The sequence below is a fragment of the Castor canadensis genome, chromosome 15, assembly GCF_047511655.1.
Source record: "Castor canadensis chromosome 15, mCasCan1.hap1v2, whole genome shotgun sequence".
NCBI classification, from domain to species: domain Eukaryota; kingdom Metazoa; phylum Chordata; class Mammalia; order Rodentia; family Castoridae; genus Castor; species Castor canadensis.
Genome location: NC_133400.1, coordinates 44682547 through 44804442, shown reverse-complemented (window position 1 = coordinate 44804442; position 121896 = coordinate 44682547). Strand labels below are relative to the sequence as shown.

The window sequence follows — 121896 nt, the reverse complement described above, 5'->3', positions numbered from 1 at the left end:
ATGTCCTAATTTTGCTAGAAACTAATGACAGTGACTTCCTTCCTGGGCAGTGACCATGAATGAGAAGCTTGGGGAACACAGAGCACATGGGGCATACAGTCCCTCAGAGACACAGGCAGCAGTTTCAGACAAGTGTGCAAGGCCCTTCCACTTCAGTGAGTCCCTTCTGTGCTAGTTCCTAAAATTATGTCCTGTATTTTGTGAACCCTAAAGACTGGGGAAAGTAGTGGGTTTATGGTAAATCCAGCCTATTGGCAGTGTCATAGGAGAGGATCAGCCTATATTTTGTGTACATGTGGTGGGTTTTATGCTTAGAACTATAGATCAGGTAAAAAAGAAGACTATCCATATGAGATCAAGAGGTGGTAGACAAAAGTAAATAGGCATTTTCAGTTTCACAATAACGTAAAAATGATTTGAGGTAAGTGTGACAGCATGGCCCCATGTCTGAACAGAGGAAAGATACCTCATTCAGGATCAGGAATTCAGAAATAGGAGGCACAGGAGGAGCAGAGTTTAGCAAATAAAGGACACAGTTGAGGAACCTGGTCTTATTAAGAACCCTCTACGCCCATGAAGTGGCTGAGTCAGAAGAGGATTCTCAGCTTGTAGAATGACAGGGAATTTTTGCTCCTCATCTCTTCAGCACCTAAAATGTTGACTTGACCCTGAAGAAAATTTTGCCTCCTAATGCCATCATCTTTGTAAATATGGGGCAGAATTTAGAAACTTTTGTAGTCCACATCTCAGGAGACTTATGTCTGACCATCTGCCAGGAAATAGATTTTTAAGTCCTTACTGAACAGCCACAATGAAAACTGAATGTGCATGTGTGTCTTGTATCTTCTAGGCCCTGTTCTCACTAGCAGACTTTTCCTGTTTACCCAACTTATGCCTTTTTCTTAGGTGTTAGCAGGCCTTTTGTCCCTTTATTTTTCTTTCTCCTTTTATTTTTATCATTTTTACATTTACTTACATGTGTGCCACCTTGTGCCCACCCGCCCCCAGCCAATTTATGCCAGCCAACACTTCCCTCCTGTCACAGGGACTTTCCCAGCCATGTTATTATTTCACTGATAATCTCAGTAGTTTCATTTAAACATAAGTTTGAATAAGTAACAAATTCATACAAAGTGAAAAATTATGGAATAAATGTGATATAAAATTAGTTATTCTTCCATTTCTCACCTCAACTATTCATATCCCTACCCATTGTGACCATGGATACTAGTTTATTTTGTATTTTTTCTTACGTAGATAAGAATATATGTGTATATTCACTATTTTCTAAGTTAAGTGGATATAACTATAACACTTTCTATAGTCTGTTTTTACTTGCAATAAACTTTTTGAGATGTTCTCATATTAACACCCTTTCATGTTAGTGACTGTACAGTATTCCTCTGAAAGTATGTACCAATATTAACTTTGACAGTTTCTGACAGAAGGATTTCAATATTTTTCCTACTGTATTGGCCTTACAATGATTTTGCTACAAATAAGTGATTAAAACTGTCATTTTCAACTTGGGTAAATAAATGCATAAGAGAAATTCCTACATGTAGAAATGCTAGATGAAAGTCATGTGATATACAATTGCATCAGTTGACACTCTCACGATCAAACATGAAAGTCTGTGAATTTCACCAAACCCTTGGCATGCTAGGACTGTCAAAATCACTTTTCCTCGCCCACCACAGAGATGAAGCAAGAACTTCACAGTTCTAATTTGCACTTTTATTTCAGTAAAATTAAACATTTGAAAAATATTTCTGCATATTAAAATGTGTTTGTTGGTCACTTCTCACAAGAGCTCATCATACATTATCTCCATGCCTAAAACTTGCAAAACAAATGTTTTCTCCATCTGGGTATTTGTCTTTTTGCTTTACTGAAGCCTTTTCTAACAATAATTTCAGTATCCTCTAACTTGTTTCCCAGTGCTTGAAATTAAGTCAATCAAAATTAAGTTTGTCCATAAGGACAAGGATATCAGGACCTGATATTCTTTGATAATTGCTTTTTATTTTTAAACTTTGTAAATGAAACCACTCTGAAACACTAGGAATGAGCCACTGTGTCACGCTATTAAAATAAAGTAGACTTTGTAAATTCCTTACTATAAATTTAATTATTCATTTATAACCTGAACATTTCCAATCCTGCACAAATTAATGTACAAGTTTCAGCAGTGCTACAAATAACACAGTGCAGACCACATAAACAAGCCGTGTAGTTTTTAAGGGTTGATTGTTTTCATTTTCTTTAATCCTTACATTTAGTTGATTTATCTCTTTAGTTAAGGCCTCATATTTCCTTTTAAATCTATCAACAAGCAGTTCTTCTTGCACCTATGAAAGAGGAAGAGTCAACTTTTGAAAAACCTTAATTATTAACAGTCAGGTTTTGCACCTAATAATTTCAGTTAATGCTTATATGTCTAATCTCTTCTACCTTAGAAGGTTCTCTGATATTACAGACATTTGGACCCGAGCAGTGGGAGTGTACTATGCATGATTTACACATCTGTGAGATTTCCTCAACACTGTCTCACTGCACGGTGGAGTTTTGTTCTGGCACCTAGAATGCCCTTTGGGAGAGAATGTGGGTTGCACTGTAACTGATACTCAGGCAATTGATCCTCAGACACTAGAAGGTGTCACGGCCAGAATCATCTAACAAACTATAGGGAACACTGACTTTGTATAGAACTCTGATTATCATGCCCTGTGGGGACAAAGAGTTTATTTTACTCCTGCTCAACAGGATGAATCAGGCAAATAAGGAAACAAATAGAGCAACTTCTGAGCTTTCAACACGTTCCACTTTCCATCAGGCCAAAGCTGATACATTCAGACTAGATGGATCTACTTCATGTCTCTTTGGTGGTCACACCAAGAATCCTAGGGACTAGTGCATTAACGTCATGTTCAACTGATGCTCAATAAGTATCCTTTAATGTCAACAAACAGCAGCCCAGCACCATGGGGGACATTTTTTCAACTCTTAAAAATATAATGCTACTCAAGTGCTGGAGTCTTGCAGATTTATAGGCTTCAGTAGGACCAGTTACTTTTCGAGTTTCCCTTAGGAATCAAACCTGCTCCAAAATTTTGGATGTCTCCTTCCTGAGGAACCAGGGCACTATGTGTTAGGCACTACCAGGTCCCATGCAGACTCACCTTAAGCTTATGCTGCAGCATCTTCTCAGACTCTCTCAGAAAGTTCTGCCTTTCCACCTCCCACTTCTTCTTTAGTTGGGCTATGTGTTCCCAGAAGCTTCTCTCTTGAGTCTTCATTGCTTCTTCTTGCTCCTTCTGTTTTTGTCTCAGCAGCTCCAGTTCTTTCTTCACTGCCTTCTTCTCAGCTCACTAATCTGTCACACAATAGTTTTTAATGGGAAGAAAACAAGAGTCAGGCCTGAGCCTACCTTTCTGAGCTGAGAGACCAAACTCACTTACCAAGAGGGGAACCTGAATTCTCCCACTAGCCATGCCAGCAGGATCATGATTCCCACCATGAGGTACCAGCACTTACTGGCTGGATGTGGAACCCCAACTCCACTGTTGTTTTCAGGTACAGGAGAGCCTGTACTCCATAAGAGGAAAATGCTCTTTGTTTTAGGACAATTTCCTTGTCCATCAGTCAGCAGGATTTACAGGAACCTCCCATCCCTCTGAAAGTGGAACCCACCCTGGTACCTGTGATGGTTTTCTCTCCTTCTGTGAGGGCTTTGACTGACTGCAGGATGGACTTCTCTGTAGCAGCTTGGGACTGCAGGAAGGTCTGGAAGACCTCACTGGCCTGGGGAACCAAGAAGGAACAAACACTAGGCAGTGACGATCTAATCTTCTGATGAAGGAATCGTTCAATAAGATCTCAAGACTGACTGTTTAAGATCCTAGAGGGTTCCTTTAATTCCATGACAACAACAAAAAGTCCAAGCTCTTTGTCGATACATGCAAACCCTGGTTAGCAGGCTCTTTTTAGTTTCTCTAGCCTCCTTCTAGTGATGATGCCTGTCAATCACCCCAGGTTACAGACCCATCAGACTTATGTGCAGTTCTACAAACACATACCCTCCATTGTTTGTCATGCTTACACATACCTTTTCTTCTGTCTTGGTAGTGCTCTATCATTTTTTAACTAGGAGAACATGTAATTCAACTTATATTTTCTACCTCTTGTACAAATTGCATTCCTAGGCTGCCTTCCAAGTTGTTTTGTTTTGCCAGCTTTTTGAGGTATAATTGACAAAAATTGCATATATTTGAAGAGTACAATATAGTGTTTTGATATATGCATACATTGTTTAAATACTGCTGAAATCATGCTAATTTATATATCACCAACTCACAGAGTTACTTTTTTGTTGTTCTTATAACACTTCAGGTCTAATTTCTTAGTAATTTTCAGTTATACAATGTATTAGTTTAATATCATCCTGCTGTACATTGTGTTTCTAGAACTTATTTATTTTGTGACTGTATGTTTGTACCTTTTGACCTATCATTTCCTTTTGCCCTGCCCCAGCCCTCAGAATTACCATCATACTGTATGTTGGCATGAGTTTGACTTGCATTTTTTCTCTTCCTTTCTTCCTTCCTCCCTTTCTTTTTTTCTTTTTGATTTTGTGTCACAGAAAATGGATCATTTCCTGTATCCGTTATATTTTACTTAGCAAAATATCCTTTGTTTTAATCCATGTTGTCACAATTGGCAGGACTGTCTAATCAATAATATTCCATCATACTTTATTATAAATAAATAATACATTTATAGCTATATTATTTGATCATCAAAACAGCATTGTATTCACATTAAAGCAGACACATAGACCAATGGAACATGATGCTTATCTTATACCTTACATAAAAGCAAAAAAATATTTAAAGATTTAAATAAAAGACATGGAACTTTAAAACTCCTAAAATAAATCATAGGGGAATAGCATTTTGACATTGGCCTTTTTGCCATGAGTTTTTTGGGCTTAAATCCAAAGCATAGGGAAATAACTAAATGGGAATACATCAAATGAAAAACTTTTCACACAGCAAAAAATCAACATAATGATTAGGTAACATATTCAATGACAGAAAATATTTTCAAGCCATATAGCTGATAAGGAATTAATATCCAAAGTATGTAAAGAATTCATACAACTCAATAGGAAAGGAAAGAAGATGGTTAAAAAAATGGGCAATAAGCCTAAATAGACATTTTTCAAAAGAAGAAATGGTCAATAGGTATTTGTAGAAGTGCTCACCATTACTAAAATGCAAATCATTGCCACAATGTTATCCCTGTTAAAATGATGACTATCAAAAAGATAAGTGTTCTTTGAGGATGTGGGAAAGGGAACACTTGTAAACTCTTGGTTCAATGTAAATGGGAATATCGATTAAGGAAATGGGAATATCGATTAAGGAAAACAGTATGAAAATTTCTAAAAAGAAAAAATGTTGAGTTTCTAATGCTGCTTTATTAGTTCTAGCACTTGCTGACTGATCCTAGGCAACTTAAAGGTCCTCTATGCATTATGTTTCTTTACTGCATGAATCTGAAAGAGAGCAATAGCTAGTTTATATTATTCTGAAAAACAAACTGGTGTTCCAACAAGATCACCTGAAACTATTCTGGTGTAGGAAGTGAATGCAGACTGCTTATTAATTACTATGCCCCTCATCTTCTCAATGTTTCTATCAGTACATACCAGTTATTGTTGTCTTAAGGTAACCATTATCACACCAACGTTAAGTGACTATTGTTTGTACACCTGAAGTAAGATCATTTCATTCATTTTCACTGAATGTATTGTGCTTAGCACAAACATACTCCTTTTTTGCTGGCAGTGCTGAGGATAGAATCCAGGGCTATCCCAGACAAGTACTCTACCACTGGGTTATAACCCCGGCCATAAACTATCCCACCCTTGTCAGATAAAGAAAAGAAATGGTTTGTTTCAACTGGGTTCCTGGCTCCAAATAGCCTTTGGTCAGAAATTCTTTTTTATCTAAGAGTATCTAACCACTAGGAGATGAAAAATGTCAACACATCGCCATATTCTACTTTCATTTCACAAGTGATGCTATGATCTTAAATTTTCAGAAGGAGCAACAAAGACCCTCTCACTTCACTCTGTGGGTTATCCTTCCTCTCCACCTATTCCTCACCTTCACTCCTGTCCTGGGCAGTAGCTGGTAAGCCTGTTTTACCTTCATTTTGACTTCTAGGTAGAGACTATGGCCTCCAGGAACAGAAAACATTCCTCTGGAAATACTTTCTATCAGGGGTTCTGAAATCTTCTTCAGTTCAGCCTGGCAATATTTGAGGGATGCCTCTTCATTCTGTAGCACAAAATCTTCCTTCTTTCTTTCTATGGTGTCCTGCCAATGTGATGTAAGGAAAAGACAATAGAGAGAGGCTATTAGAGGAAGGTGCTACTGTGATCCTCTTAGAAGGAGCAGTGTGATAGCTGCATAGTGGACTGGGAAAGGGGAAGGAGCCAGAGACTTGCTTTAGTCCCATTCTGGTCAATTCAGACTGTAAAAATGATGGATTTGGGAGATAGGTGATCTATTCAGATATAGTATGATTAGCAGTGACAAAAACCCTAACAATGAACAGTAAAGCATTCATTTTTGGTTGGAAGTACTGCAAGAACCTTTGTAAACACTATAGTTACCCCTACCCTGCACAACAATATGTATGAAAATATACATACAGGAAACTAACTCCCCAGGAATGAGTTAAGTATATCCTAACAGTTTTGAACCTTACAAGAATTCATTCAGTGATAATATGAGGTATGAAGATACTGGAAGAAATATTTTTTTGTTTGTTTATTTGTACTAATAAATTACAACTCAGTGGGATTCCCTCTGTATGAACTAAGAGATTTTTTTTTTGTCACTTTTAGGGGCTGAAAGACAGACTTTCAGTGAGGGTGCCTCTCCAGAGGCGAATTAAGATTTCTCTGAGAGTTCTCTCTTAGTATTCTCATTCTTTATCATCGTGGGCCCATGAGTAAGATGCCTATCAATGCTATGATTGCATTATGTTATGTAGCACAGTTTAGTGGAGAGTGTCCTGTTGGGCATTACCTGGTCACGTGAGTCCTCTAATCAGTGTTATCTGGTTGTGGGAGAAAAGGAAATCAGAAAGAGTAGAAAAAAGAATAGGACTTAAAGATGGTGAGCTTTTTAAAAATGAATGTTCTTGAGGCTGCTAAGCCATTGATAATTTATTTTGCAAAATAGAAAATAATGCCTTTAGTGAAAAGGTAGACTTTACCCTGAAGAGCCCTGTTACTCAGAGAAATACATTTTCTTCCTATGATGGAAAGAATGTGAACCTTGGGATGAAAAGGGTGGCATCTAAGCCTCATTCCAGAAGGGCAGAGGTCTGGAAGGGTAAAAGCTAAAGTTGATTACCACCAGCCTCTCCTGAAGTTCCTGATTGTCATCCTTGAAGGAGAGCTCCATGAAGACAGCAATGGCTTCCCTCTTGCAGGCTGTGTGCACATCCAGTGGCTCCTCTGTCTGTGGGGAGACTCACTTGCTGGGCCATGTGCTCACTGAAGTGGTAGGCTGACTTCTGCACAGCTACTGAGTTCTCACTCTGGGCCAGGGTCATCATTGCATTCTCCAAATAAGGTACTATTCCACTATTAATGGCATCCACATGGGTCTTCACAAATGTCCCCAGCCCTTAATGACATATAGTTAGGGAATAAGTGGAAAGTCCTCTCTCATTGCTCATACAAACTTTTAGGACTGGCATTATAAAAATTATGTTTATCTTAATATTTTTCATCTCCTCCTTCTTCCCCATTCTTATCTCCTACTTTTTGTCCTCTGAATCAATTTCTCTTTAATAACCACTGCTTTCTATGTACGTTCTTTCTTTTATGGTTCTCTAGTTCACATTACAAAATTAAATTACTGATTGCAACCACTTGATTTTTATGACTTCCTGGAAAATATCTTTCCCATTTAAGTACTATAAAAATAGTTTATTAGACATAGAAAGTAAATTACATTAAATAACTTGTAGTCTCACATGAAAATGCAAGTCCCCTAGAAATAGTATGTCAGAAATTTGAAGACTGCAGCAACTGAAACAAGCATCGGCCCACCTTAGGATGGGGACTCCATGACTGCACAGGCTACATGTTATGAAGCCAGCCCTGTTTAATTTTTTTTCTCAAACAAATTGCATGGGATTCATGGCCTACTGCTTATTTTATGATTGGTGTTAATTTATAAAATATCTGGCAAATTCACAATAAGAAACATTTATCCTATGGAATTTCTCTTCATTTTGCAGGATTCTCTCACAAGTGGTAGTTTGTTATTGTATATTTAGTGTATTAGTTTTTTAAAGATGTGTTTATCTTTAAAAAATGATCATGTATGGCCATGCACTAGTGGCTTACACCTGTAATCCTAGCTATATGGGAGGCTGAAATTAGGAGAATTTCAGTGTGAGGCCAGCCTGGTAAATAAATAAATAGTAGGTGAGAAACCATCTCCAAAAAAACCAGAGCAATACGGACTGTAGGTGTGGCTCAAGTGGTGTAGTATCTACTTTGAAGCACAAAGCCCTGATTTCAAACTCCAGTCACACCAAAAAAAAAATGCTCCTATGTAGACATTTTAATTAAGAACCATGCATTCTTATGTATGGTATGAGCACCTGCTTCTTCACATTCCTTTACTTAATCAAACAAAAATATTGACAACCTCCCAAAGAATCTTAGCTTTGTCACACATTCTGAATCTCAAGGACATGGTTTAGGACACAAGAAACTCACGATTTCCAGTGACAATGATTCCACTTCTCAGTGTCTTGGTCTTTGCATTGGTTAAGATATAGGAGCTAAAGTTTTTTGATTGTATCTGGAAATTCTGTTCCAATTGGTTTTCTGTAACTTTCTCCAATTTGTATAATAATTTTTTGTCACTTGTAGGCCAAAGACAAAGTACTTATGGACTGGAAAGAAATATCTGATACACTCTCTAGGCATGTTGGACTTTTGGGTTTGGGGATTTGTTCCTGTCAAAAGAGAACCATAGAAGAGATATCCTGCAGACCAGGTGATCGAGGACTTTTCCAAGAATCTTTGTATAACTATAGCTCCTTCATCCTATTGTAAATATACCTGCATGGAAATCTAGCCAATACAAGGGATGTCCAGGTTTGAACAGAGCTAAGAGTCAAGGCAGTACTTCTGGAGAGGAAGGGAGGCATTTGTTTCATGGGGAGAAACCTGTAATTGGCTTCCATAGCCCTTATATCGTAGACAATATATAGACTATTCTTTAAGGTTTGGAATAATTGATTTACTAAAAAAAAGATTGTCAGAAGGACTTTTCTGATATTGCAGTCCCATGTCAAAAATGGGATATGGGTTCTAAAGTATAGTAATGCTAGAAATAATGATAAGATGTTGCTGGAAAAAATATCTAAGTACAGATGTTCTGCAAGACAGCAAAGAGTAATCAAAATCAGAGCCAAATAATATACTCAACATTATCTTTACCTTTTTTCCCATGACACTCACTATTTGTTCAAAAATTACTTGATACAACATTGTCTCTAAATTTCCTCTGTGAGTTTTATCTTAATCTCTGAATCTTTTCAACAAATCTAAAGCCATGATCACCTATCAATCTCCATTCACCATTAGCAAGGACCTCAATTCAGTCTCAAATAAACACATATGTCAAAGGCTGAATAAGGTTGAGTTGATCCCACTTCTCTATTGAGCCTTCCTCCCCCAACCCACGCCAGGCTCTGATACCTGGAATCAACTTCAAGGCATTCACCAGGTACTCATCTTCTGTGATGTCATGCCCATCTAACTTCTGTTCCAGAGTGAAATCCTGGATAGCCCAGACAGTCAAAAAAGAAACTCGCAAACTCTGCGGTGTCCTCTACTTCATCAGGTCTGAGGCTGGATTTTGCCCTTATTAGCTGTGTTAATTCAGTCACGTAACTGGGATCACAGCTAAGGAATGTGAGACAATAAATCTTCCAGATCTCATGTAGAAACAAATTTTATAAACATCCCTTTTTCTACTGTGTTCATTCTTACTCAACCAAGACAATTCAGTTAAAGCAAAGAAGAAACAGTCTCAGTTGCTATTCTCCTGAACTCAACGAAACATAGTGGTTCTGGTCCTGGAAGGATACTGCAGCTGCTCCAGGGCCTGGTGGTTGATGGTGCCCATGCTGTTGTACACAAAGGTGCTGCTCAGAAGCACGGCCAGGGCAAAGATCCTCAAGTCATTCTTAGTGTCACCCTAGACAGCACATGAGAGTGAAGGACTTAGGGGTCCCTCTTCATTCACTCCTTTGGTTGTCCATGTATTGTATTGCAGAGTTATTTTATTGGATTGAAGCAATAACTATGCATGAGAGCAGGAAAGGAGGATGGACAAGTTTCATGGATGAGTTTGACACAGATGCATATATTACCCACACCGAGTTATGAACATATGATCAGCTAGTAATTCTGCCACCATTTGTTTACATTTTGTTTTGTTTTGGTCTACTGACAATTCAAGTAGATATAAAACAGATTTATGCAAACTACAATCTATTACAAATTAGCAGTCCATTTGTGCTATACTTATATGATAACTGAGAACTTTTTCTGAATTTTCAAATTCAGGATTTTTTTTAAAAATTAGCTTAATTTTATATTTTTATTAGCATATATTAGTTGCACAGGGTATTTCAATGTAACGTTTACATATGTGATTGATAAATCTTGATTAGAATAATCTCCTGCATCATTCTCCTTCATCCTCTGTCCCACTGTCTTAAAAAACAATTTCAATAGGGTTCATTGATCTATTTTCATATGTGGAAGATATGCTAAGTCTGTGCCTTCCTTCCATACCCACCTTTTGCAATAATAGAGCCAAGGACTTACTGCTGCTACTTTTAATTTAGTCTTAGGTGAATACAAATTAGGAGAGAAGATTGAATATAACCAGCTAACACTATTGACACAACACACCATATGTTTTAGTTCACAATATTTTTAATGGGTCTAGCTCAGGCTTTTATTCACTGCAGAATTCATCTCCAGAGTTTACAGATTTGGACCAAAACCTTAATGGTGAAACTGAAGCTTATTTAAATAGATTCTTTCACTGAAACAGCATTTTCATGGTCCCTACCACCAACCCATCAAATCCATGCATCTTAGGTAGTAGATCCCATTGATCTATTGTCACAGCTTTTTTCGTGGAGCATTCCTAATCTAACGACTGGATCAGTTTCCCATTCTCTGCATTGTATTGATTACACTCCACATATCTCTCTCCACATCCAGCTCTTGGCCTTGAATTTCTCTTTGTTTTATCTGCAATACTAAGCATAGAGCCCTAAACTTCATCTGTCAACACATATTTAAGAAATTACACCATAAATAAAATTTACCCCAAACATACCAGTGTGATTACTAAGGAAGTTTGAGGAAATGGAGTTTAGCCTTGTTATTCATGATTGGATTTGCAGTTTACAGGGCTATGTTACAGAACTTAAACTGAGGTGACAAATTTGACAAATTGGGTAAAGAAGAGCACAGAAGATTCTCTGCTTCACCTTTTCAACATCTCCCAGGCCCTCGGTGTCCAGAAGGACCAGTGTGTGGTTTGGGTTGGTGGGGTGGGGCAGACACCACATCCAGATGCCCTTGGTTTGAGACCTCACAGTGGATATGAGGGGGAAGCCTGCAAGGGAAGAGGAAAAACAACAAACATCCATAGCAGAGACCAAGCTGTCAGGTAATGTGGTTGGAAGATATAGCACAAGGCAAGGAAAGTGTGTGCTACTATTTCAGCAAAGGTAACTAATCCAATCTTTATCAAGAACTTTCTCAAGAAACATTTTGTAACCCCTATTTGACTCCTTCCAAATGCTTAATGTATGTCATGTTACAGAACTAGCATAAACTTGTTAACTTATGTGCTTGGATCTGACACTGAAGAGCTTCCATGTCCTCTACCTTCTCTTAAAATTTGGTCAGTGGGAAGCAAGAGCACATGATCCCACAGGAGGTGTGCATTTCCCAGCTTTCACTTTGGTGGGCTGAAGTGTCCCAAAGGCCTTGTTTTATGTCAAGACACAGTTCCTTTCATATAGCTCTGTCCAATGATTCTGCTCTTGACCATATCAAGGCATCCACTCTTTGCTCTTCAGAGTATAGGTGTGCTAACACCTACTGGCCACTCCTGTTGCAAACTTACCACATGCTTTCTCACTCCTTGTTGATTCCCTTTGCCCTTCCTGTGCACTTGCTCCCTGCTGTGTTTGCTGGGACCCTCAGGCCAAAAAAGCACTGGGGTCAATTGATCATGGACTGAAACATCCAAAGTCATGTGCCAAAATCAACCTTTTATTCTTATTCTTGATTGGGTCATTGTCATAGTGATGCAAATTGACTCTCACATTGGGCTATCTGTGTTCTTCCAGGACTTGTAAGAATACAATGGCTTTTGTTGTTTTTTTTCACTCCCATTTCCTCTCTTATTTTATTCCTTTTCTTACTCCATTTTAAGCACTTGAGCTCAGTGTTCATTTCCTCATCAGGGGGATTAACTGAAGGAAATGTATAAAAGACACCTATTGGCCTTTCTTTTTTTTTTCCAGATTAATTTAGCTTTTTTTTTTTTTTCATTTTTCTTTTATTATTCATATGTGCATACAAGGCTTGGGTCATTTCTCCCCCCTGCCCCCACCCCCTCCCTTACCACCCACTCCACCCCCTCCCGCTCCCCCCCTCAATACCCAGCAGAAACTATTTTGCCCTTATCTCTAATTTTGTTGTAGAGAGAGTATAAGCAATAATAGGAAGGAACAAGGGGTTTTGCTGGTTGAGATAAGGATAGCTATACAGGGCATTGACTCACATTGATTTCCTGTGCGTGGGTGTTACCTTCTAGGTTAATTCTTTTTGATCTAACCTTTTCTCTAGTTCCTGGTCCCCTTTTCCTATTGGCCTCAGTTGCTTTAAGGTATCTGCTTTAGTTTCTCTGCATTAAGGGCAACAAATGCTAGCTAGTTTTTTAGGTGTCTTACCTATCCTCACCCCTCCCTTGTGTGCTCTCGCTTTTATCATGTGCTCATAGTCCAATCCCCTTGTTGTGTTTGCCCTTGATCTAATGTCCACATATGAGGGAGAACATACGATTTTTGGTCTTTTGAGCCAGGCTAACCTCACTCAGAATGATGTTCTCCAATTCCATCCATTTACCAGCGAATGATAACATTTCGTTCTTCTTCATGGCTGCATAAAATTCCATTGTGTATAGATACCACATTTTCTTAATCCATTCATCAGTGCTGGGACATCTTGGCTGTTTCCATAACTTGGCTATTGTGAATAGTGCCGCAATAAACATGGATGTGCAGGTGCCTCTGGAGTAACAGTCTTTTGGGTATATCCCCAAGAGTGGTATTGCTGGATCAAATGGTAGATCGATGTCCATCTTTTTAAGTAGCCTCCAAATTTTTTTCCAGAGTGGTTGTACTAGTCTACATTCCCACCAACAGTGTAAAAGGGTTCCTTTCTTTTCAAAAGCTTAAACTTACGGTACAGAGGATTTGAGGACAAGTCCCTGGAATCACTGGGTGATCTATCCTGCCCAACAGTTCAAGTGAGCTAGCTATATGCCCACTTGCCATATGGCAATGCTTCCTTAGTTTAACTGTGTGTAGAAATAAAGGTGATAGTGTTCCTAGAGTTTCATATTGCCACACAATGAGAGAGAGAGTGAGAGCAAGAGCAAGAATGAGAGTGGGGGGGAGAGAGAGAGAGAGAGAGAGAGAGAGACCTAGGAATCTCTAGTACACTGAGTTTAAATTTATAATGGTACTGGATCTATGAGCCAGAGAAGAAGGAGAAAACTGTATGTAAGGGAAAAATTGTAGGAAATTAAAATATAGAAGCCTCAGATAGTATCATAGTAAGAATGTACTAACAGTCAATTCAAACAAAGAAGACAACTTGGTAGAAAAAAATGCATACTTTACAAAATAGGGAATACAATATCAAGGTGCTCTAACTTATTTATAGTGAGATAAATATCATACAACTATGCAGTCCACAGATCAGCAAGTGAAACAGTTGTCCTATGCTACCAAATTTTTGTAGGCTATGTGGACCCCAAAGTTACTGTTAAGAGTATGTAAATTGTATATATAAAGTTTGAAAAGCTGTTTAACATTACTTAGAAAGACTGAACACACATACTATTTGGTCCAGAAATTACATTTCTGGGTATATTGCATAAGGGAAGTCTGTTCATATGTGCACCAGAATATGAATGAATAATACTCTTGGCAACTTAATTCATTAAAGATAAAAAACAGGAAATAACACCAATATTCATCAATAATAAAGTAGATAAACAATTTTTGGTATCCTGAGACAACAGCATAGCATAAAGTAGAGAAAATGAGCAAATAGATACATGTGAGAACTAGCAGAAGCTTATAACTTTTTTTGGAGTAAAAGTAGCAAGACACCAATAATACACACACTCTTTTCTATAAAATCCAGAAGAAGGCCAAAGTGAATTGTTTTCTAGAATGCATAATAGGCTACAGAATCATTTTTTAAAACAGGTATGGAAGAACTGTGCTCTGAAAACCAAAATATAGGTGAGTTTTAGGGAAGGTATGAGAGGGTATGACTCCAGCTTTGCAGGGTTGGTAAGGTTTACTTTTTAATCTGGATAGTGATAATGGAGATGTCTGCTTCATATTTCTGAACTTTATCATACATATATACTTTAATTATAGTATGTGCTATGGTAGTGATAATTTATTAAAGATTTTCTGTGAAGAAATTAGGTAAATAGATAAATAACAAAATCCTGGAAATTTAGATGCTGGATATACAGGTATCCTACTATGCATCATTTTGCCCATTTGCTTTTTAAAAGGACACACTGAACTGTGTTTGGTGGTCCTTGGGATGAGTGTGCAACGTGGGTGAAGGATATGGGAGAAAGGAAGGGAGTACTTGCTGGAGCTCAGTTCCTGAGCAGGTGAGAGTGAATGGGATCAGGAAGAGTGGTGGAGAAGATCTTTTGATAGGGCCACAGAGCTTTTTGTTAATGGGCAAAAGAGGGAGATTTTGTGGTTAGGTTTGAGGTTATAAATATGACAGTAAATAAGAAATGTTCTTCAGTGGGAGGGATTAGGTTCTTCTTAAGATGGCCCTAGAGAAGGTATGATCAGCTCATCCTATCACTTGTTCCAAGAAAATGTCTCCTCACTTACCACTGTTCTGCCCAGCAAGGTGATTCATGAGGTAGGATTTCCCTGTATGACACAGCCCAACAATTGCTACCACCACCAAAAGTTGAGATGTCTTTTCAAGAAACCTTAAGGCTTCTGAATTCAGCATCAGTTGCTCCTTCCTGTTTTCCACTAGGAAAATGAGAGCTCTCATGGTAGGTATAGATGGCATGGCTCCTGAAACTTGGAAAAGCCACTCACTGGAATGTATGAACTTGGAGTCATTTCTCCTGGTTATTCAAGGCACGTGCATATCATTTTTCTGCTTGTGAATCAAAGGTACCAACTTCCACATTTTGTATATTCTAAAGGAAAAAGACAATCTGGTTGGGTCAGAACATGGCCCAGCTGCCTTTTGTTCCCTGTTTTATGACCCCAAAGCACTGTTGGGCTTCTAAAGAGTGGAATGAGGAAAGTAAGGCATTGATGACAGAGCCATGAGAACAGTTATATCTGGGGGTAAGTGGAATCAGAATGAGATATTGAGTTGAAAATTGGTTAGAAATGGTTCTAGTCATTCCAAAGGAATTTGGTGACTCAATTCTTTGACTATTATCTGCTACATGGTGGATATTATTCTAGGTTTCCATTATCAAGGAATAAACAAAATGGACAAAGATTCAGTGGCAGAAACAGGTAATAAAACAAATATGTAAAGTATATGAGTGTGTGTGAATTATAATTCTTAGAAGAAAATATGCAGGGAATGGGGTAGTGATATGGGATTTTGAATTTATATTTATATAGTCTAGAAAGAGCTCAAGGAGAATGGAAGAAAATGAAGAGTCTCATTGACTTTGATCAGAACAGATGTCTTCAATCAGTCAGGAAAGTACTGAGAACAGGGAGGGACTGGAGGTGTGGTTCAAGTGGTAGAGGGTCTGCTTTGCAACTGTGAAGCCCTGAGTTCAAACTCCAATCCTATCCCTCCCAACCTCCTCCCCTCCAAAAAAAAAACACTAGAGGAGGGAGGCTGGAAGATACTACCCCACCGGGACAGCCTTGCAAAAAGGTGCTGGGGTATGGCTTTTCAGTTCCAGAAAGGGGTTCCTTCCCATGCTCCCATGGACAAGGACAGGATGAACTCATCAGCATTCTCACTGGATTCTGCTGCAGTCCCTGGTGAATGCCCAATGTGCATCAGCACTTTATGGGGACGCAGGACAATGGTTTCTTCCTTGCAGACACCTCTGCAACATAGATACTGAGTTTGTCCACAGAAAAGTGTTAGGAGGGTCAGATGCCATGCCACCACTAACAGTGAACTCTGTCTTTTGTCCACTGGCCAGTGTGAGGCTACAACCCTAGAGAAGAGTGAGCACTGGGCAACTTGCTGATGTTGGCTGCTAGGGAAAGAAGCTTGAATGACCGAGTTTAGGAGTTGACTCACCTGGCACTGGCTCTGCAGGCGGGAGAAAAGTCTCAGATGCCTTCCCTAATTCCTTGAGCTTCCTCCTGATGCTGGTTCTTTGGAAAATCCACTGTTCTTCTTAGAAGTTGATAATCAAACAGGGTATTACAGCCATCCAATTAGGAGCTGAGAGGAAGAGAACTGAAGATGAAACTGCACTTCTTCCCTGCTGAATTGACAGATGAGTTTTCTGCACTATTTCCTAGTGGGCAGGAAAAGGGAGTATGTGAGGTGAGTTGGTTGGGGGAGGAAAGTCCTGGTTTTCACAGCCCTATCTGAAGTTCCTCTGCCATTTCCTCCCAGAGAGTGAGCTAACAGTTTCCCTGTCCACTTTGCCACTTTGAATGAGGTTAAGACTAGCTTTGTGGCACACAACTGGTTGGACCCTGGAAGAGTGTGGTTGAGGTTCCTAGAAATGATAAAACTCCCTTGACTGCATGGAACCTGGATAGACTTGCCCATGAAGTAACTGCAGTGCTGTCTCCTTCTGGTGAACTACTGGGTCTGGGTCTAAAGGGCCTGAACTCACTATTTAAATAGGACTAGCTTTTCTCTTGAAAACATTAGAGAAGCTGGACTATGCTGTGGCCTATTATTGATATTTAAATTTTTTAGTTTCATTAGCAATTTTTAAAAAACAATGTGCCTACCAGAGAATATTAGCCCCTCGCACATTAGGTAGAATACATATTAGTTTTATAATTAGTTTAAAGGGGGGAATAAATAACTTTCTGTAACAGGGATTGGTAGACTCGGCCTGCAGGACAAATCTTCCTGTTGTCTGTTTTTGTAAATGAAGTTTTCTTGAAACAGAACCATACCCATTCATATACATACTGTCCATGGATGATTTCAGAGTTGAGCAGGTTCCAGGAAACACTGCTTTCATTTTAGAATCTTTATAGAAAAAATTATCAAGGAAGAAAATCAAAACAGAGTTAGCACTGGTTGGGGCAATTAGAAAGGAGTTAGGAGGTTATGATTGAATCAGATTTGACACAGATCCACATGCAAAGTGACCGTTAACTGGGCTGCAGACACGCCCCTTATTCTCAGGTACAGTGACCTGTGGATTTGGCCAGACAGTAGTTTCCAAATATTTGCTAACCTTTGCTGATCTTTTGCTCAATAGACCCCTTCCCCAAACTACTCAGAGACTAAGACTACACCCAAGCCTTCTCTTACAGACAGGTTAACTTCCATCAGCACCATTCTCTGTGGAGGCCCTTGTGGTTTCAGGTTCTAAATACACACAGAATTTTAAAGCTCCTTGAATTTGTGTCTTTTGGATTACAATTGTAATTAGCTTGAAATAAGTAACTTTTCTTTTTAACAGGCTGATTTTGTTCTTGGTAAAGGAGGGGAAGTGTCTCTACCCCTTGTGGAAAGCTTTTCTGGAGCTACAGAAATCAGACTAGTCAGTACTGGTCATAACAATGCATACAAAATTATAGGACAATCTTCACAGGAAAGAGGCTAAAACAAATGCTCTCAAGAACTGCTTATGGTAAGGTTCTATTTCACGTTAGTGGTACATAATGAGCCCAACAAATTGACTAGAATAACTGGATAATCTCATAGAGAAAAAAAGAGATTAGGTCCAAAATATAATCATATGTCAAACTAAATTTCAGATATACCATAGATTTAAGCATGAAGATTGAAACTACACAACTTGAAAGTCTCAAATAATTTAAAAAATATTAGAATGTTGGTCTTTTTCATGCATGACATCAAACTCAGAAGACTGAAAATACATGTAAAAGTATATAAAATTGAAATAAATTCATTTTATACAAGGAATTCAGAAGAAAATCAACACTTTGTAACCATATTTTTAACTTGCATCACAGAAAAAGAGCTAATTTACTTGAACAATGTCATAGCAAGAGAGAAGACTAAAGCATATAAATATATGGCTCCTAGAATATAAGTAAAAGATATTCAACCATACTCATAGTTATAGAAATGATAGCAAATTGTTTTAGAAAATTATGGGATAAAGGACTTTTCTATGAGCGTATAAATTGTATGGTATCTGTTGAGAACTTGTCCTAATATTTATTACATTTTAATGTATGTATGACTGGACTTTGCATTTTCACTTTTAGAAAATATACATGTACAAAACTAAATACAAAGGCATATATACCACTTATGAGATTCATTGGGTCACTGCTTTTTGGGAGAAAAGGTTAGAAAGTACTTCAAAGTTCATCTACATAAGATTGGTGATATAAATATTGAAAACATAAATATTATAAAGTATAGTAAATACAGTTAGTGAAATACTAGATTTGAGACTCAGGAGGAAATGATGGTGCAGTTTCAGTCTGAGGGCTGGCTATAGACAAAGAGCGAATATCCTTGTTCCATGGTTACCGGGTGGGAGAATTCTCTCTCTTGGTAAGGACAGCTTTCTGGTCCATTCAGGCCTTCAGCTGATTAATTCAGGCCTAACAACATTATGGAGAACAGTTTGCTTTTACTTAAATCTACCAACCGACAAGCTAATTGGATTATCCAAGAATACCCTCACACAAATACTGAGAATGCCAAGGATCTGAGCACCCTTAGGATCAATCATGTTGACACATAAAATTAACCACCACAAGTCCACCCTTGGTCAACTTTAATCCTGTAGTTTTCTGCTTAAATCATACTTAATCTTTACATAGAGAGAATAATAAGCTCATGATTCCAAATAATATATTCCAAGTATACTGTATACCACCCCAGTGTACTAATCTCTTTTCCAGAAGAGGAGATAAAATCCTGGAGTGTTGTTTACTTTTCTCCTTCTTGACACCCTGTTATTTAACAATGATATAAAGTTAATAATATTTAAATTCTATGATATGAATTCAATATATAGTATATTACAGGATAAGTGACTAAGAGAGAAAAGAAAGCAAAAATATTTGATGAATAAAGGTATATTCATAACAACTAAGAAAGAGAAATGGTGACTACGTGCAACTGAATTGTCTTTCTGTAATTGATCAGATGGTCATAGCTGGTATCCACAGCTACCTTCTTCTACTACTCATTCCATATCTCCTTCTTCCTCACATGCACCTCAGCTGCCATAGCTCTTTAGGTGACCCAAATGTCCCTTCTGAGGGATCTGGGTCACTATAGTCCTGGATGGGTGGGTTGGGGTAATTTTACACTCACCTCATCCAGAACATGATAATGAAGAGATTCTTTAAGGGATCACCTGTGTTACAGACATACTTTCTTACCTTCCATCATAAATTAGTATTCAATGGCCTGGTGTTATTCAGGATCAATCATCACAGTCATCTTAGTAATTCCTGTCTTTGCTGGTTGTATACCTCACAAAATTTATAGGCAGAAATCCTGGCCCATGAGATGATTGTATCAAGAGGTGAGGTCCTCATGAATCGGTTAGTGCACTTCTAAGACAGGACCCAGAGTGACCCTTTGGCCTCTCCTCTATGTGGAGGACATAGTTAGAAGACACCATCATGATTCAGAGAGAGGGCCCTCACTGAATCTTCTTACAGCCTCCAAAACTGTGACAAATAAGTTTCAGTTTTGAAAAAGCTACCCAGCTTATGATATTTTGTTCTAGCATTCTCTTCACGTAAAAACTACTTTTTCTGATATGAGAATAGCTAGTACTGTTTGCTTTGGGTTCTGCATGCCTGATAAATCTTTTTCCAACCTTTCACTTTTAATTTGTGTGTATCTTTGTGAGGTATGTTTCTTGTAGACAACAGATTGTTGGATTAGGTTTTTTAATCCAATCTGAAAATCTGTGTCTTTTGATTGGAGAGTTAAGTCTTTACATTTATAAGTTCATTTATAAATGAGAGGTATTTACTGATTCCTGTGTTTCTATTGCTTGTTTACCAGATTGAGCTCATGTTGAATGTTCTTTACGTTGGCTTTGTTCATCTTTGGGTTTTGCTGGTTTACTGAATTGATCATGCTTGCTACTCTCCTAGCTCTCACGAGATTATCAATGACCTCTTTTGAGTTTTATTCTTTCCTTGCCTCTTGCATTTGTGAATGTTTTTCATCCTCTTCCATGTGAATTAGTCCCTTGAGTAGTTTTTGTCATTTTGGCTTGGTGAACATGAAATATTTGTCTTGCAAGGTCCTTATTTCTCCATCCAGCTTGGAGGACAGCTTTACTGGATTGGCAGTTACTCTCTCAGAGCTGGAATTATATTGTCCTATACTTTCCTTGCTTTCAGAATTTATTACTGAGAGGTCTGAGGTGATTTTAATTGTTTTCCTTTGTATGGAAGCAGGTGTTTTTCTCTTGCAGCTTTCAGTGTCCTCTTTTTGTTCTCTAGTCTTGGCATTTTAATTATGATGTCATGTGGGGTTGTAGTTGTCATGTCTCCTGTACATGGGTGTCTATATTATTACATAGACTTGGGAATTTTCTGCTGTGATTTCATTGAATAGCTTTCCTATGAATTCAATTTACATTTCAGCAACATCTTCCACTCTGTTCATTCTTAGTTTGGTGTTTTGATTGTGTCTCAGAGTTCTTGTATGTTGTATTCATTTTTTTCTTTGTGATTGTTTGTGTGCAGTAACTCCTCGATCTTGTCCTGCATCTCTGATACTATTTCTTCTGCTTGATCTTGTCTAATGATAATACTACCTTTGTGGTTTGTATTTGATATATTTATGATTTCATTTCTAACATTTCTACTTGGTCATTTTCTATAATTTCCATTTCCTTGCTGAATTTCTCTCCCATGTTGATGACTTTTTTGTCTAGGTCTTGGACTGATTTCCTAACTTAATTTATCTGTTCATTTTAAACCTTTTTGAGGTCACTGCTCATTTTTAACAGTAGACTTCTGAATTCTCTCTCAGGCTCTTTGGCCATTCCATATCTTTAGATTCATATGTTGAGATGTTGTGGTGGGAGTTTGAAGATGAGACATTTCCTTGATTTTTCATATTAAATTTCTATGCTTGATTTGCACATCTGTTTGTCTAAGTTCCCCTTTACTTCCTTGGGTGAGCAGAAAACCTGCTACCTGCTGCAGTAACAAGGTGAACAATTCAGCAATTAATTAAGTATTTGAATGAGTAAGAACAATTAGAACCCTTATCTATCTCCCCAGGTTGTATGGGAGCAAAACTGGTTTCCAGGGGGATGATGTTGGAACTTGACCCCGGTTTCATGATATACAGATTAGAAATTGACTATAATGGGGACTGGATGTGGGGAAAGTAGGGGAAGGTCATGATAAATGGATGGGGAGGTAGATGTAGGAGGTAGCAGTATAAGAGTGCTCTATATATTTATGACAGGGAAATAGAGAATGGTTTGGGGGGTAGGAAGGAAAAAAAGAAAAATGAAAAAAAGAAGATTCCAACAGTTAGAAACCAAGTTAAAAAAAAAGAAGAAAAAAGAAAAAATGAGACAAACAGCCAAAGAAGAACAAATTAGACAAAGGGAAACAGAGAAAACAAACAAACAATAAATAATAACAACAGCAAAAAGATAAACAAAAATACTTATATTTCTTGTTGGAGTGATGTGCATTTGTCCTAGTCCTTCTTGTTCTGGTTGTTATGGGAACAGCTTTGGGAGGGCAAAGTTGTACCTGTAGCCTAGGGTGTGACAGTGGCCTCAAGGAAGGTTAGCTGGGGCCAGGTTATTGATACCCTATGAGACAATTCTCTTGGAGAGCTTTACCCTCTGAGTTATTTTGAGTCTTGAAGGCCAACTTAGATGGGGATGTGAGGTTTCCTGTGCATGTGCTAAGAGATCAGAGTATGCAGGGCCACTTGTTCTGTGATTAGGTTGCAGGTAGCTTGAAAGGGTGGGGCCACAGACATCTGGCACTTCTGCTGCTTTTCAGATTGCTCTAGTCAAAACCTTGCCCTCTCTATGTCTGTCTCTCCTAGAAGTCTCTTGCACAGACACTGGTTCTGAGACCTGGAACCTCCCATGCTGCAACCTTTTAAATTCCCAGAGTTGCTCAGTTTTGAAGCTTGCTTGAGTAAAGCAGCTGTTCTAACTTCAGTTCTCAATCAGTGGGAACTGGGTGTTTTGACCTTATTCAATGTAACTGCTGTAGCACAATTGGTTGGGGACACTTACCTCGAGGCATTTTTTGCTGTTTTCTTAACAGGAACCCTTGAATTGCCCTGTCTGACCTTCTCCCTTGAATATCTGCCCCTTGTGGCTGACTCTCAAGTGGACACAGTGGCTGGGACTCCCAGAACTCTCTGGGCTGTGATTTTTCAAGTTCCTTGAATTGTTCAGTCTCAAAGCTCACCTATCTACAAGGAGCTTCAGATATCTGAGCTCTCTACCAGCAAAGGCAGAGTCACCAATTCCCTACCTCAGCTCCTTTTAACTTCTTAGTTCACTGTAAGTCAAAGCCTCTCCATGACCAAGTGTCTCAAGATACCCTGAGAAGTGATTCCTCCTTGATGGCAGGATTCCAAGTACCTCAGACTGATCAGCAGGCACTCTCTCCAGACAGCACTTTCACATAGCTCTCTGAGATATGTTGAATGAAAAATTGTCTTGTTTGCTTCTGGCTTGTCATGCAGGGAAAACTACTGTCCCATCAGATCCCTGCACTGGGGTTAGGGTTTGTGGGCAGTGTAATTATTTCATCCCAGAGCTAGGGTTGCCAGTTTATTGAGGCAGCAGCAGCAGCCTGGCTTACCTTGAAGCATATGCTTCAGCTTCCCCTCTCTCCAAGGGGAGCTGGGGCTGGAACCCAGGCTGGTACAAACTCTTTCTTGATTTAGTTTGTCATCTTTTTGATTTGCTCTATTTTTCTGATCTCCTATCACTCTTTTGTGTTTCTCTGTGCTCTTCTTCTCTTTGGCACTTCTGTATGTCTCTCCTTTGTCATCCAAACTCTTGTTCATGAGGTCTGATGGATAAAGCTTCTTCTCCTCTGCCATCTTTTCCCTTTGATATGGCATTATGAAAAGATTAATTGTCCTGGTGGAAGCATTTCTTGCATTGGAATTAAGATTATAGGACAGAAGCATATATGATTGTGGGAACCAAACACAATTTTTCTCAAGTTTTAAAAATAATCAGCATTTTAAAAAAGGTAACATGTGCATTGTAGGAAACAAAAATACAAGAAGTACAGCTTCAGGAATTTCAGCTGGCCATGTCCTTCTACTTCCTGCATGTGTACACAAGGAGATCTTCTTTAGAAAATTGAGATAGTATGGTATTTGTCATGATTTCCACACATCAAATGTTCACCAGTTGAAAATACAAAAACAATATAAATATTTTGATAACCAAGAATACATGACACCAATCCAGTATATTATAAAAAAAATCCTGTCTTTTTTTAGGACAAAAATTTCACTGAAGACAAAATTGGCAGTAGGCCTCATGACAGAAGCATTGGAATTACAACTCAAATGCTGCATTCCTTTCATGCTCAATTTAAGATGAGACAAAAGCAATAGAGTACACTAAGCATAATTTCTAAGAGAGTTCACTGTCATGTCTATATTATTAAAATAGTATTCAGAAGGTATGCTTCACTGAATTAATGTATTCTTATTGTACAGCCAGAAGATGCACATACATCAATGGATCTCACCAGAGTGTAAATCTGATCACACCTGCATAGGTAGTCTTCCTTTTGTCCTTCCACTGCCAGCCTAACGTTAAATCCTGACTCACACTGCACAATAACTCCATGTTCAAGATGTATACTTTTTATCAACTATAACACATATTTGCAAGTTGGCTAATTCACCAACTCTACTTTTTACTGTACACTGTCACCTCAGAGCATCTATAAATCTTAGGTACAGGAAGCAAAAATTTTGCTAATGTGTCACAAGGGGTAATAGTGAGTGGTGCCACTCTCGTTTCCACCCCATGATCTGGGACCCATGAATCCTGGATAGTGGAGAAACACAACCATACACTGTCCATTAATATACATGACCAGATTCAGGTTTCTTTCAACTGCCAAGACTCGCAATATAGCTTTATTGCCTACCTCAGGGGTATATCAACTCTTCAACTTTGTTGTCATTTTATTAGTGTTTATCTTGGGGTCAGACTACATTTCTTTACCTTTCCTTTTCACAAAATGTCATATTGGTCCATTACATAGATATTAAGCTGAATGGACCTAGAAAGCAAGAAGTAGAAACTACTCTGGACTGATTGGTAAAACCTAAGCAGTGTGAAAGGTGGAAAATAAATCCAACAAAAACTCATAGGCCTATACCTTTGTGAAATTTCTAGAGCACCAGTGATGTGTGGTATGTCAAGATATGCCTTCTAAGCTAAAGGCTAAGTTGTTTAACCTAGAACCTCCTATTACCAAAAACAAGGTACAATAGCTAGCTAGTGAACCTCTTTGTTTTTGGAGGAAATTTATGCCTAATTTGGATATATAATTCTGGCTCACTTACAGAGCAACTTGAAAAGATGATTTTGTTTGTAGTACCCCAAAAGGTTTGGAGGGTGTAGCGCAAGCTACTCGAATGATAAGATCCAGCAGAGTCAATGGTACTTTAACTTTTGTATGTTAAACCAAGACAGGTTCTGCATTTCCAATGCACTTGCCATAAACCACCTCTTTGTTCCCTGTGTCAATCAACCAACCCACTAAACTGACAGATACTTATTTTACATTTTTGTTTTAAAATTGACATAGGATATTTTGCTTATTCATGTAATATAGTATTATAATTTGACACATGATCAATGTGTAATGTACGTATTAGGGCACTTACCATTTTCTTCTCCACAAATATTATTATTTCTATGTGTTATATGTCTTCAAACTCTTGTACCCATTTTGAAATATCTAATAATTTATGTAGACTTTAATTTTATTTCATTTATTTATATGGACTATGGTTAGATTATTGTGTTATGGAACTTTAGAACTACTTTTCCTCAAACTGTATTTTGGTTCACATTGTCTACCACTTCTGCACTGCTCCTTTCACTTTCTCTTTCTAGCCTCTGATGATTTCTACTCTACCCTCTATTTTTGTGTTATCAATTTCACTAGCTTCCAAAAATGAGTTGAAATATGTGGTATGTGTCTCTCTGTGGCTGACATATTTCACTGCACATAATGTTCTCCATTTTGCTTCAGATGAAAGGATTTTACCCAATTTTATGGGTGAATAATGCTGCATTGTGTACATACATTTGATCAAATTCAACATCCCTTCATGATAAAAATTTGAAGGAATCAGACATAGAAAGAACATGTTGAAGCACAATAAAGGCCATATTTAACAAACCCACAACTAATATCATTACAAAGGTAGGAAAGCTGACAGCTTTCTCTTTAAAGTCTGAAACAAGCAAGGATGTCCCCTTTCACCACTTTTGTATTGCGAGTTACAGTGAAAGCAATCAGACAAGAGAAAGAAACAAAGAGTATCCAAATTGTTAAAGAGGAAGTCAAATTAGCATTGTTTGCAGATGACACAATCACATATAGAAAGTTCAAAGACTCCACCAAAAAAGCAATTAGAACTAATAAATACATTCAGAAAAATTGTAGGATAAAATTCAGCTTATCTCAACCAGCAAAAACCCTTGTTCCTTCCTATTATTGCTTATACTCTCTCTACAACAAAATTAGAAATAAGGGCAAAATAGTTTCTGCTGGGTATTGAGGGGGTGGGGGGGAGAGGGAGGGGGCGGAGTGGGTGGTAAGGGAGGGGGTGGGGGCAGGGGGGAGAAATGATCCAAGCCTTGTATGCACATATGAATAATAAAAGAAAAAAAACAAATAAAATGGCATATTTAAATCCAAAAAAAATCAGCATACAGAAGCCAGTGCGATTTCTATAAACTGATAGTAAATTATCTGAAAATGAAACCAATAAAGTAATCCCATTCACAATATAAACACATTAAAATTTACCAATAAATCTAACAAAAGAGGTCACTGATTCCTACAATGAAAGGTATAAAACATTGTTGAAGAAATACATACAAAGGAAATATACTCTGTGTACCTAAATTAGAAGAATTTGTATTTTCAAACTATTCATATTACTCAAAATAATCAATAGATTCATTGCAATTTCTATAACATACAAGTGGCAGTCTTCCTAAAATGTGTATGGGACTATGATACACTCCAAATATCCAAAGTCATATTTAGCAAAATGAACAATGTTGGAAGTATCATATTACCAACTTCAAAATATCCCACAAAGCTATATTAACCACAACAGCATTGTGTGGGCATAAAAACAGACACATAGGCCAATGGAACACAATAAAGACCCCAAAAATAAAGTTATGCATCTAGAGCCAATTGCTTTTCAAGAAAAGTATTAATAGGCCACATTGGATAAATAACAAGAAATGGCATTGGACAAATTAGATATTCATATGTAGAAGAATGAAACTGCCCCTATCAAAGTTTGGAAAATCAACTCAAAATGTATTTAAAAACTGAAGTGTAAGGCCTGAAAGTATGAAACTACTATCAGGGAAGCTCCCTAAAAGTAAGAGCCTCTGGAAAATCATTCACAATTCCACAATTGCTCTTCAGGGAAAACCCATAGATACCTGGCTATATGACTCTGCCCCAGGAGATGTGGATGGCTTATTCTTGTTCCTGGATAGCACAGTAAGCCTCCATGTGGTAAGGGCCTCCCCAGTGAAAGATGGCCCTTTATTCTCATTTTTATCTTCCAGAATGACCCTGAGGGAATCCATGAAGTGTACTAAAATATCTCCTATGAAATGCAAATAGAAAAGGAAAGTGATATCTATAGTCCTTTCTGACAGTTCTCCTGGACTAACCTCATATTGAGAAATTGTATTTAAAGAGCCAGAAAGTGAACTAGGGGATGACAAAGGGAAGGTCAGAGGAGGATCAGGATAGATCTGCAGAGCTCTGTGGCCTTGGTTGTAGAAACAAGTGATAGACAAAACAAAAATTGATGAGATTCCCACAGATTTCTGATATAAGGCAGAAGGGGTTCTTCTATATTAGAAGTTGAGTCTCTGGTACAGCCATATAAAAGCAAGAGCAGGAGGGATTTCAGGACTGGGAAGATCTGGAGACCTGAATACCAGCAGCACAGGGCACAACAGGGAATGGGTAGGGGAGTTTCCCAGGCTCCCTTTGGCTTGCCAGGACGATGTGGAAGACAATTGTGTGACTACAATGAGACAAACAGAATGAAAAACCTTCTTGTATGTGTCATGATCCTTTAAAAGTAACCATTAGAGATGGTGCAAGGACTTCATCTTCACCTAAAACTGATGGCCCTATTTCCCTGTTAGGTTAAAAGGGGAGAGAGAGAGAGAGAGAGAGAGAGAGAGAGAGAGAGAGAGAGAGAGAGAGAGTTTAGTAGATTAAATTTAAATTTCATTCGATAATGGTACTGGGTCAATGAGCCAGAGAGGAAGGAGAAATCTGTGTGTAGGGGAAAATACTCTATAGGGACTTTAAAGATAGAAGCACCAAATAATATCATAAGAAGATTGTCTTAAGTGTCAATATGAACAACAATGAGACAACTTGGTAGGAAAAAATGCATACTTTACAAAACAGGGAATACAAACATCAAGGTGCTCTAACTTATTTGTAATGAGATAAATATGGACAACTATATAGTCCATAGATCAGCAGGTTACACATTTGTGTTATGTTACCAAATTTTTGTTGGATGTGTGGAACACTCAGATACTGATGAAGAATATGTAAATTGCAAATAAAGTTTTGAAGTTCTATTTAATATTAGCTAAAAAGACTGAACACATATTGTCTGGCCCAAAAATTCAATTTCTGGGTATGTGGCATAAGGGAAGTTTGTGCACATGTGCACCAGGATATGAAAAATTATATTCTTGGCAACATTATTATTAAAGATCAATACAGGAAACAACACTAATATTCATTGATCACAAAATGGATAAATAATTTGTGGTATCCTGAGGAAACAGCATACCGTAAAGTAGTGAAAATAACCAAATAGATACATGTGACAATTAGAGCAAAAGAAGCAAGACACAAATAATACATACGCTAGAATTCCCTTTCTATATAATTCAGAAGAAGGCCAAACTAACTTGTTTTCTACAGTGCATAAAAGGGTATAAAACCACTTTTTTTTCTAAAGCAAGAGTGGAAGGAGTATGCCCTGAAAACCAAAATATTGGTGAATTTTAGGGAAGGTGTGAGAGGGTGTGACCTGGGCTTTGCGGTATTAGTCGTCTACTTCTTGATCTGGATAGTGATTATATAGAGGTCTGCTTCATATTTCTGAACTTTATCACATATATATATATTTTTTAACTACACTATGTGCTGCATGGTGATAATTTATTAAGGATTTTCTGTGCAGGAGCAAATAAATAAATAACAAAAACCTTGAAGATAGCTTAGTTTGAATACTAGATATACAGACACTATGATACTAGATACTATGCATCACTCCTCCCACCCACCTTTTAAAAGGACACACTGAATCTTATTTAGTGCTCCTTGGGATGAGTGCGCAGCTTGGGTGAAGAATGAAGGAGATAGGAAGGGAGAACATGCTGGAGCTCAGTTCCTGAGCAGGTGAGAGTGGATAAGATTAGGAAGAACGGTGTGGTAGATCTTTTGGGGAGCTCTTTGTTAATTGGCAAAAGAGGGAGATTTTGTGAATCACTTTGAAGTTATACAAGTGACGATAAAGGAGAAATATTCTTCAGTGGGAGGGATTAGGTTCTTGCTAAGATGCCCCAAGAGAAGGTGTGATCAGTTCATACTATCCATTGTTTCAGTCAAATACCCCTGTCCCAAGGTCATACTCACCACTGTTCTGTCCAGCAAGGCAATTTATGAGGTGGGATTTCCCTATACAACATAGCCCAACAATGGCCACCACCACCAAAGGTTGAGATATCTTTTCAAGAATCCTTAAGACTTCTGAATTCAACTACCAGTTGCTCCTTGTTTTCCATTAGATGAATGGGGCCTCTCATAGTAGATACAGATGGTTAGGCTCCTGAAACTCAGAAAAGCTACTCACTGGAATCCATGATCTCTAAGTCATCTCTCCTGGTTATTCAAGGCATGTGCTTATCAGGTTTCTCTTGTGAAACATGGATACCAACTTTCTACATTTTGTATACTTCTAAGGGGAAAAAACATTGTAGCATGTCAGAACCTGGCACAGATGCCTTATGGACACTGACTTATGACTCCAAAAGCATTACTGAGCTTCTAAGTAATGGAATGAGGAAAGCAAGGCATTATTTTCAGAGCCATGAGAACAGTGACATTTTTGAGTAAGTGGAGGCAGAATGCAACATGATAAAGTTGAAAAGTGGTTAGAAAAGGTGCGGGCATTCCAAAGGAATTTGGTGTCTCATTAATTCATTGACTATTATCTGGCACGTGGAGGATATTATTCTAGGTTTCTATCATCAAGGAGCAAACAAAATGGATACAAATTGAAGTGGGAGAAACAGATAATAAAGCAAATATGCAAAGTATATATATCTGCGTGTGTATGCATGTGTCTGTGTATGTTGTAATGGTAATTCTTAGAAGAAAAAGAGCAGGGAATGGAGTAGTGGTGTTGGCATTTGAATTTACATTTAAGTAGTCTGAGAAAGGATCCAAGAGTCATTTGTTTTGATGAGGATAGATGTCTGCATTCAGTCAGGAAAGAGCTCAGGAGAGGAGGAGGAGGCTCAAATATATTACCCCACAGGAAAGGTGGTGTTGGGGTTTGGCTCCTCAGTCCCAGAAAGGACTTCCTCCCCATGATCACATGGACAAGGATGGAATGAATTCATTAGCCTTCCCACAGGACTCTTCTATAGACCCTGGTGAGTGTTCAAAGAATAGCAGCACTTCATGGGGACATGTGACAAGTGCTTCTGCCTTGTAACCACCTCTGCAATGTAGACAGCAACTCTATCCACAGCAAAGTTATGGAAGGACCAGATGCTATTTGCTAATGTTGGCAGCTGAGGGAAAAGGTCCTAGATGACCAAGTTTATGAGCTGACTCACTTGGCACTGGCTCTGCAGGTGGGGGAAAATTCTCAGGTGCCTTCACTCACTCCTTGAGCTTCCTCCTGCTGCTGGTTCCTTGGAAAATCCACTGTACTTCTTAGAAGCTGAAAATCAAACAGGATATTACAGCCATCCAATTAGGAGTTGAGAGGAAGAGAACTGAAGATGAAACTGCACTCCTTTCCTACTGAATAAACAGTTGAGGTTTCTGCAATATTTCCTAGTGGGCAGGAAAGTCCTGGGCTTTACAGCCCTTTCTGAAATTACTTTGTCACTTCTCAGAGAGTGAGCCAACAGTTTCCCTATCCACTTGGCCACCTTTAAGTGAGGTGAGACTAGCCTTGTGGCACACTACTGATTGGACCCCAGGAAGAGTGTGATTGAGTGATAAAACTCCCTTGATTGCAGGGATTCTGGACAGATTTGCCAATGAAGTATTTGTAATCTTGTTTGCTCCAGGTGAACTAAAGGGCCTAAACTCGCTATTTAAACAGGACTAGCATTTCTATTAAAAAATTACAGATACTGGAACTATGTTGTGACCTAATACCGATGTGCAAATTTTTTCCTTTCACTCAGCAAAAAAAAAGTACCTACTAGAGAATATTAGCACCTTACACATTAGCACTTCATACATATTGGTTTTGATTAATTAGAATAAATGGAAAATGAGTAACTGTTACAACAGGAATTGGTAGACTCTGGCCTGCAGGCCAAAGCTTCCTGTTGTCTATATTTGTAATTGAAGGTTTATTAGAACAGAGCCACACTCATTAATGTACATATTGTCCATGGCTGCTTTCATGCCACAAAAACAGATTTGAAAAGTTTGCAACAAACACTGTTTTCATTTTAAACTATTTATAGAAAAAGTTTATGAACAGGTGGTTTAAGAGATAGAATAAAGAAAGAGACCAGTTTTGCAAAGAGATAGAATAAAGAAAGAGACCAGTTTTGCAATAGTGCTAAAAGTTATCTGGGAAAAATTACAAAGAACATCACCAAAAGTTACAAAAGACAAATTATAAATCTACATAGACTCAGGTCATTTGTCCCCTAATGCATTTATAAATTTGTTGTGTCCTGAGTTAACAAATATTTTATGAGAACAGGAAGAATTCCTTTATACAAGTTATCAAGGAAGAAAATAAAAAGACTTAGCAGTGGTTGGGGGCACTTAGAAAGGAGCTGGAGGGTCATTGTTGGATTAGATTTGAGATGGATCACATGCAAACTGACCTTTCAATAGGCTGCAGACATGCCTACTCCACCCTCACGTGAGCTGACCTGTGGACTTGGCCAAATAGTAGTTTCCCAATATTTGCTAACCGCTGCTGACCTTTTGTGCAGTAAATCTCTTCCCAAACTATCCATAGACTGTGACTGCATCAATCCCTCTCTTCTAATACAAGTTAACTTCTTCCAGCACCAGTCACTTTGGAGTCCCTTGTGATTTCAGGTTTTAAGCACACCCACCATTTTAATGCTTCTTGAATTTGTGTCTTCTGGTCATGATTCTAATTAGGTTGAAATAAGTAAGTTTTCCTTTTGACCGGGATGATTTTATTCTTGGTTGACAAAGTTTAAATGGAAGGGCTTTAAAAAAATTGCCACACTACCACAAAAAAGTAAAAAGAGGAGCTCTCTTTACGCTTTGTGGAAAGCTTTATTGAAGCTACAGAAATTAGACTAGTCAGTACTGGTCATAACAGTGCAGGACAAAGTTACAGGACAGTCTTCACAGGATAGAGGCTAAAACAAATGCTTTCAGGAACTTTTTATCTTGAGGACCTATTTCACACCAGTGCTTATAATGAACTCAATAAATTGACTAAGATAACTGGACAGCATTTGTGAGTGGTTTTTTGTTGTTGTTGTTCTGTTCCATGTGAATTATTCCCTTGAGTCCTTTGTGGAAATGAGGTCCTTATTTCTCCATTAAGATGAAGGACAATTTCCTGGAAATAGTTGACAATTATTCTCTCAAAGCTTGAATTGCTCCATGCTTTCCTGGGCTGGTTTGCACAGAGATTTGAGGTGATCTTTATGTATTTCCCTTTGTATGGAAGCTGGTGTTTTTCTCATGCAGGTTTGAGTATCCTTTTTTGTTCTCTAGTTTTTATATTTCAATTATGATGTGATGTAGGGTTGTTCATAATTAGTCATGTATATTTGAAGGTCAAAATGCATCCTGTAATGGGTGTCTATACTTTGCATAGATTTGGGAAATTTCCTATTATACTTTCATCGAATAGACTTCTTATACCTTTAGTTCATATTTCAGCTCCTTTGTCTACCTCATGAATTCTCAGGTTTGGTCTTTTGATTGTGTCCCAGAGTTCTTGTATTCATGTGTATTCATTTTTCCCTTGTGACTGTTTGTGTGCAATAATTCCTCAATCTTGTTTCCATCTCTGATATTCTTTCTTCTGTTTGATCTTATTATCTGCTGTGGTTTGCATATGATTTATTGAAGTTTTCATTTCTACTTGATTATTTTTCATAATTTCCATCTCTTTGCTGAATTTCTCTTCCATGTTGCTGACTTTCTAGTCTAGGTCTGGGGATGAATTGTTAGCCTCAATTTATCTGTTTATTTGAATCCTCTTGGAGTTCACTGATCATTTTTAACAGTAGGCTTCTCAATTCTCTCTCAGACATTTCAGCCAATATAGTATCTTTGTATTCACATGTTTAGTTGTGATGGGACTTTGGAGGTGAGACATCTCCTTAGTTTCTCATAATTAAAATTCTGTGCTATGATTTGTACATCTGTTGGTCTGTTTCCTTTTACTTCCTCAGGTGAGTGGAGAACCTACTGCAGTAACAAGTCAAACAGTTTAGCAATTAATCAAGAATTTGAATGAGTAAGGGATGATTGGAACCTTTATCTGTCTCTGCAGTAGAGTTGTACAGGAGCAAAACTCTGAGAACTCAACACTGGTTGAAAGGTATATGGATGGAAAATTGAGTATTATGGGCATTGGGCATGGAGAAGAGAGAGGAATAGGATGGTAGAAAGAAAGGGTGGTAGAAAGAATGGATGGTAGATGTAGAAGATAATAGTATAAGAAAGTTCTCTCTATTAATAACAAGGAAATAGAGAGGGATTTGTAGGATAGGGAGGGAGAAAAGAGAAAAAAGGAAAAAAATTGAACAGTTAGAAACCAAGTTAAAAAAAGAAAGAAAAGAAAAAAAGAGAAATAAAGACAAATGAGAGAAACAGTAAAGCAAGAACAAATTGGATGATTGGAAACCAACAATGAAAAAACAAAGTAAAACAAAAATCAATGAAAACTGACAAACAAAAAAAAACCAAGCAAACAAAAAATGCCAAAAAATCACTTATGTTTCTTGTTGGAAAGAAATATGTTTGTCCAAGTTAATCCTTGTCTTTGGTGTTGTGGGAATAGCTTCAGGAGGCTGGCATTGCACCTCAATGAACATGAAATGGTTTTGTGAATGTTTCCCAAAATTTGTCTCCAGAGATACATCATTGGTTTGAGTTTCATTTCAGTGAGCCATTGAATGGTTGTATAAAAGGAGATCTATAAGAACAGAGACTACAAGGAACGAAAATCCCAGTTGTAACATTCTTGAACTGCCATGTCTTTGGACTGTCCTCACTCTCATGTTGTTTCCTTCTTCCTCAGGTGACAATACCAGAGTTAAAAATTTCAACATATTCAGATTGTCTCAGGCATTTCTTTCCTGAACAGCAGTGTTTTGTCTTTGCCCAAAATATGAAATGGAGCTCTTGGTTCCTCTCGAGGATGTTCTGAAAAACATCCTAGATCTGAAATTCTAGAAATAATTGAAAAATTTTCTGTTCATACCTCTTCACCTGCAATGACTAAGACCCTAGGAACAGTGTCAAGGTTACTGGGAATCATGAGTCTTCTTTTTTGAAATCACAGTTCTGTGTCCTAATATTAGTTGAATATTTAATTATAGAACATGCTCTTTAGTAGGTTATTTCTTTTTTAAGTACTTTATTTCTTTATATAGAGAAGTGTATATTTGTAAATATTTATTCACCATATAGAAATGTGTGTGCTCATGTCATGTCATAGGATTTATAATTTTTCTGAAGCCTTGTCACTGATGTTATGGTTTCCAAAGAATATGAAGGACCTACATTTGATGAAATATCACTAACTGGGTCAGCATCTAAGAGAAGGAATGAACAAATGAGACTGCATTAAACTAAAGAGTTTCTGCACAGCAAAAGAAACAGTCACTGGACTCAAGAGACAACCCACAGAATGGGAGAGAATATTTGCCAGTTATTTATCTGCTAAGGGACTAATGTCCAGAATCCATAGGGAACTCAAAATACTCAAACCCCAAAGAATCAGCTCCCAATGAAGAAATGGGCACATGAATTAAACTGAATTTTCAAAGGAAGAGGTACAAATGACCAGTAAATACATGAAGCAGTTTTCAACTTCCCTGGTTACAAAAGAGATGCAAATGAAAACTACGCTCAGATTTCATCTCTCCCCAGTTAGAATGGCCATATTCAAGGACAATAGCAGCAACAAGTGCTGGCGAGGATTTGACGAAACAAGAACATTTATACACTACTGGTGGGAATGCAAGTTAGTACAACCACTATGGAAAGCAGTATGGAGATTCCTCAAAAGCTACAGATGGAACTTCCATGTGAAGGAATATAAGTCAGGATACAATAGAGACACCTGTACATCAGTACTCATTGCAGCACTATTCATAATAGCCAAGCTTTGGAAAAAACCCAGGTGCCCTACACTGATGAATGGATCAAGAAATTATGGTATATATACACAATAGGGTTTTACTCAGCCAAAATTATAATGACATGTGACTTGAAGGTGAATGGATGAACTGGAAGACATTATGTTAAGTGAAGTAAGCCAGGCTCAGAAAGACAAATGACACGTTTTCTCTCATTTGTGGAAGATAGATCAAAATGATAAACATATACACAAGACAACCATATATAAACTCATATGTAGAACATATTAGTAATAGTGGAACTACTCTATGGAACTCGGGGACAGAGGGAAAGGAAAAGAGAATGAAAGAGTACTGGTAATATTATAAAACATAACATCTGTAAAAGTAGAGGATATAAGGATGTGTATTGAAAGCTGTTGAAAAATGGGGGGTGGGAAGTAAAGAGGTAAGCAAGAGCAATGGAAAGGGCTGAACAGTGTGGAAACATAGAGAAAACCCTTGGGACACCAAATTAAATAATAATAATGAAAGACAAAACTGTGAAATAGGTACAGTGTGTGTGTGTGTTGGGGGTACTAGTGGGATGGGGAGGGTGAATGAAGGAGATCAAGATGAGGGTATATGATTGTTGGACTTCATATACTTATTATGAAATAGATTAAAGAACCCTCTTGCAATTGCTTTAAGTGGGGCAGGGAGAGCATTGAAGGGGAGAGAGGATGGGAGTGATCTAAGCAATGTACAATACAAGCCTAACTGGAATTGAATCCCCCCTGTATAATGGGTGTATCCTAAGAAAAATTTTTATAAAAAGAAAAAAAATCTCTTGTGCAATGGAAATGGAAAAGTTTTATCTATGGTCTCTTCTGAGAGTTTTCCTAGACTGACCCCATAATGAGAAATTGTACCTAAAGGACCAGAAAGTGAAGTAGAGACATAAACAAAAGGAGTGAACAAAGGGAGGATCAGAGGAAGATCAGGGTAGATCTGCAGAACTCTGTGGCCTTGGTTGTTGAAACAAGTGATAGACAAAAAAATAAGCAAGCAAACAAACAAAAACCATGGGATTCCCACAGATTTCTGGTATAAGGCAGAAGGGGCTCTTATATACTAGAAGTCAAATTTCTGATTAGTGCCATAAAAACTCAAGAGCAGAAGTGTTTTCAGGACTGGGAAGATCTGGAATCCTGAATGCCAGCAGTACTGAGCACAGTATGGAGAAGGTATACAGGAGTCTCCCAGGCTTCCTTTGGCTTGCCAGGGTGATGCAAAAAACAATTGTAACTACAATGAGCCAAACAGGATGAAAAATCCTCTCACATGTGTCATGATTTCCTTCAAATATAACCATTAGAGATGGAGTCAAGGTCTTCATCTTCATCTAAAATGGTGGCCCTATTCTACTGTTAGGTTAAAAGGGGAAAAGAGGAGAGTGGAAATCCAGATGTTTGTGGAGCTTTTGGACACTGTTTCCCAAGTGATAATAATTCTAAGACCTACAGGGAAGGGGCAAGGTGATGGCATTGGGACTTTGTAGAGGGAATGCAGCAACCCACGTCAGATTGATTCACATGTGTATATGAATGTGGTCTTAGGCTTTTTCAGTGAGCAATGATATTTCTCACTACTGAGTTTACCCTGATATCCATGTCTCATCTCTGTTTACATAGGTCAGACCTACTGGCCCACAGGACATGCTGCCTCCCACAGAGGACTGAAGGGTAGTGTGTCTACTCCTGCCCACCACTAACGTTACTCAAGGTCCAACAGGTTATTCAACAAAAGCAGTACATTATACAATGCATAGAAAAGGTTGGCACCCTATTGACACAGACAGGGTACATAGGACAGACATGGAGTATCATGTACCACTCAGTTGCAATTTAATAGTCTGTGTGTTCTGTAAGAATGGCCCAAGAGGCATTGCAACTGACAGTGGGCTATCACAGCCACCTTTGGCTCCTGTGTAACCCAAGAACACTGTCCACACTGGGGCAACACAGGAGACTGGTATGCTGTTATCCATGACTCTTTTTCTTTATCTCTTTGTGGGATGAAGGTCAAGATGAATTTGTGCTCATGTAGAACCATGCATGTTAATTTTTGATGTACAGTTGCAACAGTTTACACTCTCACTAGTAGAGAGGAAAGACTGTGAATTTCATCAAACTCTTGGCATTCTAAAGTCTTGTCAAAATCACTCTTCCTTGCCCATAATAGAGATGAAATAAGAACTTCACAATTTTAATTTGCACAGATTTTATTTAAGTAATGTCACACACTTATTCTTATATTTCTGTATATTAAAATGTGTTTGTTGGTCACTTCTCACAAGCTCTCATCATATGTTATCTCCATGGCTAAAGTATGCAATGCAAATGTTTTCTCCATCTTGTCATGTGTCCTTTTGCTTTGCTGAAACATTTTCTAGAAATAATTTCAATATCTTCTAATTTGTCTCCCAATGTTTGAAATTAATTAAATCAATCAAAATTAAGTTTGTCCTTATGGATATCAGGCCCTGATATTCTTTGATAATTGTTTTTTTTCACATTTAAACTTTTCACTAATGAAACTGCTAAGACACATAAACATTAAAAATGAGCCATGGTATCCTGCTATTAAAGTAAAAAAAACTTCATTTTATAAATTCATTACTAGGAATTCTTGCACTATTATATATGTGAACTGAGTATTTTCAATCCTGCACCAAGTAATTTACCAGCCCCAGGTCGTACTGCAATAAATACAGTGTCAAGTGTATCAAGGAACTGTGAAAATATTGAGGGGCTCTTGTTTTTACTTATTTCACTCTCTTCTTTTAGTTGATTTATCTCTTTATTTAATTCCTCAGATTTCTGTTTAAATCCATCAATAAGCAGTTCTTCTTGCACCTATAAAAGAGAGTCAACTTTTGAAACTCTTCAATCATTAACAGTCAGAGTTTTGCACCTAACAACCTCTACTGAAGCACATTCCCTTCATCTTAGAAGGTTCTCTGATATTATAGACACTTGGATGACCCTTAGAGTAGTGGGAGTGTATTCTACAAGGTTTTCACATCTATGAGATTTCCTCAACACTGTCTCACTGCAGGGTGGAGAGGAGTTTTGTTTCAACAGAAAGTATGCCATTTGGGAGAGAATGTGGGCTGCACTCTGATTCTCAACTCCAACAGGTGGCACAGTCAGAATCATCTAACAGACTGTGGCAAATGTTGACCTTGTGTAGAACACTGGTTATCAAGCTCTATGGGGACTCCAGCTGTACAGGATAAATCAGGCAGATATGGAAACAAATGAAGCAATTTCTGAGCTTTCAACACTCTCCCTTTTCTATCAGGTCAAAGATGATACATTCGGACTAGATGAATCTACCTCATGTCTCTTTGATGGTCACACCAAGAATCAGAAGGACTAGTAGATTAAGGTCCTATTCAATTGAGGCTCAGTAAACATCCTTTAATATCAACCAACATCAGCACAACACCTTAGGGGAGATTAGTTCAACCCTCTAAAGTCTAATGCTATTCAAGTAATGGAATCTTGCAGACTTAACAGGGCTTCAATAGGATACAGGAGTACTTGAGGTTTGCATTTTCCCTGGGAATCATTCCTGATCTAAAACCTTGGATCTCCCCTTCCTAAGGAACCAGGACACTCTTTGTCAGGCACTTCCAGGTCCTGTTGAGACTCACCTTCAGCTTGTGCTGCAGCATCCTTTCCTGCTCTCTCAGAATATTCTTCCTTTCCATTTCCCACTTCTCCTGCAGTTGAGCCATGTTTTCACGGAAGCTTCTCTCTTGAACCTCCATGATTTCTTCTTGCTCCTTCTGTTTTTGTTTTAATAGCTCTTGTTCCTTCTCAGCTGCCTCTTTCCTGTCCTCTCAGCTGTTTCACAATGTTTTTAGACAGGAAAGAAAACAAGAGTCAGGCCTGATCTCTACTAAAAGACCAAATTGATTTCCCAAGAAGGGAATCTCTTGATTTTCCCATTGGACATGGAAGCAGGATCATGATTCCCACCATGCGGGACCAGTACTGGCTGGCTGGCTGTGTGACCCCCAACTCCCCTATTGTTTCCAAATCCAGGAGAACCTGTGTTCCATAGGAGAAAAATAATTTATCTTTCAAGAGAGTCCTCCTGTCTATTAGTCAGAGGGCTTTTCAGGAATCATCTACTTCTCTGAGTGCAGTGCCCTCCCCTGCACTCAGAAGGCTATGGCCTTCTCTCCTTCTGTGAGGGCTTTGTCTGACTGCAGGATGGATTTCTGTATAGTATCCTGGGACTTCAGGAAGCTCTGGAGAGCCTCACTTGCCTGGGGAATCAAGAAAGAGCAAAACTATTTAGGCAGTGAAGATCTAGTCTTCTGATGAAGAAATTGTTTTCCATAAAATCTCAAAACTGACTCTGCTTCAGATCTCAGAGAGGTCCTTGAATTCCATGGCCACAATCAGCCAAAAGTCTGAAAATGATATGTCATCTTTTTATAGCTGAATAATATTCCATTGTATGCATGTATCATGTTTTCTTTATCCATTCATCTGTTGATGGACTCCTAGGCTGATTCTGTAACTTGGCTCTTGTGAAGAGTGCTGCTGTAAACATGCAGGTATAGGTGTCTCTATTGCATGCTGACTTATATTTCTTTCATCCTGATATAGCAGGATCATATGGTGGTCTTCTACCCTTCCTTAATGGGATAATATCTATATAAACTTCAATGTGTATCTCTTACCATCTGTACCAGGAAGCTTTCCTAGGCTATCTTCTTAGTTTTTCCATCTTTGTTGAGGTTGATTGACAAATAAAAATTCTATATGTTTAAGGTATACAACACGATGTTTTGATATATGTCTACATTGGTAAATGAGTACTACAAAAATTTTAATTTGTATATCAAGCACCTCATATAGTTACATTTTGCTGATGTGATAACACTTAAGATTTACTCTCTTAGTAATTTTCAGGTATACAATATATTATTTTAACTATTGTTACCCTACTATAAATAGGTTCTCAAGACTTATTCATCTCATAACTGTATATTTCTATCTTTTAACGAATATCTCCCCTTTCCCTCTTCTCTCAGGCACTGGTAATCACCATTATAACTATGTTAATATGAATTTGACTTGTATTTCTTTGTTTGTTTTCTCTCTCTCTCTCCTTCTCTTTCACCATTATAATTTCACCTTACAGTGTTTGTCCTCTTGTAGCTGGCTTATTTTATGTGGCAAAATGTCCTCAAATTTCATCCATGTTGTCACAATTAGCAGAACTTTATTGAAGCTGAATAATTATCCATACATATATATGTGATGTGTGTACATATATGGTATGGTATGTATATCTCTATGTATCTATATAGATACATACCATACCATATATGTGGATACTATAACATATATGTGGATATGCATGCATATATAATTATATTATTTAGTAGCAAAAGCATCATGGTAATGACATAAGAATAGATATATGGACCAGTGGAATGGCACAGAAAGCCAGGTCAGAATGAAATTGGACCCCTGAATTACACCTCACATTAAAACCAACTAAAGATGGATTAAAGAGTTAAGCATAATACCTGAAAATTTTCAATTCTTAGAAAAACTTTTGGGGAAAAGTCCATTGAAATTGGACTTTGTAATGATTTTTGGATTGAACACCAAAAACACAAGCAGGGAAATAAAATAGGTGAGACTACATCAGACCAAAAAGTTTCTGCATAACAAAGCAAACAACACAACGAAAAGGTAATATATAGAATGGAGGAAAGTATTTGCAAACCATGTATCTGTTAAGGGGTTATTATCCAAAGTATATAAGGAACTCATACAACTCAATAGAAAAAACCCAAATAACATGACTGATAAATGGAAAATAGACCTGGATAGACATTTTTCAACAGGCATCTGTAGAAGTGTTCAACATCACTAATCATTTCTGAACTATGAATTAAAATCACAATGTGATAATACTTTATCCCTGTTAGGATGATTATTATAAAAAAGTCAAAATATAATAAATATTGCTGAGGATGTGAAAAAGGGAAACCTTTATTCTTTCTGGGTGGAATGTAAATTTGTGCAGCTATTACAGAACACATGAAAATTCCTCAAAAGAAAAAAATTCTGAGTTTCTAATGACTGCCCTATTAGCTTTGGCATTTTCTGACTGTGTCTCTTAGGCAACTTAAAAGTCATCTACATATTATATATTTCTAATGCATAAATGTAAAAGAGGGTAATAGCTAACATACACTCTGAGAATTAAATTGGCAATCTAACAAAATCACCTGAAACTATTCCTAGTACGGGAAATCGAATGCACAAGGTCTGCTAACCACGATGGTCCTTATCATACTCATTGTTTCTTCATACCAGTTATAGTTGTCTTATAATAACCATCATTACCAAAGTCAAGGTGCTGTTGTTTTGTCCACCTGAAGTAACATCTTTTCTTCATATTCTATTTATTTACTTTATTTAGCAGAAAAACTATTCTTTTTTTTTAAAAGAAAATTTCTCATGGTGCTGGAGATAGAACCCAGTCCTGCAGATGGGACTCATGCCACACAAGTATTCTGCCACTGAGCTATACCCCATCCCTAAATTTTCCCCCTTCTTTGATAAAGAAGAAAATGGTTTGTTTCACCTGGATTCTTGGCTCTAAATCCTCCTTGGGAAAATTATTTCTTATTAATTTAACAGAATCCAACTACCAGTAGACAAAAAATGAAAAATACCAACGTATCTCCATACTATGCTTTCATTTCACAAGTGCTGCTATGGTTTTAAATTTTCAGAAGGAGCAGCAAAGACTCTCTCACTATGCTCTTTGAATTGTACTCCTTCTTCCCCATTCCTCACCTTCACTCCTTTCCTGGGCACTAGCTGGTAGTCCTGCTCCACCTTCCTCTTGGCTTCTAAGTAGAGACTATGCCCTCCAGGAACAGAGAATGCTCCTCTGGAAATGCCTTCTATCAAGGGCTCTGAAAGCTTCTTCAGCTCATCCTGGCAATATTTGATGGATGCCTCTTCATTCTTCAGGACAAAATCTTCCTTCTTTCTCTCTATGGTGCCCTGAAAATTTAATGTAAGGGAAAGACAATACAAAGAAACTGTTAGAGGAAGGTCCTTTTGTGATCCTCTTGGAAGAAGCAGTGTGACAGCCACACAGTGAACTGGTACAGGGAAGGAGCCAGGGGACTTGATTAGTCCCATTCTGCTCAATATTGAGTGACCTCTGGAGACCCTATTATCTCCCATGGTTTCAGGTAAAATACCTGTAAAATGATGGAGTTAGAAGATAGATGATCTATTTAGATGCAGGATGATTAACAGATATACAAACTCTAACAATGAACAGTAAAACATTAATTTTTGGCTGGAAGTAAAATTTCCTCAGAGATTGTGGGTTGTTATGGTTGAAAATACACACTTGGGAAACCAATCCCCTAGAGATGATTTAAATGTGTCCTGAACAGATTTGAACCTTTCAAGAATTCTTTCAGTGATTGATTAAGGTGTGAAGATACTGAAAGAGATTTTTTTTGTTTATTTGTACTTATAAATTACAATTCAGCTGGATTCCCTCAGGATGAACTAGCAGATTTGTTACTTTTAGGGCAGACCCAGACAGACTGAAAGACAAGCTTTCAGTGAGGGTGCCTTTGGGGAGTTGAATTAAAATGTCCCTGAGAGTTCTCTCTCTTCGTGTCCACACCCTTTATCATCCTAGGGCCTGTGAATCAGATGCTTGTTAATCCTGTGATTATATTATGTTAAATAGCACAGGTTGAGTTTAAGAAATGGAGAGTACCCTATTGGGCATTACCTAGTCACGTGAGCCCTTTAAAATGTCAGTTTTATCTGGCTGTGGCAGGAAAGGAAATCAGAAAGACTAGAAACAAGAGAAGAATTTGATGTGTCCTTGCTTCCTTGAATGTGGAGAGCGTGTCCTCAGATTGACTGCATGAAAAATAAGCCCATTCAGCTCCATGTTTTCAGCATCCGATGCACTGAGCAGAGCACCCAGATAGCTGTGCTTGCATCTGACTTAAAGATCTCTGAGCTGATAAAATGATGCTGTTTGAAACTGCTAACCACATGATAATTTGTTTTGTGCAACGGAAAATAATGCCTTTTAGAGAAAGGGCACTGTAGCCTGAAGAGCTCTGTTACCCAGAAAAATCTACGTTCTTTCTATGATGAGAAGAACATGAACCATGGGATAAAAAAGACGGAGGCTAAACCTTACTCCAAAAGGGGAGGGTTCAAGAGGAGTAAATGCTAAGGTGTATTACCACCAGCATCTTCTGGAACTCCTGATTTTCATCCTTGAAGGAGAGCTCCATGAAGTTCGCAATGGCTTCCCTCTCGTAGGCTGTGTGCACGTCCAGCAGCTCCTGGAGAGTGTCTGTGGGGAGCCCCAATCTCTGTGCCATCTGCTCACTGTAGTTGTTGGCTGCCTTCTGCACAGCGGCTGTGTTCTCTCGGTGGGCCAGGATGGTCACTGCATTCTCCATGCAAGGCACTGTTCCACTGTTGATGGCATCCATGTAGGTCTTCACCAGTGTCCCCAGCCCTGGATGACAGATAGTAAGGGAATAAATGGAAACTTCTCATTAACGTTTTTACAAACTTTAAGAGCTGGCCTATAAAACTCTCAAAAATCTGTTTATCTTAAATTTTCCTTCTCCTCCTACCTTTCTTTCTTTTTCTTCTCTTTTCCTAATTCCTGCTCTTTCCATGTGATCTATAATCCATTTCTGCTTAATACATCACTGTTCTTCATATATGCTCCTTCTTTTGTGTTTCTCATATTTAGCACATTACCAAATTACAACCAAGAGGTTTTATTCTTTCCTTGAAAAACTACTTTCCCAATTTAAATTAACAAAAAAAGAGTTTCTTATACAAGTACAGTTAATTACACAATTTGTGAGTTTTAATTTCAAATTTAAATGCTAGTCTCCTTCGAAAAATATGATCAGAAATCAATGATAGCAACATGGAGTACTGAACCAAGTATGAGTCCATCTCAGGTTGGAGACTTCATGATTGCACAAGCCACATATCATGAAGTCAGCCCTATTTAAATTTGTTTCTGAAACAAACTGCAAGGGATTTATGGCCTGTTGTTTATTTTTTGACTGGTGTCAATTCAAAAGAGATCTTATATATTCTCACTTATCCCATGGGATTTCTCTTCATTTTTCAGGATTCTCTCCCTAGTGGCAGTTTGTACTTGTATCCTTAGTGTATTAGTTTTATGGCATTTTTTAGACCTCAATAAACTCTCATATATAAATGTGTAATTAAGAAACATGCATGATCACTTGTTTTTCCACGTTCCTTTACAGAAGCAAACAAAGATATTGACAAACCCTCAAAAGAATAATAGCTTTATCAAACATGCTAAACCTCAAGAACAGGCATTGAGACAAAAGTAACTCACGATTTCCAGTGACAATGATCCCCTCTCTCAGTGTCTTGGTCTTTCCCATGGTGAAGATATAGGTACAGAAATTTTTTGTTTGCACCTGGAAATTCCATTCCAGTTGATTTTCTGTAACATTTTCCATATGGCATAACAATTTTTTGTCACTTGTAGGCCAGTCAAAGACAAAGCATTTCCAGACTGGAAAGAAATATCTGATACATTCTCTAGATTTGTTGGAATTTTGAATTCGGGGATTCCTTCCTGCAAAAAGAGTTCATACTGAACAGGCATCCTGCAGACAATGTGATTGAAAACTTTTCTAACAACCTTTGTGTAACTATAAATCCTGTGTTTCATTCAATTACACAGAGAGCTCATGGTAATCTACCCAGCAGGGGAGTCAGTCATCTCAAGGGAGAAACCTATGACTGGCTTCTGTAGTCCTTATATTGTGGATATAGATAAACTATGCTTTAAGGGTTTGGAATAATTGGTTAATTTTTAAAAAGCTGCCAAAAAGATGTTTCTGATACTGTACTTCCATGTCAGAAATGAGGCATAGGCTCTAAAGTAAAATAATGTTGAAAGTAGGGATAAGATGTTGCTGGGGAAAATGTCATGAAGGGAGATGATTCTTAAGTCAGTAAAAAAAGTTTCAAAATCAGAGCCAAAACTACACACGATGTAAATATGGTTACTGATTCCTTTAGCACAAACTCCAAAGTAAAGTTAATCTGCATGTGATTTGAAAACCTCTTGATTTCCTGAGGCTAGATTATATTGAAGTTGACATTGCCTTACAGAGATTCTGTGTCATAAATCAGCTTTTAAAAATAAATATTTGTTTAATGAATGAATAAATAAATGAATAACAATGGATATCAACACTAGGTACCACTGTTTATCTATTCTACTAAATAGAATTCATGTAGTAAAATTTTAACATTAATGTGATGACATATTGCATAAGGCTGTGATATTATTAAAATGGTGAAAGAAAGAATTTAACAGCATTTTGGGGGACCATATATCAGTTTTTCTCCAGGAAAAAATGTAATTTAACTAATATCCTTTCTCTGAAGGGTTTATCTATATAGGTTAATAAAATATAAGCAGTGAAATATGTTTTAAAAATTAGCTCATCAGACATTCCCGTGATTTGGAATTTATTCAATTCTAACTTGATGAGCTATTAATCTCAAAATAGAATATGAGGAGCAGTTAAGTAACAAATATTTGAACCTTTAGAAGTAGTAGCATTGATTCTAATCCACAATTTTTTCATGATATTAATGGGTCTAAAATCACTTGATAGAACATTTCTCCTAACTTTACTCAGGGAGTTAAATCTTAACCTCCAAAGATTTTCAACAAAAATTGCTGAAATCATGACCACCTGTCAATCATCATTCACCATTAGCAAGAGCCTAATCCAATCTCAGATAAACATGTATGTCAAAGGCTGAACAGGGTTGAGTTGATCACAGTTCCCTGTTTGAACCTTTCCCCACCCACGCAGGCTCTGATACCTGGAATCAACTTCAAGGCATTCTCCAAGTACTCATCTTCCGTGATGTCGTGCCCATCTAACTTCAGCTCCAGAGTGAAATCCCGAACAGCACAGACAAAGTCTGGAAAGAAACTCACAAACTCTGCCGAGTCCTCTACTTCATCTGATTTGGGGCTGCATTTTGCCCTTGTTAGCTGTGTTAATTCAGTCACATAACTGGCATCACAGCTAAGGAATATGAGACAACAAATCTTCCAGATCTCACTTAGAAACAAGTTTCGTAAACATTCCTTTTTCTCCTGTGTCCACTCTTACTTAACCAAGATAATTCAGTTAGAGCAAAGAAGAAATAGTCTCAGTTATCATTCTCCTAAACTCAATGAATCATGGAGGTTCTGTTCCTGGAAGGATACTGAAGCTGCTCCAGGGCCTGGTGGTTGATGGTGCCCATGCTGTTGTAAACAAAGGTGCTGCTCAGAAGCATGGCCAGGGCAAAGATCCATGAGTCATTCTTAGCATCACCTTAGACAGCACATGAGAGCGAGGGACTTAGGGGTCCCTCTTCATTCACTCATTTGCTTGTGCATTCATTCTTTCTGCTGTTCTAGTGCTGGATCCAAGGGAAATAACACATCTCGAAGATAATTCTAAATGCAAATCTCATTATTGATTTAATATTGAATCCTTATCAGAGATTAGCAAGTTAACTATTGAGACAAATGAAGTTCTTCATGTGTGTAAAATATTTTATTAATTGCCTACCACATGGTAGGTATCCATTAATAAGTGGGAAATTATTTTATCGAGAACTTCATCTTGATCATGGCAGTAGTAAGGACACAAATGCTGCCGTTCAATTAAGTTCAACAACTCCACATTGGGTCTCTGACAAAATCCAGACCTATGTTTGGTTTTCTGGATATAAATTTCCATGTAACAGTCTTGTCCCTTAGCAAGGGGACTTTTGGCAGTGGCAAATAAACATGTCACATTTTAATTTTAACCAAATTTTTTTTTGCCTGGAGTGGATGTAAGAATGTAAAACAAAAAAAAGTAAAGAGGTAAGGCTCATAAATAGGAAAAATTACTCTGGAAATTCAGTACAAGAACTTCTTCCAGGAGTAAGTTGAAAATAGATGAGCTTAGAGTTGATAGAACACAGACTTGTGGAGTTGAGTGTAGGATAGGCCAAGGAAGAATTGTTACAGCCCAAAATATTCAGGTATTGCAGAGTTATTTTACTGGACTGAACCAAAGACCATGCATGTAAGAATGGAAAAGGAGTCTGGGAATAAGATTTATGGACAGCTTTGAAATAGATGCAGATTTCCCCACGCTGCTTTGTAAATTGTGAAATCTTCCATGAATTCTGCCACCATCAGTTTATATTTTGTTTTGTTTTCATCTATTGACAATGCAAGTCTATTATAAATCAGCAGTCTGTTTTGGGTGTATATTTAGATGATAATTGACAATTTTAACACTGATTTTCAAGTTCAGAATTTCTAAGTCTGTGCCTTCCTCTCCTCCCTACCTTTTGCAGTAATGGAGGCCAAAAATCTACTTTCAATTTAGACTCAGACTAATACAATTAGGAGAATGGATTGATTGCAACTAATACTATAAAGACATACCATAAATTATCAATTTTCAATATTTGGGGTGAGTGTTATTCATGCTTTTAGTCAGTACAGAATTCATTGCCAGAGTTCAGAGACTTAGATCAAAACCTTAAAGATGAAACTGAATTTTGTTTAAGCAGAGTCCTTCATTGAAGCCCCATTTTCATGGTTCCTACCTGCAACCCATCAGACCCATACACTCATTGATTACAGCTTTCTCCATGGATCTAATCTAATGACCAGATCAGCATCTTTCTGCATCTGTGTTACCTTGGGGTGATCACACCCCACATATCTTGTCTTCACAGCCAGGCTCCTGGTCTTTATCATGTTTACTGTTATGCCCACAGCTGTTAATACATATTTGTGAAATTACATCATAAAGATCTAACCCTAACATATCAGGAGATGGAAGTTTGAAGATACAGAGTTTAGCCTCATGATTCATGATTAGATTTTCATTTTACAGGAATGTGTCATAGAAATTGAATTGAGGAGACAAATTTGACAGTAATGTATAATCAAGAGCAGAGAAAATCTTCTGCCTCACCTTTTCCACATCACCCAGGCCCTCAGTATCAAAAAGGACCAGTGTGTGGTTTGGCTTGTTGGGGTGGGGCAGGCACCACATCCAGATGCCCTTGGTTTGAGACCTCACAGTGGATCCGAGGGGGTAGCCTGCAAGGGAAGAGGAGAAACAACAAACCATCATAGCAGAGACCATGCATTCATGGTTACATTGGGTAATGTGGTAGGAGTATTTAGCAAATGGCAAGGAAAGTGTGTGCTAATGTATTAACATGGGTAACTAATTCAGTGTTTATTAAAAACTTTCTCAAGAAATGTTTTATGCCCTCTGTTCAACTCATACTTCCAAATGCTCAAAGTAGGTTAAATTACAGAACTAGTGTAAACTTTGTTAACATATGTAATTTTACATGACTGTGAAGAGCTCTCATGTCCTGTATCTTCTATTAGAATTCAATCAGTGGGAAGCAACAGAACCTGACCCCACAGCAGGCATGTGTCTCTTATCTTTCAACCTAGCCTGCCACAGCATCCCAAGGGCCTTGTTCTATCTCAAGTCAGGTTCTTTTCATGTAGCTCCATCCAACATTTCTGCCCTTGGCCACATCATGGCATCCACTCTTGCTTGTCTCTTCTGGGTATGGAGTATACACTTATGTGTACAAGTATACACTTGTGTGCTTCTTTTGCAACTCACCAAGTACTTTCTCACTGTTTATCGGATCCCTTGATAATTGTTATGCCTTTGTACAGGGGATATTAAATGTTCTTTAATTACCTGATAGTGGATGCCGTAGTTTGGATCCAGAATATTCCCCAAGGGCCCATCTGTCAATGCCTTGGTACACAGTGTGGTGCTTTTGAGAGGGGATAGAAACTTTAAAAAGTGGGCCGTGTGGGAAGTCTTCAGGTTATTAGGGGCATGCTCTTGAAGGAGATTGTAGGATCTGGGTCTTTTCCTCTTTTATTTTGTCTTAGTGGCTCACCATGCAGTGAGTAGTATGGTTCTCTCATGTACTCTGTTCTATGTATGCTGACTCACCACAGACCAAAAAGCATTGGGGTCAATCGATAATGGGTTGAAACATCCAAAACTGTGAGCCAAAGTAACCCTTTTGTCTTTATGCCTGACTTATCTCAGATATTTGTAATACTGATGGAAAGCCGATATAGTAGGTCATCGGCATCCTGCCAGGACCTATAAGTCTACATTGGGGCTTGTTGGTTTCTCACCCCCCTTTCCTCCTTTATTTTATTCCTTTTCTTACTGAGTTTCAAGCAAATAATGAGCTCAGTGTTCTTTGCCTCATCATGGGGATATAACTGAAGGGAAAGCAGGAAAGATGCCTATTGGCATTTCTTTTCAAAGGCTTAAACCCATAGTACAGAGGATTTGAGGACCAACCCTTGGAACCACCAGATGATGTATCCTACCCAATAGTTCAAGATTTTTCTCACGTGGCATATAAGAATACTTCCTTCCTTAAGTGGAGGTAAAAATAGATGTCATAATGTTCCTACAGGATCGTGGTGCAGCACACCTAGGGCTCCCTATGTGAGGTACACAAAGAGGGCATACAGTTTCCACTTTTCTACATTGTGGTAGGATCTCATTGCTTGCTGGTTAATACAGGGACAGCCCATTCGCAGTGATGCCAGTTGTAGAAACCATGAGGAGTGATGAGAGATCATTATACTTAGTTAAGTGAAGTATCAACAAAACAAAGCAAGTCACCCACAAGAGAGAGAAGCAGTGACCTGGTCCTGCTCATGGAGCTTGATTGCAAGTAAGTCTTTTATTTCTGTTCTTCCTATGTCATGGGAAGGGCAAGAGTCACAGTTCAGATGTTTAAAGCACTTTAAGACCATAGACTCTTAAGAAAGCACTGGGAAGTTGCATCATTGTTATTTGACATCATCTTGAGCAGAAAGTAAAAATAATACTATTAACACCTCCTTTAATATCTGCTTCTTAAGGACTCCCCTGATCCTTAAAAATGACAGGAATTTATTTGATCTAGACAAGGAAAAGGGTCTTCCCCTGAATAATGTCCAAAAATGTCCCAAAAGAAAGATAAAGGCAAATGCTTGTGTATGAGGTGCTGGAAAATAGAAAGCTAAAAGAGGCAAGAGGAAATCAAAGTAAAGCGAAGGAGGTAGAAGGATAACGGGAGGCACAGAAGGTAGGAGAGCAGAGAGAACAACTGAGGAGAAGAGAGAGAGAGGCCAGTGGGTGGAGGCTCTTCAGAGTTTAGTAGACTGAATGTCAATAATGGCACTGGGCCAGTTAGCTGGAGAGGAAGAGAAAAATGACCTGTAGGATCTTTAAAGATAGAAACACCAAATAGTATCACGGTAAGATTGTCTTAACAGTCAGTGCAAGCAAAAGAGACAACTTGATGGGAAAAACACAAATTTTATAAAACAGGGAATACAAATATCAAAGATGTTTATGCTTATTTATAGTGAGATAATATCATGAAACTAGTCAGATCCACAGATCAGAAAGTTAAGCACTTTTCTTATGTTACTAAATTTTTGTAGGATGTGTAGAACCATCAATTACTGATGACATGTATGTAAATTGTATGTAAAATTTCAAATGGTACATTAAATCATTATAGTATTAGTTAGAAAGATGAAAGTCATACACCTATGGTCCAGAAATTCCATTTCTGGGTATGTGGCACAAGGGAAGTTTGCATATGAATAAACAATACTCTTGGCAACATTATTAATTAAAGATAAAAATGGAAATAACACCAATATTCATCATCAATAAGTGGATAAATAATCTGTGGTCTCCTGAGACAACAACATAGTATAAAGTAGTGAAAATGAAGAAACAATAGTACATGTGGTGACTAGAGGAAGCTTATAACTTCTTTTGGAGCAAAAGAAGCAAGGCACTAATAACACATAAACTATAATTTGCTTTCTGTAAAATTTAATTACCATGCTAAGTTGTTTTCTAGAATGCATAATAGACTATAGAACCATTTTTTTAATGCAAGAGTGGAAGAATTGTGCCCTGAAAAATCAAAATATTGGTGCGTTTTAAGGAAAGTGTGAGAGGCTGTGACCTGGACTTTGCAGAGTTGCTAAGATATACTTCTTGACCTAGATAGGGATTAAACAGGTGTCTGCTTCATATTTCTGAACTCCATCATACATATAATAACTACACTATGTGCTCCAGTGGTGATAATTTACTAAATATTTTCTATGAAGTAGTGAAAAAAAAGAAAGAAAGAAGGAAAGGGAGAAAGAAAGAAAGAAAGAAGACCTAGAAGATAGCCTAATTTGAATACTAGAAGATATACAGGTATCCTACTGATTATTTGTCCACCCTCTTTTTCAAAGAACACATTGCACTGCATTTGTGGGTTCCTTGGGATAAGTGTGTAGCTTGGGGGAATGATGCAGGAGAAATGAAGGGAGTACCTGGTGGATCTCAGCTCCTGAACAGGTGAGGGGTGGATGGAATGAGGAAGAACAGTGGGTTGGATCTTTTGATAGAGTTGGGGAGCTCTTTGTTAATGGGTTAAAGGGGGAGAGTCTATGGATAGGTTTGAGGTTATAAATGTGATGATAAATGAGAAATATTCTTCAGTGGGAGGGATTAGTCTCCCACAAAAATGGCCCTAGAGAATGTGTGATCAGCTTGTTTTATCATTTTTCCAAGCAAATGGCCCCTGTTGCAGGATCACACTCACCACTGTTCTGTCCAGCAAGACGATTCATGATGTAGGATTTTCCTGTACGACACAGCCCAACAATGGCCACCACTACCAAAGGTTGAGATATCTTTTCAAGAATCCTTAAGGCTTCTGAATTCACCATCAGCTGCTCCCTCATGTTTTTCACTAGACAAATGAGGGCTCTCATGGTAGATACAAATGGCATGGTTCCTGAAACTTAGAAAAGCCACTTACTGGAATGCATAATCTTGAGGTCATTTCTCCTGGTTATTCAAGGCACGTGCATATCAATTTTCTGCTTGTGAAGTAAGGACACCAACTTTCTACATTTTGTATGCGTCTAAATGAAAACAGTCTAGCATGTCAGAACCTGTCAGAGATGCCTTATGCACACTGACTTATGACTCCTTGACAAGAATGACTCTTTAAAAGCTTGCTGGGCTTTTAAAGAATGCAATGAGAAAAGCAAGGTACTCATGACAGAGTCATGACACCAGTGACATTTTGGGATAAGTGGACACAGAATGCAACATGAAAAAGTTGAAAAGTGATTTGGAAAAGGTTCCAGACATTCCAAAACAATTTGATGTTTCATTAATTCATTGAGTCTTTATTATCTGCTATATACTAGACACTACTCTTTTTTTTTAATTTGCACTCTGCAAGGAACTGTCACTTTATTTTTTAAAAATTATTCATTTATTCACATGTGCATATGTTGTTTGGGTCATTTCTCCCCCCTGCCCGCTCCCCTACCCTCTCTCCCCCTCCCCCCTCAGAGCCAGGCAGGTCCTGTTCTGCCTTTATCACTAATTTTGTTGAAGAAAAGACACAGCATAATAAGGAAGATAGAGCATTATTCCTAGTTGAGTTAAGGATAGCTATACAGAAATATTCCTAGCATTGCTTTTGTACTGGAAACTATTCTATGTTTCCATTTTTAAGGAGGATATAAATTCAAGTGGGGGAAAAGGTAATAAGGCAAATATGTGAAGTATATGAATATGAATGTGTGTGATAATGGTAATTCTTAGACGGAAATGAGCAGATAATGAGGGAGGGATGTTGGGTCTGAATTTACATTTACAGCAGCCTGAGAAGTGTTCTGTGAGAATGGGGGAAGTTGAACATTGTCATTGACTTTGATCGCGATAGTCAAGAAAACACTGAGAACAGGAGGAGGGAGGCTGGAAGATTCTACCCCATAGGAGAACCTTGCAGGGGTGCTGGGGTTTGGCTCTTCAGTCTTAGAAAGGGCTTCCTCCCCATTCTGCCACAGAGCATGTTTGGACAAACTCATCAGTTTTCATGCAGGACTCTGCCGCACCTCTTGGTGGAAGACCAAAAAGGAGCAGCAGCACATTCTAGGGTCCCCTTGCGATCACCTCTGCAAAGTAGATTCTGAACCTGTCCATAGTGAAGTGTTGGGAGGACCAGACGCCATCCCACCACTAACAGTGAACTCTATGGTTTTTGCCCACTGGCCAGTGTGAGTCTGCACCCTCATAGTGGAGTGTGCAGTGAGCAACATACTGATGTTGGTGGCTGAAGGAAAGGGGCTTGGAAGACCAAGTTTAGGAGCTGACTCACCTGGCACTGTAGGTAGGGGAAAGTTGTCAGATGCCTTCTTTCACTCCTTGAGCTGCCTCCTGTTGCTGGTTCCTTGGAAAATCCACTGTTCTTAGAAGCTGAAAATCTAACAGGGTATTACAGCCATCCAATTAGGACAAGTTGAGATGAGAAGAACTGAAATGGAAACTGCATTCCTTCCTTGCTGAATTGACAGTTGAGATTTCTGCACTATTTCTTAATGGGCAGGAAAAGGGAATATGTGATATGAGTTGTTGGGGGAAGACAGTCACTGGTCTCCTTCAGCCCTTTCTGAAATTCTTCTGCCATTTCTACTCAGAGAGTGAGCCAACAGTTTCCCTATTCACTTGGCCTTTAAATCTGGTAATCTTAGCCTTGTGACAAACCGTTGGTTGAACCACAGGTTACCACCCCACACTTGTGGGCATTCTGAGTCCCCTGGAAACCAGTTCCAATGACCTGCAAAGTCACTGATGGGGAATATCCCACATCCTTTAGCAATAGTTAGTGGGTGGGGCCCCCAGAGCCAACCTCAGCATGGTGAGTGTGGTAAGGCAAGTATAAGTGCCTTGTTTTCACATGAGTCTCTACAAGCTTTCTCTTTTCACATTTGTACACAGCATAAGGGCTGGCTCAATTTAACTTAAACTTTTGAATTTGTGACGCAATACCAGATTTCACAGTTAGAAAGTACCCACTCCAAATCTTCTTAGTTCAATTTAAGGGAAAAATATGATATTTTGAATGACAATTCTTTCTTTCCATAATTGAAACAGAAAAGGAGAAACCAGGATCCAAACAACCAGCATCCAGTGACTGTCTGTGGTGTTTCCCAGGATGAACACTGAGAGAGGGCCAGTGGTTTTCTTTCAGTGCCTCTTGGATCTAGACAAGGACATCAGCAAAGTGACCTTCTGCTTCCCTCCACTGTGTTTCTGAATGCTGGGGGAACCAATCTCCTACCCATGGAGGAGAGAACAATACTTAACAGCTGAACTCCAGGTTATGAATCCCTGCAAAAGCAGTGACTGGGTGTCTGCCAGCTGTACCAACCTTTCCTCTTCTCCTCCTGTATTTAGCAGGGTGAGGGAAACAGAAATTGCAGCTGTGGCCTGACACAAATCTTCTCTGATTACCCTTAATACTGGTTGTTTTAGCCCTTTGTCTCTCATTTCTTTGAAACACTATTCTGCTGTTAGCATCCCTTTCTGATCTTCATCCAAAGCCATCATCTTCACAATGGTAAGAAATGTAGAGAAAGCTGTAATTTCTGGTGCGGCCAGCTAGTGAAGCACAACAGGCAAACCTGGCAGCAGAGCTGTTAGCCCTGAGTAGCTCCTTTCCTGCCTGGCTAATAGAACCCTGGCATGACACCATCTCTCTCTCTCCCAAGAGGGCTTTCCCTCACTCCTGGGGAAGTGCATAGAATGCTCAGTGAAACTTTCTTTTTGAACAAAGTTATTAAAAATATTGTGTAGAACTAACTTTGAGCTTTATGCATAAAGTAAATGTAAAACACAAATCAGTTTCATGTTTATACTTGATCCCCATACCTCACTATATATGTATATTGGATTAAAAATAATCCAAAATATGAAAAAGTCTGAAATCGGAAACACTTCCTGGCATTTTAGACAAAGGATCCTCAACCTGCATACAATGAGACTACAGGAAAATAATGGGATTTAATCTTTTTGGAAAGAAATTACCCACCACAGGGTCAATGGGGGTCTTAAGAACTCAGTTCATTTCAGTTATAAAGAGTGGCCTTTCTCTTCTGGTGTCTCAGACTGGAAACGTATGTATAATATCACTTCAATTTGGACCTGACACCTTGTTTTTCTTAGTTGCTACAATTTCTACCAAATAAGACCAAGACATGGTTCAAGAATGCTTTTCTTTTCCTGGTGGAGAGGAGGGCTTCTTGGAGATCCTGTCAGTTTCAATGCTAAGACATTAACTCCTCCAGGTATGTGAATCAGTGATGCAAGCAATTCTTCAGGGATTAGGAATGGATTTTTCATCAGTACAAAGCCTTATCACTTAATTTTTAGGTCATCTGCTGTCTATTCTTCCCTCATGAAGAATGAGACTTAAGAGTGTGATAGTGATATGGTGGTGACAACTGTCACCTCCATGGATCTCCAGAGTTCATTTGACTGATCTGGCTGATGAGGTGGGTCCTTCTTCCCTCACCACTCCATGTGCCTTACTCTGGAAGCTGAACAAAGGTTGAAGGGGATGACCTTTCCTGATAGAGGAGGACCATACTTGGGTCCAGGGTATTGGAATAGCTGCATTCCCCTAAACAAGTTTTTTTTTTTTTTGGTTGAGCCTGGGGCTTGAACTCAGGGCCTCATGGTTGGTAGGCAGGCATTCTACCACTTGAGCCACTATGCCAGCCTTAAACAAGTTTTTAAAAATGAGAATTCAGTTCCTAAAATGACTGGTACCAGATCTCAGGTCAATTTTCAGTGTACCTTATCTAGATCAATGATGTTATACGTCCAGTGTTAAATGTCATTAAAATCATCACATTACTGATGTGTATAGTACAAACTGTATATGTTCTTCATGATTTTATTTTCCTCTCAACTCAGTCATATCTAGCAGGCATCCTGGAGGTAAAGCTAGCATACTCAGCCTCCATCTCCTAGCCATAGTTTGCTGGGTCTTTAAGTGTCCATCAAAAATAATACTAAAGAAACTAGAGTTACCTAGAGTTTCCTTGGCCTTAAAGATATTATTATGCATGTGATGATCAGATGATAGGGTACCTGAGAAGCCACACAGCCACATAATTTATTACTAACTGCATGCACATATCATTAATGTTCTCTGTTTCTGGTTAGGTCAAATTCCTCATGTAGTGGATTTGATCAATTATATATGTTCACAGATTTCTCCTTGATCTCATGGAATGATTATATCTCCCCAGTGGATTACAAGGTATCTGACTTGCTCTGCAAATGAATTGTGGGTGGAATGGTCAGAGTTATTAAAGACATTTCTTGCCTCTGTAAGATGTGAATACTAATAATAGCTACCTTATTGGGTATACAAAATATAATATTAAGTAACATTCTTGGTACATTTCAAACCTTACCTGGATCATAGTAAATATTGTATTAAGTATTTGGTTTTTAAGAAAATTAAGTATCTCACCAGGTAACAAGAATAGAATTCTAAATGCAAGTGAGGGATTGACTTTGGATAGAATTCGTTACATGGATCTCAACTAGGAGTCAACTTGGATGAGAAGGAGACAAGGACCTATGGGAGCAAGGAAAGGCACACAGGAGAGGAGGACAAGCAAGCAAGAGAACAGCAGTGGGAAGATGCTCATAGGGAAGGACCAATTGAGAATGAATCAGACCAGGAAACCCAGACTTGCCCTGGGATGTCACAGCATAGATGCAGGAGACAGCCCGGCAGGGGTCTAGTCCCAGGGTTCTTATCACTTACTTCCTGTAAGACCTGGAAACAGAACTTCCCTCTGTAAGTCTTTCTTTTACTGTTGTGCTGGGTGGGGATACATAGTAGCATTTACAAAAATTCTTACAGTATATCAAATATATAATACTTGAATACACCTCTCCACCATTCTTTCTTATCAATATTATGAATAAAACAGTTCCTGCCTGTTTCATTTCTATAAGGCTAATAACAAACAGACTCAATAAATAATTTTTAAATTTCCCAGGATGACTCTAACATTTCTGTAATGAGCAAGTGAGACAGTGAGGCATGATGTAATAGGAATCAATTATGTCCTGTAAGTGGTAATTACCAAGGGAATTAGAGAATATTTTTGTTAGGAAAATGTTTTATTGGTGTCTTCATGGACTTTGTATGTAGAATCGTTGTTCTTTTTCTGTAGTTGTTGGGGCACAGAATTATAGAACGAAACATGGGTCTTAACTACTGTATTAGATTCAGGAGAAATTAAATATTTCTTCCCCTTACAAATGACTTTTAAGGAAGCACTGCAAAAAGGTCAATAAGCTTACAAATATTTCTCTCTTCTTTTTCTCTTTACTTTTCCTGTTTTTTTCCCCCTCTCTGACTGCAATGCAGTATGCAGGTATCTGAGCCAAGAAGCTTTAAAATCCGAGTTAAATAAGTAGGAGACAGTTGATTAGGGCATGTACATGATCAGAGGTTTCCAAAGTTACTGCCAACGAGGCATGTGGAGGGACAGTTAAAACTGCTCCAACCCTGGTTTTCTCTAAGTACTGCAGCTGTACTGATGCAGTTCTTGAATGGACTGTACATTTGAAACAGTGCAGATACACTTATAGGCTTAGACCTTAGAGTGTTTTTAATATTTTCTTAGCTAGAGTGAAAGTGAAGGAGTCCACATAATTCAGCTGGGAAAAATCCAGGGAACAGTGCATGTAGACACCACAAGGATGAGCAAATCAGGCTTTTAAATATTTAAACTTACTAAGGCAAGGACCATCTTCTCTCTCTTTCCCAAATCCAGGCAGGGGACAGTAAGGGAACATGTGAAGATTGGAGGGGGAGGGATGTAGGAGGAGCCTGCAGGACCACCTCTGCTCTGCCAGGGCCTAGGATTTGGTCCCTGTTGTCAGGAAAGACTTCAGCCCATACTGGGCAGATGTAAGAGGGACACAGTCCCTGTGTCCCAACCAGGGCTCCTTTGCTCAGCCCGTTGGATGCTCTAGAAGAAACAGCTCATTCTGGGGCCTCACAGTTGCCTCTGAACCAAAAGGAGACTGGGCTGTCTGGAGCACAGAGTCCCAGGGAGCTTCCCTCTGGCCTACCACTGCCTTCCATAATCAGACCCCTTGCCCCAAGTCACTAGGGAGCTTCTTTTTTACTGTTCCTTAACGGAAATGCATGTGGATGATCCAGTTTCGCAGAGAACTCACCTGGCTTTGTAGGCAAGAGGCAGGTGCTCAGCTGTCTTAGCTTGGTTTCCTCTGAGACTGGCTGATCAGGACAGCACTGTTCTGAGAAGTTGAAAATAAACAGGATATCTTAGCCCTGTACGTAAGTGCTGGGCAAGAGAAAAACTGAAATTGAAAGTACCCTCATCTTGCCTAATTAACCATTGACACTTTGGCACTGTGAGCAGTTAGTCATGACAAGGGAGCAAGGGAGTTTGTGGGATAAGGGAGGAAAGTTCACAGTCTTCCAAATGATTTGACAACCTGAAAAGAATACAAAACATAAAGAAAACAAACCAAGCACAAAGGAGCAAAGAGTCTAGTGGATTCTCCAAACAACACTGACATTTATTTGGGAATTGCAGAACATCACAATGGGAATAAACCTGCCCTAGTGAAGTACAGAATTAAAAGAAGTTAAGACAATGCGAAGTTTTTTTTTATTCTTAAACTAAATTTATTTTTAACCCATGCATAATAACAAATACATAATACATATTAATCAGGTAAGTTGATGTTTGCAAGCATGTACAAATTGTATGCATCATGTCATGTATAAATCAGGTGAAAACTCAAAAATCCTTTCTTTTAGCTTTTGAAAATGCAAAATATTTTATTCATCTATAATCATCCCACTGTTCAGTAGTACACAGAACTTCTCTTATCTAACTGTAACTTGTACCCGCTGATCAATGTTCCCCTTTCCCTTCCCCCACAATGGGAAGTTTTTAAAGACAAAAAAGAGGAGGATTACATAAGATGTTTTGAAAAAATTAATAGTTGGCCACAATGTCTATGTTCCAGCATATTCCCTATTCTTTCCTGTTGTAGTTTGAAAGCTTCAGGCCTTATATTAAGATCTTTGATCTACTGTGAATTGCTATTTGTACAGAGTGAGAGATGTGGATCTAGTTTCAGTTTTCTGCATACAATTATCCAAGTTTTTCCAGAAACATTTGTTAAAGCAGCTGTCTTTTCTTCAACATATGTTTTGGGTACCTTTGTGAAAAATCAGGTGGCTGTTGCTGGGTTTTGTTCTGTTCCATTGATCTTTATGTATGTTTTTGTGCAAGTACTACATTGTTTTCACTGCTATGGCTCTGTAGTATAGGTTGAAGTTGAGTATTGAGAAACCTCCACTGTTGCTGTTTTTGCTCAGAATCATCTTGGCTAATCACACTCTCTTGTGCTTCCAAATGAATGTTAGGGTTGGTTTTTCAATCTCCATGTGGAATGTCATTGGGATTTTGATGTGAATTGCATTGAATTTATAGATTGTTGTTGCTTGCTTGTGTAGCTATTTCACAATTTTGATTCTGCTGATCCATTAGCATGGAGAGTCTTTCCATCTTCTGATGTCTTCTTCAGTTTCTTTCTTCAGTGATTTATAGTTTTCATTATAGTCGTCTTTCATGTCCTTTGTTATATTTATTCCCAGTCATTTTATTTATATTTTGAGGCTACTGTGAATGGAAGTGTTTCCACAATTCCTTTCTTAACCTATTCATTGTTGGTATGTAGAAAATCTACTGATTTTCATGTTGATTTTATAACCTGCTACATTAACAAAAATGTTTATCAGATCTAGTTGTTTTTGGTGCAGTTCTTAGGGTCCTTTAAGTAGAAGATCATGTCATCTGCAAATAGACATAATTTTACTTCTTCCCTATTTGAATCCCTTTTATGTCTTCTTCCTGTTTTATTGGTCTGGCTAGAAATTCCAAAATTGTGCTGAATCAGAGTGGGGAGAGTGAGGACATTTGTCTTGTTCCTGACTTTGAAGCAAACGGTCCCAGTTTTTCCTCATTTAGTATGATATTGGCTATGGACTTGTCATATATATTCTTTATAAGTTCATCTGTTCCTAGTTTCATCAGAGCTTTTATCAAGAAGGATATTGAATTTAGTCAAGGCTATTAAGATGATCCTGTGATTTTTGTCTTTGCTTCTGTTTGTATGCTGTATTGCATTTATTTTTTTAACGTGTAATTCAGAATTTTATTTTATTTATTTATTTTTATTCATTTATTCACATGTGCATACATTGTTTGGGTCATTTCTCCCCCCCTGCTCCCCATCCCTAACTACTCCCTCCCATCCCCCTCACTTCCAGGCAGAACCTGTTCTGCCCTTATCTCTAATTTTGTTGAAGAGAAGACATAAGCATAATAAGAAAGACAAAGTGTTTTTGCTAGATGAGCTAAGGATAGCTATACAGGGAGATTTCTAGCATTGCTTCCATGTATCAATGTGTTATAACCCAAGTTGCTTCATTTCTAACTGATCTTTACACTGGTTCCTGATCCCCTTCTCATGTTGACCTCTGTTGCTTTAAGGTTTCTGTATTAGTTCCTCTGGAGTGGGGACATCAAACGCTTTCATGTTTTGGGTTTCCTACCTATCCCCATTCCTCCTGTATGTGCTCTCCCCTTGTCATGTGGCCCAAGTCCAACAACATTGCTGTATTTGCCCTAAATCTAAAGTCAACATATGAGGGAGAACATACGATTTTTGGTCTTCTGAGCCTGGTTAACCCCACTCAGAATGATGTTCTGTAGTTCCATCCATTTACTTGCAAATGATAGAATTTCATTCTTATTCATGGTTGAGTAAAATTCCATTTTGTATAAATACCACATTTTCTTGATCCATTTGTCAGTAGTGGGGCATCTTGGTTGTTTCCATAACTTGGCTATTGTGACTAGTGCTGCAATAAACATGGATATGCAGGTGCCTTTGGAATAACCTGTGTTGCATTCCCTTGGTTATATCCCCAGGAGTGGGATTGCTGGATCATATGGCAGATCTATGTTTAGATTTTTAAGATGCCTCCAAGTTTCTTCCCAGAGTGGTTGTACAAGTTTGCATTCCCACCAGCAGTGTATAAGGGTTCCTTTTTTCCCACATCCTTGCCAACACCTGTTGTTGGTGGTGTTAGTAATGATAGCTATTCTAACAGGGGTGAGGTGGAATCTTAGTGTGGTTTTAATTTGTGTTTCCTTTATGGCTAGAAATGGTGAGCATTTTTTCATGTGTTTTTTGGCCATTTGAATTTCTGCTTTTGAGAAAGTTCTGTTTAGTTCACTTGCCCATTTCTTTATTGGTTCATTAATTTTGTGAGAGTTTAGTTTTTTGAGTTTCCTGTATATTCTGATTATCAGTCCTTTGTCTGATGTATAGCTGGCAAATATTTTCTCCCGTTCTGTAGATGATTGCTTCAGTTTAGAGACCATTTCTTTTGTTGAGCAGAAGCTTTTTAGTTTTATGAAGTCCCATTTGTTTATACTTTCTCTTAGTTGCTGAGCTGCTGAGGTTCCATTGAGGAAGTGCTGGCCTATACCTATTAGTTCCAAGTATTTCCTACGATTTGCTGTACCAACTTTAAAGTTTGGGGTCTGATATTAAGGTCCTTGATCCATTTTGAGTTAATACTCGCACAGGGTGATAAATATGGGTCTAGTTTCAGTTTTTTGCAGACTGCTATCCAGTTTTCCCAGCAGTTTTTGTTGAAGAGGCTGTCTTTCTGCATACAGTATTTTTATACAGTAATATGTCAGCTGCTTGAGAATTTCCACCACCCTTTTTGGAACTTCCTCTATCAACTGCCTCTCTGGTGTTACCTCTTACAGGGTGAGTTGATGTGCCTGATGTAATTTTTTGATTATTTTAATAATTTAACATATATCTAAACAATTTTTGCATATGCTAAAGGCGTTCTGCTAAGAACCTAATTGACGTATGCATGTAAAGTTTATTGTAAGAGCTGACAACTTATTGAAGTTGAAGTTTGCTAAGGTGCTTTAGCATTATTTATGAAGCTTTTCACCTCAGTTTTGAATATTTCTGTGTCTCTAGACTTCATCTCACATGAACATTGCCTTGCCGACTATTTCTCATTCCTCTTACCTCCAGAGCTAACATTTCATGATAGCTAGTTGGCTTCCTAACAGTGAGGTGTTACGTGATACAGGTAGAACCTGAAGAACCCGCCTCTTGGCAGCTGAATTACACAGAACTTATGACCATTGCACGTGCTAGTCGTGTGTGCTGGAAGATTATGGAGAGCAGGATCTGTTATTGCCACTTTGTCCCCTTACACCAGACTATTCAGATCTGTAGTATGAGGAGCATCTCTTTGGGTGTCAGGACTAGCTCAGACTAAAGACTTCTATTTTAGTGCATTTAGTTGGGAAACCTGGAAGGCAACTGTGCATTCATCACACCCCTGTGAAAAGCAGAGCTGTATCTTTAAGAATATAAGACTACAGAGAAAAGGAAGAAATCAGAAGTAATCTTAGTATTTCTGTTTGTTCACTGTATGTGCAACCCACTCACCCCTCTGCAAGCCTACATCATTTTTAGTTACAAATAGATCATTACATTAAAAAATGTCTTTGTTTTAGCAAATCACTGTGAATTGAAAGAATACTTTATGGTGTAAGTAGAAGTTTTACATAACTCTAATGCTTTCTTTTCTGTTTAAAAATAATAATTGTGCTGTGATCCAAAGAGGGTGTCTCTTTATGAGGGTGTCTCAATTGTGACAAGTGAGAAGCTTGGGGAACACAGTGCACATGGTGAGTATCTTCAGAAGCTTGGGGAACACAGTGCACATGTGAGTGTCTTCAGAAGCTTGGGGAACACAGTGCACATGTGAGTGTCTTCAGAAGCTTGGGGAACATAGTGCACATGGTGAGTATCTTCAGAGGGAACAGGGAAGAATTCTAGATGCATGTGCATGTCTCTCTGTGTGTGCCATGGGTCCCACCAACATGAGTCCTGAGATGGTTTTTTTATTTTGAGAACTCACAGAGCTGCTAATTGAGTGTGACTGTACTAAACTGGGCCCTAGTGCATGACAAGTTCTTATTCAATCAACATTTTTCTTCCTTTTATTTATTTATTAGTATAGTGTAGTTTTATTGGGGGTACATTATAATATTTACAAAAGTGCTTACAATATATTTTAGTTAGATTCACCCCTCCATCTTTCTCCTTTAGCCCCCTCCCCTTCTTAGAACCATTTCAACAGGTCTTATTGCTTCATTTTCATACATGAATACATACTACTTCCACCATATTTGTTGTCCTTCATAATTTCCTTATCCCCTTCCCCCTCCCTCTGGTACCAATGCCCAGACAGGACTTGTTTTACCTGCCTGTCCTTCATATATATATATATTCATATATATATTTATATGAAAATATATACATATATGTATTTTGACGTATTGGTGCTTGAACTCAGGGTCTACACCTTGAGTCACTTCAGTAGCCCTTTTTTTTCTGAAGGGTTTTTGCCAGATAGGGTCTTGCAAACTATTTGCCTTGGCTGGCTTTGAACAACAATCCTCCCGATCTCTGCCTCTTGAGTAGTTAGGATTACAGGCATGAGCAACTAGCACCTGATCTTCCCTTCATTTTTTTGTATAAAAGCATTTTGTTCGTTTCATTGTGACATTTCCATTATATATGTACTATATCCCAAATTGTCAACCAACATGTTTTGAAAACTTGTTTTATAGGTGAGAACTAAAATGAGTTATGAACAAGATGAAACATCTGAGAAGAGACGGCAGGGGAGATAGCCATTCATAGGTGGTGCAATTTTCACAATTTCATGAAGGTTTAATGAGATGAGTAGCAGCATGGTGGATGACAGCACGAACTGGAAGTTCAGGAATCAGAGACCTGAAAGAGGAACTGATAGGAGTGGTGCAAAGACATAGGCTGAGGAAACTGGACCTGTTTAAAGAAGTCTGTAGACTGTGTGGGAAGGCCCTGAATCAAGAGACAGCAAAAGCACTTGACAGTTCACTTTAGCTCAGCAGAGTCTTCAGCAAAGACAACTGGGAAGGAGCCCAAAATTGCTGAGTTGGCCCTGGAGAGAATTCTTCCTTCTAATTCACCAACTAATTTATAAATATGGGGCTGGGGTTTAGAAGCCATTCAGTCAGCATCCCAAGCCTTATTGAGAAGACCTAATTAAACAAAACCAGGATGCAGACCTCAACTTCCTACGTTATTGAGATAATCACATCTTTCCTGCTGAGCTATGGGAAGTGATTTCTACCACATTAGCCCTCGTATCTTGTCATGGGACAATTCTGTTCCACAGATTATTATTTCCAATTGCCATATTTCTTTTTGAATAGGTCATGCCACACCAAACGTGACAGGAGAACCTACAATGTGTAGTTAGTTATCCTCCCTTGCCTCACCTGACTACCAAGGTCCATCCAATTTTGACCATAGTTACTCATTCATCAAGTATTTTTCTTGAGTTAGATGATAATATCAGGTTACAGGAGTTATTTTCTAAATTCGGCAGTGACATTTCCATTCATTTCCTGTATCCTTTTTTGCACCTCATGATAAATCTTGAAGAATTTCTCATATTAGTACAAATACAGCTTTTCCTTTCATTGTGGTGGCTGTGGAGAATTCCTTTGTAATTCCTGCAGTTCATGTTATGAGTATCTGGTAGAGAGTTATTTCCAATTTTCTGGCAGAATAGAATGTTTCAACATGGATCCTAAAATATGTATCATTTGGCACATGGGATATTAAACCTATGACATAATTTCCTGATGAATTTTATGTTTGTATATTTCAGGCCTTACTGAACATCAAATTCACACTCAATAGCAAAGAGGTGTTTCCTTTTCTCCAAATCCTTCCCAACCAAAGGTCAAAAGAAAACAAAACAAAAAGCACAAATGAATATGTTCCTTGCTGATCTGTGGTGAACATTGTTTATCTTAGAGTTTTGTTTTGTACATATCTTATTATTATTGATGAAGTTGTATATGTTTAATTTTTCTTAAAGACTTGCACAGTTATTTCAAGGGGCTTGTACACTGATTAAAGAATTGCTATAAATTATTTTGTCATCTTTTGAAATAAAATATGCTCCTCATTGTGTCATTTGCTTATGTTTTTCTATAGAAAATATGCTTTTTATAAAGATGAATATGTCAATTGTTTATTTTATGAATTCCTGTTATGCTACATTTAGAAAGGGCTTCCTTTCTTGGATCCTTTTTTGAAAACTCCCCCATATATATTTTCATGGTAAAATTTGTCATGTCTATATTGTGATCCACCTTATATTTCTTTTGTATAATGCATAAGGAAGAGTTTAACTTTATGGTTGTGCCATTTTGGTTGAATATTTCATGAAACAATGCAAGCTGGTGCAACACTCTGGAAAAAAATTTGGAGGCTTCTTAAAAATCTAAACATAGACCTGCCATATGATCCAGCAATTCCACTCCTGGGGATGTACCCAAAGGAATGGGACACAGGTTATTCCAGAGGCACCTGCACACCCATGGTTATTGCAGCACTATTCACAATAGCCAAGTTATGGAAACAGCCAAGATGCCCCACTACTGACGAATGGATTAAGAAAATGTGGTATTTATACACAATGGAGTTTTACTCAGCCATGAAGAAGGATGAAATCTTATCATTTGCAGGTAAATGGATGGAACATTATTCCGAGTGAGGTTAGCTGGGCTCAGAAGACCAAAAATTGAATGTTCTCCCTCATATGTGGACTTTAGATCTAGGGCAAATACAGCAATTTTTTGGACTTGGGTCACATGACAAGGGGAGAGCACATACGGGAGGTATGGGGATAGGTAGAAAACCCAAAACATGAAAGCATTTGATGTCCCCACTCCAGAGGAACCTGGAAAGAAAAGAAAAGAAAGAAATCTTAAAACGACAGAGGTCAACATGAGAAGCGGATCAGGAACCAGTGTAAAGATCAGTTAAAGATGAATCAATATGGGTTGTAACACATTTGTACACGGAAGCAATGCTAGGAATCTCTCTGTGTAGCTATCCTTATCTCAACTAGCAAAAACACTTTGTTTTCCTTATTATGCTTGTGTCTCACTTCAACAAAATTAGAGATAAGGGCAGAACAGGATCTGTATGGAAGTGAAGGGAGGAGCAGGGAGAGAGGCTGCGGGAGGGGGTTATGGGGGAGAAATGACCCAAACAATGTACACACATGTGAATAAATGAATAATAAAAAATAAAATAAATAAATAAATAAATAAAATATATGGTCAACTGAATTTCTGTAAAACTCTGTGCCAGTATTTAGGCTTCTGTATTTATTTTATTGCTCTTGCAATATTAAGGGTCTGGTACTGCCATGCCATGTGTTGGGCTGTTTAACCACATGGTTAGAGAATGTACACCCTTACTGATTTTTGTTATTTTATTTTCAAAATTTCATTCAATATTTTGTTTGTGGCTGTGCCATATAGACATTTAAATAAACCTTCTCTCAAAGAAAATGCTTTACATATTTATTTGAATTACAAAGAATGTATATATTGATTTAAGGTGCACCAACATTTTCATTTCTGTCTATTTAAAATGTCACGATTTTCAGTAATACTTTAAAATTTTTCCTCTGAAGGGGTTATTGGCTTCTGGATATTTTTATTCTGTAATATTTTGTTAGTTTTGAGGTGCTATAGACTTATATTCTTTTCTTTCATGGTATTTTGAAGCAAGCCGTAATATATAAAGAGGTTAATTTTATTTTTGAAAATTTTAAGAAATGAACTTCACATGGCATAGAGATCAAAACAGCCTCAGAAAAGCAAAAAAAGTTTTCTTTATAGTTTCCTAAAAGAAACTGTGGGCTTGTTTCAGGGCTACACTTTTCATTTTCATCCTTATAGCAACTTGCTGACTAGCATTGTATTTTCTAAAAGTAAACTATTGCCAAATGCATGAAAAAAATCTGCAGCCTTAGAGTTCTGCTTCTTAGCCATTTTGACCTCCTTTTGCAGTCACTGTAACTCTGTGTTCATCTCCTCATATTTCTTTTTAAATCCTCATTAAGCAGTTTTTCTTGTATCTGTAAGAGGAAAAGGGACAGTTTGAAAATCACACTTATTCAGCATCAGGAGTTTTCCCTTAACAACATGTTTCTAAGGCCATGTGTGCGTCTCTCTGTCACAAAAGCACTCTTTGAAGAATTTGTCTATTGTTTCCTTGGTGGTGAGAAGGCTAATGGCTCCCAGTTCTCTGTGATTCCTTCAGCCCCACCTCCTGAGGGTGGGAGGTACTATGCACGGCTAGGCTTGATAACTGTCAGGCCCCATCCAGACTCACCTTCAGCTTGTGCTGCAGGGTCCTTTCCTGCTCCCTCTATCAGAAGGTTCTCCTTTTCCCTCTCCATCTTCTCCTGCAGTTGGGCCAAGTTTTCTTGCAATCTTCTTTTTTGAGCCTCCCTCCATTACTGCTGCTCCTTCTCCTTCTGTCTTAGTAGTTCCTGCTTCTTCTCAGCCACAACATCCTCACTGCCATACTCACCTGTTCCACAAAGACTTTTAGAGAGGGAAAAAATAAATAAATAAAACAGTTGTCAGGACTGAGCTGAGTCCAGAGACTATAGTATTTTTGAAAAAAGCAACATGGAAGCCTCTGAATTTTCCTGGTCATCACACCTTCTAGAGTAAATTTCTGAATGATGTTGGAAGGCATCTAACTAGCTGATTTTGAACTCTTTTCTTTCTTCCATATTAACATAGGGTATGATCGAATGTAGGGAAAAGAATTCCCACAAGGGGCTTTGCAGAAACCTGCTCAACTCTCTGAGAGCCAGGCCCTCCCTTGTACCTGCTGTTTTCCTCACTGCATGGGTGATGGCTTTCACTGACTGCAGGATGGCCTTAGAGATAGTGTCCTATAATTGCTGGAAGCTCTGGAGGCCCTCCTTTGCCTAAGGAACCAAGAAGTAGCAGAAAAATGTCAGGCAGCAAAGGTCTAGTCTCTTACTAGGCAAATAAGAAAGCCACAAATCTAACCCTGAAAATTTGCATCCTCCTTATGATCCCTCTGCTTCCTTTCCTTCCACAACCACAATACCAATTGCAATCTCTACTGTGAGATTATAGCCTAGCTCTCTAGTCATTTCTTCAAGAGACTTCTTATATAGTCAAACATTCTTTTCATTGACCAGCATACATCTGTTCTGTTTCTTAGCCTGGGTAACAATCACCAATGTTAATTCAACTTGACCACCTATTTCCTCCTGGAGGAAACTTTCCTGCACTGCCTTCTTTGCTTAAATAACTGCCAAGTAGCCCGAACTACCCTACTTGCTCTCCCAAACACAGGCTGTGACCTGGAAACTCATAAGTTTATCTGTGCATACCATTTCTCAACTGTAAGTTGTGGATAACAACAGTACCAAATTCACAACATTGTTCTGCAGGTTAACTTGTACCCTCATAAGAGAAAAAAGCTGTTAGAAGGAAATCCTTCTGTGATTCCCTTGGAGGAGCACTCAGGGCTTTCAGAGTAGGCTGGAATGCAGACAGGCTCAAGAGTCAGGAGACTTTCTTCAGTCTCACTTTTGACCAATGGTTGGTGTAGTCATGGAAAGTCCCCAAATGTTCTCAAAGCCAGGCTCTATGAAAGGCTGGGATTAAGCAACCCAGACTCCATAGTTCTTTCGACAGCATTGTGTTTAACTGTGATAGAACCACTCAAAGAGAAACAGAAAGTGGAATGTCTGGAATGAGTCTCCTCAGAGGATTTGCATTGCTGCTGGATGATAATGCATATGTGAAAAGGCAACCCATCCAACAATGCCTGAAGTTTTCTCTATGATTTTTGGAACCCTTTGTTAATTATTCTAAATAGAACCAGGGTTTGTGAAAAGGCTCCAAAGAAAAATTTTCCATTGCACTTGCAAACCAAAATCCAGGGGATTGGCTTCTCCAAAAATTTGGCTGTATTTTCAGCCTCCCCAGATCCTGCAGCTGAGAACTCAGTTTTCCATACATCTGTTTTTGCAGCATCAAGACATCCTTAGAAGAGATCCCAGCTTTCCTCCACTGTGATTTAACAAACCAAACTGTGAACTAATGCATGTTTGTCTTTTCAAGTTGTTAAATTTATTATAAATTGTTATGAAACAATAAAATTGTCTTTCTTTCAGATCTATAGTTACCCATCAGCCTGTAGAACTCTGTCACTCACAAGAATCCAGGCTTCTTAGACTAGGAAAAGGAAATGATCCATAGAGTTAATAAGGTGGCTTTAAACATCATTCCAAATGGGCAAGAATCAGAAACAAAACAAAACAAGACAAGACATAGTACATCCAGATTTCTTTGGAACTTCTAATTTCCATCCTGAACAGAGAGCCCCAACAAGACTGCAGAGGCCTCCCTCAAACAGGTTGCGTGCAGGTCCAGCAGCTCCTTTTTTTAAAAATTTTATTATTCATATGTGCATACAAGGCTTGGGTCATTTCTCCCCCCTGCCCCTATCCCCTCCCTTACCACCCACTCTGCCCCCTCCCTGTCCCCCCCACCCCCTCAATACCCAGCAGAAACTATTTTGCCCTTATTTCTAATTTTGTTGTAGAGAGAGTATAAGCCATAATAGGAAGGAACAAGGGTTTTTGCTGGTTGAGATAAGGATACCTATAGAGGGAGTTGATTCACATTAATTTCCTGTGCGTGTGTGTTACCTTCTAGGTTAATTCTTTTTGATCTCACCTTTTCTCTAGTTCCTGGTCCCCTTTGCCTATTGGCCTCAGTTGCTTTTAAGGTATCTGTTTTAGTTTCTCTGCATCAAGGGCAACCAATGCTAGCTAATTTTTTAGGTGTCTTACCTATCCTCACCCCTGCCTTCTGTGCTCTCACTTTTATCATGTGCTCAAAGTCCAATCCCATTGTTGTGTTTGCCCTTGATCTCATGTCCACATATGAGGGAAAACATACAATTTTTGGTCTTTTGGGTCAGGCTAACCTCACTCAGAATGATGTTCTCCAATTCCATCCATTTAACAGGGAATGATAACATTTCGTTCTTCTTCATGGCTGCATAAAATTCCATTGTGTACAGATACCACATTTTATTAATCCATTTGTTGGTGGTGGGGCATCTTGGCTGTTTCCATAACTTGGCTATTGTGACTAGTGCCGCAATAAACATGGGTGTGCAGGTGCCTCTGGAGTAACCTGAGTCACAGTCTTTTGGGTATATCCCCAAGAGTGGTATTGCTGGATCAAATGGTAGATCAATGTCTAGCTTTTTAAGTAGCCTCCAAATTTTTTTCCAGAGTGGTTGTACTAGTTTACTTTCCCACCAACAGTGTAAGAGGGTTCCTTTTCCCCTGCATCCTTGCCAACACCTGTTGTTGGTGGTGTTGCTAATGATGGCTATTCTAACAGGGGTGAGGTGGAATCTTAGCCTGGTATTAATTTGTGTTTCCTTTATTGCTAGGGATGGTGAGCATTTTTTCATGTGTTTTTTGGCCATTTGAATTTCTTCTTTTGAGAAAGTTCTGTTTAGTCACTTGCCCATTTCTTTATTGGTTCATTAGTTTTGGGAGAATTTAGTTTTTTAAGTTCCCTATATATTCTGGTTATCAGTCCTTTGTCTGATGTATAGTTGGCAAATATTTTCTCCCACTCTGTGGGTGTTCTCTTCAGTTTAGAGACCATTTATTTTTTTCAGCTTTATGAGGTCCCATTTATCTATGCTATCTCTTAGTTGCTGTGCTGCTGGGGTTTCATTGAGAAAGTTCTTACCTATACCTACTAACTCCAGAGTATTTCCTACTCGTCCCTGTATCAACTTTAGAGTTTGGGGTCTGATATTAAGGTCCTTGATCCATTTTGAGTTAATATTGGTATAGGGTGATAGACATGGATCTAGTTTCAGTTTTTTGCAGACTGCTAACCAGTTTTCCCAGCAGTTTTTGTTGAAGAGGCTGCTTTTTCTACATTGTATATTTTTAGCTCCTTTGTCAAAGACAAGTTGGTTATACTTGTGTGGCTTCATATCTGGGTCCTCTATTCTGTTCCACTGGTCTTCATGTCTGTTTTTGTGCCAGTACCAGGCTGTTTTTATTGTTATTACTTTGTAATATAGTTTGAAGTCAGGTATTGTGATACCTCCTGCATTGTTCTTTTGACTGAGTATTGCCTTGGCTATTCGTGGCCTCTTGTGTTTCCATATAAATTTAACGGTAGATTTTTCGATCTCTTTAATGAATGTCATTGGAATTTTGATGGGAATTGCATTAAACATGTAGATTACTTTTGGGAGTGTTGACATTTTTACTATGTTGATTCTACAAATCCATGAGCATGGGAGATCTCTCCACTTTCTATAGTCTTCCTCAATCTCTTTCTTCAGAAGTGTATAGTTTTCCTTGTAGAGATCTTTCACATCTTTTGTTAGGTTTACACCTAGGTATTTGATTTTTTTTGAGGCTACTGTAAATGGAATTGTTTTCATACATTCTTTTTCTGTTTGCTCATTGTTATTGTATAGAAATGCTAATGATTTTTCTATGTTGATTTTATATCCTGCTACCTTGCTATAGCTATTGATGATGTCTAGAAGCTTCTGAGTAGAGTTTTTTGGGTCTTTAAGGTATAGGATCATGTTGTCTGCAAATAGGGATATTTTGACAGTTTCTTTACCTATTTGTATTCCTTTTATTCCTTCTTCTTGCCTAATTGCTCTGGCTAGGAATTCCAGTACTATGTTGAATAGGAGTGGGGATAGTGGGCATCCTTGTCTGGTTCCTGATTTTAGAGGGAATGGTTTCAGTTTTTCTCCATTGAGTATAATGCTGGCTGTAGGTTTGTCATATATAGCTTTTATAATGTTGAGGTATTTTCCTTCTATTTCCTAGTCAGCAGCTCCTTGAGAGTGAGGAGAATCTTACTTGTTGAACCATCTGCTTGCTATGGTGGTGGACTGCCTCATTCCCAGCTGCTGAGTTCTCAATCTGTGCCAGAGTTGTCAATGATTCTCCAAACAAGACACTGCTGTATTATTAATGACATCCACATAGGTCTCCACCAGAGTCTCCATCCCTGGAGGAGCCACATAAGTTAGGGATAAATATTGCAACACCCTCTTTTTTTTTTACATGATTTTAGGAAACAACCTTCAGAAAACCACCAAACCCTGATTTAGCATAAATTTTCTTTTTCTTATTTGAAAAGTCTACTTTCTTTTGGAAACAGTTTTGTTTTTGCTATCCATTTCTTCCTTAATGCTCTTAGCTCATATGTTATAATTTAAAACACTGATACCTACCAAATGTGATCATGGTATCCTGAGAATGATAGGTCATATAAATTGAAAAAAGCAGATTAGACAGGCAAATTCAATAACTTGTATAAAACCAACTGCCTAACTTGCAGGATTCATTCCCAAACTAAACTTAAGACTTGCATGCAAAAAATTGCCAAGAATCAGAACAGTGCCAGAGTGTTACGCAAGGAAAGCAGCTCTTCTCACATCAGGCACTGCTTGACTGTGCAGGCCCATATCCTGAAACCACTTCTGAACCTAAGATAATACTCAATTTTGATTCCAAACTCCCAGTGAACCTCTGGGAACTTGCTATTATTTTTACCATAACTACTGTAATAACTAGTGTAAGTAACTTTAGTATTTACATAGCGTAAATTCACACAATGTCTTTCCTACTCACAAGAGAAACACTTGTCCCACTGTATTGTACCTCAAACACAAGTATTCTGTTTATAACCCCAGTTTGCACTTATATGATCAGCAGAATAGTTTCTTAAGATCTGTTAGGTCTCAATAAACCCTCACACAGATCCTAAATCAGGGTGAGACTGGATTCTGAATTTTTCATGTCAATAAATGTGGCATTTAGTGACTTCAAGTCAGAGTCCTTGAAAAATCTTTTACTGACTCTGTGCTCTCAGAGGCACCACCCTGCCTTGAGCACTCTTCTAGTCCAGGGTTGCTTTAACTTCATCATTCAGGCAGTCTGGGAGCCACAGTGGGAGGAGGAGCTCTCACACTAGGCCTGCCCTCTAGTCAAAGGTAAGCTTTCTGAGTACACCTGGGTATCTCTTCACAGGAGGACATGGGCACAGCTCTTGGGTCATCGTGAGTATGCTGTTTAGTACCTTCTGTTCACAATCCTGTGTCATATGGGACAGCTAATTATTGATGTTAAACAACAACTTCTTGTTTTAGACATTAAAGTGAAATATTCTACAGCAACCATTGTATTTCCTGCATAAAGAACATGACCTCTACATTCTGTCTTGTGCTTGCTAGGCAGGCACTGAACCACTTGAGGCAAGTCCTCAGCTCTTTTTCTTTAGTTACTTTTCAGATAAGATATCCTCTTTTTGCTCTGACCCTCCTACCTATGCCTCCAATTTAGCTGAAATTACAGGTGTGCTCCATCATGCCTGGCTTCCTTCTTACTCTCCTCCTATACTTTCTCCTCCTTCTTTTCCTACTTCTACACATCTTCTCTACTCTCTGTCTCTGTCTCTGACTCTCTCTCTCTCTCTGTCTGTCTCTCTCTCTCCCTCCCGTATGCTCTTTTCTCTTTCCAGACTGCAAATGTGAGACTGGGATACCCAAGCCAAGAAGCTTTCAAATCCAAATTAAACAAATTGAAGGAGACCGTTCTATTCCTTTATGTACATAATCAGAGGTTTCTGAAGATACTGCCCATGAGTCAAGCTGAGAGACAGTTAAAACTACCCCAACCCTAGTTTTCTCTGTTCTGGTGCAGTCTTTGAATGGCCCGTGTATTTGAAACAGTGCAGGATATACCCAAAGGCTGAGACCTTAGAGTTGTTTTTAGCTAGGGTGAAGTAGTCCACACAATTCAGCTGCACAGAATCCAAGGGACAATGCACACGGACATCACAAACGTGAGCCAATCGGGCTTTTAGGGTTCAAACTGACTAATGTGAGGACCATCTTCTCTCTCTCAAATCCACGCAAGAGACAGTCAGGAAACATGTGAGCACTGGAGTCAAGGGAGGCAGTGCCTCGCTCTGCTGGGGGCTGGGGTTTGGTCTCTAGGTGTCAGGAGGGACTTCAGCCCATCATGGGCAGAGGAGGGAGGAATTCAGTCCCTGCGTGCCATGCAGGGCTCTTTGCTGAAGCACCTGAGGATACCAGAGGTGCAGCAACAGTAGATGCCAGAGGGAGATCAGTGCATCATGGAGACCTGGGTGGTGCTGCAGCCTCACAGCTGCCTGTGATGAAAGGGAGACTGGACTGCCTGGAGCACTGTGTCTTATGTACTGCACACTACGGGCCTTCCATGCAGCCTTCCCTCTGCCTTTGCCCATCCACCTGCTTGAGCTTCACTCCAAGTGTGGAGTGTGTTGGGGACCTCCTTGGTGCTATTTCTTAATGGAGATGTGCGTGGAAGACCCAGTTTCCCAGAGAACTCACCTGGCACAGGCTTTGCAGACAGCAGACAAGTTCATGGCTGGCTCAGGTCACTCCTTGAGTTCTTCAGAGTCTGGCTAATCAGGACAGCACTGTTCTGAGAAAGTGAAGATGAAACCAGATATTGCAGCCCTGCCAATGAGTGCTGGGTGAGGACAACTGAAACTTAAAGTACACCCAATTCTTGCTGAATTAACCAGTGAAGTTTTGGAATTTTTTAATTAATCAGAAAAGTGGAGTATGTGGGATGAGGAAGGAGAAAAGTTCAGTCCTCCACAATAGTTTGTCAACTTAAAACCAAAGTGTAGGCACCCCTCCAAGGAATACTGGTATTTATTTGGGAATAGCAGAGCACTGCAATGGGAGTGCTCTTGTTGTGCAGTATAAGAGAATTGAAAGAAGTGGAGGCAATGGGATGGTAGGATTGTTTTAACACAAGGTAAATTTCTTTTTAACTCACACATAATTATAGAAATATTGGATGTATTAATCAGGTCACATGATGTTTGCCTACATGTATACATTGTCTATATTTGTGTAGTGTATAAATCTCCTTAAACATTTAACACTATGTTATGTTATAAAGTTTCAAAATCCTTTCTTCTAGTTTTTTATATTATTTTTATTTATAATCACCCTGATTATCCCACTGTGCAGTAGTACTACAGAACTTCTCCCATCTACCTCTAACTTGGTACCCAGTGATCAACTTTTCCCCATCCCTTCCACTTCAAGGGGAAGGATTTTTTTTTTAAGCTAGTAGTGATTGAATTCAGGGTCTCTAAGTGCTCTACCATTTGTCACACACTCTCAGTCCTTTTGTTTTTATTTGGTTTTTAAGATAAGTCTCTCTAACTTTATCATGGCTACCTTCACCTCTTACCTCTGCCGTCCAAGGAACTGGGATTACAGGTATGCCCCACCCCTCCCTACATTAGTAACATTTAAAAGAGAAATGTTTTCTTGGAAAGGCAATTCTTTCTTTCCATTCCAAGATGTCCAAGTTCTCACAAAATTGAAGTTGACAGACTTTAGTGTTTGAGGTGAGTAGAGAGGGCTTGTCCATAATTGCAACAATAGTGGTAAAACTAGGATACACCTGATGAATATCCAGTGACTGTCTGTGGTGTCTCCAGGGATGAACACTGGGACATAACCAGTGATTTTCCTTCAGTGCCTCTTGGATCTACACTAGACAACAGCATCAGCAGGGTCACCTTCTCCTTCTCTCCACTGTGCTTCAGAATGTTGGGGGAAACAATCCCCACCCCATGGAGCAGGGGAGAGCAGCATTCAACAGCTGAACCCCAGGCTATGAATCCTGCAACAGCAGTGACTGGGTGTCTTCCAGCTGCATCGCCCTCTCCTCCCCACTTTTCTGGCATTTCCCAGAGTGAGAGGGAAACAGAAACTACAGCTGTGGCCTGACACAAAACTTCTCTGATTAGGGAGTGGGCAGTGAGTCATTAAGTTCTGGGTACTTTGAGCTTCTTGGATCTTTTTTTTTTCATCCTCCCATTTCTTTGAAACGGTGATATGCTCTTTGCTCTCTATTCTGTTTCTCCAGCAAAAGTCCTCCTCTACACAATGATAAAGAATGTAGAGAAAGCTGTAATTTCTAGAGCAGGGAACTCTGAGGGAAAACAGGTATGTAAACCTGGAAACAGAGCTGTTAACTGCACATAGCTTCTTTCCTGGCCTGGACATCTTGATCCGGGGATGACACCCAACTATCCTTCCCAACTGAGCTTCTCCTTACTCTTGGGGAAGTGACTGGACTAGTCATTTGCTCAATACAGAATTAGCTTAATCCCAAATTAATAGAATTTAATTTGTATTGGAAGCTTCTGCTACAGGCAAGGAAGGCTAAAGAACTGTTCATTTCAGTGACAAAAGAAAGACTTGTTTTTCTTTCTCTGACATGGAGTCTTTGTTCAATATACATTTCATACAAGTTCTATTATGGACACTTTGACATGCTGCCACAGCCCTTTAGGATGGGAGTTTATAATCACTGATAGTTTAAGTTTGAACTTGCAGAAAAACCTTGTTTTTCAAACTATCATTTTCACAGAACTTTACCCAGGCATGATTCAAAACTTGTCTCTTGCTGGGAGTTTGGCTCCTTATTAAGAGGAGGAAATAATTCCTTACTATGTTACTTGTTGGCTTTGGCACCAACTTTTAAGTTACATAATGCTCTTCTTCCTCAAGGAATAAGGCTATGATTTAAAAATAACAGGCCAGTTTTCAATGTACCTTATCATGATCATTAGTGTGTATATCCAATGTTAAATGTCACTAGTGAAAGCAGTGGGCACTGTTGGAGAGCTCTATTCTTTAGAAATAAGGGAAACTCCTTAGTTTTGGTGGGGAAGATACAATAGAAAAAGTATTAAGGTAGATATCAAGTCATCCATAATATGATCTAGACCAACAGCACTATGGTGTGGAAATTGGTAAGTGAATTAATTACACTGGGTTGGATGGTTTTTTAAATTAATTTAAAATGAGTAGTATTGATAAAAAAAGAATTATTTCCTCCTACTATGAGATTTCCTATGAGCTTCTACAACTTGACAGGCTATTCTAGAACATTGCTAAACTGATGCTCAGCCAATGTGCTGGTACCTTCTGCAGGTCACGTCAAGTCTAGAAACACATCCGAGCAGCACAAGTCCATATCTGACATGGGAAGTTCAGAAAAATAAAACTCTCCAAGGAATAGGGAAGAAGTAAAGGCTAACAGTTATTTTATTCTGTATACATAAATATATTCTTCTGTAAATCATATTCTAAAAAATCAATTGAAAAACAAATGTCCCATAAAACAACTTAAATGGAAGTTTTTTTTACACATGTAAGCAAGTAGTTAAAAGAGAGACAAGGTAGAGCTCCGTGTAGTGTTCCTATAATTTTGAAAACATATTTTACTGAAGTTAAAAAAATAAAGAAGCAGAAAACAAAAATATGTAACAAAGCTATGTTTCAGTTATAATTTTTAATTTCCTGAGGGAAATTCAGAGATCCTCCTTTATAGACTTTTAACTATTGAAGAAAATAATAGCAAAGTAATACAGTTACATGTTCAAAAGTGTTTTTATAACAAAAAAATACTAAGAGATACTTTATAATGCTTTATTGAAAAAAAATCAGCAAACTTTCACATGCAGCCACAAATAATTAAATTTAACACCATAGCAAGCTTAAAACTAAATGGGCCCTATTGGATTTTTGCCACATAATATAATATCCTTACAGGTTCTACAGGATCATAAACATGTAACCCTGAAGTATTAAGTCCAGCATAACTTGTTTCATTAAAAATGTCCATTTAAGTTATACCCTTGGGGAGGTGAAGGAAAAAAGAAAAGGATTTTTCTTTAGCCCATGTGCCTATGACAATTTCCATGTTGGTATTTCCCATTCATCTTCTAAAGCATCTCTACTTCATCAGAACATCATTTGCTTTCAGCTTGGAACTTCTCTACATAGATGGTTGACTGATATTGCTGAGGAGTTGGTCACTGACCATGAATAGTGGCCTCAACTCAGCTGAGAAATGCATGTGGACTCCATTATACAATTGGTGTCTGTGACAGCTTCCTGTGATAGCACATGCCCACCAGTAAGAGTAATGCCCACCTGAGCCCATGTGGTTAACATTCCCTTTGTAACTTGTAATACTCTGAGACAAATATGGGAAGTTAGACAGGAGGTATTAGAACTATTGAGATGTCTGTTGTCCTGAGTTTTATAGTTTCTTGTTCTTTGTTGTCTTCAATAAAAAAAGAGTAAGAAAAGCAAGCTGTGATGTTCAGCACTTTAGAGTATGACACATGGATCATCTGATGAGTTAGTATTAGACTGTAGGAGATATACGTGCTGATTTTGAAGTCTTCTGATCTGTTCTTCTTGGATCGCTTTGATTCTTTCAGCTTCTTTCTAATGGGTGATAAATAGAAACTATAAATCTTTGCAAAAAAATAACAACCAGTTTCTTTCTGACCACCTAAATCATTGACTTGTTCTTACTTATTTAAATCTACAGTGGCAATGGACACCTCTCATTCATACATGTACATCCAGAAACTTCTGTAATCCCCCACCTTTCTCCAGCTCCAGGTACATCATGTCTCAATCCCTGAAATGTTTGTGACACCAGAACTCTATTCCAAGGTTCCCTCTCCTTTGTACAACACAATTTATTTGAGAAATCTTAGTCACATCTTGACTTCAATTCTCACTTACACATAAGAGAATGCTAGATGCATTTTTAAGAGAAGAGGTCTAGGTGACATTCAAAGTCATGTGAGGTGTCTGAGCCTTAGAGGATGGATATGATTCAGCTCACCTCACCTTTGGGAGAAGTAGAAGGAAAGATCAAGGAGACCAAAACTCATAAGTTGCCCACATTGCTCTTTAGAAAAGAACAGACGATAATGCCTGCAGGTAGACTGGTAGGCAGTGGAAGAGTTGCCTCACTCATAAAGGTGCTTGCATAGCAGCACCATACCAGGTATGCAGCAGAGGTGACACAGGAGATCCCGTTTGGCTGGGAAGGCAGTTTTGAACATTTGCTAGACTGGGTGATATTAGTATTTAGTGAACCTTCTGAACGTCACTCATTCATCTGAAAACTGGGGGTGCAATGCTTCTGCTTCACAGTGATTAAAGAGAGGAGAATGCACAGGGCATTGGACAATGGGAAATCTAAACTACTGCTGACTGAGTGCTGACAAAAGTGCTGATGAAATGAAAGGACTGGATGAAACAAATTGCAAATTAAAGGCCGTCAGAACAGAGATGACCAAGAGAAGGACACCAGCAAAAACAGCGACATGAAACTGATTTAACAAGGTATCTATGCTCAAGGCACAAGATTGTACAGTGATATTAACATGCTGACAGAAAAGACTACTGTGGTGCAGAAATGCCTTAGTTTTATTTAATAATTTATTGTGATTACTTTGTGCACACATCACTGTGAACACAACCATCAGTGCACTTAGTTCTGATAATAACCTTAAAAATTATGTATCACCACTGTCTCCATTCTACACAAGAGGAAAGAAAGCAAGATACAGCAGGAAAACCCTATGTTTGGTAAAAGATGTTATTTGGATTCACACCCAGCACTCTGGCTATAGAGTCCTTGCTCTGAGTCACAACATTAGACTTTCTCTTTCCCTTTGCTAGTGGTTCAGCTTTTGTTCTTATACACAAGGGAGATTGAGTAAAATCCTGATGGGAAACAACTGATAAACACCCGAATTCATTGCTCCTGGGCCGTCTGCTGCTGTGCCAGAAAGTTTGCTCTGTTTATCTCCATTTGCCTCACTTGCTGCTGATGGAGTCTCCTTTTCTCTTCCATCTGTTGCTGATTGTACCTGCAAATTGCCTCCAACCTTTGTACTTCAGCCTTTGCAGCCTCCACTCTCACATGTTCTGCTAAGGAGAAAGGAGAAAAGACAAATATCTTCAGCATTATTATGTCCCATCTCTATGAGCCCCCATTCTTGTTTTTTATTGTTCCAACTCAACAGATAAATTCTCTGGGGTTGTTTTTTCCCTTCCAGGTAACCATACTGCAGCTGAGGATGCCATACTCAGATATGACCTTGAGCTCAGAAGCATCTTTGCCATTCTTGCTCAAGTTTAGTGTCTTAGATGGACCAGGAAAGACTAATTTTAAATTTGTAGAACTTTCTTGTCTTTCTTACACACCTTTCATTTTCTTCTCACCTTCCTTCTCCTTTTCCTTGGTTGTGAGAGCCTGGTCTGTCTGTAGAATCACTTCACTCACAGACTCCTTGGACTTTAGGTATTTCTGTAGAGCTTTCTCAGCCTGTGAACCCCAAAACATACAGTAAGAATTGAAAAATGATAATTCACAACACTGTAAACATCTATACTTCCTTTTTCCTCCCAGTGAGTGTATTTTCCTCCCAGGAGGTGCTCAGCCTGTTCCTGAGCTGTGGAACTGTCCACTAAGCCTCTCCTGTTGCAGGTGTGGGCATGATGCTGGGCTGGACAATCAGAGGTCCTAAGGCCACTGGATGCAATGGACCTGCTCACAGGTGGAAAAAATTCTGCAACTTGGGTGTTTCGAAGACTAACATGGATGTTGAGGAAGAGACACTCTCTCTCCTAAGACACAGGGCAATCAAGACTAGTTAAACTTGCACAGTTTGGTTTTGTCTATGTTGCCATGCAGAGTGCAGTTGCTTGAAATTGTCAGAAAAACAAAACAAAACAATGAAGTAGGGGGTTGGAAAGAAAAAGAAGAAAAACTAATGACATTGCTTGAGCTCTTGAATGTATCTCTACTTGAAACTAAATTAAAGCCTTTCATTTTTAGTTTATATAAGCTAATCAATTATTGCTTCTTCTTAGATTAGTTTCAATTATTGGTATTCTGTCCTGTGTAGCTCAAAAGGTCCTTTGTGGCTTATGAGCATTGATGGCTGCAATAGAAGTCTGGTGATTACAGTCATGGTTCAGTTTAATCCCACATCTCTGTTAACATGTAAATCCTGTGCTACAGCATCAGTTCAGTCACATGATTTTCCCATGTGTGTTCATTCAGAGTGAAAGTAACTCCTTGGCACAGTCAAAAGCTACAAAAACATCATCTCTGTGTCTGTGTACCTATCTTTCTTCTGACATTAATGGCCTTTTAAAGAGGCCTCAGCTGTATCCCATACTGATTGATAACACTGGGATACCTGGATTCCTTTCCTGGGCTGCTGATAGTACTTTGCCTTCAACTCTTCTGTCTTCTGAAGGAAGAGAGTGTGACCTCCGGGCTTAGAATAAATCCCCTGCTTCACGGCTTCTTCTATAGGACCAAAAATATCCTGAAGTAAGGCTGAGCAATGATTTGAAGAAGTGTCCAAGTTCTGCTTACAAATGTCATTTTGCTTAGCATGTAGCTGAGTCTTAAAGAAACAAAATGATGGGGATATTAGCAACACAGCAGTATTTCTGGACATTTTTTGCAGAAAGAATCTACATTTTTTTTCTAGAAACTGAGGAATATAACTAAATCTATATCCATCCCACAAAAACTGAAAAAGTTCCAGGGATGATACTTTTTGAAAAATGACATTTATATTTAGTTTAGAAATTTCATGAAACTGCATCCTTGAGTTGTTATTTCTGCTATAGATGTGATCTTATGAGCATAGACCTCTAGCCTCATACCCCAATTTTAAATAAAACTTAATGTTTTATAGCATTTTTGGCTCCATTGATTTTCTACCTTTGTTGTGAAGATAGAATTGAATAATTAGCTTAAATGATACCAGCTTACTCTATCACTAATGAACTCATCAAATTTTAGTATATACAAATGGCAATTTTACTGTTGGATTAATATAAATTAAAATTAAAGTTAATACCTTGTAAATATGAGTTTTCAAGGAAATAAGATCGATTTGAGTTTAGCCTATAGGATAGCAGGGTGAAAGTGAGAACGGTTTGATTGTGTGAAAACTTCAGAATCTATAGGGCCCAGAATAATTGTTTGCTGGTTTTCAGGATAAAAGTGATAACATGGCATATAAGTGAATATTATCATTTTCCAGTCTAGTAGGAATTGCTTTTTAAAATTAGTCTTATTTTACCATACAGCAATATTTTGCCTGCTACCAACCTAATACCAAGAAAATAGAACAAAAAATAATTACTTCTAATTCTTTCTGGAAACTTTGGTCCTCATCTTTGAAAGAATTCTTCCTGAAGATTTCTATGGCCTCTCTCTCACAGGCCTTTTGCAGGTCCAGCAGCTCCTGGAGGGTTTCTGTGGGTAACTGCACCTTCTGATCCATCTTCTGCTCATAGTGGTCCATGGCCTTTTGCACTGCAACTGTGTTCTCTACCTAGACCAAGGCCTGGACTGCATTCTCCATGCAGGGCAGATCCCACTGTTGATGGCATTGATGTAGGTTAGCACCAGGTTCTCCAGACCTATACAAAGAGAAGGCATGCTTTTGTTATTTGCAGAGAAAGAGTCAGTGATGTATACTTCTGAGAATATTAACAATGCATTGCCTGAAACTTTTCAGTATTCTGGGTAGTATTCAAATTGCAAGATAAGTTTCATTGTGATAATATTTGATTAAATAGTCATGTCTTTCCTTCTTTGGGAGAAGAGACAGTGCTCAAAGAAGAACAAAGGGGAAATCTCAAGATGTATGAGATTGCCCACACTTCACCCTTCTCCATGGAGAACTAAGGAGGTGATTACAAAAGTCATGCATATATAAACTAACAGAAGCAAAAACAAAAACCACATGATCATCTCAAAAGATGCAGAAAAAGACTTTGATAAATTTCAACATACTTTCACAATAAAAGCTCTGATGAAACTAGGAATAGAAAGAATGTACTTCAGCAGAATAAAGGCTATATAAGACAAGCCTATATCCAACAGCATAGAAATGGGGAAAAAACTGACAACATTCCCTTTAATTTCAGGAATAAGACAAGGGTGTTCACTCTCTCCTGTTATTCAACATAGTACTGGAATTCCTAGCCAGAGAAATAAGACAGGAAGAAGAAATTCAAATTGAAAAGGAAGTAGTCAAAGTATCCCTATCTGCAAACAACATGATCTTATACCTAAAATATCCAAAAAACTCCAAGACACCATAAACAGTTTCACCAAAGTTGCAGGATACAAAATTAATCTACAAAAATCAGTAGCCTGTCTATATACCAATAATGAACAGACTGAGAAAGAATATAGGAAAATCATTCCATTTACAATAGCCTCAAAAAAATAAAATACCTTGGGATAAATTTAACAAAAGATGTGAAAGATCTTTAGGCATAGGCAATGACTTCCTCAATAGCACTCAAATGGCTCAGCAACTAAGAAAGAGAATTGACAAATGGGACTACATGAAATTACAAAGCTTCTGCACAAAAAAGAAATGATTTCTAAATTGAAGAGGCTTCCCACAGAATGGGAGAACATCTTTGCCAGCTATACATCTGACAAGGGTTTGATAACCAGAATATACAGGTAGTTCAAAAAACTAAACTCCCCAAAATTCAATGACCCAGTGAAGAAATGGGCAAAAGAACTGAACAGAGCTTTCTCAAAGGAAGAAGCCCAAATGGCTGAAAAACATGAAAACATGCTCAATATCCTTGGCCATAAAGACAAACAAATCAAAACCATGTTATGATTCCGCTTCACTCCTGCTAGAATGGCTACTATCAAGAACACAAACAATAGAAATGTTGGCAAGGATGTGGAGAAAAAGAATCCTCATACACTGCTGGTAGAAAAGTAAATTAGTACAAAACAATATGAAGGGTCCTCAAAAAAACTAAAAGCATTACCACCATAAGATCTAGCAATTTCACTCTTAGTGAAATTATATATCTGAAGGAATGTATGTCAGGTTACAACAAAGGTACCTGCACAGCTATGTTTATTGAAGCATTATTCACAATAGCTAAGCTATGGAAACAGCCAAAATGCCCCACTACTGAAGAATGGATTAAGAAAATATGGTACTTGCACACAATGGAATTTTATTCACCCACAAAGAAGAATGAAATTTTTTCATTTGCAGATAAATGGATGGACTGGAGAACATCATCTTAAGTGAAGTTAGCCAGGCTCAGAAAGCCAAAAGCTGCATGTTTTCTCTTATACGCAGAATATAGACCTAATACAAATGTAGTAATATTATGAAAACAGGACAGACTAAGGGAGGTCACAAACGAGATGGGGAGGGTAAAAGAAGAAAGTTAAGATGAATATGGGTGATGTAGTCTAGATACAAGAAAGAATATAGAATGTTTACACTGTTTGAAACACCCATAAGAAAGGGATTAGAGTAGAAAGAAGAAAAATAGAGGAAATGAACGAAATCAGGTTATAATACATATATAGATCAAAGTGCCACAAGGAAACTCCCTGTGTAGCTATCTTAAACAAGCAAAAGTATGATTTCTTTTGCAAAATCAGAGAAAAAGAAGGTGGAACAGGTCCTCCCTTGGGTGGGGGGGATAACTACCAGTGAGAGTGGGAAGGACGACATGGGGAAAGGGTTTAAGAGGGTGGATATAGGGAAATACTGTGTAAACATGAATGTAAATGGAAAAAAAGATCCCTGTTGAAACTATTTCTTGAATGGGAGTGGATAAAGGAGAATGGTGGAGGTGGTAAATTCAAGTATGATATAGTTAATATTATTGTAAGAACCTTTGTAAATGCTACAATGTACCCTTACTTAGCACAACATAAAGCAGAATAATAAAACATGTATATTCATGTTCAGAAGGCTAAAGGCCTTTGCCTCTTTAATCTTCCCTTCTTTCCCTCTTCCTCAGCTTTTCATTTTCTTCAGAATTTCCCTTTCTCCCTATTTTATTCTGGTGAGGGTGGTATGAAATGTACTCTGTCCTGTAAAAGAGAAAATTGAAGAATTTAGTCAAGTATCCTCATTATTTGTTGGAACTCCCCTGTTTTACTTATCAGTTTACAGAGAGGGAGGCAAATTCCCTCTAGAATAGAAGAATTATTTACTGAGTTCTGAGATACAAAGGGTTTTCAGGAAAAAATAAAGCAAGAAATTTGCTTACACATCTTGTAGATTCTAGACAATTTGGGTCTTAGTTCAATATTTATATTAATCAATTTCTATTTCTAAAGGGAACTTGTGTGCTTTGCTTACCTTAAGTCTGTGACATATAATAAGAATTTACTATATTTGTTGAACAAATTTTGTCAACTTGTGTGGATCACTTATGGATAAAACTTCTTTAACTTGATCTTACTTTTATTATGGTCCTTTGAAGGCATTACTAAAAGCAACACTACAAATATATTTAATATCCACTATAACTTTATAAACCTGGTACCTATGATTTACATGGTGCTAATTCCTTATGCATTCATCAACACTGCTATTACAAGGAGATTCCTGTTTCTCTCTTTCTTTACATTCAGCTGGAAGAAAATTCTTAAAAGGAACTCACGAGGGCCATTGACTTTGATGTCTCCTGGAAGAGTCTTGGTCTTGGAATGACTGAAGATGTAGGAACAGAACTCTGACACTTGCTGCACAAATTCAGGATCCAGCTCATCATCATACAGTGTTTCAAGCTGGGCAAGCTTCTTCCAGTGAGTGGGTGAATCAAAGATAAAGCATTTCTTTACTGGAAAGAATTTCTGTATACACAGACAGGGAAAGTTGAAATTTTGAATTTTTTGATTTTTACCTGGAAAAGGAAAAATTGGATTTACTTAGTATAGAATTTACATTCACTTTAATCTATTGACATTAAATAAATTTCCTTTCTCCTGATGTTACTTAGTTTATTGTGTTTATAAGCCTCAGAGAAAGGAAAAAAGGAGAGAAATTTACTTCAAGAACAGAGGAATAGTACAATTTAATATTGAATTTATTAGTTCATTCTAAATTGATAATATTATTTATTTTGTAGGAGATCTGGATGGGTAAATATGGAAAATGACACATTTAGCTGCCTACTTAAATGAGGTCATTTCTTGGGTCACTTTTCTCTCTCTTTCCAAAACTGAAGAGCTATTACCTGGTTTCAGCCTCAGTGAATTCTCCAGGTATTCGTCTGCTGTGATGAGCTGTCCATCTGTTTCCAGGCCTAGGTAGAAATCTCGCAGAGTCCACACTAGGTCTGGAAAGAAGCTTGCAAAGTCAGCATCATCTTCAATCCCATCAAAGTCAGGGGAGTTTCTTGTCCCAAGCAGATCTGTCAGCTCTGTCATGTTGCTAAGATGTAATTGAGGAAAACTGGAAGAAGTAGAACTGCATCTTACCCATGTTGTACCCCAGGTTTCCCTAAACTTTTACTTCCCTATACCACTTAGCCAACTCAACATTTTCTCATCAACACATGAGGGCTAATGTGTACTTCCTCCATTTTCATTTATATAATTCACAAAGTCTTACAGATGTACTGCTAGTGAGTTTTCTCTAGCTTTGATGCCATTCTGGACCACAGAAGGATACTGCAGAAGGTCAGTAGCTCCCTGTTCAATTTTGTTCATGGTGTTGTAAACAAAAGTGCTGCTCAGAAGGATTGCCAGTGCGAAGATTTTGGTGTCATTCTTCTCATCAACCTAGGAGCCAGAAGATAAGTCATGTTCCAAGGCATTCCCAGTGAACAATAATTAAAAATAGGATCTTGACCTACAAGTCTGAAATAACAAAAATGACCATATGGATCTTCCTTCCTTCCTTCCTACCTTCCTTCCTTCCTTCCTTCTTTCCTTCCTTTTTTTCTCTCTCTCTCTCTCTCTGTCTCTCTCTTTCTCACTTTCTCTCTCTTACTCATCCTTTTTTTGGTGATACTGGGGTTTAACTCAGGCCATGGTGTTTGCTGGGCGACTCTGCTGCTACTTAAGCAAAACCTCCAGCCCTTCCTGTAGGATATTTTTCAGATGCAGATTTATACCTTTTTGCCTGGGTCTGCCTTGGACTGCAATGTTTCTATATATGCTTCACTTATAGCTAGGATTACAGGTATGCACCACCATGTCTGGCTTATTAGGTGAGATGTGTTCTCACTAACTTTTTGCCCAGATTGGCTTTGAACCTCAACTCTCCTGATCTCTACCTCCTGAGTAGCTGGTATTATAGGCATGGGCCACTTTGCCTGTCCATACAGACCAACTTTGTATAGTTTGCTAATTGTAATTTTATAGTGATCCGTACATTGTTCACACTCTTGTCTCTCTTACAACTATTGTTAGATATTTGCAACATGCATAGTCAAACTAATGGAGAAACTGGAATACTTTAAAAAAAAGTTTTCCAGGGACTAAAACAAAATTGGCCTAAATACTCAATACATATATCTATTTTATTGAATAATTATTGTTGGAGCCAGGAGTGGGACCCTGCCTGTTTGAGTTGGCATTTGGCCTTGTGAGAAAACTCCAAGGAACTGAGGCAAAGGCCTCAGAACAAGACTGTGCCTGTGTGATTTGGCATCTGGCCTTGTGATTTTGGATTATAAAGATGTGAGAACCTTGCAGTGACAATAATTAGCTAGAAAGACAAAGATGAGCCAAATCTATAAGCAGATATGGGGGTCTTATAAAGTGTTTTGCCTTGATGTCACTATTGGGGAGAGAACTAATTTGTCTTCAGTTTTTAAATTCATCTCGAATAACATTAGCATTATGTATCCATATTAATAATAATATTTTACACATCACCACATGGTTCTGGAGAGCATCTTTAATGCTTTTAGAAGTGCCAACCCTGCTTTGCATACTAATGTGTTTGAGTCACATACATACTCTTATTCTGCCATTCGTAACTCAATCTGTGATACACATTCAGGCTGCATCTTCTGTGACTCAGAGCCCTATAACTTTTGTAAGTAAAAAATAATGCAAGTATGGAACAAAACCCATATGAAAATTCACATTTGTCCTTGTGGCAAGCTAGGCTTGATTTCCAATCTCAGCACTGCAACTAGCTAACTGTATATTATTGGCATTTCATTCAACATTTCAGTCTAGTCTTGAAAAATGGAAGTAAATAAATATGTATTTATATCAGTGTACCTGCTGGCTTAGAAAATAAGGGCTTCAGGAGAAAAGTACAAAGAAGAAAGCTGATAAGAAACGTAAGAGAAAATGCTCATAAGTGTAGTTATGGAGTTTTTCAGAAAAAAAAAATCTCTTTTCAACCACATGAGTTTAGCTTAGGTTTTATGTTCTGTTGTTGTTATTTGCTTCTGCTTTCTTTTGTGTAGCTTTGTGTTTGAGTTTGGAGGAAAAGGAAAAGGTGTTTATCAAGGAGATTGATGGAAATCTATTAAGTATGAGGTGCATGAAGCATTTGCCATGGTAAATTACAAGAACTGACCATATTTAACCCAGGAGAGACAGAGGAGTAGTAGAGAACAAATTCAACACAAAAGGGATAACAAGTGAGTGAATGCCAGGAAGGAAAAAAACCAAAGACTTTCTAAAGGAAGAGAACCACCTTCAAGGAACTACCTATGGCTTAAACTATGTTACTTTTTCTGTGAAACTTCTTCATTGTTTACTCTGAGTTTCAACTTTTTCTGTTTCCTTTTGCTTTGTCTTTAACAATGTCAGCAAGCTGGTTATACTACAACTCATTCATTGTTCTTTCTCATGAACATAAAACAATCATGGCTCTGAATTTTCAGGCTGCAGTTTGAAGCAGCTTAATGAGGTTTTATCACAGACAAAGGTAAATGCCAGTTATGAATCCCACAGGTCATACAATGACAATGGGAAAAACAGATTTAAGACACTTAAGATTCTCATTTTATTCCCGGCCCATGCTTGTGTCTAAATTGGCAAGAGGCAAAAGCAGCCAGCACTTAAACTCTGCTGCAGGTCTGATTAACACACAGTTGGGAATCCTAGCTCTGATACAGCTCAGCAGGTTAAGCTCCATTCTATCCTGATTGAATCTTTTTAAAACTAACTGAATCTCAAAATCTTTGCCTACCCTTGCCACATCTTACCTTAACAACAAGATCAACCTCAGAGATCTTTTAAAAGCTTGAAGAAAGCTGTTTGAAGAGGGCTTTGTAAGAATTCTAGCAGTTGTGCCTTAGTTCAGCTGTGATGGGTTCTGATATATATCTTCATCCAATCCTAAGGACTTCCTTTCTCCCTTCCGTGCCCTTCACCCCCTTGCAGATAACTTGATCAGTAAATACAAGCAAGCCAGAATCAAGGGGTTTTCTAAAAGTTCACACAGTAAACTGAAAGTAAGAAGCAAATTCAGCAAACAGGTAGTTATTAAGGGGATTTCCTGAGTGTTGCCTGGTTGGATGCATTTGGCCTGATTTTCCAGAACTGCATGTTGTTACTGAAAGAGAGCTTTGACATCTTTTGCAATGTTGCCAAGTGCCTGTTAGTTTTCTTCCATTTGGAAGCACACACGCTTTGAGTGAACACCTCACATACTTTTGAGGACTAATTTTCTGAAAGGTCACAATGTGCTCACAGAGAAAAGCTATCTCATCTGTCTTCCTGTTTGAGATATTAACAATGAATATCATTACCTATGGTAAAACACTTGTTGTTCTAAACCACTGTATTTGAGGATAATTTTTAAAGTGCAATATATAAACAGAATATTAGTGGTTGTAATTTACCCTGATTGCAATGAAAAACTAGAGTTACTTTGGCATTGTGGAGGTATGGAGGTGCACAGTGGATGACCAGGGAATTACTTGTGGTCCATGTTCAGCTAATACAGCAACAACCTCAGTTAAACAAAATCAATACTCCTCAAAAGGTTCCTGTGGAACTGAATAGCTGTGTCACAGCAGTGTCCCACTGATACCCAATTCTCTTATCAACTTTCTTTCTTTTCCTATTAACTCTATCCCACATGCCTGCACTCTGTGATCATGTTCTCAAGTAGACCTGCAAACAACCCTTCTTTTCAGGAGTTACAATTTATTTTTCCGTTATTCATATCAGAATACATTTCATTATTCTAGAAACATATAATTTTAAAATGTTTGTTTCCCCTTTGCATTATCTTGACACTTTTATGAAAGACATTATATGTTTGGATCTATACATGATCTATATTATTGCAATGAAACATGTCTGTGATTCCAAAAATATCACATTATTTTGGTTACAGATGTTTCAGATTAAATCATATGTATGATAGGCACAAGATTATATATATATATATATATACACACACATATTGGTCTATACAATATTGGCATATACAATATATATACATTGGTCTTTTATGCCTTGTCCTTGCTACATTGTCTTAGAAGACCCAGTGTTTTAAATCCTAGCTACATGGGAGGCAGAAAGGGGTGGATTGAAGTTCAACGCTATCACAGACAACATCAGTGAGACTCTGAAAATATGCTGTGCATGGTCTCACAAGCCTGTAACTCAGCTATGGGGGTGGCACAAATAGAAGAACTGAAGTCCAGGCCATCCCTAGGCAAAAAGAAAGAAGACTGCAGCTAAAACTTAAACTAAAGCAAAATGGCTAGAGGTGTGGCTCAACTGATGAAGTGGTTGCCTATCAAGTGCAAGGGCCTGAGTTCAAACCCCAATATTACCAAAAAATTTTAATGCAAAAACTAGTTTTTGTATAATGCAGTTATTTATTTATTTTGGTGGGACTGGGATTTGAACTGAGGGCTTCACACTTGTAAAACAATTGCTGTAACACTTGAGCCATGCCTTCAGTCCGCTTTACTAGTGTTATTTTGGAAATGGGGACTTGTGAACTGTTTGCTGGCCTTGAACTGCAATCCTCCTCCTCTCAGCCTCCAACGTAGCTAAGTTACAGGTGTGAATCACTGATGCCTGGCTATAATGAAGATATTTTTAAATATTGAAAGCACAAGTTACTGAAATACATGCATAATGACAATAAATCATCATGAGATTTTCAGTGTGGAATTTAAGAACAAATGCTAGATCACTTGCCCTACTGGTTGTAATGTCAATTACTTATACTTTGTGCATCAAACTAGCTCATGTTCCAATATTGCTTTCCAAGAAAATTGTTGGCATTTTTCATGCCTCTTCTGGAAATAATACATCTGCTAATGAGAATGCACAGAGGCTTTCAGTCTCATACTTTGCTTTCATAGAGGCAGAAAGACAGGCAGGATAGTGGGAAGCAGTATAGAGAATGAAGGCAACGATTCCAGCTCTGTTCTGATTATAAGTTATATTGTTGGAGAAAATGCATATTTGGCTTTTTCCACTTTAATCTGAATTGAAAAAAAGTGGCAAAATATAGGGAATTAGGATTTTGTTTACCAAGTCTTCATTGTTCTGGAAACTTCACTGCAAAGGAGCCAGCTTTGTAGCCTGGTTCTGTGATATTTTGGTTGAATCTAGCCCTTGTCTATTTGTACATTAAGTCTTTCACTGGCATGAATACATCTTCTAATATCTAGTTTAATTTCTCCTTTCTTATTTTCCCCAGTCCAGGATTTTATTTCCTTCCTTCAACCAAAAAAAAAAAAGTACTTATGGAGCACATGATACACAGAGTTGCTGAGCAAGATGGTGGCAACATCCTGATGGACCTCACTTCACAGAGCTTTGTGTGATTAGTACACAAGATGTTTTTATTACGGGGAAAGAAGTGTATGGATCTTATGTCACAGCTGGAGGCTAAAGATACAATGTAATTGGCCAAGTTGAAGGGCACTGGGCTTGCACAAAAGGGGCTCCCTCCTTACTTATGGCAACCAATTGAAGATGTATGCATTGCAGTCAATGTCAAATGGTCAGATGTTGGTAATATTTGGAGAACTGCTATCTACAACAGATGTAAACCTCAGAGAAAGCTACACATCAGGCTTGTGTGGCTAGATATAGCTCATTGTATTGAGGAGTGACTGACAGTCACTATGCATAATCAGTTCCCTGTCTCAAATTCAAGCAGCAGAGTTCAAACCTTGGACAGGCCCTGTAAAACAGGCAAAAGTGTATTTCCTTTCATAAAATTCAAAGGGTGCATCCACAGTGTCCTCCCTGGATTTTCAGCACTAGGGATGCTAAGATGGATTTTATCCATATTTCCCCTATGTGGAGGTGCCTTCAAACTCTGGCAAACCTTGGAGATGATAGTCCAGAAGTGAAGCAACGATGTCTGGCCAAGCCAAGTAGACTTGCACTGCTACAAGATCTGGATGGGGGAACTGACCAGGCACTGAAATGTGAAGAGAGGACCCACCTTTCAGGGACTGACTCCATATTGCGACCCTTGAGTCGCAAAGTTTGCTTTTGCCAACCTGGTCAACACTATAAAGTGCTTAAAATCTTAGGAGGTGGTTAGAGTAGTTATATATTTAGTTATTTTTATTTTAATACTTTTGGGTGGTTTTGCACTATAAAATAATTCTTTTACTATATCTAGAAGAACATATTTCAAAAATTAGCAGAGGTATTACAAAAATCTCATTTCTGAACAAAAATATATCAGTTTAAATCATAAATAGCAAGTGTCTTCAACAATGACAATACTTTAAAGCTAAATAGAATAAAAATATTTTAGTTGACATCCAAGAGCAAGGACATTTATCACAGTTATGTATCTTTGATTACCAAATGAGATTATTCTTTTTAGGAAGTGAAAATAATTGCTAGTTAGACTTAATGGATAATTTAGCATTAAGTGCTGAAATTTGAGTATGTACTAAGATTTAACTCAGTATGTGTTTCTGATGGCTTCATATGTGGGTTCTGAAAAATATTTGTTTTTATGGGGCAGAAGGATGATAAATGATATGGATGGAATTTTATTCTCTGAAAAAAGCAATAGAAAAGAGAGAAATAATTGACTATTTAATTTTGGAACTGGGGTTTGAACTCAGGGTTTCACATTTGTTAGGCAGTCACTTTACCATTTGAGCCATACTTCCATCCTTTTTAGTTTTAATCATTTTTCTATATGGTCTCATGGTTTTTTCCCATACTGACCTCATACTGCAAGCCTTCTATCTACACCTCCCACCTAACTGGTATTACAATGTGAACCACCATAACTCACTGTTCTTTGAGATGGGTACACACTAGCTTTATGCCCAGGCTGACTTCAAACCATCATCTGCTCATGTCTGCCTCTTAAATAGTTGGGATTAGAGGTGTGAGTCACTGTGCCTGGCACCAGTGGTTTCTTTACTTTTAACTTATTTGTTGAAAACACCACAGGGAAACAGAAAAAGGATAAGATCAAAATCATCACAACAACCAATAAAATACTGGGCAGATACTAAAAAGATGTAAGTCAATATGTTTTTGAAATTTCAGCTCAGTAACAACAAGTTCTAGGTAAGCAATATACATTTTCATTCTATACTGTCAGAAGCTTTACCTTGTGCATATGTAACTTGCATAATTAAAAAAATTAGGAACAAAGAAATTAGGCTTAAGAAGTAGTATAGGCTAATTCTAAAGTTAGGCTCAGTATTTCCTCCTTAACACATTCATATGTGCACGAATATTTTATAGGAATATAAACATACATGATTATGTACATAAATATGGATGAATAGGTAGCTATGCATAATTGTACATTACAAAGGTCTGAGAAAATGTACAATAAATTATTCACCACAGTCACATAGGCAGTGCATAAGCATGGGTGGGGATTGAGGGGCTTGGGAATGCTTGTTTTGGTCCTTTTTAACTAATAATTTTTTGGTACAGAGCTTTAAACTCAGGGCCTTATGCTTGCTAAGCATTATCTTTATTACTGGACACATGCCTCAAGCCCTTTAAGCTTTATGTTGTTTTTCTGATATGGTCTCATACAGATATCCCACACACATTCACAAAACACTGAAATTAGGGATGCACTAATTGTTATCTTGGGTGTGAATTGCTTCCATTCTATCGAGTTAATTACAACAGTGAGCAAGAGAAGTCATTGAACATCACATAGCTTTTTTCATTGCATCGATTGCCACCGTATTAATGATAGATTTTGATTCGAGGAGACTTCTGCTGGCCTACACAGCAGATATACTCAATAAGTGTGAGAAATTTGGGAGTATGAGAAAAAGCCAAGAAATTAATACATGAAGATACAACAAATATTAAACGCAGAGAGAAAGACAGACACACACAGAAACACAGACAGGCACACAAGCACACACATGAACACACGCAAACACACACACACACGCGCATGCGTGCACACACACGCACACACACAAAAACCCAGGAACCCTGCCTGCATTCAAGGCATGACGAATCTAACCTGCCATAGCTGAAATCCCGGCCTTAAGCTAATAAGGGGACACTTTCAGCTCTCAAGAAAGGATCAAGCTTAGAAAAACATGCGAAGTGACACTAAAGTTCATGCAAAGAAGACATACTACCACCTTCAGGCCAATGAACAAGTAAAGCCTAATATAGAGTCAAGGCCTCAATCCATCACTTGAATGGTAATCAATTTTGGAGGGAAGATGATGCACGGAAACACATGCATCACGATAGCCTGATATACACGGGCCATACTCAATGAATGCTGACTATTTCCTCCTCAGACAATTGATTACACTTGATCTGGGAATAGCATTGCGGAGAACAACCCAAACTTACTGACTTTCATGAAGAATGCCTGACTGGCACTATTTGGAGCAGAGTATCTAATGGACACTGATTCAGGAAATATGTTAAAATACATGCGCCCCCACTCATAAAGACACCCACAGGGTGGCTGTGATAAATGAATATTAACTATTTTTGGGTAAGTGAATTTCTGGGCTTTCATTTGTGAAAAGCACCTTTCAGCAGAACCCGTAGTTAGGAATCCCCAGAAACACTGGTGAATGAAGTTAATTTCTTCAAAGCTTCACTGCTCATGGCTTAGTGGGCCCTGCAGGCAACAGAAGAAATTATGTCAGATCAACAGGTACCTGTGCCATGCCTCCAGGAAACATTTTCCTCTCTAGCCAGGCCACTGGAACCACACCCTGGCATCACGTGGTCAGGATGAGAGGCAGAACCCAAGGCTGCCTACGCACCACAGCGAGGTCCAGGCAGCCTGTTCTGCTTGGTGAGTTCCATGCCCAAATGACACAGAGGCCTGTGCACACTAAAAGCTCTGTGGCATGGGAGCTTAGGCTAGCTGTGAAGGACGGATCCACCCAACCCTGATGTGCTCAGGTCACCCGTGGGCCCCTGCCATACATGCCCCGGGTCCCTAGGACCCAACTAAAAGACACGTCTTCCAACCAAGACAGGGCCACCTCCCTCCAGTTTCTATCTGCTTGGCTGGCCAGGCTGCCATAGCAACAGGAGCTGCCTCAGCACTCTCCAGGTTCCAGGGGCTAGGATCCCACTGTGACCTCACAGCCAAGTCTTTCATGATTGGTCAGACCACTAAGCACTGCCTCTACGGCCCCTCCCCCTCCAGTCTCCAGGCACTTGTGTGGCAGACTCCTGGCTAGAGCTTCTGAATTGGGGATTGCTTTTCTGCTCCATGTTCCCTTCTCAGCTCATTCAAGGTTGAAGAGGCATGACATTCCTCTCATGTTCCAAAGGACTCCCAATCTGGAACCCACAATTTGGAGGAGAGGAAGGCTTTCACGAGGTGAGTACAAAAACACCTCAAGCCCTTTACACTTAAATCAGCCAGGAACAGTCCCTACACCTTGGATGGGACAACTTCCTTCTCCGAATTACATCTCCCATCAGATGGGAGAGGACCCCAAATGTCACATTGTGAGAACCAGGGACTGTTTTCCAGGCTTCTGTGTTCCTAACCTCAACAAAACACACAAACGCACACACGGACTGCCAGGAGCCTCAAGGGGACCACATGAATTCACTTCCTCTAGACGCAGAAATTCCTTCACTTTCATCTCAGGAAGATACTAGTTTTTTTTTCTTATACTTGTTAAATGCCAAAAGGCCATTTTTGAACTGTACATTTGATCACATTGGTAGCTTTTTCTGTTTTTTTCTCTTGAGAATCTCAAATAAAAAACATTTGAAATGTCAAAAATAAAAGAAAAATGGAAAGTGAGTTGGTCTTCTGACTAGGAGAGACACTACTCATAAACCAAGACAAGTCTGTAGGCAGAAGATTGCTAGGTACCATTCACAATGCTTACCATTGATATATTGGTGAAGCTTGATGGAAACTGAGCATCTGACCATGGCCCAGTATGTGATCATGGGGCAAAAGCTGAGCACTGTAAACTGACTTATGTTTGATACATCAAGCCATAATGTGGTGTAGACCCAACAGTCTCACAAACCAAGGTGCAGTATATACTTGAGATTCAGCATGAGGAGGTTCAGAGAGCACAATTAAGTTGCACAAGCAGGAGGGCCGTGTCCATGTACTATTTAACACTGAGCACTTGTCCCTGTCCATAAATTCTCACTCATGACCACCTGAGGGATATTTACCTAACCCAGTGTCACAAAGAATTTTGTGCTTCTTCTCAGGAGTTTTCTACTTTGTTTTCAAGTATACATTTATAATTTATAGATCTGTTTTCAGTTAATTTTTGCATATGATTTGAGAAGGAGTAGCAATTTATTTTTCCATTATTCATATCAGAATACATTTCATTGTTCTAGAAACATATAATTTTAAAATGTTTGTTTCCCCTTTGCATTATCCTGACACTTTTATGAAAGACATTATATGTTTGGATCTACACATGATCTATAGTATTGCAATGAAACATGTCTGTGATTCCAAAAATATCACATTATTTTGGTTACAGATGTTTCAGATTAAATCCTATGTATGATATGCACAAAAAAGCAATAGAAAAGAGAGAAATAATTGACTATTTAATTTTGGAACTGGGGTTTGAACTCAGGGTTTCACATTTGTTAGGCAGTCACTTTACCACTTCAGCCATACTTCCATTCTTTTTAGTTTTAATCATTTTTCTGTACGGTCTCAGGCTTTTTTCCCATACTGACCTCATACTGCAGGCCTTCTATCTACACCTCCCACCTAACTGGTATTACAAGTGTGAACCACCATAACTCACTGTTCTTTGAGATGGGTACACACTAGCTTTATGCCCAGGCTGACTTCAAACCATCATCTTCTCATGTCTGCCTCTTAAATAGTTGGGATTAGAGGTGTGAGTCACTGTGCCTGGAACCAGTGGTTTCTTTATTTTTAACTTATTTGTTGAAAACACCACAGGGAAACAGAAAAAGGATAAGATCAAAATCATCACAACAACCAACAAAATACTGGGCAGATACTAAAAAGATGTAAGTCAATATGTTTTTGAAATTTCAGCTCAGTAACAACAAGTTCTAGGTAAGCAATATACATTTTCATTCTATACTGTCAGAAGCTTTACCTTGTGCATATGTAACTTGCATAATTAAAAAAAATTAGGAACAAAGAAATTAGGCTTAAGAAGTAGTATAGGCTAATTCTAAAGTTAGGCTCAGTATTTCCTCCTTAACACATTCATATGTGCATGAATATTTTGTAGGAATATAAACATACATGATTATGTACATAGATATGGATGAATAGGTAGCTATGCATAATTGTACATTACAAAGGTCTGAGAAAGGTACAATAAATTATTCACCACAGTCACATAGGCAGTGCATAAGCATGGGTGGGGATTGAGGGGCTTGGGAATGCTTGTTTTGGTCCTTTTTAACTAATAATTTTTTGGTACAGAGCTTTAAACTCAGGGCCTTATGCTTGCTAAGCATTATCTTTATTACTGGACACATGCCTCAAGCCCTTTAAGCTTTATGTTGTTTTTCTGATATGGTCTCATACAGATATCCCACACACATTCACAAAACACTGAAATTAGGGATGCACTAATTGTTATCTTGGGTGTGAATTGCTTCCATTCTATCGAGTTAATTACAACAGTGAGCAAGAGAAGTCATTGAACATCACATAGCTTTTTTCATTGCATCGATTGCCACCGTATTAATGATAGATTTTGATTCGAGGAGACTTCTGCTGGCCTACACAGCAGATATACTCAATAAGTGTGAGAAATTTGGGAGTATGAGAAGTTATGAGAAAAAGCCAAGAAATTAATACATGAAGATACAACAAATATTAAACGCAGAGAGAAAGACAGACACACACAGAAACACAGACAGGCACACAAGCACACACACGAACACACGCAAACACACACACACACGCGCATGCGTGCACACACACGCACACACACAAAAACCCAGGAACCCTGCCTGCATTCAAGGCATGACGAATCTAACCTGCCATAGCTGAAATCCCGGCCTTAAGCTAATAAGGGGACACTTTCAGCTCTCAAGAAAGGATCAAGCTTAGAAAAACATGCGAAGTGACACTAAAGTTCATGCAAAGAAGACATACTACCACCTTCAGGCCAATGAACAAGTAAAGCCTAATATAGAGTCAAGGCCTCAATCCATCACTTGAATGGTAATCAATTTTGGAGGGAAGATGATGCACGGAAACACATGCATCACGATAGCCTGATATACACGGGCCATACTCAATGAATGCTGACTATTTCCTCCTCAGACAATTGATTACACTTGATCTGGGAATAGCATTGCGGAGAACAACCCAAACTTACTGACTTTCATGAAGAATGCCTGACTGGCACTATTTGGAGCAGAGTATCTAATGGACACTGATTCAGGAAATATGTTAAAATACATGCGCCCCCACTCATAAAGACACCCACAGGGTGGCTGTGATAAATGAATATTAACTATTTTTGGGTAAGTGAATTTCTGGGCTTTCATTTGTGAAAAGCACCTTTCAGCAGAACCCGTAGTTAGGAATCCCCAGAAACACTGGTGAATGAAGTTAATTTCTTCAAAGCTTCACTGCTCATGGCTTAGTGGGCCCTGCAGGCAACAGAAGAAATTATGTCAGATCAACAGGTACCTGTGCCATGCCTCCAGGAAACATTTTCCTCTCTAGCCAGGCCACTGGAACCACACCCTGGCATCACGTGGTCAGGATGAGAGGCAGAACCCAAGGCTGCCTACGCACCACAGCGAGGTCCAGGCAGCCTGTTCTGCTTGGTGAGTTCCATGCCCAAATGACACAGAGGCCTGTGCACACTAAAAGCTCTGTGGCATGGGAGCTTAGGCTAGCTGTGAAGGACGGATCCACCCAACCCTGATGTGCTCAGGTCACCCGTGGGCCCCTGCCATACATGCCCCGGGTCCCTAGGACCCAACTAAAAGACACGTCTTCCAACCAAGACAGGGCCACCTCCCTCCAGTTTCTATCTGCTTGGCTGGCCAGGCTGCCATAGCAACAGGAGCTGCCTCAGCACTCTCCAGGTTCCAGGGGCTAGGATCCCACTGTGACCTCACAGCCAAGTCTTTCATGATTGGTCAGACCACTAAGCACTGCCTCTACGGCCCCTCCCCCTCCAGTCTCCAGGCACTTGTGTGGCAGACTCCTGGCTAGAGCTTCTGAATTGGGGATTGCTTTTCTGCTCCATGTTCCCTTCTCAGCTCATTCAAGGTTGAAGAGGCATGACATTCCTCTCATGTTCCAAAGGACTCCCAATCTGGAACCCACAATTTGGAGGAGAGGAAGGCTTTCACGAGGTGAGTACAAAAACACCTCAAGCCCTTTACACTTAAATCAGCCAGGAACAGTCCCTACACCTTGGATGGGACAACTTCCTTCTCCGAATTACATCTCCCATCAGATGGGAGAGGACCCCAAATGTCACATTGTGAGAACCAGGGACTGTTTTCCAGGCTTCTGTGTTCCTAACCTCAACAAAACACACAAACGCACACACGGACTGCCAGGAGCCTCAAGGGGACCACATGAATTCACTTCCTCTAGACGCAGAAATTCCTTCACTTTCATCTCAGGAAGATACTAGTTTTTTTTTCTTATACTTGTTAAATGCCAAAAGGCCATTTTTGAACTGTACATTTGATCACATTGGTAGCTTTTTCTGTTTTTTTCTCTTGAGAATCTCAAATAAAAAACATTTGAAATGTCAAAAATAAAAGAAAAATGGAAAGTGAGTTGGTCTTCTGACTAGGAGAGACACTACTCATAAACCAAGACAAGTCTGTAGGCAGAAGATTGCTAGGTACCATTCACAATGCTTACCATTGATATATTGGTGAAGCTTGATGGAAACTGAGCATCTGACCATGGCCCAGTATGTGATCATGGGGCAAAAGCTGAGCACTGTAAACTGACTTATGTTTGATACATCAAGCCATAATGTGGTGTAGACCCAACAGTCTCACAAACCAAGGTGCAGTATATACTTGAGATTCAGCATGAGGAGGTTCAGAGAGCACAATTAAGTTGCACAAGCAGGAGGGCCGTGTCCATGTACTATTTAACACTGAGCACTTGTCCCTGTCCATAAATTCTCACTCATGACCACCTGAGGGATATTTACCTAACCCAGTGTCACAAAGAATTTTGTGCTTCTTCTCAGGAGTTTTCTACTTTGTTTTCAAGTATACATTTATAATTTATAGATCTGTTTTCAGTTAATTTTTGCATATGATTTGAGAAGGAGTAGCAATTTATTTTTCCATTATTCATATCAGAATACATTTCATTGTTCTAGAAACATATAATTTTAAAATGTTTGTTTCCCCTTTGCATTATCCTGACACTTTTATGAAAGACATTATATGTTTGGATCTACACATGATCTATAGTATTGCAATGAAACATGTCTGTGATTCCAAAAATATCACATTATTTTGGTTACAGATGTTTCAGATTAAATCCTATGTATGATATGCACAAAAAAGCAATAGAAAAGAGAGAAATAATTGACTATTTAATTTTGGAACTGGGGTTTGAACTCAGGGTTTCACATTTGTTAGGCAGTCACTTTACCACTTCAGCCATACTTCCATTCTTTTTAGTTTTAATCATTTTTCTGTACGGTCTCAGGCTTTTTTCCCATACTGACCTCATACTGCAGGCCTTCTATCTACACCTCCCACCTAACTGGTATTACAAGTGTGAACCACCATAACTCACTGTTCTTTGAGATGGGTACACACTAGCTTTATGCCCAGGCTGACTTCAAACCATCATCTTCTCATGTCTGCCTCTTAAATAGTTGGGATTAGAGGTGTGAGTCACTGTGCCTGGAACCAGTGGTTTCTTTATTTTTAACTTATTTGTTGAAAACACCACAGGGAAACAGAAAAAGGATAAGATCAAAATCATCACAACAACCAACAAAATACTGGGCAGATACTAAAAAGATGTAAGTCAATATGTTTTTGAAATTTCAGCTCAGTAACAACAAGTTCTAGGTAAGCAATATACATTTTCATTCTATACTGTCAGAAGCTTTACCTTGTGCATATGTAACTTGCATAATTAAAAAAAATTAGGAACAAAGAAATTAGGCTTAAGAAGTAGTATAGGCTAATTCTAAAGTTAGGCTCAGTATTTCCTCCTTAACACATTCATATGTGCATGAATATTTTGTAGGAATATAAACATACATGATTATGTACATAGATATGGATGAATAGGTAGCTATGCATAATTGTACATTACAAAGGTCTGAGAAAGGTACAATAAATTATTCACCACAGTCACATAGGCAGTGCATAAGCATGGGTGGGGATTGAGGGGATTGGGAATGCTTGTTTTGGTCCTTTTTAACTAATAATTTTTTGGTACAGAGCTTTAAACTCAGGGCCTTATGCTTGCTAAGCATTACACACACATTCACTAAACACTGAAATTAGGGATGCACTAATTGTTATCTTGGGCGTGAATTGCTTCCATTCTATCGTGTTAATTACAACAGTGAGCAAGAGCAGAAGTCATTGAACATCACATAGCTTTTTTCATTGCATCGATTGCCACCGTATTAATGATAGATTTTGATTCAAGGAGACTTCTGCTGGCCTACGCAGCAGATATACTCAATGAGTGTGAGAAATTTGGGAGTATGAGAAGTTATGAGAAAAAGCCAAGAAATTAATACATGAAGATACAACAAATATTAAACGCAGAGAGAAAGACAGACACACACAGAAACACAGACAGGCACACAAGCACACACACGAACACACGCAAACACACACACACACGCGCATGCGTGCACACACACGCACACACACAAAAACCCAGGAACCCTGCCTGCATTCAAGGCATGATGAATCTAACCTGCCATAGCTGAAATCCCGGCCTTGAGCTAATGAGGGGACACTTTCAGCTCTCAAGAAAGGACCAAGTTTAGAAAAACATGCGAAGTGACACCAAAGTTCATGCAAAGAAGACATACTACCACCTTCAGGCCAATGAACAAGTAAAGCCTAATCTAGAGTCAAGGCCTCAATCCATCACTTGAATGGTAATCAGTTTTGGAGGGAAGATGACGCACGGAAACACATGCATCACGATAGCCTGATATACACGGGCCATACTCAATGAACGCTGACTATTTCCTCCTCAGACAATTGATTACACTTGATCTGGGAATAGCATTGCGGAGAACAACCCAAACTTACTGACTTTCATGAAGAATGCCTGACTGGCACTATTTGGAGCAGAGTATCTAACGGACGCTGATCCAGGAAATATGTTAAAACACATACGTCCCCACTCATAAAGACACCCACAGGGTGGCTGTGATAAATGAATATTAACTATTTTTGGGTAAGTGAATTTCTGGGCTTTCATTTGTGAAAAGTACCTTTCAGCAGAACCCGTACTTAGGAATCCCCGGAAACACTGGTGAATGAAGTTAATTTCTTTAAACCTTCACTGCCCATGGTTTAGTGGGCTCTGCAGACAAGAGAAGAAATTATGTCAGATCAACAGGTACCTGTGCCATGCCTCCAGGAAACATTTTCCTCTCTAGCCAGGCCACTGGAACCACACCCTGGCATCACGTGGTCAGGATGAGAGGCAGAAATCAAGGCTGCCTATGCACCACAGCGAGGTCCAGGCAGCCTGTTCTGCGTGGTGAGTTCCACACCCAAATGACACAGAGGCCTGTGCACACTAAAAGCTCTGTGGCATGGGAGCTTAGGCTAGCTGTGAAGGATGGATCCACCCAACCCTGATGTGCTCAGGTCACCCGTGGGCCCCTGACATACGTGCCCCGGGTCCCTAGGACCCACTAAAAGACACGTCTTCCAACCAAGACAGGGCCAGCTCCCTCCAGTTTCTATCTGCTTGGCTGGCCAGGCTACCATAGCAACAGGCCGGGCAGGAGCTGCCTCAGCACTCTCCAGGTTCCAGGGGCTAGGATCCCACTGTGACCTCACAACCAAGTCGTTCATGATTGGTCAGACCACTTAAGCACTGCCTCTACCGCCCCTCCCCCTCCAGTCTCCAGGCACTTGTATGGTGGACTACTGATAAGAGCTTCTGAATTAGGGATTGCTTTTCTGCTCCATGTTCCCTTCTCAGCTCATTCAAGGTTGAAGTGGCATGACATTCCTCTCATGTTCCAAAGTATTCCCAACCTGGAACCAATTATTTGGAGGAGAGGAATGCTTTCAAGTGTTGAGTACAAAAACACCTCAAGCCCTTTACACTTAAATCAGCCAGGAACATTCCCTACACCTTGAATGGGACAACTTCCTTCTCTGAATTACATCTCCCATCAGATGGGAGAGGACCCCAAATGTCACATTGTGAGAACCAGGGACTGTTTTCCAGGCTTCTGTGTTCCTAACCTCAACAAAACACGCAAGCGCACACTGACTGCCAGGTGCCTCCAGGAAAACTTTTCCTCCCTAGCCAGGCTACTGGATCCACACCCTGACATCACATGGTCAGGATTAGAGGCAGAAACCAAGGCTGCCTGTGCACTGCAGCGAGGTCCAGGCAGCCTGTTCTGCTTGGTGAGTTCCATGCCCAAATGACACAGAGGCCTGTTTTCCATAAAAGCTCTGTGGCATGGGAGCTTAGGCTAGCTGTAAAGGACGGATCCACCCAAGCCTGATGTGCTCAGGTCAACCGTGGACCCCTGCCATAGGTGCCCTGGGTCCCTATGACCCAATTAAAAGACATGTCTTCCAACCAAGACAGGGCCACCTCCCTCCAGTTTCTTCCCCATCACCACCCATCCATGGAAGGACCAAGATTCTCACCTCAGCAAGCTGGCTTCTACTCCTGCAATTCCAGTCTTGCACCTTGGACCCTGGGCACGTGTCATCCTGGGAAGGAATGTAGGGCCATCCTGTCATTGTCCTCTTCCTTCCTCAATTCTCTTCCCTCTATTCTCACTTCCTTTTAAAAGGTTCTTTTCAGACCGTCACCAACCTACAGTATACTTTCTACTAAGTTTTGGTGTTTGTCCAACCCCTTCCTGTTTTGTTTTTGGTGGGACTGGGGTTTTGAACTGAGGGCTTCATGCTTGCAAAGCAGGCACTCTACCACTTGAACCATACTTCCAGTCCAACCCCTTCCTAAACTAACATATTCACACACTATCCTTCCTGGTTTATCAAAGGCTAGAGGCAGAAAACAATTTCTAAAAATGCCACACAATCCACAGAAAACTACAAATTCCTTTTACATGGAGATAGCTACAGGTTGACAAAGCATTCCACCTACATCATGCCACAGAATTCACACACATGCACCAATCTTGGCAAACTCAACAGCTACCAAACTGGATTAACTAAGTCTTCAAGAATTGTACAACCAGCACTAATCAAACCACTATCTTAGGTTGCTTTTCTACCTGCTCTGGCTGGCTCGCTGGCATTTCTCACAAGTGACAAAGCTGGGCATTCAGCATGCTAATGGTGCAAATGCCACCAATGGGATACCTTCTTCCTTGGAGCAGGTGGGGAGGACTAGATTTCCCCAGGAATTATCCAGAGAGCACAATGTGGGTGCTGGGGAAGGAAGAAGGTCAGGGCCAGTGGGCTCCCACTACCAATCCTGGCCTGGTACATGCAGGATTCATTCCCATGGAGCAGCAGGGCTTTGGCCACCACCAGAGAGGGTAGCTTTGGTGTCAGGCATGCCCTAAACCCTGGGGAATGAATGCTGGAGGAGAGAGGGTGAGCAGATCGTTAGCTCAGAGGCACATGAGGGAAAAGGGAGCATACATGCACAAGTCAGGAAAATGTGCAGGGCAGGACTGTACTTGTGATGCCTGCAATTTAGAAAGATGACCCTGGGGCCCACCATCAGAAAGAAGAAGGCGCACAAAAAATAAAGATATCGCTGTCTAGCAAAGACAGCTAGAAACTCTAGGAGGGGGAGGAGGGTGCTCCAGGGATCCTGGATATAGGAAAGGGCTGTGGTAGCTCCAGGTAGGGTAGGGGTGACAGGTTTACCAGTGATGTCCACTTACAGGTCATCCTGGTGCTCCAGGTGGTTCAAACCCCAAACCCACCAAAATAAAATATGTGGTATATCCACACTATGGGATATATTCAGCCAAAAAAAGTACTGACACATGCTGCAACATTGATGAACCTTGAAAACATGCTAAATGAAAGAAGTAAGACACAGAGATCACATCTTATATTGTTGAATTTATGTAACATTTCCAAAATGAAATAAACAGAGAAAAAATAGATTAGTGGTTGGTTAGGGTTCTGTGAAAAGAGGAGGAACTGCAGGTGATAGTTTTGAGGAGAGGAAAGTGTCTTAAAACTTACTGTGGTGGTGGCTGCCAAGCTCTTACAATATGCTAAAAGAAACTGAATTTACTTTAAAGAATTATTTATCTCAATAGAGAGGTTTTCAAAGTGGAAGGGTGGGGGAAGGAAAGAGGAAGTACAAGTCCTGGAAGTGTATCTTATCTCTAGTTTGAGTTTGTGTGAGTCCATGTTAGATACTGGCTTCTTACCCATTGAGATAGACAGTCACCCTGCTAACCCGAAGTCTGGGATTTAGTGTGTTGTCCTTCCCTCTGCCTGTAGGTAGTACATTCTGTTCAGTTCCTAGGAAGCCGACTTCTAGATACTGTTTCTCTATCTCAATCCCAGCTATGGTACTAACAGGTCACTACTCCCCTTATAGCATCCTGACCTCAAAGCCTTTGCATGAGTATCAGCTCCTCCTTTTCTATCACAGTCCACTTAAATTAAGCCCAAGTGGTAAAGTGCTTACTTAAGAAGCAGGAGCCCCTGAATACCAGGCACAAAACAGACATGCAGATTAAAGCTAATAATCAGAATAGAAGATGTATCTAAGTCAACACAGCTATGCCCACCTGATTTATGACAAAGGCACCCAACCCATATGATGGAGAAGAGACAGCCTCTTCAACAAATGTTGCTTTAGAAACTGGATATCTGCATGCACAAATTGAAATTAGATCCATGTCTTTCACCCTGTACATGTATCAACTTAAAATGGATTAAGGACCATAATAAGACCTGGAACTCTGAATCTAGTGCAAGAAAGATCAGAAACTACAATGGAACTAATAGGCATAGAAAATGACTTTCTAAAAACAATTCTAATGGCTCACCAACTAGAGAAAGGATTCAAAAATGGGGCTACATGAAACTAAAATGCTTCTGAACAACAAAAGAAATAGTCACAAGAATGAAGAGGCCACCCACAGAATGGAGAAATTTTTGCCAGCTATACATCTGATGGGAATTAATACCGAGAATACACTCAAAAACTAAATACCCATAAAATCAATGACCCAATGAAGAAATACACAAATTAACTGCACAGAGCTTTTTCAAAGGCAGAAGTCCAAGTGATCAACAACTACATAAAGAAATGCTCTCCATCCCTGGCCATAAAGGAAGTGCACATCAAAACCATGTCAAGATTCCACCTCAGTCCCGTTAGAATGGCTATCATCAAGAATACACGCAACCAATGTTTTCAAGGATATCTAAAAAAAGGAACCCTCATATGCAGTTAGTGGGAATGTAAATTAGTACAACCAGTATGGATAACAACCAGTATGGATAACAGTATGGAGGCTCCTCAAAACTAAAAGTAGAAGTGCTGTGTGATCCAGCATTATCATTCATAGGGATATCCCTGAAGGAATGCAAGTCAGGTTACAATACAGACACCTGCACATCCATGTTTACTGCAGCATTATTCACAACAGCTAAGATACGGAAACAGCCAAGATGCCTCACTACTGATACATGGATCAAAAACTGTGGCATTTATACACAATGGAATTTTATTCAGCCTTAATTAAGAATGAAATTTTGTTGTTTGCGGGTAAATGGATGGAACTGGAGAACATCAACTTAAGTGAAATTAGTCAGGTTAAGGAAACCAAAGGCCCCATGTTTTCTCTCACACATGGACTAGAGACCTGATACACATACAAACAGTATTATGAAGAACAGGTCTCACTCACTAAGGGGAGCTCATTTACGAGAGAGAGAGAGGGTAAAAGGAGGAGGTTAAGCAGGTCAACATGGTTGTTGTACTTTCTGTAGAAGAATGCCAAATTTTTAAACCTTTTGAAACTACCATAAGAAGGGGAATAAAGTAGAAAAGCAAAAAAGAGGGAATGACCCCATTTTTGTTATAGCACGTACATATATACATATGCATATCTCCATATATACATATGGAAGTGTCACAATGAAACATCCTGTATAGCTATCTTAATGAAACAAAAATGTGCTGGGCACCAGTGGCTCACACCTGCAATCCTTGTGACTCAGGAGGAAGAGATAAGGAAGATCATGGTTCAAAGACAGCTTGGGCAAATAGTTTGCAAGACCCTACCTCGAAAACACCTATCACAAAAAAAGGGCTGGTGGACTGGCTCAAGGCAGAGTCCCTGAGTTCAAGCCCCAGTCCTGTCCCCAATGCCAAAAAAAAACAAACACGAAAATGGATTTTTGTTTTTAAAAATGGAGAACAGAAATGGAAAATAGGTCCTGTATAGGGAGTTGATACTTGTGGGAGGGGTGAGGATATAAAGAAAGGGTGTAGGATATGGTATAAATACTATATAGTCATGTATGAAAGTGGAAAAATGAGACCTGATGAAACTATTCCAGGAATGGGGGGAGAGAGGATAAAGGAGAATGATGGAGGGATGAATTCAACTATAAGAACTTTTGCAAATGTCACAATGTTCCCCCACTACAATAATTTTTTTATACTCAGTAATGTAAAAAAGTTTTTTTAATCATTGTGTTCATTTCACTAAGCTTCAGAGAGAGGAGTTACACAACCACACTTAATCGGCCAGTTTTCCTACAGACTAACACCCATGCGACTTACTATGCATGTTAGTTCTGATGACCTCATACCTCCTCACAAACATTATAGCACTGACATCACCCAACAGCAGATGTGAGGAACAGAGCCCTATGCTCCAAACACCTCTGGCAATAGCTGCACCAGCACAAGTAATCATTCAAACTCTTTGCATAGATTTCCCTATAAAATAAGAAGGTTGGTCTAAATGACATATAAGGTCAGTTTGGGTTCTAACATTCTATTAACATTTTGGGTCACTTTTGCTCAACTGGGCAGTTCTCAAATTCCTGACCCACAGAAAATGAGTGAATTATTTTTTTCTTGTTTACTATGCTAAAAGTTGGAGAAATCTGTTACACAGATATAGGTAACTAACAGATGGAAGATGACAGGCCAATCTGCTAACTACTGGTGGCATCCAAGACTGCTCCACAACCTCAGGGGATTGCACTGAGACCCCAGGGGCATCTTGATATCTGCCCTGTAATAAAGCATCTATGGCCTCTGCAAAAATCCCACAAGTGCATTTGGTGCGGTGTAGACAAAAAATTCTTAAATGATACATACATGCTAAGGAAGCCAGGGCTCATGAACTCATCCTCAACTCAGTCACTGCTAGAGGCTGGGGTATGGGAATTGTTTGTCTCATAGAAGAAAGATCTCTTATTACAACATGCTCCTTAACTCACCTGAATTTGTAGAATCTGAAATTCAAGTTGAAAAGTAACCTTGTGGTCATTTCCTGATAATCTGTGTCACTGTACAACTTTCTTTACATCTGTAAATCAGAAAAACAAGAATTTTCAATGGAATTTTATTCAGCCACAAAAAAGAATGAGATTTTATCCTTTGCAGGGAAATGGATGGAAATGGAGATTATCTTAAGTGAAATTAATCGGGTTCTGAAAGCCAAACACTGCATGTTTTCTCTCAGATGTAGAATATAGGCCCAATAAAAATGCAAAGAATATTACGAAAAACAACTCAATCGAAGGGGAAGTCACTAACGGGGGGGAGAACATTTAAAGAATGACGTTAAGAATGTGAATACGGTTGATGTATTTTCTATACAATAAGGAATATGGAAGGGGAATAAAGTACAAAGGACAAAAGGAAGGGATGAAACAATTAGGATTATAATACGTATGTCCATGGAAATGTCACAGTGAAACTCCTTATAGAGCTATCTTAAACAAAAACTGTTTTTTTTTTCAAAATAAGAGAACAGACCCAGTGCCACCAAAAACAAAGAAATAAACTAATAAAAAACACAACACAAGAAAGTAAAACTGGTCCTGTCTGGGGGTTAGTTACATTGGGAGCAGGGAGGATTGTAAGAAAAGGGTTGTGAGAGTGAATATGATGGAAATATTATGTACTCATGTGTGGAAATGGAAAAATGAGACCTGTTAAACTAATCCAGGAATAGGAAGAGAGGAAATAAAGGAAAATGATGGAAGAAATGAATTTAACTATGATATATTGTAAAAGACTTTTGTAAATGTAACAAAATATACCCAGTACAACAGTACTCAATAAAAAATATTTAAAAAAAGAAAAACCATAGCACTCCACCAGACCCTTTGTGTGTTGAGTATTTTCAATATAGGGTTGTGGAAACTATTTGCCAGAGCTGGCTTTGAACTGCGATCCTCCTGTTTCTACCTGCTGAGTAGAGAGAAATGCAGGTATACGTCACAGGAAAACAGCCCAAATTTCGATATATTACTATTGGTTTTTTACCACGTATGTATCTATTCCTAAACAATACAGTATTGGTTTTGGATGGTTTGGCTCTGTTTATTCTTTTAGGAGTTCACTGTACTTCTGTAACCTAAAGGTTTATAGACTTGGATTGGAGGTGTTGTTAAAGGGGTAGAGCAAGTGCTTCGCAAGTGAAAAGCCCTGAGTTCCAACCCCAGTACTACCAGTCCCAACAGGCCCACCAAAAACAAAAAGTCTATGAAGATCTGTAGTCTTAAGGAAATTTAGAAAAAGAATTTAAGCATTGAGTATATTTTAACAAAATTAGCAAAAAGCACTAATTTTCTTCAAAATAATCAAATATGAAGCCCACACGTTCATGCTTCACAATATAATTTTAGAGCTCATAAAATGGTTAAGAACAATCCTAACAAGGACAGTACTGAGAAATCATGAAAAAAATAGTTAAGCACAGAGGCTGGACAGAGTGATTCATGCTTGTAACAATACCAGCTACTTGGTAGGCAGAAATCAGGGGGATCGCAGTTCTAATCCAGGGAAGGCAAAAAGTTAGTGAGACCTGGGCTGGTGATATGGCTCAAATGGTAGACTGCCTGCCTAGCAATCACAAGGCTCTGAGATCAAATCCCAATACTACAAAATAAAATCCCAAAAGTTAGCAAGATCCCATCTCAACCAGTAAGCTGAGCATGATATTGTGTACCTGTATTCTTATCTGTGTCCCAAGTCCCACCACCCCCAAAATAATCCCATCTGTGTGATGTGGCATAGGGAGGAGGATCAAGGTCTGAGGGCCCACCCTGGGTAAAAACTCAAAACACCATATCTGAAAAATAACTAAAAGAAAAAAGGGCTAGGGGTGTGGCTCAAGTGGTAGAGCACCTACCAAGCAAGCAAGAGACCCTGACTTCAAACACCATTATTATCAACAAGTTTTAAAAAGGTAAGAACAAAATCTGAGAATGCATTACTTGCCTAGCAGAGTCAAGGAACTGGGATCAATCCCCAGCACTGGAAAAAATAACAGAAAAATTAAATGAAAAACTATTCTTACATTGTTAATACTTGCAGGCACACTTAACTTTGAATTTCAAACTCATTATTTTGTAAACCAACTCATTAGGAAACAAAACTGAGGGTATTCAAAACAATGAGCATGTGCAGTAAAAGAAATTCCAAAAGAATTCTAACAATGTTTGGAGAAATGAAAACATAACTGCCTCAAAGGATACATTCTTCAGATACTACTATCTGATTGACTGGCTTCTAATGTGTTCATTAATAATCCAGAGGAACTGTAACAGCACAATTATGTCAATTGAAAGAGATGACTTCAAATTATTGTCTTTCCAACAGCACCTGACCCAGTGACTCAGGCAGACACAGTATGAATTTGTTGATTAAGTAAACATGTGATGACCTCAAATCCAGATCAAGCTTTTTGGCTGTCAATTTACTCAGTATACCAAAAAGCTGTCAAAAAATAGAATTATAAATACCATTTTGAACAATGCTGTATCACTTGGCCTCAGGAACAGTCACTTTTACCTGCCAGCCTTTTTTTCTGTTTTGTAACAAAGCATAACCCAGGTGAATATAATCTTCAATGTCAGGGCTCTCAGGCATTTTTATGCTGTGAAGCTCATCGGCTGTTCTGCTTTTTGTGATATCATCTAAGTGTTTTTAAAGTGCAGCCTCTCTTTTTGTGAAAAAAGAAAAGAAAATCTGAAAACCAGTGATACAAAGCACTGTATACTCACATTGTTTATTCACATCTAGATTCCACTTGCATACTTGCATCAGACTGCATTCTTTTACCATTCAAAACTCTTCTCTTCTAGTACCATTCCTCTTGCCAAATTATATCACTAATCACTCCCATAACTATTTTGATTGATGGCTTTAAAATATTACTTCTTGGGTCAGAGATGTAGCTCAGTTGTAGAACACTTGCCCAGTATGTGCAAATGTCCTGGGTTTAATCCTCAGCCCAGAGGGGGAAAATATGTACGTGTGTATATATATATTCTTTATTATAATTTTTATTCTTTTCCAAGTTTGCTAAAATAATTACATATTACTCATAGAAAAGAAAAGTATTTCATCTTTTGAAATATCTTTGTTTGAAATCTCCTTTCTAGCTACAGGAGTTTTTTTACATCTGGCTAGCCTGACTCTATTTCTTTTTGTAATGGTAATGAAATTTGAACTCAAGGCCTCATGCATGGTAGTCAGGCACTCTAACTGCTTGAGCCACTCCACAAGCCTATACTCTCTGTACTTTCAGTACCCATCTCTTCCTTTCAAGTAATTAAGGTCTCTAAATTTCATCACTCCATTTCTAGAAATAATTCAAAATACCCCTGCAGTGAGATGCCTAAGACCCTCTGAGCTGTCTCTCCCTCTCCTAAGAGTTATTTCAGTACAAAAATCAGAAACCACTTCCAAAAATGATTTCTGCTCAAAGATTGTAATTCTTGTCCAACCAAAGTTCCTAATATCTAGTTATCCAGTTGCAAGGTTAAATTAGCTTCCTCTTATCTGTCAGAGCACCATAGACATTTGGCAATAAAGCTTACTCTTTAACACCAGATATCTTCCTTCTGGAAAAAGCTCCAGTGGCTGAACATTTATTGACTATACGCAATGATAGTGCATTACAGTTAGGCAGCTTTCACGTGAGTGAGCAACAAATTGTAAAATTTATTAATTAAAATCTGGGTTTAATGGCACATACCTATAATGTCAGCAATTGGGCAGCTGAGGTAGGAGGCCAGCCTGGGCTACATAGCAAGATCATGTCTCAAAAACCAAAAATAAGCTGGCGGCATGGTTCAAGTGGTAGATCACTTGCTTAGCATGCATGAAGGCCTAGATTCAATTCCCAATACTTAAAAGAATAAATAAAGTTGTGTTAAAACACAAAAATCCCATACCACTTGACTAGGAAAGTTCTTAAGGACACTGTGTTAATGTTTACCTCAGGCAACTTTTCAGAGTGTGGAAGCTGGAATGTGGCTTCAGAGTTAGAGAGCCTCCCTAGCAGACACAAAGTCTGAATTTGCACCCTAGTGCCACAAAAAAAAGTTTTGAGCAAATGTGATGTGCAAAAGATGCCTTCATTTACAAGTACACCATGACAGTGAACTTGCAGAATCCTAAATCAACATTTGACAACCAAGTTCCTGTGTATAATACAGTGAGCTTCAAAACTTCTTCTGGACTGAAACAATGCTCACCCTTTCTGTCCTCTCAGAGCTTGGTAGTCCTTGTCTTCCTGGAGGAATTTCTCACATTGAATGCAGTCAGCATACTCAGAAATGACAGTGCTGGTATTAAATGTCCACGCTGAGTTTTCAAGTCTTCAAAAGAATCTATCCCACAGAATATGATCTGCAGATTTTCTGGTATGATTCCGTAAAAAAGCAAATATTAGAAACAGATATTCCAACTACTAACAATTATTTCAGAAAATACACAATTTTCCTAAAAACATTCTCATTTTGTTCCTCACAAATCTCTTCACATTCAACCTCAAAATTTTCTGAAAACCAATGTGTTCTACTTTCAGCCAAAACCCCCCCAAATCATAGTACTGTATTTGTAGCCCTGGGAAACACAGTGACAAACCTGGTCTCTAAACAGCATCTACAGGCGCCCACAGTGGCCCTGGTCGCAGAGCTGCTCTCCAGGACAGCAATGCAGCAGGAGCCTAGCCAGAGCGCATTGAGCCTCAGACCAGCTCTGGGGGAAGAGGCAGTGGCTTCAGGGCAGGAGGAGAAGGTGTGACTCGATGTCCCCATGTCACCAGCCAAGGGCACCAAGGCGGGCACGCGGGGGGGGGGGGGAGGGGGGGAAGGCGCGGCAACACACCACACGGCTGTCCAGTCCCCCGTTGCCCACAATTCGATGCACTGCACGCTGACTCCCAAAACTCCACACACCGCAGGCCTGACCCCTCTGCCCGCATCCCAACGCACCTGCAGCCCGATCACCTCCCGCCTAACCCCCATGGCACAACGCACCTCATGCCTGACCCACGCCACCCGATGCACCACTCGCCTGACCCCGCTGCCCACAACCCAACGCACCGCATGCCTGACCCCCACCACACATCCCGACGCACCTCCTGCCTGACCTCGGCTGCCAGATGCACCGCTAGCCTGACTCCCACTGCCTGCATGCTGAAGCACCTCCTACCAGAACCCCGCTATGTGCATCCTGAAGAACCTCCAGCCTGACCCATGCCGCCTGCAGCTTACCTCCCGCCTCCCAATGCACTGCAAGGCTGACCTCGCAACCCAAAGTACCTCCAGTCTGAATCCCGCAGGCAGCTACACCTCCCGCTTGAACCATGCCACATGCATCCTGAGGCACCTCCCACATTACCCCCCCTTACCCCCCCACCCCCCAGCAGGCATCCAGACGCATCTCCAGCCTGACCCCTGCCGCGGGCATCCTGAAGCACCTCCCACCAGAACCCCGCTGCCCGCATCTTGAAGAACCACCCGCCTGACCCAGGTCGCAAGCAGCCCAACTCCCGACTGACCCCCGCCGCCCAATGCACCGCAAGCCTGACCCGCACTGCCCAATGAACCGCTCGCCTAACAACGCTGCCCACAAATCGATGCACCTCCCGCCTGAACTCCACCCAGGACATATCAAAGCACCTCCCGCACGACTCCCGCCGCGCGCAGCCCAAAGCACCGCCTGACCTCAGGTGGCCACAGACCTGTGCAGCTCCTGCCTGACCACCGCCACCCAACACACCGCACGCCTGACCCCGCCAACCCTAACCCAACACACTGCACGCCTGACTCCGCCGCCAGCCTCCTCATGCACCTCCCGCATGCCCCCGGACGCCCGAGCCCACCTCCCGCCTGACCCCCACCGCATGACGCACCTGCAGCCTGACCCCCGCCCGCCTGATGCATTGTTCGCCAGACTCCAACTACCTGCATCCTGAAGCACCTCCTGCATGACTCCTGCCAGGCACATCCTGAAGCACCTCCCACCTAACTCCCTCCACTTACATCCATAAGCACCTCCCACCAGACCCCCATTGCGCAAATACCGATGCACATCCCGCCAGACCCCCGCCAACCATAACCCGACACACTAGACGCCTGACCCCACCGCCAGCCTCCTCACGCCTGCCCCCCTCGGCCGGTAGCCCACCTCCCACCTGACCCCCGCCGCATGATGCACCTGCAGCCTGATCCCTGTCGCCCTGATGCACTGCTCGCCTGACTCCCACTGCCTGCATTCAGAAGCACCTCCCGCCTGACTCCCGCTGCGCATGGTGAGGCACCTCCCACCAAACCCAGGCCACTTGCATCCTGCTGCACCTCCCTCCTCTTGCATCCGGAAACACCTCCCACCAGACCCCTGCCTAGCAAATCCCGATTCACCTCAAGCCAGACCCCCACCGCCCAATGCACCCCTTGCCTGACCCGCCCCCACAAGCCGATGCACTTCCCGCCTGACCTCGACCATGGGCATTCCAAAGCACCTCCCTCCTGACTCCCGCCTCTTGCAGCCAGGGCACCACCTGACCACCCCCCCATACCCGCACCCAAGGAACCTCCAGCCTGATCCACACTGCTTGAAGCCCGAACACCTCCCGCCTGACCCCCACCGCATGACGCACCTTCAGCCTGACCCCCGCCGCCCTGATGCACTGCTCGCCTCACTCCAGCTGTCTGCATCCTGAAGCACCTTCCGCATGACTCCCCCCAGGCGCATCCTGAAGCACCTCCCACCTAACTCCCACCACTTGCATCCGGAATCACCTCCCACCAGACCCCCTCCTCGCAAGTCTGGATGCTCCTCCCGCCAGACCCCCACCGCCCAATGCACCCCTTGCCTGACCCCGCCTCCCACAAGCCGATGCACTTCCTGCCTGACCTCCACCGCGGCATCCCAAAGCACCTCCCTCCCCGCCGCTGCCTGCAGCCTGGTCACCACCTGACCCCTGATACCCGCACCCAACACACCTCCAGCCTGACCCACTCTGCCTGCAGCCTGACCACCTCCTGCCTGACCCCACTGCACAACGCACCTGCAGCCTCACTACTGCTGTCTGATTCATTGTTTGCCAGACTCCCAGGGCAGTCTTGAGCTCCTAAAAAGGCCTTTTGTTGATCTGGCCCCCAGGCCCAAGGGGCCTTGTCCTTAGTTGCCTCTTATAAGGGTTTTGCCAGTTCAGCATACCCCAATATCCACAGCTGGCAGTAGCCCACTGTCCCCAGGAACTCGTGGACCTCTGGAGCTGAGGTGGGGATGGGGAGTCTGAGAATAGTTTCTTTCATAGCATTCATTAACCATCTGGTTCCCTCTTTTAGTTCATACCCCAGGTAGGTGAGTGTTTGTCTACAAATTTGAGCCTTCTTTGCACTGGCCCGATAGCCCAACTTCCCCAGCTCCTGGAGGAGGTCTCCAGTGGCTTGCCAGCACTCAGCTTCAGATGCAGCTGCCAGAAGCAAGTCATCTACATACTGGAAAAGTGTGATGGAACTGTGGCTCCGGTGATGAGTCCAGATCCTGATTAAGAGCCTCATTGAACAGAGTAGGGGAGTTTTTGAAACCTTGTGGAAGTCTAGTCCATGTTAGCTGTCCGGGGGTTCCCGTATTTTCATCATGCCATTCGAAGGCAAAAATGTGTTGACCATTGGGTGCCAGGGCTATGCTAAAAAAAAGCATTTTTCAAGTCCAAAGTGGCATACCAAATATGGGAGGGGGGCAAATGGCTCAGCAAGGTATAGGGGTTGGGGATTGTGGGGTGGATGTCTGCGACTCTCTTGTTTACTTCCCTTAAATCTTGGACTGGCCTATAGTTTTTTCTCCCTGGTTTCTTAAGGGGGAGAAGTGGAGTGTTCCAAGCAGAATGGCAGGGCCATAATATTCCAGCCTCCAGGAGATGGTTTATCTGACAGACTCAGATGAGCTGAGCCAAAGCCTTGATCTCTACTATTACCGGGGCTCGATGTTCCGCCAACCCCACACCTGCTATTTCTGCCCAAGCCTGGGGGTAGGTTTGAATCCAATAAGCCACTTCAGGGGACCACTCAATAGGTTTCGGGGGAGGGTCCCACAAGGAGAACAAGTGATGTTCATCCTTGAGAGACATGGTCAAGACTTGGAGGGGCTGTCCTTGTCCATCTGTCACTTTGATACTGTCTGGCTCAAAGTGAATATGAGCCCTCACCTTAGTTAGCAGATCATGTCCTAGAAGTGGGGCAGGGCACTCAGGAATGACCAGAAAGGAATGGGTCACCTGATGTCAGCCCAAATCCACCTGACGTTTGCTAGTCCATTGATATGCCTTGGATCCAGTGGCTCCCTGCACGAGGCTAATTTTCTGGGACAGTGGCTCAGTAGGTTTATTAAGAACTGAATATTGGGCCCCTGTGTCCACCATGCATCTCACGGGCTTCCCCTCCACATATATGGTTACCCAAGACTCAGGGAGGGGGTCCGAGTCCCATACCCTCTAGTCACTGTCCATTCCAGCTAACAGGACCCGGGCATCATTATTGGGCCTGCTATTTGGTCCAGGGCGACCCTGGAGTTTGGGACATTCCTTCTTCCAGTGTCCATATTCCTTACAATAGGCACATTGTCCCTGGTCTATCCTGGGTCAATCTCTTTGGGGACGTGTGGGGCTGGTCCGTCCAGAACTTGGTCCGGCCAGACCCTGGACTCCTACTAGCAATATCTTAGCCATCTCTTTTTGCTGTTTCTTGTTTTCCTTACTCTGGTGTTCCCTGTCCTCTTTCTGAATCCTTTCTTGTAGTTCCTGATTCTCCTTCCTGATTCTACCCTCTCGTTCTTCTGGGGTTTCTTGGGTGTTGAAAACCCTTTCAGCTACTTTCATCAGATCCTGGGTAGTCATCTCCCCAAGCCCTTCCTGCTTATATAGTTTCTTCCTAATATCAGGGGCAGCCTGATTTATGAAGGACATTATCACGGCTGACTGATTCACCTCTGCTAGTGGGTCTAGGGGGGTATACTGTCTGTATGCATCGTAAAGACACTCAAGGAATGCGGCCAGGCTTTCATTTTCCCCCTGCATTATTGCCTTTACCTTAGCCAAATTGGTAGAGTGGCGGGCTACTGCCTGGAGGCCTGCCATAAGAGTCTGGCAGTAGACACGGAGACGCTCCCTACCTTCTGCAGTCCCATAGTCCTAGTCGGGTCTGTTTAAAGGAAAACGATCATCAATCAGGTTTGGCAGGGTGGTTGGTCGCCCATTGTTGCTGGGGACATTCTTTCTGGCTTCAATGAGAATCCGCTCCCATTCCTCAGTGGTGAATAGAGTCTTAAGGAGCTGCTGACAGTCATCCCATGTGGGACTGTGAGTATGCAAAATGGCCTCGAACAGATCAGTCAGGCCTCTAGGGTCCTCAGAAAAAGGAGGATTCTGGGCTTTCCAGTTGTACAGGTCACTACTTGAAAAAAGCCAATACTGATAGGTGCATCCCCCATCAGGACCAGCATCACCCAGGGCCCGCATTGGGAGGATGGGGGGCCTGGTGGAAGTGGAGGAGAGCTCCTCCTCTGGGGCTCCTTCTCACTGCCTATTGGGCCTGAGTCCCCTCAACGGCCCGGAGGCTGATGTAGGGGGTGCAGACAGGGAGGCTGACGAGTGGGGAGGCTCAGGGGAGCCATCTGCCTCTGGCTGGAATGGCGCGGCAGCAGCATATGGCGGGGGATTTACTTCACAATCTAAGTCTATCAAGGGTGGATGGAGAGTTGGGTCTTCCTGCAGAATAGGCTTCTTAGGGGAATTAACGGGACTGGGGGTGTTCCCCGACATGGCCAGTATTGCGGCCGGTCTGTAGGTGCCCTATGGATAAATTGCCTCAGCCAGGAAGGGGGGTCTTCTACTAAAGTCTGCCACATAAGGACGTAGGGATATTGATCAGGGTGGCCATGAAGACCAGGTCTATTAATAACATCTCGGACCTTCTTAATCGTGTCCAAGGAGAAGGTACCTTGAGAAGGCCAGCCTACATTAAAGGTTGGCCATTCCACTGAGCAAAGGGTGTCAAAAGTACCTTTTTTAATTTTCATGCCATAATTGTGTCCCTTAGTGCGGATTTCTGAAAAATGACTCAGAAGAAGGGTCTTAGGAGTTACTTGAACCTGTCCCATGATGATCAGGAGAGATGGACAGAGGAGACAGCAAAGAACAAGAGAGACAATTCCAGCAGACAAACAAATTTGTACAGGACTCTCCAACATACACAAGTACCTGCCGGTCAACCAGACTACTCTCACAGGCGCAATTCCATTCACACCAGACTCAGGATCCTTACCCAAAGACCGCCCAAACGGCACCCACTGAGGATGCTGGCGCGGTTCCTGACCGTTGGGGATGTCTCCCACGACTTTCAATAGTGAAGCCTCCAGGGCTATAACCCTTTCCTTCCACTCAATGAGAATTCTCAACCAAATTCAGACGGGGACTCTAAGTCCCTCCAAACGGAGGTGGCCAATCATCCTTCCACGGTCTTTCTCAACTAAACCTTGGTATCGGAGGCCATTTGTTCTTCTCAGGGAGGGGCTGAGATCTTGGTGGGACCTCCAGATGTTGGGGTCTGAAGTTGACAACCCTTCATAGGAACAAAAGACACTCACGATAATGTAAGCCACAAAGCAAGGTTTATTACCAGCCAGCTGGGGTCTGGGTATCTGCCTGACACAGCGGGTTTCAACGAGAACCCCAAATACAATATTCAGGCTGCTTTTATATTTTTTAGACATTAGTCATGGTCACACAGCAATTTTTATGGCCCCTGTGGTCACATATTTCTGATATCACCCACATCCTGGTGGTGGGGCAAGATTACTTGAAGATTATTTATCAGGAATTTGGTAAACACCAGGTTTCTTAACTCATTGACTCACATACCATTCTAGCAAGATTAACCAGAAACAGTCCCTGTTCCCAGAAACCATCACACCTCCCTTAGTTCCAGTAAGTGGTGGCTTGGGTCATAGCCATGGCCAGTTTCAGGCTGAGTGGGTTACAAGCATCAAAGGTACCCTAACATTTGTACCCTAACAAGGCCAAATCTTTGGTGGAACTCATGGTTTTCATTTGCTTAGGAATTTTGATTTAGTAATGGTAAGTAGGGCACCTGTAATAAAGTGTGAGATGGAATAATTTTGACATATTTAATTATCTTCTTTTGTTGCTAATACATTTAAATCATAAAATTAAAAAAGTAGGACTTTGTAGAGAACAGTTGTTCATGTCATTCTTATACACTCCCTTTACTTGAAATTGATGAATATAAAATTAGTGTGATTTCTGGAAGACTTGGATTTATAGCTTGAAAGGGGTTTAAAAAAGTTTTCTAGGTATAAATTAATTTTAAATTTTGCTTAACAAAATCCAGAATGCACTGATTCATGAGCACAAATTTAAAATCAATCGGTGTGATGAAAAATGTTGGTATTATTTGCTTTCATACTCTTGAGCAGCTGTTAGGTTGAGATTGAATTCAGATTCCTTTCTGTGTGTATTTGAAAACAGTTCTCAAACTTGAAAATTCCCTTGGGTTCTTCTAGTTAGTGGGCTTTACACAAAACCACTTTCCCATGGAAGCCACCAAGGGGCCAAAGGTAATGAGAACGGGAGCCCCATGGAACATGAAATCCCAGTGCTGGTGCGATGTTCCATGCCTGTGCCCTGGGATCTGCCCTGCATTGTCCCTCAGCATTTCTGGTCTTGAGCCATGACCTATCACTGAGACTTCTGCAATAAGACTCTGCCATGCAATTTATCACTCTTTGGTCATTTCAGGACACTCAGAGCTGGGAGGTAATGACCTCCTCTCAAGCTCAAGCTTTCTTTGCTTGGTTTGCTTTGCCTGGTTAAATTGTGAATTTTATACAGTACGTTCAATATTTTAAAAATAAGATTGTATAATTTTCCACTTGTGGTATCATGTTGACACTCAAAAAGTTCTGAACTTTGGAGCATTTAGGATTTTGGATTTTCATATTAGGGATGCTAAGCATATGTGTGAAACTCTTCCCCAGATGTGCAACCCTGGGTTGAAACAGATGTAAGTTTCACCTTGGAGGGATAAATCTCCATTGTCCCTCATAAAGTTTGATTTCCCTAACTTATATATGTCTATGTATAAATCAGTATTGGTATGATTAACTCCCAAATATATGGGTCCTAGAAATTCCAGTACATCTGGCCCAGGTGAGACTATGCTCCCACATTCTGTGCTAAGCATGGGTTGAACTGTTGCCTTGACAAGTAGAAGATGCCTGGAAAGCAGGAGTGAGGCTGTTGCCCAACTCACCAGCTCTCTCCTATAGAACACCTGGGATGTGTATAATCCCTATTTCCATGTGAATGATTCTGTTCATCTTTTGATACTGTGTAGTTTCCCTTTCTTTGGGGATGCCTCCCCTTGGCTCCCTCTTCTCTCTGCTGTGATAGTATATTAACTAAATC

The 121896-nt window shown here is 39.6% G+C and overlaps 3 protein-coding genes and 1 long non-coding RNA gene across 4 annotated transcripts; all 4 read right to left on the bottom strand.

Moving 5' to 3' along the window:
• Nucleotides 1-2171: 2171 nt before the first annotated feature.
• Nucleotides 2172-23656, bottom strand: LOC109680768 (guanylate-binding protein 7-like). The gene is given in 15 exon segments (XM_074055390.1): nt 2172-2351; nt 3183-3367; nt 3431-3439; nt 3702-3804; nt 6174-6386; nt 7434-7539; nt 7541-7709; nt 8816-8974; nt 8977-9057; nt 9806-9903; nt 9905-10000; nt 10198-10307; nt 11620-11747; nt 15304-15453; nt 23413-23656. Coding segments are annotated over 15 exon segments (2031 nt in total).
• Nucleotides 23657-37716: 14060 nt separating this feature from the next.
• LOC141417436 (guanylate-binding protein 3-like) lies at nt 37717-58837 on the bottom strand. Its single transcript, XM_074056076.1, is given in 13 exon segments — nt 37717-38350; nt 39154-39334; nt 39650-39774; nt 42335-42547; nt 43771-44051; nt 44925-45170; nt 46439-46635; nt 46833-46941; nt 48240; nt 48592-48719; nt 52286-52486; nt 53861-53966; nt 58756-58837. Coding segments are annotated over 11 exon segments (1890 nt in total). The 5' UTR covers nt 52476-52486; nt 53861-53966; nt 58756-58837; the 3' UTR covers nt 37717-38131.
• Nucleotides 58838-80296: 21459 nt separating this feature from the next.
• LOC109680603 (guanylate-binding protein 5-like) lies at nt 80297-103801 on the bottom strand. The gene is given in 9 exon segments (XM_074055389.1): nt 80297-80472; nt 80767-80869; nt 80986-81171; nt 81750-81962; nt 82713-82948; nt 82951-82992; nt 86599-86795; nt 87036-87145; nt 103616-103801. Coding segments are annotated over 9 exon segments (1449 nt in total).
• A 5619-nt stretch (nt 103802-109420) lies between these two features.
• Nucleotides 109421-113813, bottom strand: LOC141417203 (uncharacterized). The gene is made up of 3 exons (XR_012441791.1): nt 113654-113813; nt 111390-111425; nt 109421-109467 (listed from the first exon to the last, which is right to left on the bottom strand). It is a non-coding gene; the product is annotated as an uncharacterized lncRNA (long non-coding RNA).
• Nucleotides 113814-121896: the final 8083 nt, after the last annotated feature.